Source organism: Henckelia pumila, chromosome 1, assembly GCF_033568475.1.
Source record: "Henckelia pumila isolate YLH828 chromosome 1, ASM3356847v2, whole genome shotgun sequence".
In the NCBI taxonomy this organism is placed as follows: domain Eukaryota; kingdom Viridiplantae; phylum Streptophyta; class Magnoliopsida; order Lamiales; family Gesneriaceae; genus Henckelia; species Henckelia pumila.
The window spans coordinates 99,012,325-99,154,727 of record NC_133120.1 but is presented as its reverse complement, the minus strand read 5'-3'; the positions used below and the strand labels follow the sequence as shown (position 1 = coordinate 99,154,727).

General features: G+C 35.6%; 13 protein-coding genes, 2 long non-coding RNA genes and 2 other non-coding genes across 25 annotated transcripts; 7 read left to right on the top strand and 10 right to left on the bottom strand.

The window, feature by feature from the left end:
- The first annotated feature begins 13,693 nt into the window (after nt 1–13,693).
- Nucleotides 13,694–17,322, top strand: LOC140892914 (uncharacterized). 3 transcript variants are annotated; one of them, XM_073301967.1, is made up of 4 exons: nt 13,694–13,832; nt 13,908–13,952; nt 15,976–16,822; nt 16,941–17,322. In XM_073301967.1, the coding sequence occupies exons 3-4, from the start codon at nt 16,082–16,084 to the stop codon at nt 17,100–17,102; spliced, it is 903 nt and encodes a 300-aa protein (XP_073158068.1). In that variant the 5' UTR covers nt 13,694–13,832; nt 13,908–13,952; nt 15,976–16,081; the 3' UTR covers nt 17,103–17,322. The 3 variants fall into 3 exon arrangements, with proteins under 3 accessions (XP_073158068.1, XP_073158078.1, XP_073158060.1); XM_073301977.1 differs by lacking the exon at nt 13,908–13,952; XM_073301959.1 differs by lacking the exons at nt 13,694–13,832; nt 13,908–13,952 and having other exon boundaries at nt 15,953–16,822.
- Nucleotides 17,323–18,574: 1,252 nt separating this feature from the next.
- Nucleotides 18,575–19,761, bottom strand: LOC140875304 (uncharacterized). The gene is made up of 2 exons (XM_073278966.1): nt 19,604–19,761; nt 18,575–19,186 (listed from the first exon to the last, which is right to left on the bottom strand). Exons 1-2 carry the CDS (start codon nt 19,616–19,618, stop codon nt 18,779–18,781), a joined length of 423 nt encoding a protein of 140 aa, XP_073135067.1. The 5' UTR covers nt 19,619–19,761; the 3' UTR covers nt 18,575–18,778.
- A 2,551-nt stretch (nt 19,762–22,312) lies between these two features.
- Nucleotides 22,313–23,828, bottom strand: LOC140876389 (uncharacterized). Its single transcript, XR_012148776.1, has 3 exons — nt 23,237–23,828; nt 22,992–23,148; nt 22,313–22,499 (listed from the first exon to the last, which is right to left on the bottom strand). It is a non-coding gene; the product is annotated as an uncharacterized lncRNA (long non-coding RNA).
- Nucleotides 23,829–24,079: 251 nt separating this feature from the next.
- Nucleotides 24,080–25,223, bottom strand: LOC140876388 (uncharacterized). Its single transcript, XR_012148775.1, has 3 exons — nt 25,079–25,223; nt 24,834–24,990; nt 24,080–24,342 (listed from the first exon to the last, which is right to left on the bottom strand). It is a non-coding gene; the product is annotated as an uncharacterized lncRNA (long non-coding RNA).
- An 8,128-nt stretch (nt 25,224–33,351) lies between these two features.
- On the bottom strand, nt 33,352–35,791 carry LOC140874964 (uncharacterized). Its single transcript, XM_073278469.1, has 8 exons — nt 35,541–35,791; nt 35,336–35,429; nt 34,680–34,799; nt 34,540–34,588; nt 34,148–34,247; nt 33,971–34,032; nt 33,771–33,829; nt 33,352–33,622 (listed from the first exon to the last, which is right to left on the bottom strand). The coding sequence occupies exons 1-8, from the start codon at nt 35,690–35,692 to the stop codon at nt 33,518–33,520; spliced, it is 741 nt and encodes a 246-aa protein (XP_073134570.1). The 5' UTR covers nt 35,693–35,791; the 3' UTR covers nt 33,352–33,517.
- Nucleotides 35,792–36,979: 1,188 nt separating this feature from the next.
- LOC140870438 (uncharacterized) lies at nt 36,980–38,639 on the top strand. The gene is made up of 5 exons (XM_073273006.1): nt 36,980–37,369; nt 37,514–37,625; nt 38,066–38,147; nt 38,362–38,413; nt 38,502–38,639. The coding sequence occupies exons 1-5, from the start codon at nt 36,980–36,982 to the stop codon at nt 38,637–38,639; spliced, it is 774 nt and encodes a 257-aa protein (XP_073129107.1).
- Nucleotides 38,640–38,906: 267 nt separating this feature from the next.
- Nucleotides 38,907–51,981, bottom strand: LOC140872425 (uncharacterized). Its single transcript, XM_073275280.1, has 23 exons — nt 51,697–51,981; nt 51,473–51,580; nt 50,538–50,686; nt 49,835–49,916; nt 48,957–49,381; nt 47,764–48,196; nt 47,467–47,690; nt 46,187–46,382; nt 45,870–46,012; nt 45,616–45,790; nt 45,469–45,522; nt 44,883–45,062; nt 43,559–43,671; nt 42,701–42,883; nt 42,365–42,422; nt 41,851–41,910; nt 41,120–41,161; nt 40,892–41,022; nt 40,669–40,804; nt 40,504–40,581; nt 39,812–39,928; nt 39,447–39,509; nt 38,907–39,361 (listed from the first exon to the last, which is right to left on the bottom strand). Exons 1-23 carry the CDS (start codon nt 51,841–51,843, stop codon nt 39,269–39,271), a joined length of 3,390 nt encoding a protein of 1,129 aa, XP_073131381.1. The 5' UTR covers nt 51,844–51,981; the 3' UTR covers nt 38,907–39,268.
- Nucleotides 51,982–53,153: 1,172 nt separating this feature from the next.
- On the top strand, nt 53,154–58,191 carry LOC140887561 (uncharacterized). Of its 2 annotated transcripts, none has more exons than XM_073294894.1 (10): nt 53,154–53,413; nt 53,720–54,095; nt 55,097–55,341; nt 55,639–55,723; nt 55,829–56,014; nt 56,090–56,257; nt 56,364–56,579; nt 57,090–57,261; nt 57,577–57,748; nt 57,834–58,191. In XM_073294894.1, exons 2-10 carry the CDS (start codon nt 53,751–53,753, stop codon nt 57,925–57,927), a joined length of 1,683 nt encoding a protein of 560 aa, XP_073150995.1. In that variant the 5' UTR covers nt 53,154–53,413; nt 53,720–53,750; the 3' UTR covers nt 57,928–58,191. The 2 variants fall into 2 exon arrangements, with proteins under 2 accessions (XP_073150995.1, XP_073150987.1); XM_073294886.1 differs by having other exon boundaries at nt 53,714–54,095.
- Nucleotides 58,192–63,956: 5,765 nt separating this feature from the next.
- Nucleotides 63,957–65,779, top strand: LOC140876317 (uncharacterized). Its single transcript, XM_073280254.1, has 2 exons — nt 63,957–64,513; nt 65,025–65,779. Exons 1-2 carry the CDS (start codon nt 64,087–64,089, stop codon nt 65,519–65,521), a joined length of 924 nt encoding a protein of 307 aa, XP_073136355.1. The 5' UTR covers nt 63,957–64,086; the 3' UTR covers nt 65,522–65,779.
- Nucleotides 65,780–68,395: 2,616 nt separating this feature from the next.
- Nucleotides 68,396–68,483, bottom strand: LOC140876553 (small nucleolar RNA snoR109). The gene has a single exon (XR_012148857.1). It is a non-coding gene; the product is annotated as a small nucleolar RNA snoR109 (small nucleolar RNA).
- Nucleotides 68,484–68,793: 310 nt separating this feature from the next.
- On the top strand, nt 68,794–71,421 carry LOC140892719 (uncharacterized). Of its 2 annotated transcripts, none has more exons than XM_073301698.1 (3): nt 68,794–69,221; nt 70,570–70,701; nt 71,054–71,421. In XM_073301698.1, exons 1-3 carry the CDS (start codon nt 68,877–68,879, stop codon nt 71,111–71,113), a joined length of 537 nt encoding a protein of 178 aa, XP_073157799.1. In that variant the 5' UTR covers nt 68,794–68,876; the 3' UTR covers nt 71,114–71,421. The 2 variants fall into 2 exon arrangements, with proteins under 2 accessions (XP_073157799.1, XP_073157790.1); XM_073301689.1 differs by having other exon boundaries at nt 68,798–69,221; nt 70,549–70,701.
- Nucleotides 71,422–71,921: 500 nt separating this feature from the next.
- Nucleotides 71,922–74,198, bottom strand: LOC140874816 (mitochondrial pyruvate carrier 4-like). Its single transcript, XM_073278234.1, has 5 exons — nt 74,041–74,198; nt 72,809–72,907; nt 72,604–72,656; nt 72,322–72,395; nt 71,922–72,242 (listed from the first exon to the last, which is right to left on the bottom strand). The coding sequence occupies exons 1-5, from the start codon at nt 74,093–74,095 to the stop codon at nt 72,194–72,196; spliced, it is 330 nt and encodes a 109-aa protein (XP_073134335.1). The 5' UTR covers nt 74,096–74,198; the 3' UTR covers nt 71,922–72,193.
- A 5,440-nt stretch (nt 74,199–79,638) lies between these two features.
- On the top strand, nt 79,639–84,451 carry LOC140884503 (uncharacterized membrane protein At1g16860). The gene is made up of 4 exons (XM_073291281.1): nt 79,639–80,493; nt 82,580–82,735; nt 82,983–83,194; nt 83,909–84,451. Exons 1-4 carry the CDS (start codon nt 79,732–79,734, stop codon nt 84,099–84,101), a joined length of 1,323 nt encoding a protein of 440 aa, XP_073147382.1. The 5' UTR covers nt 79,639–79,731; the 3' UTR covers nt 84,102–84,451.
- Nucleotides 84,452–84,722: 271 nt separating this feature from the next.
- Nucleotides 84,723–87,170, bottom strand: LOC140876051 (RPM1-interacting protein 4-like). 3 transcript variants are annotated; one of them, XM_073279907.1, is made up of 3 exons: nt 86,058–86,701; nt 85,793–85,990; nt 84,723–84,836 (listed from the first exon to the last, which is right to left on the bottom strand). In XM_073279907.1, the coding sequence occupies exons 1-3, from the start codon at nt 86,421–86,423 to the stop codon at nt 84,816–84,818; spliced, it is 585 nt and encodes a 194-aa protein (XP_073136008.1). In that variant the 5' UTR covers nt 86,424–86,701; the 3' UTR covers nt 84,723–84,815. The 3 variants fall into 3 exon arrangements, with proteins under 3 accessions (XP_073136008.1, XP_073136009.1, XP_073136007.1); XM_073279908.1 differs by lacking the exon at nt 84,723–84,836 and adding an exon at nt 86,716–87,170 and having other exon boundaries at nt 85,756–85,990; nt 86,058–86,414; XM_073279906.1 differs by lacking the exon at nt 84,723–84,836 and having other exon boundaries at nt 85,756–85,990.
- A 2,104-nt stretch (nt 87,171–89,274) lies between these two features.
- On the bottom strand, nt 89,275–92,992 carry LOC140875737 (uncharacterized). Of its 3 annotated transcripts, none has more exons than XM_073279516.1 (5): nt 92,300–92,992; nt 90,220–90,669; nt 89,808–90,123; nt 89,559–89,728; nt 89,275–89,398 (listed from the first exon to the last, which is right to left on the bottom strand). In XM_073279516.1, exons 1-4 carry the CDS (start codon nt 92,708–92,710, stop codon nt 89,592–89,594), a joined length of 1,314 nt encoding a protein of 437 aa, XP_073135617.1. In that variant the 5' UTR covers nt 92,711–92,992; the 3' UTR covers nt 89,275–89,398; nt 89,559–89,591. The 3 variants fall into 3 exon arrangements, with proteins under 3 accessions (XP_073135617.1, XP_073135615.1, XP_073135614.1); XM_073279514.1 differs by having other exon boundaries at nt 89,282–89,440; XM_073279513.1 differs by having other exon boundaries at nt 89,282–89,728.
- Nucleotides 92,993–99,379: 6,387 nt separating this feature from the next.
- LOC140878695 (E3 ubiquitin-protein ligase COP1-like) lies at nt 99,380–105,495 on the top strand. The gene is made up of 13 exons (XM_073282311.1): nt 99,380–99,875; nt 100,250–100,327; nt 100,914–101,069; nt 101,441–101,800; nt 102,206–102,363; nt 102,442–102,507; nt 102,899–102,977; nt 103,253–103,408; nt 103,495–103,593; nt 104,110–104,214; nt 104,305–104,484; nt 104,692–104,802; nt 105,229–105,495. Exons 1-13 carry the CDS (start codon nt 99,549–99,551, stop codon nt 105,391–105,393), a joined length of 2,040 nt encoding a protein of 679 aa, XP_073138412.1. The 5' UTR covers nt 99,380–99,548; the 3' UTR covers nt 105,394–105,495.
- Nucleotides 105,496–105,695: 200 nt separating this feature from the next.
- LOC140876554 (small nucleolar RNA snoR111) lies at nt 105,696–105,820 on the bottom strand. The gene has a single exon (XR_012148858.1). It is a non-coding gene; the product is annotated as a small nucleolar RNA snoR111 (small nucleolar RNA).
- Between the last annotated feature and the right edge of the window lie 36,583 nt (nt 105,821–142,403).

The following is a 142,403-nucleotide window of genomic DNA, read 5'->3' as shown; positions in this document are numbered from 1 at the left end:
TCAGTAATCGAGACCCCAGGTTTACTTCTAGGTTCTGGGGAGTGTTCAGAGTGCGATGGGTACTACTCTCAGTTTGAGTACTGCTTATCACCCGGAGACAGATGGCCAGTCAGAGCGCACTATCCGTACTTTGGAGGATATGCTTCGAGCGTGCACTATGGACTTTGGTTCAGCCTGGCAAGATCATTTGCCTTTGATTGAGTTCGCGTACAACAACAACTATCATACTAGTATTGGTATGACACCTTTTGAGGCATTGTACGGGCGACGTTGTCGTACTCCACTCTTCTGGGAAGAAGTGGGGGAGAAACAGGCTGAGGGACCGGAGTTTATCCAGCAGGTGGTAGACATTGTTGATCAGATCAAGAAACGGATTAAGACTGCACAGGATTGTCAGGCCAGCTATGCTAACACCAAGCGTAGGCCTTTGCAGTTCGATGTCGGGGAGAAAGTGTTTCTGAGAGTGTCACCTTTTCTCAAAATTCTCAGATTTGGCCTTAAGGGCAAGTTGTCTCCCAGGTTTATCGGTCCGTTTGAAATCTTGGAGAGCATTGGCGATTTGGCTTATCGACTAGCTTTGCCACCGCATCTTTCCAGTATTCACGACGTGTTCCACGTATCTCTGTTGCGACGGTATGTGGCAGATGAGTCTCATATTCTGCAGCAGTCTGAGGTTCAGGTGAGCAAGGATTTGACCTATGTTGAGAAACATATTCGTATCCTGGATCATAAGGATAAGGTTTTGTGGAATAAAGTCATTCCTCTGGTTTTAGTTCAGTGGCAGCATCGAGGCACTAAGGAAGCTACTTGGGAACTCGAAGACTGGATGCGCACAGAATATCCTGAGTTGTTTTGATTTCATTTTCGAGTTGTATTCAGTTGTAAACATTTGATTAGAATAAAGAATGTTTCTGATTTCTGTATTACATTCAGTACTTAAGATCTTATTGAAAGAGTGGGTGCCCGGTTAGTCAACTTGTGGCTAAGGGCTTTTATGACTCTATGTATAAATAATCTTTGTTTAATATAATTTACATTAATTAATGGCATTTTCTTTATCTTTCTCTATATTGTTATATTGTGATATACTATTGTTGTTTTGATAAAGACCTTGAATATACTATAGTGTAAGTAAGATGAGATAGTGAATAAAGAGAGATCACTATTATGAAACACATCTTATAGTCACTGTATATTCTAAACGGTTCCTAGTCAATTGAGCCGTCCGCTAATAAGGATAAGGATCGCTCGAGATTGAGACTAGAATTTGTGATGCCAAGTACCACATTTCATTGGTAGTGGACATGGAGATGTTCAAAGCATACAAATGGATATTCATATGATGAATGATCGAACTACCCTATTCGGACTTTCCAAGTGGTTATTATTATTTGAGTGGATAAGTCCGCGGTTTTGGTTGTACACCATTAGTCCTTACTACTTGAAACATCATTGAGACTCTATATGCTAGTACTGTACTTTGACTCGTTTACCGACTCTATGGGGTCATCAGGTATCGGGATTGGGTACAATTACGACACATATAGGAGTCGATGCTTTGTTGTCAAGGATTCATCACACGCTTGCGAGTGTGGATATCCTATGCGATCTGATGAGATATTAGTGTGACAAATCTCTGGCCAAAGTACTCGATGTGATTTAGGTTACTTGGTTTCCTAGTAGCACATGTGATGTCACTATTTGATCTTCAAGATGCGTTGCATAGTTATCGAATCTCGAACGACTCTCGATGTACCAATGGTTGTTGATTCGATCGGTATATATGGATGAAGGGATTGTACTGTACGCTAACCAAAACTTACTGGTTTTGGCTGGCACTATCAGTGATACCTAGGGAATCATGGGGCGATGTTGCTAGACGCTCTTACCATGATTCGTTGGGCAAGTCGAAAATCGTTGTTCCGAGTCACAAGGAGTTGTGAGCCCACGGCTAGCTGTATCCCTGAACCATTGAGAGTCACACAAGTAATGGATTACTAAACCCCGTTGAGATAGTTAAATTTAAAGAGTTAAATTTAATGAAAGAAAAGTTGGACTTCTTAACTAAAGGAAGTGGAATTTCCTAAAATGACATAGGGATGGACATTTTTGGAAATCACTGAATTCGGATTCAGAAAAATTATCTTGACTTTAAAAGGGGCAGAAATGGTTTCTGTGCATATTGGTGAAATCGGTTTATCAATCGGAGTCATGATGAATTTTATATTAATTTCTATAATAACGGGCTTGGCTTGTTGGGCTTAAGTTATGGATTGTGGGCCCTAAGGAGCTAGTATCTTAATACAATTATAACTTAATCCAGTCTAGAAATTATATATATATATGTGTGTAGGTTTCGAAAATAATAATTTTTTGATCAAGCAATTTTCGAAAATCACACTCTATATTTTCTTAGGGGAATTTCGAATTCCTCTTGTCCCTTTTGAGAAAATTCAGTGTGTGATTTTTCTGAAAAATTACATTTTGAATTGACAGATCAAATCTGTTTATTCTCTACGATAAACATCTGATTGATTTTCTGTGCAATCAATCAGAGGGTTTCTGTTTTCTATTCGTGGACCTAATTCCGGAGATTGATCGAGCGAGTCATCGGTTCCCGGAATTTACAATAAGAGCAGATTAAATCTGTTGGAGTCCATAATCAAGCCTTAGCTTGAAGAGGTAAAAATATTTTAATTGTGAATTTATATTTTTACATGCAAGATTTTAATCGTTTGGATTTGATACCCACGATATGGAATCGTTCCATATCGAAAAATAAAATTTTTAAACTTCCGCTGCTTCGGGTATCACATCTGTGTGATCAGAGAATGCATGTTCCAACAGTGGTATCAAAGCCAGGTCGTAATATTTGATCAAACGATTAAAATTAATCGATTGTACAAAATTTTTAGCCTCGGTGTTTGGAAAACAAAACGAAAATTTATGGGCAACACGGCGCTGCCCATGGCAAAGCTGGACGCTGCCTAGGGAAGCGTTGGGCGCTGCCCAAGCCAGGGCAGCGGAGGGCTGCCCAAGCCCCACGTGGGGCTGCCCTGCCCCACGTGGGGGCGGGTCTGCCCGGGAACGTCCTGGGCAGCCCGAAAAAAATTAAAATTTGATTTTTTTGGATTTTTGAAATTTTTGAAATTTTAGTTTTTGGTCCGATCGAAAATTGTTTTTGATTGGTCCACGAGGCATCGGATCAAATTGTTTGAGTTCGAAATTTTTAAAATTGATTTTTGGATAAATTTGAATTTTTGGAAAATTTATAAATTTTATCCGTTAAATTAGATTTTATAAAATTAATTATTTTGGTACAATTGATGATAAGATATGATCTTATGAAAGGATAAGATAAAATTTGATTTTATCTTTTTTTAATTATGATGTCATTGCATGTTATCCAATTATTTATTTATTGAATTAATTATTGGATAAAAGGATGATCGATTGCCATGACCAATATTATAGGTGTATGTTAGGTTGTTTACATTTGGTTTTATTGTTGTTGGGTTTTATTAATGGGCTTGGTTTATGATCCAATTTGAATTGTCATTTGTAATAAAAAGTGGGCCTGGTTTATGGCCCGTTCCCACCCTTAAATATGTATCCCCTACTTGTCATCGAAATTTATTGTAAATTTATTAGACGTAGTGGGAGATAAAGATTTGAAGACAATGGTGGGCCCAGCAGACAATAAAGACCGAATAAATGTAAATTGGAAGCTCAATGTAATAGGATTGCATTGCATACCTGCATATCACCTAGGATTGGACTTAGACTCGTGATTGGCAACCACGGGTCGATTAGTTATTGGGGTCGATCATCCTTTAAATAATATATGATATTATTGTTGTATGCATGTTTAGACTAAATTATATGAATCCCGCAAGCATACAAATATTAAATGATGAGACAGTTTTCAAAATTAAAAATCCCTCATTTTAAATATGATTTAAAATTGATATCAAGATAAATAAAGGGAATTTAAATATTGTTTAAATGTTCCTACCTTTCATCAACGATCAATGTATGAGATGCTACCCGCGGGCACGGTTCGGCTCATATTATAGGGGGGCCCGTTCGTTTTAAAGTTGTACATTGGATCGACACAAGTTGTAAGTTGGGTAGAACTCCCATGGGATTGGCTCATATTATTGGGGATCCACATGGCGACCGTCCATCACAACTTAATATTGATGGGTTATCTTGACATGTCATAATAAACGGCGTCATATTATTGGGCCCTTATTGGACATGAGGTAAAAACATGGGGATTGCTTTGGAAGCAATTGGGCTCTACCTTTTGAAAATTATGGTTGGCTGATATTATTCGGGACTATAGTTTGTCAATTGGACTCCATGTTCCCACTAAGGAAACAAGTTTTCCGTTTTCACTAGAGGGTAGTGAAACCGTTAAAATAGTGGGAGTGAAATTCATAAAATTAAATCTCGCCATATTTTATGTCTTAGTAAATTAATTAAGCAATCACTGATTATTGTCTGTTTCTCTTCAGTATTTCATTACAATGAATTCGCGAAATCCACTATACTCAATTCTAGAACAAAACAAATTGACTGGCGCAAACTATACGGAATGGTTCCGTAAATTAAAGATTGTTCTAAACTCGGAGAAAATTTTCTACGTATTAGAAAAAAATCCTCCAAAGGAAGCACCGGCTAATATAAGTTCGGAAGAATTGGCAAAACTTGATCAATGGTGGGACCATGATATCAAGGCTAAATGCTATATGCAAGCTTCAATGTCTGATGAACTCTAGAGGCGATTTGAGGATGCCGTGAATGCTGCTGACATACACATGCACCTCAAGGAACTTTTTGGAGCTTAGTCAAGGTCGGAGAGGTATGCCACCGTGAGCATGGGGTACACATGATTGGGCTCATTGAAAAGTTGGTAACACTCGATTTGACATTGGAGCATGAACTAAACGCGGACTTGTTACTTCTTTCTCTTCCTTCATCGTTTGACGGATTTGTGGTGAACTTCAATATGAACAAGATAGAGGCAGCCCTTGAAGAGATGGTCAATATGCTTGTGTCTTATGAGGCCACATTAAAGAAGGAAAAACCGGTACTCTTGGTTGGCTCCTCTTCTTACTCTAAGAAGGGGCCAAGTGGAAAGGGTAAGAAACGTTCTGCCCCACCCAAGAAAATTGTACCACAGAAGAAGGGCAAGACAAAAGCTTCAAACGTGAACATATCTGGAGATGTTTGCCATCACTGCAAGAAACCCGGTCATTGGAAACGTAACTTCAAGGAATACCTCGAGCAGTTGCGAACTGCAAAGGGTATGTTTTACATTGAAATAAATGTTTCACTTAATACTACTTCTTGGGTATTGGATACCAGATGTGGATCTCACATTTGCAATGATTTGCAGGTGATGACAAGAAGTTGTAAGCTTAGGATGGGTGAGACCCAGCTGAGGCTTGAAAATGGTTCCAGAGTTGAAGCTAAAGCAGTGGGAGACATTTATTTAGTTTTGCAAAACAATTATAAGTTATTTTTGAGAGATGTTTTATTTGTGCCATATTTAGTTAAAAACATTATTTCTGTTTCTATGCTTGATAGAGATGGTTTTTCTTGTAATTTTGTAAATAGGATTTGCAATATTTACAAGAATGGATGTTTGATTGGAAATGGACAACTTGAAAACGATCTATATAACTTAAAATTAAAAGACGTTCCAATTAATTATGTTGATAAACCGGTAACAACAAATAAAAGGAAAAACGATAGTCAAAACCCGGCAAACCTTTGGCATGCTAGGCTAGGTCATATTTCCTCAAGGAGGATGAACAAGCTAGTGGGAGAGGGCATGTTTGATATGTCTGATATTAACTCTCTACCTACTTGTGAGTCCTGCCTAAAAGGAAAAATGACTAAATCTTCTTTCAAAGGGAAGTCTGAGCGTAGTCAAAATCTGTTGGATTTGATCCATACAGATGTTTGCGGACCATTTAGTATCGGTACTAAATTTGGTCACACCTACTTCATTACCTTTACTGATGATTATTCTAGGTATGAGTATTTATATTTAATGAAATATAAGTCTGAATCATTTGAAAAGTTCAAAGAATTCAAGGCTAAAGTAGAAAACAAACAAGGTAGAAGTATTAAAGCACTTCGATCAGATCGAGGTAGAGAATACTTAAGTACCGAGTTTTTGAGCTATCTAAAAGAGAATGGGATTCTCTCTCAGTGGACTCCTCCTATGACACACTCAGCTGAATGGTGTCTCGGAGCGTCGCAATCGAACTTTGTTGGACATGGTTCGATCTATGATGAGCTTCACTGAGCTTCCTCCTTCGTTTTGGGGCTATGCACTTGAAACGGCGGTGTTGTTGAACAATGTTCACACCAAAGCAGTGAATAAAACTCCATACGAGTTATGGAATGGCAAAGCTCCTAAGTATTCGTACCTAAGGATTTGGGGATGTCCTGCTTACGTGAAGCAGACAATGGGAGATAAGTTGGATAGTCGATCCACCTTATGTTATTTTGTAGGATATCCAAAGAATTCAATCGGATATTATTTCTATCATCCTACTGAAACAAAAGTGTTTGTTTCGAGGAATGCCACCTTCATGGAGAAGGAATTTTTATTAGATAAGAAAGGCAAGATGATGGAACTCGAAGAAATTCGAGAAGAACCTGAGATACAAAAAAACGATCCCACACCTCAAGAACCTTCAGTGGACACGCCTACATCTAGGAGATCCGAGAGGACTTCTAGACCTCCTATTCGATATGGTCTTCTTCTTGAAGGGGATCAAAGTGAACCCGACATTGGATGTGATCCAAGAAACTTCAAGGAAGCAATTTCTGATGCGGATTCGAATTTATGGTTTGATGCTATGCAGTCCGAAATAAACTCGATGCATACAAACCAAGTTTGGTCTTTAGTAGATCCTCCCGATGGAATTGTTCTAATAGGGTGTAAATGGATCTACAAGAGAAAACTTGGGCCTGATGGTAAGGTACTAACCTACAAGGCACGATTGGTAGCAAAAGGTTATACTTAAAGACAAGGAGTTGACTATGATGAAACTTTTTCACCAGTTGCAATGTTCAAATCCATAAGAATCCTTATTGTCATAGCAGCATGGTATGACTATGAGATATGACAAATGGATGTGAAGACTGCATTTCTTAATGGAAACATTAAGGAAGAAATCTATATGATGCAGCCCGAGGGATTCACATCCATGGATAAGGTATGCAAGCTTTAGAGATCAATTTATGGTCTCAAACAAGCATCAAGAAGTTGGAACCAGAAATTTGATGAAACAATAAAGGACTTTGGTTTCATCAAAAACCCAGAGGAACCGTGCGTGTACAAGAAAGTAGTTAAGGATGCGGTGACGTTCTTAGTACTTTATATTGATGACATCCTACTCATTGGGAATGACGTAGGGATGTTGCAGTCAACAAAGATATGGTTATCAGGTAGATTCTCGATGAAGGATTTGGGTGAGGCCTCCTATATTCTAGGGATACAGATCTATAGAGATAGATCTAAGAGAATGATAGGACTCACTCAAGCAACCTACATCGACACCATATTGAAAAGGTTTTCTATGGATGAGTCCAAGAGAGGACATCTACCTATGTGTCATGGAGTTTCTCTATCCAAGTCTATGTGTCCCAAGACTGACGAAGAGATAAAGAAAATGACACACATACCATATGCGTCAGCCATAGGTAGAATTATGTATGGGATGATATCTACCAGACCGGATGTAGCCTTTGCTCTGAGTGTCACGAGCAGATATCAGGCCAACCCCGGTCAAATGCATTGAAAAGCCGCAAAGGATATTCTTAAGTACTTGAGAAGGACTAAGAATATATTCATGGTTTATGGAGGAAGAGAATTGAAATTAGAAGGCTATACCGACTCTAGCTTCCAAAGCGACGTGGATTACTCAAAGTCAACCTCTGGATTTGTATTCATGCTCAATGGCGGTGCTGTCTCTTGGAAGAGTTCCAAGCAGGACACCACAGCGGATTCCACCACTGAGGAAGAATACATTGCAGCATCAGCTGCTGCTAAAGAGGCCGTTTGGATGAGGAATTTCGTCCAAGAGTTGGGCGTAATTCCTGAATCTGTTGGTCCAGTTCCGGTATACTGCAACAACACTAGTGCTGTTGCTCAGGCAAAGGAACCAAGGTCTCATCAAAGATCCAAACACGTACTGAGAAAATACCACATCATCCGGAAGATTGTGGAAAGATGAGACATCACTGTCGAGAGAGTGGCCTCTACAGAAAATATTGCTGATCCACTTACTAAGCCCTTGCCAGGACCATTGTTTGACAAATATCGCGAAGCAATGGGATTACGTAGTATGACTAGTTGGCTTTAGGGCAAGTGGGAGATTGAAAGAGTGGGTGCCCGGTTAGCCAACTTGTGGCTAAGGGCTTTTATGACTCTATGTATAAACAATCTTTATTTAATATAATTTATATTAATTAATGGAATTTTCTTTATCTTTCTTCATATTGTTATAATGTGATATACTATTGTTGTTTTGATAAAGACCTTGAATATACTATAGTGTAAGTAAGATGAGATAGTGAATAAAGAGAGATCACTATTATGAAACACATCTTATAGTCACTGTATATTCTAAACGGTTCCTAGTCAATTGAGCCGTCCGCTAATAAGGATAAGGATCGCTCGAGATTGAGACTAGCATTTGTGATGCCAAGTACCACGTTTCATTGGTAGTGGACATGGAGATGTTCAAAGCATGCAAATGGATATTCATATGATGAATGATCGAACTACCCTATTCGGACTTTCCAAGTGGTTATTATTATTTGAGTGGATAAGTCCGCGGTTTTGGTTGTACACCATTAGTCCTTACTACTTGAAACATCATTGAGACTTTATATACTAGTACTGTACTTTGACTCGTTTACCGACTCTATGGGGTCATCAGGTGTCGGGATTGGGTACAGTTACGACACATATAGGAGTCGATGCTTTGTTGTCAAGGATTCACCACACGCTTGCGAGTGTGGATATCCTATGCGATCTGAGGAGATATTAGTGTGACAAATCTCTGGCCAGAGTACTCGATGTGATTTAGATTACTTGGTTTCCTAGTAGCACATGCGATGTCACTATTTGATCTTCAAGATGCGTTGAATAGTTATCAAATCTTGAACGACTCTCGATGTACCAATGGTTGTTGATTCGATCGGGATATATGGATGAAGGGACTGTACTGTACACTAACCAAAACTTACTGGTTCTTGCAGGCACTATCAGTGATACCTAGGGAATCATGGGGCGATGTTGCTAGACGCTCTTACCATGATTCGTTGGGCAAGTCGGAAATCGTTGTTCCGAGTCACAAGGAGTTGTGAGCCTACGGCTAGCTGTATTTCTGAACCATTGAGGGTCACACAAGTAATGGATTACTAAACCCCGTTGAGATAGTTAAATTTAAAGAGTTAAATTTAATGAAAGAGAAGTTGGACTTCTTAACTAAAGGAAGTGGAATTTCCTAAAATGACATAGGGATGGACATTTTTGGAAATCACTGAATTCGGATTCAGAAAAATTATCTTGACTTTAAAAGGTGCAGAAATAGTTTCTGTGCACATTGATGAAATCGGTTTATCAATCGGAGTCATGATGAATTTTATATTAATTTCTATAATAAAGGGCTTGGCTTGTTAGGCTTAAGTTATGAATTGTGGGCCCTAAGGAGCTAGTATCTTAATACAATTATAACTTAATCCAGTCTAGAAATTATATATATATATATGTGTGTAGGTTTCGAAAATAATAATTTTTTGATCAAGCAATTTTCGAAAATCACACTCTATATTTTCTTAGGGGAATTTCGAATTCCTCTTGTCCCTTTTGAGAAAATTCAGTCTGTGATTTTTCTGAAAAATTACATTCTGAATTGACAGATCAAATCTGTTTATTCTCTACGATAAACATCTGATTGATTTCTAGTGCAATCAATCAGAGGGTTTCTGTTTTCTATTCGTGGACCTAATTTCGGAGATTGATCGAGCGAGTCATCGGTTCCCGGGATTTACAAAAAGAGCAGATTAAATCTGTTGGAGTCCATAATCAAGCCTTAGCTTGAAGAGGTAAAAATATTTTAATTGTGAATTTATATTTTTACTTGCAAGATTTTAATCGTTTGGATTTGATACCCATGATATGGAATCGTTCCATATCGAAAAATAAAATTTTTAAACTTTCGCTGCTTCGGGTATCACATCCGTGTGATCATAGAACGCGTGTTCCAACAGTTCGAGGACGAAATATCTTAAGTGGGGGAGAATGTAGTAGCCCAGTTCCAATTTACAAGATTAATTGGTTAATTATATTTTATTAACAAGAGCACAAGTTAAGATCAAGAACACATGACATGAGTAGTTCGGGTCGGTCATGAGTAGCTCGGGTCGGTCATGGTTGTTCAACAATAGCTCGGGCATTGAGCAAGAGCTCGGGAATTGAGCTAGAGCTCGGGCTTGGAGCTAGGGCTCGGGAATGTGTTTGTGCTTGGCTCGGGTCGGGGCTTAGGGTGCTCAAGAAAGTGATGTGCAAGGCTAGGGTAGTGTTCGGTCATAGGAAGAACACATGGTATTCAGGTCGGGAATGGACACGTGGCTGGAGCTAAAACACGATTAGTGTCCTGCTAGGTGTCATGCACTCGATTGACACCTGCCCCGGCTCATCCTCTATAAATAGGAGTCGAGGGTTCGGTCATTTTACACCATTTCATCTCACTTCTTAGTTCTACTTGGACCAACGAGTAGCTCGGGAGCTCGGGAAAGAGTAGCTCGGGAGTTCGGGAAGGAGTAGCTCGGGGCTTGACCAGGAGCAGTTCAGGTCGGGCTTGACCAGGAGCAGTTCAGGTTGGGCTTGAAGGGAGAGGTCAGGTCGGGTCAGTCTTGAGACCAGGTCGGGTCGGGACTTGAACCTAAGGCAGCTAGGGGTTGTCTTCTTCCAGCTTAGTTCAGACTTCGGTGTTAGGTACGATAGTACTGTTCGAGATATCCTGACTGAGTATGCATGTATTATGTGACTGCATGATTTATATGTCATTGATTTATGCTGCATTCATCTGCATATTGAGCTATCTCCTTCGAGATGTATATTAGTAGGGTTGTACCCTATCCTGTTAGTGGATGGACTTCCATCGATTTGGGTCCGGCATATCCACTGGTATATTGGTATGGGAGTCACCTCCTGCAGCGACGGCACAGCGTGCTACATACCAGGGCCCGGTCTGTCTCTGTTATCTGATCTTTGACCTCGAGTTATAGGGAGTTCACTTTGCATGCATGTATACTCATACTCTCATACTGAGCATTTTATGCTCACGTCTCGTACTTTGTGTTTCTGGACATTCTATTCCATGGGGCAGGTTTGCGCTTGGACGAGGCGGGTGGTTCCAGGAGGGGTTAGGCAGCGGTTGGTCAGCTGGAGCTTCGCTTAGGTTTTTATTTCTGTTGTTATCGGATTGATACAGCTTTTCGATATGCTTGTATAATCTAATTGGATTTTTACAGATTCCTTGCCTTGGGATTGTAGTATTTGTAATGTTTTCGCAGTTTATTCTGATATCTGTTTAATTAAGTTAATTGCATGTCTAAGTTCTGTTTAGAAGGTGATCCGGGTAAGGGTCACTAAATGTTCAATAATTTATTTTTTAGTTGAGTCAGCTCATTCAATATTTATTGTGACATGATTACTCTGAGAAAAGTTTTGACGAACTTCAACTTTGAGAAACTTCTTTCTGTACTTGCTACCGTGATAAAAAATACACAAATTTTGAAAGTACTCGAGCGGATTCTCAGCACACTTGATATACAGTGCAAATTTTCTTAAACACAACAAATTAAAATTCACATATTCTACTTTAGTATATTGAGAGTTCTCCAATTCCAAATATAAAAATTAATTTCAGCATGCTAATTCAAAAAAAATTTTCCCAAATTTAAAACTTAGAAATTAATGTCAACATCATAATACAAGCAAGATGTTTAATAGTTCAATACAAATTTTAAAACACGTCAAACAATAATTTTATAATATTAAAACAAGTTATTTGCGTCAACCACCCCTGTGAAATATTGAAAATGCACACTTTTTCCCTGTGAAATTTTAATAAGCATATATCTTCAACCCTGACCTTTTAAAAAATTAGCACACTCGCCCCTTCAGATGAGTGATTGTTGCGCACGCGCCCTTCATGCGACTGTACAAAGATTTTGATATTTTTTTTGCACCAAATACCCCTGTGAAATATTAAAAATGCATATTTGACCCCTGTGAAAATAATTTTTAAATCTATTCGACCCATAATACACAATTTTTAATAAAATCCAATTATAAATATTTAGAAAATATTTTTTGTTATATAAATTTTTTATTTTAAATGTATTGTCATTAATTAATTATTTTTTAAAAAAATATTATTAATTTATCCTATTATTATTATTTTTTTAAATTCATTTCGTATTTCCAACTTTTTCATTAAATATGCATTCATAAACAAGTATTTAAATAATTTCAAGTACCAAAATATTGAACTAAACTGATAAGTTCAAACATATTATTTTTTCGATTTAGGACTATATATTATTGAACCAAAATTTAAATTTTTCGAGAATATGCATTTCACAATTTGTAATAAATAATAAAAAAAATAAAATGCTTATATAATTCTAAATCGAAAAAGTAACATTAATGAACTTATAATTTGGTTCAATATTTTGGTATTTTTAGATATTTAAATCCTTATTTATGAATCATGTTTAATGGAGAATTTGAAAAATAAAAAAAAATAAATAAAATTAAAAATATTTGGTACTTATCATTCACTTATCATTTTGATTTAATATTTTGGTAATTTTAGGTATTTAAATCTCGTTTATAAATGCATTTTTAATAGAGAAGTTGGAAACAAGAAAAAAGATTAATAAAATATGATAACAAGATAAAATAATAATATTTTTTTAAAAACAATTATATAATCATAATAAATTTAAAATTGAAAATAAAATCAATAAAACGAAAAATGTTTGATAAATATTTTATAATTAGATTTTAATAAAAATTGTGTATTATGGGTTGAATATATTTAAAAATTATTTTCATAGGGGTCAAATATGCATTTTTAATATTTCACAAGGGTATTTGGTGCAAACAAATATCAAAATCTTTGTCAAGTCGCATGAGGGGCGCATGCGCAACAATCACTTATCTGAAGGGGCGAGTGTACTAATTTTTTAAAAAGTCAGAATTAAAGATGCCTATTAAAGTTCACAGGGGAAAAATGTACATTTTCAATATTTCACGGGGGTGATTGATGCAAATAACTCATATTAAAACTGAAAACAAATAAACAATAATAACAAGATCGGGCCTCAAATTTTGGTGAATTACAAGTTTCAATCGGCCCATTTACTTATAATGAATTGTGCTTGTACTTATTTTTACTACCATTTATTTATATATAAATCTTATAATTTTTTGCTTTTGAAAAATCTCTAATTTTAACTTAAAAAAGTGCTTATTTTTTACCAGTCAAACACTTTATTCCATTGTTTTCATCGTGCCGAGACAATTTTATTGCCAATTTTAATTTTAATTGAAAAAATAAGCTAAAGAACAATTTTATTACCATTCTGCTCTTTTCCCATCGTTCTGTGCTCTGCGCCTTATGCTTGGCTTCGGCTTTCGCTGCTCATCGTCTTCTCTGCCGTGAATTAGGCGTTATTCCATCCTTCCGATAGTTCTGCGTTGTGTGGCTGGAGTTGGAAACTTGGTACGGGAATCGATTCCCTCTGTTTTTTGCCTTCGTTTTACTTCCACCTGTTGTAAATGTACTGTATCTTTTCAGATCTGCGTTTTGTGTGGCCTCTGTTTGGAACTCGGAAACTAACGGGTTTGTTGTTCTCTTTTTTGTCCTTTTGGTTTGCTTAGATCTGTGTTTTGTTTTGTTTACACTGAAAAGCTTCCTCCGGGTTTCTTCTTTTGGTTTTTTTCCTCTTCTTTACTTCTACAAGTATATTCTTAGATCTGTGTCTGTAAAACGTGATTTATGTTTTCAGATTTGTGTTTTGTTTTGTTTAAAACGGTTTTTGCTCTTCTGCTTTTCTTCCATCTGTTGTAAAATGTGATTTATGTTTATAGATCTGCGATTTGTTTTGTTTACACTGTAAGATGTGATATATGTTTTTAGATCTCTTTCCTTTTTGTTTTGCCTTTTTTAAAAAAATTTTACTCTCTTAAATAGTTTTTGCAATCTTTAAAAACAAGGATCACGTAGATTCTCTAACACTCAGCCTTTGGCTTTTCGAAATGACTATTCCTCAATCTAAAATGCAATAATATTATTATTAAATACTCCTAATCCATACAGATAGATAGTATAGAAAATTAAAGAAGATGATATTTTTATTCTTGATGTATACAGCATTGAATAAAATAAACCAATAATCCCGACACTCAGACGAAAAAAACAAAACTTTTATGAGGAAAAAACTAATCAATTAATAAAGAAAAAATGTACAATCATAATATATTATATTAAGTGTAAAAATGAATTTATTTCTGACTTTTATATTACGAGTAAATCAGACTTAAAACTCGATATTCATTTGGTGGAAACAAAGGACTTGTATCGGAATTGGAGTTGAAATCTTGGGCGGTACAGTAAATTAGCACCATTTAAGTCAAAGATTTAATTTTTTTTAAAATTAAACCATAATTGAAAATAGATTGTATATTTCCTCAAATCTGAGCTTTGTATCCAAAATCTTTAAAAGAGTTGAATCCAATTAAAAGTTGTGATTCTAACTTATATTATATTAATTCAAAAAATTTCACAATCCTTGGTGGATCATCCCATTGATATTTAGATTAAATAAAAAAACGAAAATTTTGAATTAAAGGAAGGTTGTAAAACCATGGGTACTAGATATTTAATCAGTTATGGTTTCGGTGCATGATTAGGCTTCTGGGGTGTTTGTTGAGTTCATTCAAATTTCTTAAATCATTCGGATGCATTTTCATTTAAAAGCCTGATCAAGAGTAAACCATGCTGAAGTTTTATTTTTACTCCTGATTCTAATGACAATACTCTTTTGGCAGATATATAAGAACTTAACAGATGTATCATGTATCAGAACTTTAGATTTTATTACTGAAGTCGGTGATATTGTATGTGTCCCTTGCTTTATTGCTTTAGGTTCATTTAACCTGTTTGAAATACTGGAATCTGTCGTGCTAGCTATCTCTTGTTTTCACCTTGTTTTTCCAGTACACACTTACTAATGACATCAGCTTCACCTTGTTCGCAATCAATAGTGATGTTTTTCTATACATATATGTTTAGTTCAGAATATAGCAATTTACCTATAGAGTAACGCTCTTGTGAGACGGTCTCACAAATGAGACGGGTCAATCCTACCTATATTTATAATAATAAGTAATACTTTTGGCATAAAATATAATACTTTTTAATGGATAATTCATATAAGAGACCCGCCTCAAGAAAATGGCCCTTGAGACCGTCTCATTTGAGTTTTTGCCTTACCTATATATAGATGTAAGACATTGGATCATGACTAAGAGCATAGGAATTTATACAAGGCGATACTCTTCTTGTCTTATCAATTCTGTAATTTCGTCAACCAGCGGCATCCAAGGTCTGAATTTTGTTTAGCATAGTAAGCTATCATTCTACTATGTTACGAACTTTTTTTTCAATTTTAATGCATAAATACATACATATCGAAATCTTTAACTGTGAATTTTTCTATTCCTTTGATGTTTGCCCAATTAATTGCAAGCTTTTTAAATACAGGTTGTATGTTGGATTGCAATGCTTCTTGTTCGATTAACAAATATATTCCCCAAATATTCTACTTGATTTTCCCTTCTGTTGTCTCTTGTCTGCGTATTAGGTCCCAGCTATTCCCAATTTATTGGCCTCCTGATCTTTTTGCAAGTGGTTGCTCATGCAATGGATTGGAAAGCTTTGAGTGGGTACATTTTCTTCTTCCTACATCGATGAATCCCACACTCAAGAAGCACGCCAAACCCACCCCCATCGCCGCCTCCGCCACTGCTCCTGCTCCCAAAGTCCTCCACCACCACCCAACCCCAGATCCCGTCGTCATCACTGCTTCCACTGTCGAAAGCATATCGCATCGCTTCTCCAAGGTATATGCATCTCACAAGAAACTAACCTCCAACTCCTTAGACCCCTCTAATCTGCGTCTACATCCTCGACCTGATACCCATTTCCAAGAAAAAACCTTCACCATTTCCCCAGCTCTGAATACATCTTTGACCAAGTCAAAAAGCCACCGCGAAAGAAACGATTTTCCAGTTTCAAAAAATGAGGGGAAACATCACTTCATCTCGAAAGCCAAGGTGAAAGAGAAGGATGAAATCAAGAATCCATCAAATAAAGACCGAAAGAAATCATCTTTGGTGGAGTACGACGTGAAGAAGGCGTCCCTATTGATGACCAGGAGTCTAGAGAGTGACCAAGTGAAGGGTTTTCCTAAAGTGTTCGATGGCAGAAGGCTCTCTGTATCATCTCTCCCTCTTGATAATAGAGGGAGAAGGAAGTCAATTTGCGGTTCACAGATTGAGCTGTCTGGTTTCTTCTCTTGTGCTGGAGTTAGAGTTGTTGCTGTTGATATGCCTCCGTCTGTGCAGATTCATGCTGTTAATTGTGCGAGAAAAACTCATGATAGCTTGGAGAAGTTCACCTCCAAGTCTCTTGCTTTTACTCTTAAAAAGGTAATTAGATGATGGATTTTGATCATTCGTGGGTTCTTTCAATTTTTATCGGTTTATTTCCTTAAATATATCTATCTTGATTAGGTTAGTCATGGGTTTTATTATCTTGTTTTTGTAGGAGTTTGATGGGGCCTATGGACCTGCTTGGCACTGTATAGTGGGGACAAGTTTTGGATCATTTGTGACTCATTCAGTTGGGGGGTTCATTTATTTCTCCATGGATCACAGGATATACATCCTCTTATTCAAGACCACTGTACAAAAAGCAGATTCAAATTGAATTAGGTGATATAACATTTTACATATAATTTTGGAAAGATGTTGTCACCTCCTCTTTATTGGATTATACCAGGTAGTTTTAGTTAGGAAAGGATTGGTACATTGTCCTTGTTCGATGTCGTTTACCGGATCAGAAACAACCTATATTTATAAAACATGATATGATAAGTATTATTGGAACATCAATGAAAAAAGTTTCTGGATGGATGACATGAATTGGATATTTGCATGTATACATGTGTTCTTGAGATCTCATGATGTACTTTTTCCGTCCCAATTCAGTTGGTTCTTGATCGGTTTTGACCGGTGGATCGGACCGGTTCTCGGTCAAACCAGTCGTCGGTCCTGTCCGATTAGGTTCTAAAAAACCTGGTTATATCTAAGTCGTTGTCCCCTTGGTATTCCTTTAATTTAATTGAATTTTGTAATTTGACTGAATTTTTTTTTTTATAAAAAATTCCGAACCAATTCCTATAAGCTGAGCTCCACTTTCAAGTTTGTATAGAATAGCACGGATATCTTATCAAGTTTGAATCTTCATTGGATCATAAAACTCCAGTTTTCCGATGTTATACAAGGATTTACTTGAGGTCATACCTATTCAAGTTCATTTCCGATGTTATTCATGGATGCCTATGATCATATCGGTTCAAGTTTATTCCCTTAACTTTACAAGATTATTCAGCTATCCATTTAATCTCTCTAGATTTCTTATCCTATGGTTTATTTTTGCCTAAGCACCAATCAAAGTGGAGGCTTTCAGAAGAAGGTGAAGATGCGAGTCAAACCTGTATTTAAACTCGAAATTTATAATTAGAGAGAATGTTGGTTGGCCATGAAACAATTATGTACTTTGTTTTAAGGGAAAATAAGTTTTTTTGTCCATTAACTTATTCATGTTTTGGTTTTGGTCCATTAACTTTTTCGATGTGAGTTTTAGTACATTAACTTTGCATAATCAATGTTTTTTGGTCCAACTGCATACGTGTCAATTTCTGATTGGTCCAAAATGATGATGTGGACATATCAAAAGCTGACACGTATACAATTGGACCAAAAAGCACTGATTATGCAAAGTTAGTGTACCAAAACCCATATCGAAGAAGTTAATGGACCAAAAACCAAAGGGGGTAAAGTTACTAGAGCAAAAAACTTATTTTTCCTTGTTTCAAATATCCTATTTATGCTCTTTTGGCTGTCATTAGATACTTGGCCAAGAAATTATAATATGAACAGGAATTATCTGTTACGCAAAATATATCTTGTTAGAAATACAAACCACATGAGGACCACAGAATCAATATAATATCGGATTCATTGATCCCTGCTAGCTGTGACCACATTCCATCATGATAGTATTAATTAAGTCCCGTCTTATTATTTGGGCTGAAAATTTTTTGTATGTAGCCAGCGAACATGAACTTATAAGAATGTTTGCGAAAACTTATAATCACTGCCTAAGAAGTATACATATGGACTCAACCTTTGGAAGGAGAAGATTTAATTGCACTCTTTACCACACACTATAATATTTATAAGATAAAACCACAATACAACTCATGAGATGATACCCATTCATTCCACATGATTTTGGCTTAAAAAACACCAATACTAACATTGCAAACAGAAAAATAGACACCATATCACTCCATCGACTCTGCATCAACCTTCTTTCACTCACTCCTCGCCTTCCTTCTCGGCCGGAACTTCTGCGGCCGGCGCCACCGCTTCCTCCGCGGGCTCGGGCTCTTCCGGTGCTGGAGCCTCCGGTTCATCGGTGGTGGCTTCCTCTGTTTGAGTCTCTTCCACAGCAGCAACTACTACTTCAGCTGGCTCTTCTGAGACCTCCACCTCAGCAGCTGGCGCTGCTTCCTCTGCAGCCTCTTCAGCAGCAACTACTTCTGCCGGTTCTTCTGTCGGAGCAGCTTCCTCAGGCTCGTCTTCCGGCGGCGCTTCCACGGCTTCGGCCACTGCGGGCTCCTCGATCTCGGCCGGCGCCTCCGGAGCAGGTAGCGCTGCCTCCACCTCCACCTCCTTCACATTTTCCGGGGCGGCTGTCTCAGACACTGGTGTTGGAACTATAATCTATGATTAACAAACGTTTCAGACATCATTTACCCAAGAGTGTTACATTAATATTGCACAATTGATATATTGTAGAAACATACGTAATTATGTATATATATATACTTCGATCTAGCTAATTAACTGATGGATCATCAAGAAAGCTTTCAAATCTTGATTGGTGATGTATATTATATGCTCAAACACTCTTACTCAAAGAAAATATATATATATATATATCATGCAGATCAAACATTTTCATGCAATAATAATGAGTTTGATACATCTCATAGTGTCACAAGATGCCAAATTTATCAACTAATTAAAACTCCATATTAAATTCGATCCATCCACTGATGATCAAGATCTGAAAAGTTTAACTCGAGATCATCAAGATTAACTTGTTCATGGAAACCACATATATATAATTATGGGTACCTCAGCTTTGACCATCGTGTTTAATTTGGAAACGATCGAGAGAAAAATAATAAGTAAAGAAGAGAGTGGTGAAAACTAGCTGGATCAGAAAAAAGAAGAGAAACACTACAAGAGATGTTTTCTAAAGGGGTGAAGAGATTAGATCATTTGTAGGGGTATTTATAGGGATGAAAAATCATTGGTGTCATAACATTAATAAAATTAAATAAAGAAATGGAAGTTTGGGAGATATAAACATTATTAGCGGAGTTGGCATATCAAGATCAGGGATGTGAAGTCTAGGTGGACCAAGTGGTTGGCTAATTTAATTTCGACAAAACATTCGTTCAATCGAAGTGGAATGTGTACAAATCTTAAAATTTTCTAACACGAAACCAGCTCGAGTTTGATAATTTTTGAATAAGATTTTAATAGTTAGCTCGAAAAACTCACAAATCAACTTGATTCGTTTACATCTCTATCTATTTAAATGTTAATGAAGTTTGTTTGTAAATGGGTTTTTACCGTCCGCGAAAGTGGAATAGATGAAGGAAGGCTGCAACGAGCTTGACTGTCATGTTATGTACAACTTTTTGAATCGAATTACCCGGACTAATATCAAATTAATCCAAAATTTTCCAAAAAATATATATATAAAATTTTAAAATATATGTGAGGCGAGGACTGTTGACACATTCCACAAAACGTTTATATGAACATTTTGCGACGATCATGAATTCCCAATAACATACACTCGGAATATCATACATATAAATATAATTAAAATGGATTTTGAACAGGCAAAGACACATGGTGGAGGCCAAATTTACTCTGCCTATCGTTATGTTTTCTTGATGGCCTCTTCTGTGCCGTTAAATGCATGAGCAAGTGGTGACCACTCTTTCATCATACTCTCGTATGTTATACTAATTTTATGCTTGTGAAAAACCCCCACCCATATGAAAAAAAAAAAAAGAAAGAAAGAAAAATAGTACTTCAAGTCCCATGGTGTTATATTTTTATTTTTTAAGTGAGTTGATCTAAGAACTTTTGTACATTTGTGTATATTCAAGAACCGAAATCAGTGTAATATTGTAATGTAATTTAATTAATGCAAAAACTCATATGAGACGGTCTTAAGGATCATTTTTATGAGACGGGTATCTTGTATGGGTTATCCATTAAAAAATATTACAATTTATGCCAAAAGTATTACTTATTATTATAAATATGGGTAGAGTTAACCCGTCTCACGGATGAGACCGTCTCATAGGAGTGTTACTCTTTAATTAAATACATACTCAGTATCCAAATCACGGGGTTAAATTTTTACACAGGAGGTGATCAAGTTAAAACTTTTTAACACTTGACAAATTAATTTGATATTATAATCTCATAATAAATATAAAATAATATAAAAACAAAATCATAAGAGACGCCAACCACCCCATCTGTATATTAAACTCAAAAACTAAAAAGATATATATATATATATATATATATATATATATATATATTATGTAGTATTTGGAAAAACTTTTAAAAAAAACTTCTAATTTTTTCTTAATAAATTTTAAAATTTTGCAAAATTTTATTTAAAAAACACTTGAATCACTTCTCAAAAGTTGTCCCAAATAATACCGAATTATGTTACTGTAGATTCACGTGGCATCCCAAAACGGAGAGACGGCTCTCCCATTCAAAAAGTGAATTACCATCTTCCTTAATATTGAATATGGGCAGGGCCCAATGGGCCCATGTACCAGATGCCTTCACTCGTGAAGTGGGCTCCATTTACACAGGCCACGCTGGATCTTACTCATCTGCACCCGCAATTCTGTCCCCTCCTCCCCACTACTTATTTCTTTGATTATTTGTTACCGTTTATTGCACAAACTTCTATGAAAACAATCTTATAAGTGATTTTATGAGATATATATTTTATTCAATTTGATATATAAAAAATTATTATTTTTTATGTGAAAAATATTATTTTTTATTATAAATATAAGTCGAATTAACTCATCGTATCTCATATATATAAATTTGTGAAATTGTCTCATAAAAACTTACTATTTTTTTTGGTTACTGCATAGTAAATTTATTTACTTTAGATACCTTTTAGTAAATAAATAGTTCTCCCGCATGAAATTTTACACCGTAAATCATTGCCTTTTTTTTTTGTTATGTGAATCTCCGAACGCCTCGTTTTGGATTATATCACGTAATCTTCAGGTTTAATTCAATAATTTATGAATAATGTTAGTCGAGTAAATCGAACAATGATAGAAGAAATCAAATCAAATTCGTGATCATTTGACTCTGTTTTATTTATTCCATCAATACGGATATATATAATAACAAACATATCATTTACATTGTCGTTGCATTTTTTTTTTATAACCTGCATAAATGTGGCTAACGTCAATTACATATAAATAGTTTTTAATACAAAGTTTAATTCGAAATTCTGATTTAATAAAATATGGAATACGAGGTACTCTCGAAATTATGCATCTCCTAAAAAGAAATCATGTGTTTCCAAACAAAGGAAAAAGTTGATTGAAATCGTGTCTGATTTCAACCTATCTTTACAGGCACTACCTGTCACGCCCCGATCCCAGGGTCGGGTGACATAGCCATTGTTTTCAAATAAAATTCGAAAATAACCAGGCTCTTAATACAGTATATGCAAACCAGTCTTTTCTCATAAATAAAAGCTCCAAAAAAATTGTCTTTACAACTCGTTAACCCAAAAACTAATACATAATTGCGGAAGCGACTAAAAGACTTAAATATCAAAATATTAAATGCAACAATCCCAAAAGAAATAACAAAATTAAATCCTAAAGTTCTTTCTTTCACCAACCCCAAAACTGGTCTTGTTCTCGATTCTCTAATTCTTCTTCTGTATCATCTGGGAGGGAAAAGGTAAGGGGTGAGTGTTTTGGGAAACACTCAGCAAGTGGGGGTCGATCGTTCATATCAAAATATATACATATATATATTATTTCAAAAACTCATAGCATAATTCAAAGCGTAAACATTTCATATCATGTCTTAACATAACATAGCATGAACATCATCATGACATAACATAGCATAACATAACTTTGGCCAGACACTGAAATTCCTCTCATTATTTGTGGCTAACTGATCAGTCCCCTATATGTAATCCCTCTAAGGGGTGAGGTCATTTGTCGGTTATTCTTACCCACCGCATCAGGGCCATAACATAGCATAGTTCGGAAATTCCCTTTTCACTCTTAATTTGAGTCATAACAGTGCCAAAACATACTTATAACAAATCTTATCAAGAATAAGAATTACATAGCAAAATTCGAAAGAATATCATGAACGATCGAAATTTTAAATCATACATAATATTTTAAAATATAAACCCACTTACAGAATTCTTACGAGTATCAAATACTTGAATAGGCGAAGCTTGAACCAAAAACTTTGGAAGCACAACTCGAAAATTCAGCCTACTGAATTTTCGAAATTCTGGCAGCCTTCTTGATTAAATTTTCTAAGCATTTTCTTCATTATTTCTTGGTCCTAACCTTCGAATTTATAAGAGAAATGTTGGTAGAAGAATTAGCCTATTTGCTGGAAATAGACCAAAGAAAGTGGACAAAATTCCAAGTGTACCTCAATCTCGAATTTAAGGCAGACTAGTGGACAACTCTTGAAACTATTCTTCCCAAACTCTTTGGCCAAAGTCCACGTGCACAAGAAGAGAATTGGACAGATTTTTGGACTCCAAGTGGCAGCCAAATTTTTGAAATTATGGAGGAGAATTGGCAGCCTTGGGGTTCGAACTAAGAGAGGAATTGTAATAGGATTTTGAGAGGTCTTATGCATTTATATAGGCGAGGTTGGACAAGATTTTGGGCTGACATGGGGCGATTTGTTGCACTGATTAAGAGAATAAAATCAGCCTTGATTTCAAAAATTGAGGAAGAAAATCTGACAATACACTAACTTGATTTAATTGCTAAAATAAGTTGGTTTGTATCCAAAAAGCTCAATCTCAAAGAAAAGGAAAGATTACCTCTTCCAAGTTTGGGAGATCATTCCTAAATTGAAAAAACTTGGAGGCCAAGTTCCGGGTTTTCACATCCTTCCCTCCTTATGAGAAGTTTCGTCCTCGAAACTTGTATTAACTTAGTTGTCTAATATGCCTAATAATTTTCAAACTTAAATCTAAAAAAAATCATAACTTAATTTAGAAATTCAAATGTCAAAAATCTAACTTGTCAAACTTAAATAAAAAAATAATAATAATAATTTTTCAACTTATATCCCAAAAATCAATCTAACTAAAACCAATAAGTTACTACCAAAATCCATCAATCTTAAATCCAAAATAAATCAATATCAAATTTTATATTTCCTATTCAACATAAATAATAATCTTAATTAGTTCTTCCCCATTCTAAATACTAAACCAAAGCGGTTCTTTCTCATTCTAAATCCTAGTTTCCAATCAAGATCATATATTCTAAATTCTAATCTCCCATTAAGATCATGAATCTGGTTTTGCTCTGATACCATTTCTGTCACACCCCCGATCCCGGGGTCGGGTGACATCGCCGTTGTTTTCAAATAAAATTCGAAAACAACCAGGCTCTTAATAAAGTATATGCAAACCAGTCTTACAACTTAAAAATAAGAATAAAAGCTCAAAAATTATCTTCATCACCATCTCCAAAGCATGTCTTGTTCTTTCTTCTCTAATTCTTCTTCTGTATCATCTGGGAGGAAAAAGATAAGGGGTGAGTGTTTTGAAAAACACTCAGCAAGTGGGGGTCGATTGATCATATCAAAATATATACATATATATATTATTTCAAAAACTCATAGCATAATTCAAAGCGTAAACATTTCATATCATGTCTTAACATAACATAGCATGAACATCATCATGACATAACATAGCATAAAATAACTTTGGCTAGACACTGAAATTCCTCTCATTATTCGTGGTTAACTGATCAGTCCCCTATATGTAATCCCTCTAAGGGGTGAGGTCATTTGTCGGTTATTCTTACCCACCGCATCAGGGCCATAACATAGCATAGTTCGAAAATTCCCTTTTCACTCTTAATTTGAGTTATAACAGTGCCAAAACATACTTATAACAAATCTTATCAAGAATAAGAATTACATAGCAAAATTCGAAAGAATATCATGAACGATCGAAATTTTAAATCATACATAATATTTTAAAACATAAGCCACTTACAGAATTCTTGCGAGTATCAAATACTTGAATAGGCGAAGCTTAAACCAAAAACTTTGGAAGCACAACTCGAAAATTCAGCCTACTGAATTTTTGAAATTCTGGCAGCCTTCTTGATTAAATTCCCTAAGCATTTTCTTCCTTAGTTCTTGGTCCTAACCTTCGAATTTATAAGAGAAATGTTGGTAGAAGAATTAGCCTATTTGCTGAAAATAGACCAAAGAAAGTGGACAAAATTCCAAGTGTACCTCAATCTCGACTAGTGGACAACTCTTGAGACTATTCTTCCCAAACTCTGTGGCCAAAGCCCACGTGCACAAGAAGAGAATTGGACAGATTTTTGGACTCCAAGTGGCAGCCAAATTCTCGAAATTATGGAGGAGAATTGGCAGCCTTGGGGTTCGAACTAAGAGAGGAATTGTAATAGGATTTTGAGAGGTCTTATGCATTTATATAGGCAAGGTTGGACAAGATTTTGGGCTGACATGGGGCGATTTGTTGCACTGATTAAGAGAATAAAATCAGCCTTGATTTCAAAAATTGAGGAAGGAAATCTGACAATACACTAACTTGATTTAATTGCTAAAATAAGTTGGTTTGTATCCAAAAAGCTCAATCTCAAAGAAAAGAAAAGATTACCTCTTCCAATTTTGGGAGATCATTCCTAAATTGAAAAAACTTGGAGGCCAAGTTTCGGGTTTTCACACTACCCTCATGATAAATCTAAGGGTCCTTATTTAACAATACATGTAGGGTCCACTAAAAAATAATGAACCCCACATTTATTGATGAATGAGGATCTTTAGATGTATGTCAAGGCAGTGCCTGTATTGGTAGGATCTAACTTATCGTTGAAATGATCCGATCAAGGCCAGTCCGCAGGTATTGCGGTGGACCAATAGGACAAAGACACGTGTGAATGTGGAAGAGTAAGCCATCCACTTGTACCTTGTTCTTTCAATTTCAGTGTACGTGTATTATTGAAGGCCTGACGTGCCAATATTGAATTAGTCACCTACAATATCAATTACTAGATTAAGACCATAGACATTACATTATTCCTTTGCCAAAAGAGATGTCATAATCTTTCTGTTAACATACATTAAGCAATAAAAAAAAGTAATGATTTATTGTTTCCAAGACCAATTAATGATTTCATCAGAATGAAGAAAGATTATTTTAAAAGTTCGAAAAATAGATTAAATACATCACAGCATTTCAATTATACGTATTTTCGAGTAGAATCCACGATAAAGACTTTGTAGCATGATGCGTTTAATTCTTTTTAATTGAAAGAATTACCAATTTATCATCTAGATCTAATTTAATGAGATCCTATCATTAGAACATCGTTTTGATAATATCCGATTGAAGATATTTGTTTATATACGGAGTCTGTCGATTTGAAGCGACCTCCAACGTCGATAAATGTTAATGTTTAGCCTTGGATATTAAAATGATTCATGAAACATGAAGGTGACATCATCGATATTTCATGTATTGTCAGTACAAAAAGATGGATCTGTAAAGTGTAACGAGTAACATCAAAGCGGACCAAACCAATTTGAACAATCGCCAATAAAGATTTCCCCTTTTTATTTGTTACTTTTCTTTTCTTTTCTTTTTCCTTGTTTTTTTTTTTTGGGAAAAAAAGTTGGTAAGGTGAAGTAAAGCCTTTGCGTATAGAAACCAAATGATTATGTTATCATGAAAATCCTTTCAATTTGTTCATATTAGAAATGTAAAATTGAAACATAACCAAAGATTAAGCACCGAGAGATCAGAATAGTATTTTACGCCGTAGAGCTTCTGGAGCTTGTTTTCATTGCGGTGAGGTGGGTCATATCCGGAGGGATTGTCCACTATCTGGGGGAGGCAGTTCTGGTTCTAGTTCAGGATCTGGTTCTCAGGCCACCATTCAGCAGAGGTCGCAGGGACAGCCTGCTGGGAGTTCTCATTTGAGGCCACGAGCTTCTGACCAGGTGTTTGCCCTGAGACATGATCAGGTAGTGGAGGAGAATGAGAAAGTCATCGTAGGTACATTTCTGCTTTATGGTATACCTGCTTTTGTACTTATTGACACTGGTGCATCTCATTCCTTCATTTCTGCACGTTTTGTTAAGAAGCATAAGTTACCTTGCATTGCACTAGACGTAGTGATGTTTGTTTCTACTCCGACGGGCCAATCTTCTTTGGCTAAGCGTCTAGTGATGGGTTGCCCTTTAGAGTTAGAGGGGAACATTCTGTTAGCGAATCTCATGGTTCTTGCGATGGACGACTTTGATTGCATTCTGGGAATAGATATGTTGACTACATATCGAGTTTCAGTGGACTGCTATCAGAGATTAGTACGCTTTTATCCGAAAGGGAGTGATAGCTGGTTTTTCTATGGTAAGGGAGCGCGACCCCCAATGCCTTTGGTATCAGCTTTGAGAGCCTGTCGAGCTCTAGAGTCTGGCGGGGAAGGCTACCTTATCTATGCAGTTGATTTGTCTGCTGAGAGTATTGGGATAGAGAGTATTCCTGTTGTGGATGAATTTCCAGATGTATTTCCTGATGAGATTCCGGGTTTTCCTCCTGTTAGGGAAGTCGAGTTTGGTATAGAGTTGATGCCGGGTACTTCGCCTATTTCGCGAGCACCGTATCGTCTGGCTCCGTCAGAGATGCGTGAGTTGAAGAATCAGCTACATGATTTTTTGGACAAGGGGTACATTCTTCCAAGTGTATCTCCTTGGGGAGCTCTTGTTCTTTTTGTAAAGAAAAAGGATGGGTCGATGCGGCTGTGCATTGACTATCGGCAGCTGAATCGAGTCACTGTGAAGAACAGGTATCCTTTGCCTCATATTGATGACTTGTTTGATCAGCTGCAGGGCACTTCAGTTTACTCCAAGATTGACTTGAGATCTGGGTATCATCAGTTGAGAGTCCGAGATCAAAACGTAGCCAAGACTGCATTCCGTAATCGCTATGGGCATTACGAGTTTCTAGTGATGCCATTTGGTTTGACTAATTCGCCGGCTATATTCATGGACCTGATCAACCGTGTCTTCAGGGAGTATTTGGATAAGTTTGTCGTGGTCTTCATTGACGACATCTTGGTGTATTCGCGTAATACGGAAGAGCATGTTTCTCACTTGCGGTTGGTACCGCAGACTCTTCGAGATGAGCAGTTATACGCCAAGCTGAGCAAGTGTGAGTTCTGGATGGATCGAGTGGTCTTTCTTGGCCATATCATATCCAGGGAGGGGATTTCTGTTGATCCAAGAAATATTGAGGCGGTACTTAATTGGTCGCGTCCGACGAAGGTTGCTGAGATCCGTAGCTTTCTGGGTCTAGCAGGATATTATCGTCGCTTCATTCTGAACTTTTCTCAGCTAGCTCGACCTTTGACGCAGGTTACCCGCAAGGGTGTGGATTTCGAGTGGTCCTCCGAGTGTGAGGAGAACTTCTGTGAGCTTCGATGGCGGTTGACTTCTGTGCCGGTGTTGGCATTACCGTCAGGATCTGGAGGGTATGTGGTGTACACTGATGATTCTCTTCAGGGTTTAGGTTGTGTCCTGACTCAGAATGGGCATATGATCGCATACGCTTCTAGACAGCTGAAGCTTCACGAGGACAACTACCCAGTCCATGATTTGAAATTGGCAGCCATTGTGTTCTCTTTGAAGATCTGGCATCATTATCTGTATGGCGAGAAATTTGAGATCTTCACCGACCATAAGAGTCTCAAGTATTTGTTCACTCAGGCGGAGTTGAACATGAGGCAGAGACGTTGGATGGACTTGCTTAAGGACTATGATTGCGAGATTAAGTACCATCCGGGAGCTGCTAATCTCACCGCTGATGCATTGAGTCGCAAGGTGCGACTATCCGCACTTCAGACTTGTTCGATGTCTAGTGCGATCAGTGACTGTTGTACTTCAGGATATACTTTCAAGCATAAGAAAGGTATGCAGAGTATCCAGATATTTGCGATATTATCTGAGCCAGCTTTGTATTCGCGGATTCGAGATGCTCAGATGTCTGATTCGAAGACCCAGCGTTTAGCTCGTCTAGCTAACGAGGGTAGCTTGTCTGGATTTCATTATCAGTCAGATGGCTTTCTGTGTTTGTCTGGTAGGCTTGTGATTCCGCAGGATGTAGAGTTGCGAGAGGAGATTTTGTCTCAGGTGCATCGCACTAAGTTGAGTATTCATCCTGGGAGCAACAAGATGTACAAGGATCTACGTACTCGTTTCTGGTGGAAGGGAATGAAACGCAGTGTTTATCAGTTTGTTTTGAGATGTTTGGTGTGTCACAGGTCAAGGCAGAGCACCGACGACCTGGAGGGTTTCTTCACAGTCTGCCTATTCCTGAATGAAAATGGGAGTTTATCACAATGGACTTTGTAACCCATTTGCCGGTATCCCGAGGAACTGTGATGCTATCTGGGTTGTGGTGGACCGACTCACCAAGTCAGCGCATTTCATTGCCTATAGCCGGGAGTACAATGTGGATCGTATGGCTCGGTTGTACATTCAGAAGATCGTTCGACTTCATGGAGTGCCTGTGAGCATTGTCAGCGATCGGGACCCCAGGTTTACTTCTAGGTTCTGGGGAGTGTTCAGCGTGCGATGGGTACTACTCTCAGTTTGAGTACTGCCTATCATCTGGAGACTGATGGTCAGTCAGAGCGCATTATCCGTACTTTGGAGGATATGCTTATTGCGTGCGTCATGGATTTTGGTTAAGCCTGACAGGATCATTTGTCATTGATCGAGTTCGCGTACAACAACAGCTATCATACTAGTATTGAGATGGCACCTTTTGAGGCATTGTACGGGCGACGTTGTCGTACTCCACTCTTCTGGGAAGAAGTGGGGGAGAGACTGGCTGAGGGACCGGAGTTTATCCAGCAGGCGGTAGACATTGTTGATCAGATCAAGAAACGGATTAAGACTGCACAGGATCGTCAGGCCAGCTATGCTAACACCAAGCGTAGGCCATTGCAGTTCGATGTCGGGGAGAAAGTGTTTCTGAGAGTATCACCTTTTCGCAAAATTCTCAGATTTGGCCTTAAGGGCAAGTTGTCTCCTAGGTTTATCGGTCCGTTTGAGATCTTGGAGAGCATTGGCGATTTGGCTTATCGACTAGCTTTGCCATCACATCTTTCCAGTATTCATGGCGTGTTCCACGTATCTCTGTTGCGACGATATGTGGCGGATGAGTCTCATATTCTGCAGCGGTCTGAGGTTCAGGTGAGCAAGGATTTGACCTATGTTGAGAAACCTATTCGTATCCTGGATCATAAGGTTTTGCAAAACAAAGTCATTCCTCTGGTTTTAGTTCAGTGGCAGCACCGAGGCACTAAGAAAGCTACTTGGGAGCTTGAGGACAGGATGCGTAAAGACCATCCTGAGTTGTTTTGATTTCATTATTATAGTTGTATTCAGTTGCAAACTCTGTAAACGTTTGATTAGAATAAAGAATGTTTCTGATTTCTGTATTACATTCGGTACTTAAGATCTGATTTCGAGGACAAAATATCTTAAGTGGGGGAGAATGTAGTAGCCCGTAACCAAAATCAGTGATTAAGAGATTAATCAATGATAATTAAACAAATTGGGTACCGGAAGGATCGGAAGCTCCGATGGTATTACGTCAGGCATGACGTGTGGCAGGATCGGAAGCTCCGATCGCCCCTATTCAAAGTCAACCAGTGATATTTTGACATGTGGCAGATGAGGATCTTCGGAAGCTCCGATGGCAGGATCGGAGGTTCCGATCGATGTCTATAAATAGAAGGCCGAGGCTTCACTTTCATTTGCCAATTCCGAGAATCCCTCTCTATTCCAGGCATATTTGAGTAGTTCTAGTCTTCATAGGCTTGACCCGGGGGTTGGCGAGGCGTTCAATAGTCGTAGCGGAGTTATGCCCAAGTTTTGGAGGCATCGACATCAAAGGGCTAACGACGGACGAAGGTATAGCTTTTGCTTCCTATAAATATTTAGGAGTATGCAATAGCTTAGTTAAGGCTTTTAGAGCTCTTTAATGATAGTAGTGTCATTTGGCAGTGTAGAGCAAACTATAGGCGTGGACCTAGAGTTGGTAGAGCTTGCACTGATTTGAGGTACGAAAGTACTGTTCGAGATATCCTGACTGAGTATGCATGTATTATGTGACTGCATGGTTTATATGTCATTGATTTATGCTGCATTCATTTGCATACTGAGCTATCTCCTTCGAGATGTCTATTAGTAGGGTTGTACCCTATCCTGTTAGTGGATGGACTTCCATGGCTTTGGGTCCAGTAAATCCACTGGTATTATGGTATGGGAGCCACCTCCTAAAGCGACGGCACAGCGTGCTACATACCAGGGCCCGGTCTGTCTATGTTATCTGATCCTTGACCTCGAGTTTATAGGGAGTTCACTTTGCATGCATGTATACTCATACTCTCGTGCTGAGCGTTTTATGCTCATGTCTTGTACTCTGTGTTTATGGACACCCTATTCCATAGGGCAGATTTGCGATTGGATGAGGCGGGTGGATCCAAGAGGGGCTAGGCAGTGGTTGGCCAGCTGGAGCTTCTCCTAGGATTTATTCTGTTGTTATTTGGATTGATACACCTGTTCGATCTGGTTGTATAATATTTGGGTATTTACAGATTCCTTGCCTTGGGATTGTATATTGTTTATGGTTTCCGCAGTTTTATTCTGATATCCATTTAATTAAGTTAATTGCATGTCTAAGTTCTGTTTAGTACGTGATCCAGATAAGGGTCACTACAAATACAGCAAAGGAACTTGCATAAGAAAGTAAAGAGTTCAGCGTTTACATCCACAAACTAGAATTAACTCTCATCCTCGCCCTCGCCCTCGCCCTCGCCCTCGCCCTCGCCCTCGCCCCGCTCAGCCTTGCCCTCACCCTCCTTGGCTGTCTCTATTGAGGTAAGAGAGAGAGCAAACCCATACAAATCCAGAAAATCCATAGGGACCCCTTCAGGGGGGGTAGCATGCTGCCCTGAACTGTTGGGTACAACCCTCAAACCCTTTGGATAGGTAGCCATAGGCTTGGACAACAACCTCATCCATGAACTCGTCCGACTTTAGGAAGCCTTCTTTGAAGCCTTCAGCCCCCTTAGCCAGCTCGGTTCAGGACAACTCTAACTCTAGGAGGGCTTGAGCAAGCTGATCCTGAGAACCTTTGAGCTCCCCCTGCAAAGCCTCCTTCTGCACCTCATGAACTTGGAGGTCATTTCGCAACTTCAACCTCTCAGCCTGAGAGCCCATCCGCATTTCCTCCATTTGGGCTCGGAGATTGGCCACCTCCTTTTCATAACCAAGCTTTGCGTCCTCCGCTAACTGATTAAGCTCAGCAAAATGAGCTTCATACTTTCGGGTATCCCGTGAAGTGAAGCTCCGTGAATATTTGAAATCATTACAAGTACGACAAACATGCATCATTTTGTCGGATAGAGGACCAAGGGCTGTTATAGATATAACAAAAGCCCTTGATTTGAAAGCATAATTTTTATTTTATTTTTTAATTTTTCGACAAATTACTATCGAAAGATTTTTTATATAAAAAAAAAATTACTCTAATACCATAACTTTCACCTCAAAAAGGCAGTTCTTTAAATCAGACTTCTGTATAAAAAAAATTTACCAGGGGTAAAGAAAAGAAAAGGCATAGCTTCAAAAAATAGAGATAGAATCAAAACAGGGTAACCAAGAATCTAGGCTGATTTTTTTAGCATTATTCCTGAAAGATCCATAATTTAAGGGAAAAACATTGGAGTCTAAGTTTGTCACAATCCGGTAAGACCATGCTTTTCACGGGAAGTTCAATGTCATCGGATGACGTGGCAGAGTATTATTGGTTAAAATCAATGGGCCCCACGTGAGGTCCACTGATTTTAATCAATCACGGGTTGCCTCGCCACCCCAAGTGGCATAGAACTTCCCGCTTTTCACCTCAAAATTAATTCAAAGGATTGAAAATGACTTTAGGTCCACTATCCAAGTGTAGAAGATTGGTAGCATTCATTATCACCTATCTGATTAGCTCGTAGCATGCGTATTTTGATAGCACCAAGTAGCTTAATTGCAGGCACAAAACACTTTCTTTCATCATAGTAAGGTCGATGTAGTAACCCCATGGGTAACGTGACAGGTTGTGATTGGTTCAAATCAATGGGCCCCACATGGAGCACACTGATTTTGACCAATCATGAAAAAACATGTTGTCCATGAAGATAGTACCCCATGGACAACATGAACAAAACCGCTATTATGTTATTATAAAAAATAGTTTACTTTCAAGAGAACGACGATTACTAATGTTCAAATAAAAAAAGTTCTATTGATTCTTTTGGTATGTACCATTCATTTTTGTTTAATGTTATATTTATTGAAAGTAAGAATCCTCCTATCACTAGGCCTGGCTCGACCCGAGAGTAATCTTTCAATGTATGGTTCAACCGGGCTAGTATAAACTTGGCTCTTAAGCTTGATCTGATGAAAGCGATTAAGCCAATCAGTAAAACGTAACAATCGAAGTGAACACATGCAATAAGATTTTGGCAGTTTAGATGCTTAAAATCCTTAAGTCAACTCGCAGTAACCAACTTAAATTTAAAGCTACATCAAATTTAAAGCTACAACGAAGCAATACTACTTGTTCGTAATGCGTATTGTGATTCTTTCTCAGCTGACGAGCTTCTTCAAAACAGCTTCTGCTCGTTGCTCAAATTTTGGAAGGGCCCAATCATGCTGAACAATGTCTAAGTTATCTTTCTCCGCACCCAAACTCTGAGCCAATACACAAAAATAATAAATCAAGACCGAGTTGTATGCATTTACATTTACTAAGACAATAACATTAATTGATGTTGATTACTGGCCACACGATTCAAAAAAATAACTTGGGGAACAACCAGACAGAAAATTAAAAGCGTACCCTGGTGGGATCGAATCCAAAACCACTCATTTGCATCATACGTTGTGTATCATCAGTTGCTGATCAAAATCAAATACTTGTGTTAATTCACCATCATAACCAAAGAAAACAAAGACCCCAACCATAAACTGCTTTTAAAATACAGAAAAATAAGGGAGAAAAAAAAAGAACCAGGAGTTAAAAGTTCAAGAAACGCCTACCATTATCTTCTCCTAGTATAAGACTGAAGAGGCCTCTAAGCCCGAATAGATTGAGAAAATACCTGGCAACATGAAATATTAATCATCAGATCCACTGAGCAGCGTGAGAATCTATAGCAGCTGGATACAATTTGTTTCATTGGTGATATAAAATAACATAGCAAGATAAAAGGTTACCAGGAACGACTGCTAACATAGCTGACATCAACAGTGCTCAAGTCTATACCATTTTGCAGCATTGCCCTGAATCTTTGAGTTAGTGGAAAAGGAATCTTTGCTGTGAAACAAGATGTGCAATTACTCATATTAGTAATAAGCATGACGAGATGAGAAGAAGAAAACATGCTCGACAATGACACATGAATTTCGTTCTTTTCTAATTCTTAAGACCAAACAAAATCAATCTTATTATTAGAAATTTCGAAACAATAGAATTTAAATATTCTACAAAGATAAATGAGGCACATGAGACTTACAATCAGAAATAAAACCCGAAACTAAAGAAAAGGTAGCATTTTGCAAGATTCAATTTAGTGAGGACAGGAAAAGAAAATAAAAAAAGAGCCAACCTGCCACAAATCCGGAGAAGAAAAAATTAACCCAAGCAAAAGTAAGTGTCTGTAAGATAAGACAAAAAATATGGTAAGAATGACAATTCTTGCCACCTAGAAATTGACAGAATTCAGATGGAAAAATGCAGGAACCACACCTGTGGTATAATCATTGAAAGATTTTTCTTCATCATATCCATAGCCATATTTGGATCAGAAAACATCTGAGCCTGCGGATGCTGACCTTGACCCTTAGGCACGTGTAATAATCCATTCTCCTGCAATGTCAAATCATATTTTACCTTCCAAAAACATAATAATAAACACAACTCATTGCACTCCTCGCCATCTAGCAATAAGATTTCTTTGTACGAGCTGAACTCACTTAGACAAAAGTACTATGGTGGCGTTTTATGTACAAAACATCCAGGCCTCGCTTCTTCACCGCCTAAGCAACCAAGAAACAGTTTTTTTTTTTTATTTTTTTTTTTCTGGCATCTCGTCCAAAAAAAAGTTATCTGCTGTATTCATTCAACTTGTCATTCAGCATCAAAACCAACATTTCAATCTACTACCGATGTATTCCTTGGATTCGAGAGAAGGGGAACTTCTAGTTTCCCATCCTATTAGCTTGTTTTCCCATGATTATTTGAATGCTTACTTCTTACCGTATTCTTCAAAATTACAATAATTTTCAGCTTATCTTATTAGATAAATGAGATGAAGTAAGCGAAAAGGCGAAACTTTGATGACAACAAAGCAGCAAAACACAACGCAAATACAGTTACCAAATCCAAAATTCTTAGTTCCTCACCTCGTTGCTGAAATAAAACCTGCGAGCACGAAACGATTTCGGGGGAATAAAATTCGCTGCTGCCCTAAGGTTCCTTGCCCTAATTATCACTTGCCTGACGATATAATATAAATATAAACAAAAAAAAGTGCTGATAAATCCAAATTCGCTAAACATTTTTATCTATGCATCCGTAGAATGATCAACTGAATTCAAGCAAGAGTACCCTTCTTTGACCATTTTGATATCGGGAACTTGATCTGAACGGATCATCTTGGATGCGAAGTACCGGAGGATCCCGATGAGGACCATAACCAACGATAGTGGAATCAATACCCAATTTCGGATCGCCGTGTCCAGAACCAAATCTTCCGCCATTGGATTCTCACTCTTCAGATCTCGCTCTTGTTCCGAATTTCACAAGAATCACCGGGTTTTGCAGGCGACCTTGGTCTCAGTGATATTGTTCCTTGGAACGGGTAGCCCACATAGGACATACAACAGAATTAACTGGGCCTATTGGCCAGTTATTATATGGGCTAAACCAAATGGCCTATTTTTTGTCAGCTGCGATTTGACAAATAATTTCTTAAGATTACAAAAACGATCATTCAACCACATTATTAAAGCAATAATCAGGATGGAACTATGAATTAGAGTTAGAGTATGCTTGAACTTAATATAATAATAATTATAAGAAGAACTATATTTTTGGTCATGTAAATTTGTACTTTGAGATTGGTCTTCTGTGTTATTAAATTTCAATTTTAATTATGTAATTTTTTTTATTTTTTTTATTTTAATCATTTTTTTATTAAGAGTGTTGATGTGACACTATACACATCATCATCACATAAAAAATACTAAAATCTCCAAGAAAAAAAAAATAGGGGACTAAAACTGAAATTTGATAACATTGATGGCCAAAATCGCAAGATTCAAACATATATAGAACCAAAAAAACAATTTTTCCTAAATTATATTAATTTATTTTGTAATAATACATAATTTATTACCGTAACCCCCCAAAATAAAATTCACAATATTGTGCCCAAGAATTAAGGAGAATACATAGGTAAAAAAAAACTAAAAAAGGGTTGATCCAAGCTAAATCTGTCATATTCATTATATCTTTTCTTTCAAAAGGAAAAAAATCTTGATATATTTCTGAAAATAATTTAGATAGATGAATTTATTTTGGAGGAACATTTGAGATTTCAAATGACACATTTTGTATGTATTTGAGAAATTTTATCATTTGAAATCCATCGATCCAATTATAATTTATCTGTATATATGGATGGATACTGAAAGTTTAGACAATGATAGAAATTTTCAGCTGCCCAAACAATGATGACTCGTCCCCGGCCACTAAAATCCGATACCGTTGAGAAAAATAAAATAAAAAAACTAAAATTCGGTACTCAGTTTTAGTGATGGGGAACGAGATTGGAAAATATTGTTGGACAGCTAAAAAGTCATAACAAGGATATATCCCAAACTTCATATTATACGAGTTCTCAACATATTCATCACGTGTGAAACATATTCTAAGCTTGGGCCGGAAATCATTGCTTAATAGTATTCCTCACACAATCTCAATATTCTTTCTTTGATGCAAATGCTTCATTTCATTTCCGATCGATTGTAAGTTAAATCTTCTTGATGGGATCAATTTCCCTTTCAATTCCTTCTGCCACCCCTACAAGCTTCAAACCATTACCAAATCACCTTAATATTGCACCATGCAAATCAAGAATCGGCATTCACAGTCGTTATGGTACAAAACTGAAATCGAAACTTGAAAAACATTCGTGGAGCCTTTTGGGTTCCAAGAGAAGCATTGGCACCGGCGGCTCGTGTTCGGTGGCGGCGGCATGCAATGCCAAAGACTCGTCGGGACCTCCGGAGGAACACAAAGCTTTGGAAACTGTCCTTAAGCTGTACGATGCATTGAAGAACAAAAACGACCTCATGATTTCAGATGTGATCTCTGAAGAATGCTTTTGCATTTCAAATTTTGTTTCCGCTTTCCAATCTTTTCATGGGAAGAAGGTACCACGTTATGTAACGTAGGAAAAACGTATGAATTTACGTGTGGAAGATCCTAAAGAAAATTTACATATATATATATCTGAAATAAGTTGTTCTTTTTTTGTCCCTTACATATGTTTTGGTGGGTTCTAATTTCCTTTGCAGCAAGTGCTTGATTTCTTCTCATCGTTAATGAAAACGTTGGGTAATAACATAGAATTCGTGGTGCAACCCACTGTTGAGGATGGAATGGTGGTTGGGGTATCTTGGAAATTAGGTTTGTTTCCCCTCCATTCACTTTTCAAGATTTTAAGCTAGTGTTTGAGAGCGTTTTTAAAAAGCACTTCTTAGATTAAGCAAAAGCCGAAAAATGTTTTTTAGAAGCTCTCTCAAATACTACTTTAAGTAGCAAATCCGTTAAGACCGAATAACATAATATTGTGCACGACACCATCATTGGATCATGTGGATCCCATGACTCTGCAGTGCACAACATCATGCCGTGCAGTGGAGAGGATTTTTGCACTGAAAAATTATGAGGAAACCCATAACTTTTAAGAGTGAATAAATGATGTTTTTTTTAGTTGAAATGCAAAAGGTTGTATTTCAAGGAAAAAATTGAATTTTGAATGTTTTTTCATTTAAAATGATTGAAGAAAGAAATATTAATATAGTTCCCAGCTACTTTAAGATGATGTTATACATTATTGTGTGTAGAATGGGACAAGGTTCCTTTGCCTCTGGGAAAAGGTTTCAGCTTCTACACTTGCCATATCTATCAAGGAAAGATCATGATAAAGTAAGACTTCATTGTTTTAACTTGAAAAACATGATTGAAATCATTGGATAAGACGACGAACGATGTATGATATAGAAATGATAAATTTTTATATATAGATGATATTAATATATCTCTATTTTTATAAGAATTATTGAATGAAACAAAGATGTGTAATCAACTAATATCCATACTTTGCACCAACCATATACATCAACCTTTCATTCTTATACAGGAATGTGGAGATTTTCATGGAGCCGCTTATACATTTGGAACCCATTAGACTGGTGAGCTTCTTGTCTCTGTTGGATGTTATTCGAACATGGAAAAAACCAGCTTTAATGAAGATAATGCTGATTTTGATTTTGTGGGCAGAGAATTATTAATTTAGTGATGAATGCAATGGAAAAGATGAATTCTCAGGTTCTGTTGAGGAAGAACGAGAGAAGGGCTGTCAATATTTTGTTAATTCTTCTCATTTTTTGGGCGACGGTGGCCTTCTTTCTTTTTTAGGTGTGCATTTTCGCTTTCTCAGATGATTACGTTTAATTCAAATTTTCATTCCTTTTCGAAATTATTATGATATATTATATTCAAACACACACTCTTAGTATTGTCCCGAAATCTTTAATTTGCCAGTATTCACTCCCTCCCATTGTTTCGATAGTTTTGACTAGTTCACGATCCCCTGTGTTCGACATTAATTCACCAAACTGAGTTAGAAATTGGCAGATCGCCACATATGTACAAAATTGATGATCCTCATATCACTCGGATTAAGGCATAAATTATTTATTTGTACTCTAAATGTGCATTTAAAGTACAAATTTTCCCATAGGAGAACCCATTTTGACCTGAAAAAGCTTTGTACAAATATTAATAATAAACCGCACAAAAGTGCATCATCTCTAAAATGGGCAAAAAAACATCAATGTAAATGCTATGAACTCAACCTAAAAACTACGACGTTAATATAAATACACGTAGAATACTTTTCTGTCACTTGTGCCGAAAATTTCTCCAGTCTTGCCCTGATTTATGGAACAACAAACGTTTTGCTTGGTGTCGGGTCAAAAACAGAGAGAAGTGGCATCTCTTCATCCAAAGAATCACGACTGAATCGATCCATGAATTTCAAACATTCAGTTGCCACAATTTTCTTCTCCATCAACAGTCGAAAGCTTTTCTTCTAATTCTTCAAGCAAATCATGGTATTCAGCAAATGGTGTGTGCGCCTAATAACATTGCACATGACAAAGGCACGGTGAGTCCATGCAAAAAGATTGGTACCCCAGCCAAAACGTAAAACCAAACGCTTACCTGTATGGTTATGCTATATGCTTTCCACAGTCGTAAATCATGCCTAAACAAATCAACAAGGACCTGATATACAGTCGATAAATGAAGTATGCATCAACAGGGGGAATGGATCGTTTAACAGGTGATACACTTGGGGCTTAGTTTCCTACTAGAGCGACATGCATGAACTATCATCTACTAAAAGTGATCATCATTGATGTGCTAAGTCATAAGAAAGTGTCATTCATCAGTTATCAGGTACATAGATTTAGGTGCTTTACTAGGTAAACATTACATGCTAGCGGGCAACACCAATCAAGGTACTGCAACTGAGATTTCCAAAACAAAACAAAGATTCTTTAAATAAGCAAAATGTTTAACTGCACCTCAGAACGCCTCAATAGTGTAGCCAAGATCACTATCCATTCTTTAAACTTGACTGAGCACATTTGTGCCAACAGAAATTCTGCATCCAAACGGTTCTGCAATGTTCCCATTTGAAGCTACATAAAAGTACAGAAACAAATCGATGAATAAAATTGCAATGGTTACATTCACCACTCTGAAATCAGTAATTGAATTGACACACTGCATTCATCTCGTGTTTTGCAGTTTTAACTGTCTACAAAATATAATCTGGTTCCTGACACCCGAACTTTCAAAGAGTCCTTCAAAATGAAGCTACCCTTTAGGATAGCCACCATAAGAAACAATTTCAACCCATCCAATTCAAATCATGAGAATCAAAATACAAAGTTCGACAATCTCCAGCCTTCGCACATATTAAGTAGTAGAGAAGTCAAATTGAAAAATGATATTATATATACATCATATTGATTAACAGATCAAAAAGTTGAATACAGCAAGGCGTCAAAGATAGCTAGATAGTTGAAGGTACTTAGATGCTACCACAAGGTATTCGGAATTTCTAGCCATTAATGAATATAAGCAAGAATCTCCAAAAGAAATAATACTAACATCAACTACGAAAGAAATTATATGAGACCAACTTTGAAAAAGTATAAGAAATTTCAAAACAAGAATGAAGAATATAACAGATCTTTCAAGATACTTGTACCTTCTGTCCAATCATTTCAAGTCCAGAAGCAAAATTCTCCAAAAGAGCACTTCCATACCTTTCACGTTGCAGATACTCCTGTAGCAAGTTGTATCAAGCATATATATCTCAAAGGAGGGCAAACGTACATTAAAAATAAATAAACTATAAAGGGGGACTCCCTACCACTAGATCAAATTGAGTGCCTTTGACAAAGGCTACAAGCTTTGAGAGCTCTTTTCCAGACATCAAATAGCTCGCATGGCTTTCTAAAATATTTTTTACAGAAGCAACATGCGCATTCTGTTCTTTGAACGATGGGCTGCCATAGATTCGTCAACATGCATCAAAATGGTACGGGCAGAAATATATGTTTCTTCAAAATCAGTCGGTTACGGGATAGGCTCACCTTTTGACATCCTGAGGTTGCTTTCTAAAACTGGAAGGGAAAAGAAAATAGCCCAAGAACCTTGGAGAAAGGCTTTCATTATCGGTATTAGTAGGTTCATATTCTCTTCCAGATCTTAAAAGAAACCTCACCTAATAACCAAAAAGTACAGACGAAAAAGTAGTAAATGCAAGGAAATTAGTAGGTCAGCCGTTGATTAGAGAAGTACGTAGGGTTGTGGATTTGTACCAGCTCTCCAGCAAGTTCATAAAGAGATTCATCGAGTGTTGCCTAAACAATGGAGAGGTCAGAGTGAGAATCTATGGCTGATATTAAATAAATAAGAAAAAGCATAAGAAACACACCAGTGAGAAATTTGGCATAAGATTTATTTACAAAATAATAATGTATTGACCGCATTGTTTGACAGAGGCATCACATTTTGATACTATATATGAAGTTTGAGACCTTAGTGACCCGAGTTTGGACACCAATTAAAATTTACAAAAAATATCCCTATGAAATTAAAAAAGTATTTTATTTTCTCACTAATAAAAAATATCAGAAAACTACCCACAAAAAACTACAATACAAGCGTGCGTGCAATGAAGCTAGTTTATTATTATGCAACAGATGGTGAATACCATTACATTCTCAAAGTAAAAATGTGAAAAACTCCCCCGAAGATAGAATAGATTAGCCATAACCCTCTGAGCTGGGATCTGGACAAGTATAAAGTAAGATAGAAGAAAATTGTGTTTTACATGGAACAGTACTCCAGATATCAGCAATTCAACCAAAGGATAGGTGAGTTCATCTAGCCCATTTCATAACAAAGCTTCATTACAAAACTAACTTGCACAAACTTCTAAGTAATAATGACAGCAATTTATGAAGGAACCTCGGTGATGGCACATATGCATTTCAAAAACACCATATATCAACATCAGTACAGGAAGGGAAAAGAAACCCACAATCACCTGCAATAAACGAAGGGCACAATATTGACTCACAGCAGAACCTTCGAGCTTAGCAATGACCTGTGGCAAAACAACCAAGAGACATCAATCCGTATACAAGAATCAATTCTACCAAAAAAAAGTTTCATAATTCCATTTTAATGATATAGATAAATAATATCCTCAATCAAACTAGGTGTAGAAGATGTAGAAATTATTAACTCTTTAAGAAACATGCGATCACACAAACTTGTTTTAGAGACAAGAATGTTTAAATAACCACCCAAAAGATACTTATATTTACTGCTAAACAGACATTTTTGGAGTGATGACATTTAACCACCATGTATGAGAAAACATTAGCAAGTGGTGGTTTTTTCCTTATTATTAAACTCTTGAGGGTTAATGATTAGAAAATACTCCAAGCAAAAGCTTCTGGTATTTAAACCATGGGAAGAAAATGAAATCATGATTACCATCACCACAGTAGTCATTCAAAAGGCATAAAAGGTAACAAAGGTTGAATGACACTTACTAATATATAGCAGGCTGCAGTACGGTACCATCTTCGTTGGAAGCATTCTTCAAACAACCTAAGAGTAAGAGGATTGATTTCTCAGTGGAAAATTAAGACAATGATCTCATCTCATTTCCTGAAGAGCTCAGTTCAAGTTAGGACTGATGATAGAATAAATGAAATAATGCATGGTTATCATACTTGATAACCCTTCACTGAAAGAAAGCAGTCCTTTCGGAGATGATTGTAACTAGTCATATGGTTATGTGAAGAAAAATAAGGTAGAATTAGATTCCCTTTCGACACAAGTACTTGCAATACTTTCAGTGAAAAGCAGAGAATCGAGTGACATACTCAGTTGATCTGCCAGCAGCCGAAAACAAATCCGCCCAATGTCGACCATCAGTTTTCCGTGCAACACTAACTACAACATCATAATATTCAGGAAAGTTTTTTATCAGATCACAAGTTTTCTCCAGAAGAGAAGGATCGGTAGAATGATTGGCAACTGCCGTCTGGTTTTTGCGCAAATTTTGCCTGTAGAATAAGGTTGGATACATCAAAATTTTGGGTTGTGATTATTTTTGTCAGATATTTCTACATAAAGTTAGAGCAAAGTGAAATGATGTACAGATGTCTCCACCACAGATCTCGTTCCAGAACAGAATAATTCACAGGCACGATATAGAGTGTGGCAGAAGCAATGATGCTACAAATTCACATCACGAACATTTTTCTCATAGTTAAACCAGCTACTTGCCATCAAATTGACTGAATGAGAAATCTAAAAAAACATGCTATGCTGGAAAAATTTTGTCAACTCATCCTCAAATTTATGGCTGTATCTTAAAAATTACATAATATGATGAGCACCGCCTTTGTTTGCAATTAGAGGAAATGCTAACAGTAATAAACAGTTACTTTGCCTACACAAACCGAAATATCTAGATTCAGTTATGGTGGTCAAGGACCTCTCGAGAATTTGGAAGTGCTTTATTTAATATGTTAGATTAGATAGAAAGAATGCTCACTCGTAAGCAGAATTCACATGAAAACCAAAAACAATAGGAATTAAATATATATGAAGCTGTATTGTTGTGCCTGAAAATCAAACAAGGTTTTCAATTCAGTCTGCAATATAAGAGTAATACGGTTTAGGAAGGATGAGGTGCAAAAGGAGGACCATTGATCAGATGTTTGCATCAAAATTACCTGGAAATTTCAGCATCAAAAACAGTAAATAAAAGCCATTCCAGGCAATGAGAAAAATGTGGCTTCTCTGCTGATATTTGTGCTAGTCTCAGAGCTTCTTCCCTCTTGTCTCTCTGAAAAACTCATTATCAGAAGAGCTAGAAATTACAGAAATAACAAGCAAGAAGTCCTTAGTACATCTTTCAAGAACATGAAGCCTGACTTGAACAAACATGGATTAACATTAACGAGATAGAACATTCAGAAAACCTAACCATGTATCTTTTACTCCAATAGCACTCCATAAAATTGAAAAGTCTCCAATCCTCAAATTCTTTATGAGTCGAAACATTAGTCCGCTGCTAGAGATCTCAGCGAGTGCTTTGTGGTTTTGCATTTGAATTCCTACTCCTGGACCCAGAATTCAGGAAAAGATCCCAACCCTCCAATTCTTTACGATATCTACATACTTACCTCAACTAGTCAATCGCCATTCCCATGCCCATCCCCAAACAGACCTTTTGTATTTCCATATTTAATTGTAAAAGAAGTAGATTGGACCACCCACAAATTGGTTGAAGCTGTCTCCTCTACCACCTTGACCTTCATTAGTAATGATCGTGGGTTTCGTTCCCACTTGTTACATCCCCCACTCAGCCCACTGGTCCACCCCCATCAAAAAATAAAATAAAAATAAAAATAAAATCTTTATGTTAGAAATGCTCGTCACCCGTTGCTGAAATTCTTTGTTGCATTCGGCCATTAAACTCCAACTCGAAGAATCACAATTAATGCTGCCAGTTTTCCTCTAGACTTCAATGTTAAAAAGGAATTACAGTGTAGGGAATGCCAATGGTCATTCAATGATGAAAAGGTGAAATCTTATGGAAAAGGCTCTCAATTGTGTAAAGTCATCTCATTCTATAAATTACTAAGAACAATCTCATTTTATTTCTCTCGTCAACCGGTGATAAAAATTGGCTAGAGACAACAGAAAGTAGAGTCCATTCAACAAAGAGCATTACTACATCGATCATACAGTATGTTAAACTTGGGAAGTGCCACAAAGATTAATGTAATTCAAAGAAATTTTTAGTGGACACCAATTGAACAACTTGCTTCGTCATTTGCTGACTAGCAGTCTGAGATGGCTGGAAGTTCTACTGTCCTAAGTCAGTTACTGATTCACAAATTTCAATTAACTGCAAAATGGCTTGAATGTAGAGTGTAGTGCGAGTCGATGGTTTTTCAAAGATGAACTGGTTCAATTTTTGGAAGCAGACAACTGAAATGTCACAGAAATCAAAAGAATGATGTCATGCCAGCACAAAATTGGGTACCGTACCTGAAGAAGATGGCGAAGTAAACAATGCAATATGGTTTGTGCTTGAGGAGATGGCTCAAAACATGGGAACTCTGTACATGTCGAAAATGACATTCTCTGGGAAACACCAACAACTACACCAGCATTTGGAAGCAGACCAAGTGGGTACACCTCACGATCAAATTCCAGCTCAGGGTCCAACTAAGATATCATGTTAAACCACGTAACTTAGAGTCTTAGACAAAATAAACAAACAGAATCAACCAAAGATTTAAAACTCTTGCGACATATAATAAACATGATATTATATGCACTAGTCAGCTTAAGACATTGCAATTATTAAGCATGACGAATATATGCATAGCCAAAATCAATGCGAAAACCATAGCACTTGGAGTCAAGTAACGAGAATGTGATTTATAGATACTTGATATTAGAGGACAACCTTAACTAATGCATATGTTATCTCATACTACACAACTCAGTACTTGAAGATGGATAGCTCAATAGATAGTCTATTATGGAAAGCAAGATACACGCGGTCAAAATTTCATACAAAGATGGCATAAAAATAAAAACAAACAAACAAACAAACAAACTAGAATACCTGCAAAAAACCTTCCTGCTTGAAAGGATCTACACCAGGGGATGGATACCAAACCTGCAGATGAGCTTCAACCAGCACTTACGTCAGAAATGTTAAGTGGGGTGGCAAACCAAATTTGGGACAGATTATGATCGCAGAAACTGTCACCTGCATCCCTCGGTGACCATAATCTAGCCAGGAAACTTCGTCAATTAAGTTTCTTTTCTCCTCCGATTGACCACAAGTAACCCAGAACAACTCAACAGAATCTGTCAGTTCTCTTTCCCGTCCTTCATCCAAATCAAGCAGTGAAAGCTCCCCATTCATCCTCAATATTAAACATCTAAAAGGCTCATGCAGTCAATTAATAGCAAAAACCCTGAAGAGCAAAGTACTAGCTAAAGTTAAATATCAGCACATACCTGGCAGGTTCTCGGGATAACAAATCAGAAGGTGAGATTTTACTGCTCAAGACATATTCTCGTGGAATCTGATCAGGAATGAACCGCATTGCCACAGGATGACTTTTTGCAGTCATGATTGAGAGCTCTCGTACTGTAGAAAGCTGTTTGTCATTTTATCACTTAAAATGCATGGTGAAAAACATGTGATAACAACAGTTTTATTCAGAAAGAAATACCGATACAGTATACACCTCAAATTTTGTTTGTAGAACTGTAAAAAGGTTGTATCACCCAATCAATTCAACAAGTATATCCACTTTAAAGCATTTTATTACCTCTAAATCTGGGGTACTAGAAGGAGACAGTTCACCAGATAATTTCACGTGGTATATATGAACATCAAACGGGTGATATGTTACAAGTAAATAATCTTGATAAACATCCATGACTATTGGCTTTGTTGGTAACGTCTTTCTATGAAGAAGTGAACTTTGATCGAGATGATATCTAGGATAGAAAAGCAATTCATACCTGCAATCAACAATCACTCTGATGAAATGGGGAGTAAAAATAAAGTGACACGTGAATTGGCATTAACTTACTTAACTACCACTAGAAAAATTTTATCAAATTCAAAAAAACTATAAAAAAGTTTCAGTATATGGAAGAAGATAAGTCACACAAAAGATGAAAGATAAGTTCAATGTGAGGAACTGTCAAATTCATTCTTTGTTCATCTAGACCAACTTATTTCGACAACGTTTCCAGAGTATTTGATACAACACTTTGCTAAAAAAATTCACACGTCATGGATATTTGGAAAGCATCCACAAACACTCTTGATTTTCACACAGATAAAGAAATTTTTCCACAGAAATATGGGCTCAACTGCAACTTCTAGAAAAATTTCTGAAACAACATAGACACAAATAATTTATTATGAATGTCCTCGCATCGTTTCTATTTTTCAATTTCTGCCACAAAATGTCTATCTAAGAGTTTAAAGGTTGATCCATAACCATGACTTTCATTTTAGCTTCCACAAGATTTCATAATATTGAGAACAGATGCTTCATTTCTCATATTTGTGCCGAATGATAACAAAAAAGTGAACTGTTAAACAAGATAAAGTAATGCTAACAATTTATTTAACCACAAATAATACAGTATGGAATGATAACCAAGAAATAGAAGTAAAATTAAAAATTAAAAACAATATAAGCAAACGAATAACATGAATATTATACCAAGGACACAACAACCAAGTTTATTCCAATCTGAAGGCCCATATTTGAGCAGAAAAAGTAATTCAATACTCCAGAATAATATTTGATCTGTTTGTCAAAGTTTTTTTAATAGAAGAGAAGGTACTGGGCTTTACTGCTAAAAGGCAAACGGTAATGAAGTGATTGAGAATCATTCTTCAATAAAAAGAGAATTGTTTCTCAAAAAATATCTGAGCAGAAAATTCTCAATAAAAATGAATTTTAATCTCAATAAAGTATAATAAATACTAAGCAACAAGCATTGGCAATGTCTAACTTCAGAGAGACAATTTAACGGCAATTCTATATAACCAGTCACTAAAGAAAATATTCAGTGCGTAATTTCTCACATATCAGAAGTGTCCACGTAATTGCAGACCACAATAATTTTCCCCAGCCATAACAACCCTCTGCACTGAATTCTTTGTTCTTGAGTAATATCTCCAAATACTCTCCACCGCTTCAGGCGTATGTCGTACAAGATTAAGCCATGAAGCCCTGCTACTGCCAGGTACATTCCATCCCTACTAGCAGCAACATGTAGAACAGGCCAGTTTTGGGAAATATAAGAAACCTGGCGCAATGCATAGTTAATCAGAAGCAACCAAACAAGGTATGAAGAAAAGGGCATCTATTTGATACATAACTGGAAGATTGAGGTGCAAGATCTTCAGCTCATCAGTATCTTCCGACTGCACAACAAGCAAGCGGTCTTCACCATAAATGATTTGCCGTACATAGGTTGTAACAGAAACACCTCTATTAAGGCAGCATTTCCCAAAAGAGAACACGATAATTCTCTCTGATGATCTTTCCTCGATTGCATATAATCTATATCCATGCTCATCCCATTGCATCAGCGAGGTTCCACCCATCATTGGTTCATACTTGAAATCCTGATTTGGCTTAACCACAGGAGACGAAACAGAACTCATACCTATTTGACTGATTGTAGACATCAAACGACAACCAGAAACAGACCAAACTGTAAGTCCTCTTAACTTCCATCCAACCGCAAACGTAGAGTTATCAGGGGTCCACGCAATACAATTGACAGGACCAGTATCCTCCACCGAATATCTGCGATAAGACCACATGACGACATTCAGCTCATTCTATATGGTTTAAAAGTGGACAGAGATCATTATATTAGGCAGATGGTACTGAAATTTGGGAAAAAAAACTTCATAAACTTCGAGCTAATCATTGGTCTGATCTGTGCTAACTACTAGCAGTACACTGATGGTGGAAACCAGAACATATATTGAAATTTTTTTAAAAAATTAGAAGGTTGATAATAGGTTCTCTGGAAGACCTTTAAACAGACATGAATCAAAACTTTTAAGCATATATATATATGCTCCCTGCACGATTAGCTAGAAATATTGGGCCACATATGCCAGCAATATTTCTATAGTCTTTAACAAGTTTAACACCAATTCGACCACCAATTTCAAACACATTAAGCTACTCAGCTATAAGGAAATTCGATTTTCAGATAGGTCAACCGACTAATCACATATTTGCAAGTCTTCTAAATCATGATTAACTAAAAGTTTCAGTCATCCAGAGTCCAGCTCTTTACAAGCACTTAGAAGCGAGTATCAAGCACATCATTAATTCATTATCTCTTAAACAAAGCAAAAGTTCTACAATACACTCAAATTGAGTAGGTTGGAGAGTCGTAAAATTGTTATACAAGAAATACACCGCATCATCTAGTTGGAGTAGGTGAGAATTTAAACTTTAATTCCAAATAATCCAAGAAATAGGTGGTAATGGCCGACTAATAAGCATGCATGATACTTTCCAATTCCTGCAAGCTATTAAAAAGGCTTACCCCCAATCGGATAAAGAAACTGAGCGAATTAGCGAGGCTGAATCTGCAAGGTCATACAGTTCAACGATGCCTTTTCGAGTTCCGGCAGCAAGAATCTGTTGCTCTGGAGCCATGGATGCACATACGACATCACCAGTAGATAACCTTCTTTCCACTCTGATAGATTCGGTATGCCTGAGACCTTTCTTGCCCACAGAACATAGCACGAGTTCACCATCAGAAAACAAGACAGTTAGCAACCTTAGAGGAATGGAATATTCAAGATGAATAACAGCAGATTTTTGCGATACAGCATGGTTCATATGGTTGGACCCATGAATGCCTTGAGTTTCACTAGAAGCCTGAACATTGCCCAAGGGATAAGATAACGCATTGGCAGCAGCATTATCGTTCAGCCGTGCGTCAAGATAAAATGCACCACAAAACTGTATAAAATAGGGATCGATTCATTTTCTAAAGGTTTAACTCAAGGTAAGAAAATAAGTTAAAGAATAAATACAGCAGGAAAAAAAATAGAATATACACACGCTACGATTCTATTGTTTTGGCAATAAAGTATCTAAGAAGATTGGGCTAATTGCATCAACACCCCTGTGAACAGCCTATGTAAAATTAATAACATATTAGACCCTATGTTTTAAAAAATTTAGCATAAAAAAACCCCTATCAGAGGATATAAATGTGCCCGAGTTTGTATAACATAAGGGTAAAATGTGCTACGTTTTAAAAAACTGAAATATGTCTTAGCCTATTAATATTTCTTAGGAGGTTTTATGTCTTATAGACTTTTCACAGGGAAGATTAATGCAATAGCCCAAGAAGATTGGATTAAAATATCTAGAGAGAAAATTAAAAAACGATCATGCCAAATCACATACCTCACCCTTCCAAGATATGTTATACAATGCTCCATCAGAGAGCCCGATCAGTATGTGTTTGTTATCACAAATAATATTGCTCCTAGCATTCATAAATGGAAAAAATAAAAAATCATGAACATAACAAATTCTAAGCAAGGGTTTATCACTTCTAATCCTAATCCTATAGTGTAAATATTTAAAACATATTCTATACCATTGAATAACTAAAATATATATGAGTTCAAATCACTGACCCAAAAAAACTTTTAAAAAATGTTCACAAAATTCTCAAAAACACGATTAAGCATTACCTAAGAGCTTTCTATCTTTAGTATGTTTCTTAACTTTTGAAATTATAAAATAAAAGTAGGTTGAATAGGATAACCATGGTATTAGTTACAAAAAACAGATATCTGTATACGAGATATCATCTTCTACCGGGTAGTGTATGGATCGAAATATATAGATCCAACCAAATCATATGAGATAGCAACAATGGCACATGTATCAAATATTCCATCCATGTGTACCCATTAGTAAAAAAACAAATTCTGTAAAAGCACATTGTTTACAAGGGTAAAGTAAATTTAATGATATTGTTAACATTACTTGGATCTTTGGACAAGAACAACAGAGCGTAGACCAAATCATCCAAAGATGTGTGTTATGCATGAAACTAGTTTTTTTTTAGGCAAAAATAATTAATTAGGCGTGTACTTACACTGTCAGATTTTTATTCGCAAAGGGGACTTCCTCGCTGAGAAGTAATGAGATATTCAAAAGAAATAAACCAGTTGGTTGCTTCCCACCAATATGTATTTTTTTTTCTGTGATCTGAACCTTAAATATGTGAAGATAGAAGGACGAAGTCTGCAAAAAGGGAGCAGAAGTTATGACCAACGACCACTGAACATGATACAATTATCGGTCCATTTATGTTTTCCTAAATTTACACTAAATAAAGTTAGAAAAAGAATAGAATTTCAATTAAGAATATAACATATTTATTCCACTGTATCACTTCAATGTAATGACAATGGTGCCCTCATCTAAACAACTGTAGTCTGTAGGAAACAAGTACCGAAAAACAATGATTTACAGATAGCATTGGGGAACCAAATTTATCGTTAAGCAGATTGCCATGAGTTATAACAGAGTAACCCTTAATTATGAAGCTTTGTCGGGGCACTAATTAGCCTACAGCTACTCAAAACCTGATGTTCATTTTCATTAGATCAGGCGACACCCATTATCCCAACTCAAACATAAGCAATTTTGTAAACGTAATTCTCATTTAACTTTAAAGATAGGGATTACCTCATGATACAAATTTAATTACAAATGACCACGTTAAATATTAATTTTCCTCCAATTCAAGAAATCAATAAACCAAATCTCTGACTTGCCAACTTTAGGAATCGGGAATCCCGAGCTGAGCCAATCTATTAGCCAGTTCATGGATGTTTTGACAAGTAAATTACATGACACTCCCTAGTGTGACAGGACGCATTCAATCTCGGGAAAATGACTGATTACTGAAGATATGCCTATTGATAGAAGAATATTCGAAAACCTTCATGGCATCACCATACCAAATGATCACATCATTTTGTGAAACAGCTTAAAAACGTATTCAGTAAGTGATCCAACACTTACAATAATGGCAATGAGCTTCGTATCTTGGCTCCAAACAGCTTGCAAATTCTCCCCCTCTCTCCGGACAGAATCCGCGTCTCTCATATACTTGCCCAGCCTCACTCTATGCTGAGAATTAAAAAAGGAAAAAACAAAAACAAAAACAATAAAATAAAATAAAACAAAACCCAAATTCCAGTGGCCATTCCCCAATATCCAAAGGAAGTAAAAAAAGATACAGATACCTGAGATGAAGACCAGAGCTCGAGATGAGTTGGGGAGACAACAAGAAGCAATCGATTGACGACTTTGAGATGAACGATCCGTTGTGTGGAGGGGCAATTGGGTAGTTGCAGAGGGATGACCTGCGGCCATCCATATGCCATATACATCTTGGAGATGGAGAATTTTCAGTGTGGTGAATGCATTGACGGTGGATCGATGGATGGACTGAATCTGATTTTCGGGTGATTCAAAGGAAATCGGATCTAGTTTCTTTTGTGTACGTAGGTGACCCGGTCTACAGGGTTGAACCCGATTCTTGTACCAAATCAAATGTTAGCCGATGCTTATTTGTCATCACGTTCTTAAATTTGAGACGAGTTTGTAAACTATCTACTATTCAACTTGAAAATGAAAACTAATAATAATCCATTGTTCAGCTTTCAATATAAAAACTATATAATATAACTATATAAGAACTTGGCAAAAATAATAAGAAATAAAAATCATTACTCGTGACTATAACAAGGGAACAAGTGAAATATTACATCATTCTATACTTTGTTGGAGATCATTCAATAAATATTTTTTTTATTACAACATTGAAGGTGTGTGTAGTGCTTTTATATGAGTTTGAATATATATATATATTTTTTGCTGATGTAATTTTTTTTTATTGAGTTATTTAAATCAATAAATCTGTATAATGCCGCATGCACACATCTGGATTACAAATCTTTCGTATTCAATCGAATGCTACAATAATCAGTAAATCACACATTATCGATGTAACGCCCCACTGTATCAAGACGGGTCTTTTCAGCGTACTTATGTCCTCACTCACACGCACCCTGGAAAACATCTCAGGGGGTCACTCATCCTATAATTGCCCCAAGTCAAGCACGCTCAGGTATTAACCACCCATATTGCGGACCATGTACCGTCCTAGTCCTCGAACCACACCGTACTGGGAGAGGCCAGTCTCTGATACCATTTGTAACGCCTCACTGTATCAAGACGGGTCTTTTCAGCGTGCTTATATCCTCACTCACACGCACCCTGGAAAACATCACAGGGGGTCACCCATCCTATAATTGCCCCAAGTCAAGCACGCTTAACTTTGGAGTTCTTATGTGATGAGCTTCCGAAAAGAAGATGCACCTTCTTGATATGAGTTGTACATATCAAATTTTTTTTGCACCTCTCATTCCGGTGTGGGATCGGTTCATTCATGTCACCCGTCGCCCATTCTTTGGTGGGATTTCCATCTTTCAGGTATTAACCACCCATATTGCGGACCATGTACCGCCCTAAAACTTTTTGACTCCGAGTGTCACAATCAATGTTAAAGAATGGTGGGAGCAAAGTGTTATAAACTTATAATAATATTCATTAAATTAAAAGAAAAAAGACCTGCAAATTTTTTTTTTCCTATTTTTTTTTGTATCTTCAATAAATGGCTTTTTTCTAATTTCACGGGCCTTTGAGCTAAAAAACGAACCGAACACTTGCAGCCGCGGATCCACCCCTTCCTTCCACACTTCACCCTTCAATTCACAGATCAGAGACGAAGATTTCATCAGCTTTTCCGACGCTACGATGAAAAGAAATCACCTTTTTAGTCAAAGAATGGGAGAGTGAGCTCAGAAATGAGAATTGGGGGAAGTTTGTCAAATTGTTCAAATCGAAAAGCCCTATAGTTTTCATCATTTTCTTTTCCTAGTCTTTGCATAATAACCGGTGAGTTATTTCTACTCAGAACAATTTAGTTTATGCTTGTCTTGTTTATGGTTTATCGGATAGATGTATGATGCACTGCTTCTGTACTTTACTCGTAGCTTGTTTGGACTTGGCTCTAATCTCGTTCTGATTTTTTTTTCATCTAATCAATACATTCAAAGATTCTTTGGCCACCAGCTTTCCATTTGAATGGAAATTCGATTTAAATTCGGGTTTATTTGATTTATTGATATGTTGAGCTAAAGAACAAAATTTAATGCATTCGATTTAAATATTTGCATTTTTGACAAGTGATTTCAGCTGTAGGAATTAAATTTAGAGAAAGGGTATTAGCAAGATGAAAACGAAACGCGAGGACATAGAAGCTGCAGTGGATGAAGAGGGAGCTGCAAAGAAGCAGAAGCTGATTGAGCAGTCCTCGTCTCATCTTGCATTCGAAAATCCGCTCCTCCCTCTTGCTTCTTATGATGACGATGAGGAGGATGAAGAGGATTATAGACGAGGTCGTGGTGGGATTGAGCTTGCAAAGAATGGCATGGAAGATGATCGAAATGGACATAATAATAATGTGGTGGACAATGAGGAGGAAGAGGATGAAGAGGATCAAGGAGGCCATATAAAGCGGAATCGCACTATTGAAGTAAGAAGGGACTGTCCCTATCTTGATACCGTTAATAGACAGGTAATAACTAATCATAGATTGATTCTCTCCTGGTTATAGGCATATTCTGTTTGGATATAATTTGAAGCAAATGCCCTTGGTTGTTGTGTTTGAGTTTCAAAATCATAGCTGTAATGCGGTAAATTTGATTATTATTTGAACAATTAGTATTTAAGTTTCTGTGTGTGTAAATTTTGTTTTCCAATGGTTTGTCTGCTGCACAATACTTTATCATATTGCATTTTATAGTTATATGAATGAAAAAATCACTTCAATCACCTCTAAAATCTCCGATTCCTTTGTTCTTCAAAATAGGATGTTACTATGTTATTTTTTGTGAGAATTAGCTTTCAGGTAGTAAACTGGTGTTTCGTGATTTTAATTTTAAAATGTATGCACTTGAACTAGTTTGTAATTATTCATTCATTTTTTTAAAATATATTCTTAAGAATTTGCTGTTGGGACATAGATTTTGTTCATTCTTGATCAAAAAGGTTTCACAAATCCTATATTGTTTAAGTTGAATTGGAAACTTGTTTATTTGTGAAAGCAAATTTTAAAGTACTTGGCCATTGACTCCAAACCTTGAAAACTGATCAATGTTGATATCTCGGTAGAGTTAGAAAAAATTATTCTGTTAGTTTTGCCTTCTGCCAGGAATGAAATCAATCGAGGATTGGATGCATCTTGATTTGTTCTCAGGACTGTTGCTTCTGTCCAAACTAAGATTGTATTCTTCTCCTTGATTTCGTAAAAAGTTGGCCATTGTTCTCAGGACTGTTGCTTCTTTGACTGACTTGTAAAATGCCAGTGTACTTGAGTGTGCATTGATTATTGACCTTTCAAGGATTCTAGCAGAAATGACTGCGTTGCTTTAAGTACTTTGTTTGTTCTTCAATTTGCTAGTTCATCAGCACATTTAACATGTGCACATTTAATGGTATGATTTGCCAAGTATCTAATGTAATTTATTGTCCGTGGGCAATTTTCTTTTCTGAAATCAATTTGTTTTCTCTCTCCAGGTTTTAGATTTTGACTTTGAGAAGTTCTGTTCGGTATCTCTTTCAAACTTGAATGTTTACGCTTGTTTGGTTTGTGGAAAATATTACCAAGGAAGGGGACAGAAGTCTCATGCATATACCCATAGTCTAGAAGCGGGACATCATGTCTACATCAATCTTCGAACGGAGAAAGTTTACTGTCTTCCTGATGGATATGAAGTTATCGACACATCGCTGGATGATATTCGGCATGTTCTCAACCCAAGGCATGTTGGTTAAATGATTGATTTGTTTGATTATACTTATTCTATTCTATTTATGGGTCTTGTATCCAGCCTAGTGTGTGTTCTCCAGCTAAAGGGTGGTGTAATTCTTTGAGGGATAAAACACTTTGATTGCATTTACATATTTTTCTGAGTTAATTTACATTTAAAAATATGGAGGTTGAAGTTTTATGTCAATTTGATTTTTTTTCCTATTTCATTTAGCATTTACAATTCTTATCTTCGCCTGTCATTGTTTTTCTTGGATTCATCTTTAGATTTTACTGTATGATTTGACAGGTTTACGAGAGAGCAAGTTGAGCAGATAGACAAAAATAGGCTATGGTCAAGGGCACTCGATGGTTCTGATTATCTTCCTGGAATGGTATGTAGCTTCCCTTTTTGTACTTGTTTTTGCCTATTCATTTTTTTTATGTCGTGCTAAAGAAAGTTTGAACTTAATCTCTATCAATTTGCGAGTCATTTGTAGGTGGGGTTAAATAACATCAAAGAGACTGACTTTGTCAATGTTACCATTCAATCTTTGATGCGGGTTACTCCACTGAGGAACTTCTTTCTTATTCCGGAGAACTATCAGAACAGCAAATCACAACTTGTTCATCGATTTGGAGAGCTGACACGAAAGATCTGGCATGCAAGGAACTTCAAAGGACAGGTTTGATTGTGTGCATCCATTTTTGACAAATTTTGTCGATGGCCTTCATTTCCTTATGATGCATGGATTTCCTAGGTGAGTCCGCACGAGTTTCTCCAGGCAGTTATGAAGGCTAGTAAAAAACGTTTCCGCATAGGTGCACAGTCAGATCCTGTTGAATTTATGTCATGGCTTCTTAATACAATGCATGGAGATCTTAAAAGTTCGAAAAGGAATACCAGCATCATTCACCAGTGCTTTCAGGTTTGTATTAACAGGCGATTTTGGCTTTTAATTTCAATGAAGTATCTGTGTTTTTCCTTTTTTTCTCGTTTACCTTAAATCTTTGTTTCATGAATGTTTCATGTAGGGGGAACTGGAGGTTATCAAGGATATCCCTACTAAGTTTATTGCAGAGAAGAGAGAGAATGAAGGCAGTCAGAATAACGTGATTGGACAATATGACAGAAATGATGTGGATAGAGTTAACCTGGAGACAAGCAGAATGCCTTTCTTAATGCTTGGGTTGGACTTACCTCCTCCTCCTCTGTTTAAGGACGTGATGGAGAAAAACATTATTCCACAGGTTTTATATTTAAATTGATTTTGTTGCTTGAACATTTTTTATATAGCATATGTTGCTTGTTTGATCCTGAACCAGTGGCAGTTTAGTTTTTTACATAAACATTTAGGAAGTGAAAAAAGTATCAAAATTCTCTCTTTTTTTAAAGTTCATTTTTTTTTATCTTATGTATTGCTTTTTGTGGCACAAATGCTAGAATTCACTCTTGTATTCCTTTCGGCATGCCATCTAAATAAGCTTTATCCCTTTTAGCATATTTAATCTGCACCTAAGCAATATTAGGGTCTATACTTTGTCTAATTTAACTTTTGATGTTGATATAGGGACAGATTGGACGTCCTTTGGTTTTTTTTCCAGTTAGTGAAAATATACTTGATTTCTCGCTTGGTTGTATATGGATGCATCTTTTTCTCTGACTTGTTACTCGGATCGTGTGATCTTACATATTGATGTATATTTCCGTCAACAACTTGTAGAGTTGAACTAATCTGTCGTTTAAATGATTGTGTCTAGGTTCCACTTTTCAACATACTCAAGAAATTCGATGGCGAGACGGTGACAGAAGTTGTGCGGCCTCGTATAGCTAGGATGAGATACCGTGTAACAAAATTACCGCAATATATCATACTGCACATGCGTCGATTTACGAAGAACAACTTCTTTGTAGAGAAAAATCCTACACTTGGTGAGTATTTATGTCCCGCCCTGTCAACTAAACCACTTTTCAAGTAACATGTCTGGATTTATTATCACTGGCTAAATAATACGATGTTAATTGTGTAAATTTTACATCTATCCTGTCAACTGGCCTCTATACTCCTGCTTCCATATTTATTAGTTGTACAAGTTCCTTGTATTTCTGCAACCTCTTGTTTTTTTTCCTTCTTGTGATTTGATTCTTTGAAAGAGAATATGCCCTCGATCTATAATTTTGGATGTTCGGTCATCAACCATCTGTTCCACATTTAAGGCTCCTAACTAGTTTGTTCTGGTTTCTTAGTTAATTTCCCTGTGAAGAATCTCGAGCTAAAGGATTACATCCCTCTACCCGCCCCCAATGAGAATGAAAGACTACGCTCCAAGTACGATTTAATTGGGAACATCGTTCATGATGGCAAGCCAGGTGAAGGATCCTATAGAGTGTTTGTGCAGCGGAAATCAGAAGAACTTTGGTAAGTTTCTTGATCGCCTTTCGTTTTATACTATAGACAGAACACTCAGCATATCTCGTCTTTAACTCATCTCCTGCCTCCCCAGGTATGAGATGCAAGATCTCCATGTTTCTGAAACTTTGCCCCAAATGGTTGCACTTTCTGAGGCATACATGCAGATATATGAGCAGCAGCAATGATCTCTATGGCGGCCCGGAATTTTCATACTCAGTTTGTTTTGTCCGATCGATTGATGTAACCGAAGTCACTGCTATTCGCTAAAAAGAGTCCAAATCCTCTTAACCTTTGTCTATTGTTATTGTTTCAGTTCTATGCCCATGTTCTTTTTTTGTCCGATGGACGGATATAAGTCACTGCTATTTACTTTTGGCCACAAAATTGTAGTAATGTAACAGTTGATTACGGTTTCCAAAATGTAACTTTTGAAAGTAATTTTTCTGAATATTTGTCCCTCAAATTTTAATGTAATTTAAAAACCTAAAATGCACAATTGAAAATATCTTCACACCCCTTGAGCACAAATATCTTTTTTCCCCTAAAGTTCGAGCTTGCACTTTAGATGGTTCAAGACTCAAAAAATAAAAAATAATAATCATAATAAGGAAATGTTCGAATTCTACTCTAGTTACAGTTCAAATTCAAACAGAATTCATTCAATTCGAAATTTATTATTGAGGATAATAAAATGATCGATGTTCGACCCGACCATTGTAAATAAATTCGAATAAAATAAAATGGAATGATATTTTGGATCGACTCGATTGGGTAGACTCAGATTGTTGGCTTTCTACTGAAGAAAAATCGTTATGCATAATGCATGTAGACACAGATGAGATCAAGTTCTTTGGCATGCGAACATGTTACATCGATCAAATGCATATAAATCTAAGTTGTTCATAAAAATGCATATAAATCTAAAAGAGGACAAGTACAAAAATAACAATAATATGTTTCTTTGCATGCAAATCATGGGGATCTCTACACTGAATATTCGATCATGGCATTAAAGATTCAATGCATCAGGACAGTATTTAGGTTCATTGAACTTGGCCATCCGTGTTAACCAACGGCATCGAGTCTCCACATATATGGCCCCAGGTTGCAAATTAGAAATAGGGAAAAAAAATAATTTATAGGAATTTTACCATTTTGCAACTCTACATGGCCGCCAAGAGTTGGATAATGGATTTGTCAAATTGGGCAACAACAAAACAAAGGTGGGTGTATTCAATTCAGAGTTTTAATGACTTTTAGTGACTTTTTAAAATGATAGACTTTTGTGGAGTTGATGGATTTTTATTGACTTTTATAGAATCTCACGGATTTACAAACAGATTTTCATTGATTCTTTGTAGACTTTTGCAAGACTTTTATAGAGATTTGTAAATTTTTCATACAATTACATGAATTTGTATCTTAAATATATCTTTTTTTTTTCTTTGAAGTAATAATTGTTTGACATAAATAATAACTTTATGGAAAAATTGCAAATTTAGTCATGTATGTTTGACACTTTGCGATTTTAGTTCTCTATATTTTCACGTTTCAGTTTTAGTCATTCATGTTCTATTTTTGGCAATTTCGGTCCTTTTTATTCAAAAATGCTTACGTGGCACTGTACATGTCAGCTCCACATCAGCACTGAATTTGTGTCACGTCAGCGCCACGTCGGAAAAGGATTAAAATTGCCGAAAAAATTAAGATAGCGGTTTGCGATTTTGGTCCTCTATGTTTTCACATTTCAGTTAGTCCTGCATGTTTTATTTTTGGCAATTTCGGTCATTTTATTCAAAAATGCTTATGTGGCACTGTACACGTCAGCTCCACATCAGCATTGAATTGATGCCACGTAAAAAAAAGACTAAAATTGTCAAAAAAAAATAAAGATAACGGACTAAAATTAAAATATGAAAATATAAAGGACTAAAATCGCAAAATGATAAACATACAGGACAAAAAAAATAATTTTTCCTAAATTTATTTGAAATATTTTTTTAATTTATTGATGAAAATGGATTTCATTTATTTTAAATGTATATATATATATTATTGTAAAAAAATTATAAACTAAAAACTTTGTGATTGTGTAAAATTATTTTTTTAAAAAAACATATGATAACTTATAAATTATTTTATCAATTATATCATAAAAATTTATTTGTTTTTTTATCATGTCTGTTATCCGCTATTCAAATATTTGAATTAAATCATATTATAATTTATTGAATCATATATTATTATCATTAAATATTATAATTATTGATATAAATCATATATTAAAAAGCACAAAATATTTGGAAAATTTTAAATTTTTAAATAATATTTTTTTTTCTTTTGATTTTTGGAGAAGAACGAAAAAATACATATATAGGAGAGAGTGAGATAGAGAGGGGTGAAATAGTGAAGAGTGAGAAAATGTGAGAAAAAGATATAAATTATGGGTTTTATAAGTTTAGAAATCCATCCAAATCTTTGGATTAGACCAAAGACATTTTTTTACAAAATATAGTTGTACCTTAAGCATTAATGTTTGTATATTCATGATTTTCATGGAGTTATTAAAAGTTCATTGATATTTTGAATAACACTAGACTTTTATAAAGTTTTTAAAAGTCAAGATTGAATATCACTTGACTTTTAAAACTCTAAAAATGTTTATTTTGAATACCACAAAACTTCTATAGAGTTTATAAAAGTCATGATTGAATACCACTAGACTTTTAAAATCCATAAAAGTCATTAATTCTCCCGATTGAATACACGTTCCGCGATCAATTTTGATAAACACCATAACTTTTAGACCAAAATTAAACCAAATATCATTCTATTTCTTTTCTTGTTTTCTTTTTTCTTTTTCAAAATACATCCTTCTACTCGGGGATAAATTAGAAGATAAAACTAGAGTTCCCTTAACATCAAATTTGAATTTTTTGTAATAAAAAAATTAAAAAGATATTGAGCCAGCTTTGATCGTGGTTGAGGCTTATTCATTTAACCAAAAAAAAAAAAAAAAAAAAAAGTGAGTATTTCGAGGTATTGTTATTATAAAAAAATCAAATTTGTTTTTCATCTCATTTTCATCTCATGTACCAAACGATACCTAGGAGTATTTTAGAGATTCTAAAACAAAATATCATGGCATTATCTAATCGTTGTTAGACTTAATTTACATATATATATATATATATATATATATGTATATATATATATATGTATATATATATATATGTATATATATATATATGTATATATATACTCGTATATATTGTAAGATAATGGTGACCTAACATTAATTTTTTTTAAAGTTAATAAATAAACATTTAACTTTCTACGGTGTAGATCACGAGCTACGTGAAAATTACCACAAGAATGAGTATTTTGTGAGAAATAGATTGATTCGACTTATATTTATAATAAAAATTGAAAAGTAATATTTTTATCGTACAAATAACAAGGTCCACAATTGATTTCAACATGTGGAATATTTTAGATAAATATTTTTAGAATCATATAAACAAGAACTAGGATGACATTTAAATAAATTTTGCCACTATCAGAATAAAATAAAGTTCGCCATGTGTTTGAGAATTTGTAAATTCATAAATCATAATTAGAAACTTGTACCATGTACTACTTTACAACTGATATTATTGGTAAGACAAGTAAAACATTTTCTTAAACAATATATACAATGAAAAATATTAAGATGATCATATGCTTGATATCTAATAAGGAAAATTTGTTTTTTTGGTCCGGTATGTTTGTCAGTTTGCGATTTCGGTCCTCTATATTTTCAGATTTCAGTTTTCGCTATCTTTAATTTTTTGGCAATTTTAGTTCTTTTTCCGTCGTGGCGCTGATGTGGCACTAATGCAGTCCTGATATGAAGCTGACATGTACAGTGTCACGTAAGCATTTTCGAAGAAAAAGGACTGAAATTGCCAAAATTCAGAACATGTAGGACTAAAACTGAAATATAAAAATATAAAGAACCGAAATCGCAAAGTGACAAACATATATGACCAAAATTGCAGTTTTTCCTATCTAATAACAACAGCACACACACATTGTATGTACGTATATAATATAATATATAAATACTATTTGTTTCTTATGTCTAATATATTTTCATTTTTCAATATAATAATTATATATGGATAATTTTATGTTATGATTTGAGAGATAGAAACTAGTCGTTTTTCTATTTTCTATAAATCATAAATAGGTAGACGACCGTCTAGCTTGCGAGTACTTAGTATTCACTTTCTATAATTTCTCAAAAAATATATATTTTTTCTATCCATAAAGAATTAATAAATAAAAGCAACCCAAAATATTTATAGATATAGGTCCCGCGTGTTGTGTCAACATACTCATTTGATTTGTTAAATTTACATGGGTCCTCTCTAATCTATTGTAATATTTTAGCTCACGTTTTGCATCAAATACAATTTTTGCACCAAACACAAAATTCATCTTCAATCTATCTACTTCAAGTTCAAATTTTACTCTAAAAAGAATATTATTATAATATTCTCGAATTTTTTATTGAATCCAAAATATTAAATTCCACAAAAGAATATAAATACAAATCAATATATTAGTCTTATTTTTAAAAAAATTGTACAACAACAATATATTTAATTTATTAAAAATATATATGGTTATTATTAAAATAAATAAGTTATTAACTTTAATTATTATTAATTAAATAACAAAAAAATATACAATAAACTTTAATTGAAAAAAGAAATAATTATTTTTTAAAAATACAAAAAATAAACAAAAAAAATGGATAGAGCAACTACAATGATGCGTCAAATTTGTTGCAGCACTGTAATGCATCAAATTAGCGCAAAATATAGCGTAACATTTGATGTCTTAGTTTGTGTCTCATATCGGTTGGCTAAATATCCTGGAAGACTTTTAATATAGACAAGGGCAACTCTCTCCTCTTGGGCTAGCTTTTGAGATGAGTTAGGTCTAAGTCGATTTCTAACATAGTATCAGAGACCAGGTTCCACCGTTATGTGTTGGACGACCCATATAGTTGGCCTCACCCGTCCCATAATTGGCCGTCCGTTAATATCTCCACACTCCAATCGTTTCATTCCTGAGCATGAGAGAGGTGTGTTGGTGTCTTAGTTTGTGTCCCACATCGGTTGGCTAAATATCCTGAGAGTCCAATATATATACAAAAACAAACCTCTCCTTTACCTAACTTTTGACGTTAGTTAGATCCAAGTCTCATTTTTTTAACAAAGATAACATAATTTGATCGCTACTTATTTGCCTTTTAACAATGAAAATGAATGACTATTTTTATAGGATATGTAATTTAACGTCAATATCACATTGACGGATCAAATAATTTAGTTTAGATATCTCAAGTTTTATACACTGATAAGAAAAGAAAATTAGGATATCAAAATTACTCAAAATGATATAAGAGAAAGATGATTAATGTCGATGACTTATAATTAATCTGACATCGAAATCGAAATTTGCGATGTAATTTTTAATTCCATATCCAATTACAACAAACTTCTCATCCAATGTTTTTTAAAATATAACTTTTAATAAATTTAACAAAATGACATTTGTAAACCACTCTTAAGTCTTAACTAAAAGCTGTGGATATTATTGTCTACTAATACGCAAATACAAGACAACTTTTGTTACCAAATCTTAGTTTTCATTTTAGTAAATAAAATAAACATGGCTTGTCTCATTGTAAAGTAAAATTTTGGTGTAGGCCACTTCTTGAATTTATCCTCTAATGTTGAATATAGCTGATTCTCGGATCAGATTATACACCGAACTTGGCCCGTTTTCCTTCCAGGTTCATTTGTCGCAAAACAAAGGGGCGTTCATTAAATTTGTTGCGTACGCTCAATGTACAAACATGTATAATTAATTATTATACAATATCAATATGAAGAGTATATTTCTATATGCATTATATTATATTATATTATATTATCTATCAATTTTAAATTATCAGAGACGATAAAATATGATTTGGAAAATTATAAAATATATTTTACTGAAATAAAAGAGGATTAAAATAGTTATTATATAAATAACTGCTATGTATATAAAGGCCACAATGTCTTCATTCATTAACTCCAATGACTCCATAAACCATTCATCGAAGCTCTATACCAACAAATGTTCACACAATTTCGCCATAATCGCAACATAATTACAAGATTTCTCAACATATACAGATTCATATGCATGATTTTAATTTCTTTGCGCATATATAATCGTGATTGAGCAATTCAGTGACTGTGACTGGAGCAATACGGGAAAAGGGTATTCGAAACTTGAGCGCGATGGTGAATATTCCGGTGAGATTCAGAAGGGTCGCCGCCGCCTTCGATGAGGTGGTTAAGGCCGGAAGGTCCTGCGAGAGCAGCGGCAGCGAGCACTCGGCGGATTTGTCTGATATGGTGAATTCGTTTTTAGAGAGAGAGGTGATGGAATACGGAGGAAGGGAGGAGGTAAAGGATCAAGAGGAAGGAGGCGGAGAGGAGATCGTGGACGGTGACGAATCGGAGACAGATTCTCCCGATTCTGAATTGGAAGATTCTTTGAAGAATTTGCTGCTTGATAGTGAGAATGACGACGGAGGTGTCCGGCAGAGGATTCTTGCCGAGGTGGAAGCGGCGGTCGGAGAACTTGGTGGCGACGACGGAAGCTCGTCGCCGGATTTCAAACGGAGAGTAATGGCGCGGTTGCGGAGCCGAGGCTTTGATGCCGGTGAGTTTCTGAATTTTGTTGATGTCCTTCAAATGAAACATTAAAATTTATAGGAAAATTCTCCCTTTATTTTTTTTTTAACATTTACGAAAAAACAGGGCTAATTGCATCCATACCCTCTGTGAAAATTCTAAAAGACATAAAAACCCCTGTATAAAATTAATAGCACGTAAGACCCTATGTTTTAAAAAAATTAGCATAAAAACCTCTATGGGAGGGTATAAATATGCCCGAGTTTATATAACATTGGGGTGAAATGTGTTACATTTTAAAAAAACTGAAGGATTCATTATGTTTTTTACACTTTTTACAGGGGGTGTGGATGCAATTAGCCCCGAAAAAACATTATCTAACACTATCAACACCTTCTTGAACACAAAACTTGTCTATTGCGTTAGTTCAAGTTTACCCAATACGAATCGAAAGTGTACGGCGGGTTCCCAGTTAAAAAAAAAAAGAAAAGAAGAAAAAAGCATGATCTAACAAAGTTTCAACTCATCAAAAAATACAGGTCTTTGCAAATCCAAGTGGGAGAAAAAGGGGCGGTGCCCGTCCGGAGACTACGACTACATCGACGTGAACGCCGGCGGAAGCCGCTACATAGTGGAGATCTTCCTCGCCGGAGAGTTCACCATCGCTCGTCCGACCGGCTGCTATGTCTCACTGCTGAAACAGTTTCCGCCGATTTTCGTCGGAAGACCCGACCAGCTCAAGCAAGTTGTGAGGCTCATGTCCAATGCCATAAGAAAATCCATGATAAGCGCCGGCATTCACGTGCCACCTTGGCGGCGCCTCGCGTACATGCAGGCTAAGTGGTTTGGTTCCTACAGAAGAACCCAAAACGAAGAAGCTACAGGCCGGAAAGAGGCGTTTCCCGGCGAGGCCTTGGCCGGAAACAGGTCGGTGGGATTCGGCCCCGTGGCCGCGCGTGCAATGTTTTATTGCAGGGGGGATTTTGTGGCTAAAGCAGGTGTTAGAACTGGAAACTTAGCTGCAGCTCTGAATTAGTGTATGCTGATCAAGTTTTGCACATATATATATGTTCCTCATTTCACATAATTGAGACGGAGACTTGGGCATGGCTAGAATTACAAAAGTAAGAAATAAGTTGGTTTATCAAAGGCACAACATTTAGTGTTGAAATTCGTTGTTGTTTGGATCCGGATGCGCCAAATTGAATGGCACTTCAGAAAAATGTAAATTTGGATTAAGATGTAGTTTATGTAGTTTAGGAATTTGTTCTCTAATTATGGATTATCCTTTTTGTTCAATTGAAGCCAAGTGAGATCATGGATTCTTGGCATTTGTGGTGATCTATTTTTGTATAGAACAAGAAAGTTGGGTCTTGCTTCTGAAGCGTTCGTGAATATAATGCATATCGTTTGTTTCGAATTTGTCAATCGTAATTTTTATTTTTGCGAAATTGTCATTCTTTGAATTTGTACAATGTTTTTATTTGAGTTAAGAACATAAAAGCATAAAAGATATAAATATATAACATACCCGATATAAAACATATATGGACGGATGAGACTGACATAGTACTAGTGATGATGGAGCCATCGCTAGCACACTATGTGACTATTGAGTTGGGTTGTTGGCGATAATCGATATAATATGCTGAGCAATCTACGAATTAAGGTACGTAGTCATTTTTTTTTACTCGACAATTAACTTTACAAATTTTGTAATTATTAATTATGGTTAAAACTAAATATGAATTTGAAAATTGGTGAAATCATATGATTCGCCAGTCACGAGTGAATTATAAGTTTATTGAAATAGATATTCATAGGATATTACTTAATCTAGTCCATCTTAATTGATTATTTTTAAAAATAGCCTTATCTATTAAACATTTTATAAAGTAGCCTTTATTAATTTAATAATTCTAAAATACCTTCTCTTTATATTAACTAATCCCAATAAATTATTATAATAATTTAATAAAATTAGAATTACTTTCCAAAATAATTATAAAAACTTATCTTTATCGTGCATAACTTATTTTTTTAATAATAATAAAAAAAATAATAAAAATAAATTATAAACAATTTGTTATGATATACATAAAAATTAGATCGGTAATAAATAAGTATCATACTAAATGATAAGTTAAAGTTAATAATAATAATAATAATAATAATAATAATAATAATAATAATAATAATAATAATAATAATAATAATAATAATAATAGATGATGATGATGCTGCTGCGACGATAATTAAATTTATAATCTGAGAAACAAGAGAAAATTAAGATGATAATATTATTAATTATAGTAAAAAATTTAGTAATAATAAAAAAGAAGTTTAAATTTCGATAGTAATAAGGAATTGTTGATTTTTTTAAAAAAATTATCATGATTTCAAATAATTTTGATTGTTTTGCTTTACGTATATAATTAAATGATTAATAAAATAATATTGTATGCAAGAATAATGAAAATAAATGATAGGAAATAAGTTAATATTAATGTTATTGATCGTAAAATAATAATGAACAAATTTTTAGTACTAAAAATTTAACTAATTCAATAAGATGTTATAATTTTATTAAAGTTTTATTATTAATATAAATTAAATATAAAAAATTAATTCGAATATAAAAACAAATCAAAAATTTAATTATAATAAGTGAAAAAAAATTCTAATAAAATATGTAGTATTTCCATATATAGTTATAGTAATATATTTGTATGTTGATGTAAAAATGGTCTAAAGGATAAATTTGGAACTTAAAATAATTTAATTATAGGCTAGTTTAAAAAATTAATTTAAATTAAGGCCAAATTTCATTATGCATATTTGTAGGAGTCCATTTTTAAAAATCCCTCCTTTTATTAAAATTTTAAAAAATCAAACTAACTCATATTTATAATAAAAATAATTTTTTTATGAGTGATCAAAATAAAAAATTATTTCACAAATTGATTCAAGAAACCGTTTGATATAATTTTTTATAAAATTATCGTGTATGTTGATATTACCATTTTTTTCCTTTGGTTAATGGTTTGTCTCTTTTTTTTGTTTTTTTCTTTTTCACCATACCCCCTCAATTTACAGTATTTATTTATTATATATAGGCTTTTTAGAGATGTTAAAACTTAAAATAGGTTGAGCTCTAGGCTCTAGCGAGTCTCACTTCGTTATATAGACAAATTGGGTTGGAATATATAGACAAACTGAATTAACAAATTTTCAATCCGTTTAAATGACAAACTCGCTCTTCATTATGTAGACGAATTGAATTGACAAGTTCTCAAATTACTTAAATGACTCGCTTGTCCGTCCCACCAAGTGGCCCACAACTCCAACTCATCAAATATAGCTAAAATGTTTTGGTGATTTTAGGTTTTTAGGTTTTTTCTTTTTTATGGTTTTCGGGGATAAACAGGCTATACATCAGAAAATCATTCAAATTACACCGAACAAATTTGGTCCATCACGACGACAGCACGAAACAAATCTTGGATGATTAAAATAATTCACATTTTAAAATTCAAATTCATATATTTCAGTTAAAGGCCTTGGCTAGACGATGGGACTCCGATTTAAAAGGCAAACCTTGTGTTTGGTTGAATGGATTTAGAGGGAATTTGGAATTAATGGATTAGAGGGGATTTAGAATCACAAATACTATTTCAAAATCCTTACAAAAAAACAATAAAATTAGTAAATATATAAAACTTACTCTTAAGTATTTTTTAAATTTTTTTCAAAATTAACGTTTATTCAAAATTTATACCGTCAATTTCCACACTTATATTCAAAATTTATACCGTCAATTTCCAAATCCAAATTCAATTTCAATTCCCAATCGCATTATGCATCCAAACACAGTCAAACGAAGGAAAATAAGAAGTGATTAGAGACGAAGGAATTTAAGAAGTTCGGTAAGCAGATTTGTCGACAGAAGAACAACAACCGGCCAGTAAACTTCTCCATTTCAAATATGGCTACAGCCGCTTTCGGCAGATCAAGATCAAAGGGTATCTTTTTCATTCACCCTTGCTTGGAGTACATGTAGCCCTTTAATAAACAAAAAATGCAAAGATTAAATCGGAACACGAAACTGCGCAGGCTGAGGAAATTTGGTATTGTTGCAAGTGAAAACCCTAGGGAGCGAGTCATGTATAAATAAGCAATTGATATGGGCCTTGTTAATGGGCTTCTTTGATGAGAATTAAATCTGGCCTGTTATCGTAAAAAGCGCGTGGGTGTCTATTATTTCAAATTTTAAACAAACACGTCTTTTACAGGGGAAAGACTAAAAACCTATTATTATTTTCCAAGGACTGAATCGCGCAACGATTCTTCCAAGCGAACCAGCTTGCAATTCCCCACGTTTGATCTAAGCAATGGAGGGAGTCGGGGCCAGGCTCGGCCGATCCTCGACTCGTTACGGTCCCACTACTGTATTTACCGGGCCGGTTCGCAAGTGGAAGAAGAAGTGGGTTCCCATTGCTCCGTCGAACTCCAGCCACCACAACTCCGCGGCGGCGGCGGCGGGTAACAGAACGGCTAACGGAAGCAACGTGTCCCCCCACCTGTTGCTTTACCAGTGGACGCCGATCACTCCTAGCCAGAACAAGGATAATGGTAATACTGCCAATAACAACGGCAATGTGGACTCGAAGAATTCCAATAAAGACGAGGTCGTCGCAGTGGAGGACCCGCCCAAGAAAAAATTCAAGTATATACCGGTGAGTTTCTCTGATTTTACTTGTCTCAATTGGGGTTGGATGATTATTGTTGGAATTGCGTGTTTGCTGGTTTGTACGCTGATGGGTTGCGTGAATTGGTCATTTTGGAAGGATAGATTCAAGTGTAGTATTGGATTAACTTGGGTTGTTTATGACATTCTGATGAGAAATTGGATCTTAGGGTACCTGTGATTTGGGGGTTTTTTTTTTTCAAGCTTGGAAATTTGGAAACTAAGGATCAATGTTGACCGGATTTCTAAAGGATGAATGCTGAGCTTGCGAGTTGAGAGTGGTTATGAAAATTTTATATTTTGTAGGTGATTTCCACGGGAGGAGTCAGGATGTGATAATTTGAAGTGTTCTTGTTTTCGGGTGAAAATCATTGTAACTTTGCATACATCATAGGTTCAACTGTGGTGGTTATTTTACGGAGAGAGCTGCAAAAATCATTGATTTAAGGAAGTCAGATCTGCTACGTAATGTTCTTATTGTTTTGCCGTTAATGGATTTTTATGGATCAAATGTTTTGCTTGTCAAACTATCCAGAATTTTTTTTACCTATTCCCGTGCCTCACTCATTCAGTTTCATGGACGATTTCGCGCATGTTCCTAGATAAGTGATGACTACTCTTTAAAAAATGAAAAATATGTTTATCGAACTGACCATCTGAAATATAAAATATGAATTGTTTCTTGTTGGACTGTTAAATTTCAAGCTTGAACTTGAGCTTGAGCCTTCAATTACTTTCAAAAGTTCAACTCCCAAAATATATTTTATTTTAAGTAAATCTTGATTAATCCTACATCTCATTTATGGAATTTATCTTTGAGATTTTATTGACATTTCAAACTATGGCTTAAGTGGTGCACCAAGTTACTTAGATCACTTTTGAAATTTTTGATCCTGTTTAAGCAAAACCTGAAGCCCCGTTTAAGCAATGACATGAAGCCAGTTCTTGGATAAAATGTATTCCTCTTAATTCATGAACACAGGAATTGTTGAAGGTCGAAGGATCATTACGTGCTGACTCATGAATAAGCATCATCTTTCATTAACTTGTAGATCTGTGATCCATTCATGAAATTAGCCTCTGTGCTATAGATTGTGTTTTCGTAATGTTGCATGATTGAATGAAACATGGAAATTATGTGATTCCTGGCACTGATGTGTCAGTGATGACAAAAATAAGTTTCACTGTTTCAAGAGTGTGCCATTGTGAAATGCTATGATAAGTTCTGAAGTTCTCATTCTTTATGTGGTAAATTGGTAATGACATCTCCTTGATAATTGTTAATATTTGTCTTCTGTTTCTAAAATATTTGATAGATTATTGTTCTTGAAGAACAGAAGAATGAGTCCTCCGAACAGGCTGATGATGAAACTAAGCCATTTGAAACTGATGCAGTCGAGGCAACCTCCAAGAGTGACGAGTACAATGAAAAGCCTGACATAAATGATGTGCCAATAGACGAAAACCAGGTGATTTTCTTACAAGAATTCGCTTTTCATCAATTTTCATTAGTGGAATCTCGACCCCATGGTCAAACCCTATTAGCCCTTGTTCTTGTTATCGTCACCAATGAGTTTAGAATTTCTGGCAATCTTCAAACTTGGGATTTTCTACTTTTGGATTCAACCATCCGTGTCTCATAAGTCATAACCTTTTCTTTGAGATACACTTATACCCTTTTGTTGTCTGTTTAGGGATATATACATCTATGTGCATGCAAGCACATATATTATGTTTTTACCATGTAAATAACCAGCTGCCTGAGTTTGAACATATTTTTTTCATAAACTTGTTTGATTGTGCTCCTTATTGGCTCTACAGAATACTTCAGTAGAACGACAAGATCTGAACGAAAGCACGTTGGACTTGAGTTTGGGCTAGAGTTCCGGACAACCATAATGAATCTTATCCAAAATCAAATCAAATTCAATGGCCGTCGATTGGAGTTGGGAGATATTGTTCCTCCAAGAAAATAATGGACATTATACAAGAGCATTTTCCCCTTGGTTTACAGAGCCTTAGTTTCTTCATAACAAATTCAATCAACGTTTGCTTGTATTTTTACTGTTTTACTTGAACCCCCTTTTTTTATGAGAATTGAGGTGATAGCAATTTGTATCGATCCCCCTGTGGAGATGTATTTTTTATGAATTTTATTATAGTTCTAAATTCACAGATTGCACTCGAGAGCTCCATTTTTTTTTTAAATTCTGGCTACTTACAAAATGCTGTGTACAGTTTTAAGTCTTTAATTCTACCTAATTGGTCCATAAAGTCGTGCCACTGTAATCTTGGATCCAAAGTTATACATGTCTGGTTCGGTAAATGGTTTTCCTGAAGCTTTGTTTATAACGGAGGCTGTGATTTTCTGAAACAGATGCTTTTTTTTATTATTATAGATAGATGTCGTATTTTGAAGAAGATATTGGATTGGTGAGAATACTGCATTTATGCAAGTACATAGCTTCTAATTATGTAAGTTGGTTTCATTGGTGCTTAATTTACAATCAATTATTCACTGGATATTAGCTTCAAAATCAAGAATTTAACTTGGGAAATTAGAGCAATGTTCGTATAAAGAATTTGAATGAATTTGGAAAAAGGGGCTGCCATTTTCAACTTAAGAAATTTCTGAATTGGGTACAATTACAGATTAATCTCTTAATAGTTAATACATTGTATCATCATGTAATTAAAGTACAGAAATTTCTTCTGATATCTGCATAAATTGAGTTCTCACAAGTCACTCGACATAACTTCAGCTAAATCGTCCACATCAAAATCAAAAGAGGAAAAACATCTAACGAAAATCATGGATCTGAACATAGACAAGAAAATACAGGCTCATCTGATCCAAGATCAATAATGCCTCAATTATTATTAAATAAATATGCATGAAATGGAAATAATAAAAATAAACAGAAACAGCACAAAAATCAGGTGAATCAACCATTTTCGTCATCATTCTTTGGCCACGGCTGCCTGCTCCTCCTTGTCTGAGTAATCGTGCCTGTAAACACCGGGCAACAAAGTGATCCAAAACAACCCCCAAGCTAGCTAATCATATGAAATGATACAAAACCACTTACAATATCTTTCGTGAAAGCTGGTAGATGCCTGTACCAGCCATCACAATGTTTACACTAAACAGATTCCAGTTCTTCTGCAGTCCAGATTTGAGATGTCTCATACGTTAGAACAAAAAACTAAAGAATGCTCGGTCATATAGCATGATACATAGTAGAAACAAGCACGGGATTATGCTGTGAAATATAACAGATGGAAAGAAACATGATAGATCAAAAACAAGTTGTAGGCATGATTACAAGAAACAGAGCGAGTAGGCAGGTGGTATCAAGGATTGAACTTACCGGGGTAATAACAGTGCTATAACGTGACCAGATAAGTCCAGTTGCTGTAACAGCTGCGCAAAAGTGGAAACAAGGGTTAGCAAACTTGGTTTCTTAAGAGCCTAAAGTGAATAATGTCCGAAGAAACAGGACCAAGAATCTTAATTATTACAGAGAGTAATGAATGTGAGATATGATAAGGAGATATGATACGATCATCACTCACCTATCTGCTGGGGATATGAAACCTTCTCTGGTGGTTTACTAGAGTCAACAAGGTTGGCTATGCTAATTCCCCATTTGAAGGTTGGTGCCCAGAAATGAACTACAACATATTGCAATTAATCAAGTAAAACCTAAACTAAACTGAATTTTGTAGATAATGAATAGCAAGCAAAGTCAGTTTCAAAGATATGTGTAATAGTGTATCACGTGACAAGACGCACGGATATATTAAGATATAGTTCATAGCAAAAATTTAGAAGACGGAAATGTACAAACAAAATAACAAACAAAAGATCAATTTCAATGGTAGTGACAATATTTCCAAAGATGATAAGGATTACACCATCTTTTCTTGTCTCTCCACTCCAATCATTGTAGGATCAATAAAAGTTTTGGATCCACCAAGAAACCTAACTAAAGAGAAACAATGTACTGATTCCATACCAAAAGAAAATGATCTATCCAATGGGGAGGGTGATTTATGAGAGAAAAATGGAAGTAAACAGGACTCCGTGTGAGCCAAAAGGAAACTTGAAATCCTACTTTCCATGTAGCATATGGTAGAGAATTCCACTGTTCAAAGTCCTTCGATTGATCAAATACCAGCGAAATGGATGTAATGAGAGAATGAACCCCATTCACGGTCTATAAAGAAGCAACTCGATCCATTTATTGTGTGTGTAGTTGATGCATAGATAAGAAAAGACGGCAGCTATGCTACATTAATACGCTTGGTGGAAGACCGAAAGTGCATATCTGAAAACCTCCCATATTGTTAACATGCTGCGAGGAGCAATGATTCTGGTCGAGGGTTCGCTACCTTAAACTTTCTCCCAAAACGGCATCGTCCATAAATGAGCAAACAATTACACTCAAATAAACATGCCCAGGCAAAAACAGATAGGAAAAAGGAATACGTCCAACCTCCATAATACTTAGGGATTGACACACGTAAACAGAGACAGGGAAAGCAATTAACCAATAAAGAGAGAGGGGGGGGGGGGGGGGGGGAAGGTCCATTTTGTACAGTAATGCAAAGATTCATTTTTCCAGTGGTTTTACAATTGAAACACATGCTATGAACGAATGGATAGGACCCATCCGAGAAATCAAACCAACACTGACACCGGATTGTACAAAATCTGATATAAATGAAATCTTGATATCTATAGCATTTACAGAACACAGAGGCGCATGGATAGGAAATAGATAAGAGAAGATAAAGAATCTGACTAGTCTTAGGGCCAGCGGGGTGATTCCACAGGGCTTGAAACTTCGAGGACGCCATTAAAATCTAGATTCTGTTCTCTGTGTATCGGTCTCCCTTTTTGTTGATGGATCGATCAAGAGACGCTGCTTTTCAATGAAAGATGCGTTTGATTCACCAAACGGGTTTTCTTAAATAAATAAATAAATAATAAATAATTAAAACAAAATAACAAAAGGAGCCCAAATTCCTAACCCCGGCCCTGATCACCTCCATAAGTAGTGTTTTTTGTTTTAGAGAGTTTTTATTAAGTATTTTTTATTTTTTTCCCACAAAATTTTTAAAAAATTTTAAAGTTTTGTGAAAGAAAAGCTGAGAAGTGCTTTCTAAAAGCTTTTCCATAGTCGAGTTCCTTTTCTATTTAATTTGATTTATATTATAACAAACATGATATCGGAGTTGTAAAAAATAATGAATTGTGATGCTTTCCCTTGAATTGATTATATTTATAGGAGGATTATACAATAATTTTAGAAATTATCGATGAATTAAACGGTAATTTGAAATGATAAAATTTAAATTTGAAAAAAGAAAAAAAAAAATAAAAGAGCAATGTCTATATCATATTGGACAATTTTGGGAAAAAAATTTGATGTCGTCTTTTGTCTCTATTAGTCATTAGACATATAATATATATATATATATATATAGTGTGGATAACAATTAATTTATATAATTATATTATGTTATGGTGATTTTGTATTCATAAAGTATAACATGGAAGCTTAATAATCGACTGCATGAATTAATACATTCCTCACATAAATTAAAAATGATGTTGAAAAATATGAAGAATCAGCTTATTATTAATATTTTTATATAAATGATGGTGATGATTATTAATTTAAATCACAGTGATTTTATAGATTACATTATATTTAAAGTATCATCACCATCATTCGGCATTTCACACCCTTTAGTTACGAGAAGTTAAGAACCCGTGTGAAGGCTTTCTAGGAATGGGCTCGCTATGAAGCCCATCAACCTAAAGAGGTGTATATATGGGCCAAGACCAAAACATGATTTTGGGCCTTTCATAATTACATGGTGGCGATGGCCCTTTTCCATTGTAAATATGGATGAAATTTGGTCGCCCGACAGAAATCTAAAACTAAACTCATTTATTGTTGTACGATGACTACAAAAGCTTGGAACTTGGAACTTGGAACTTGGAAGTATGTTACCAGAAAATAATAAATAAATAAAATATGGTTGTTTGTTCGTGTATTTAAGGTTCATTTTCAAGAAATATTTTTTTTTTGAATCCTAAAGGTAAATTGAAATTTCTCGTATAATAAACGAGAAATATATTCGATATTGTGATCATGAGCCAATGGAGTAGATCCACATCAAAATAGGTTGAGTTCATCTCGTCTAATAATTCATGATTATATTTGGAATTACTCCCCCTATATAACATAAAAATTTTCCTTTCTATTAATCATTTCTGCGTGTTAAGATAATGTAGATTTTGTCATTAATGCAATGAATGATAATAGAGATGTTTTGGTTAATGGTATAACAAATATCGAATGATGAAACATTAATTAGATTGACGATTACATTAGTTTTTATAGAACTAAGGAAGATAGTTTAACTTATAATATGAAATATCTCCTATAACATGGAGTGTAGCACATCGAAAATTATCAAACTTGGCATAAGCAAAAAAATATATGAGGTTTCATGACTTTTATCCTTTCTTGACATATTAGTTAGTGGACCCAACTTTTTATTTTAATGGGAAATTTGGGTAACAATTTGGAATGAATCCAGAATAAGAATTTAAGCAAGTCACTTAAATGACTCATTGTGCCTAAAAAGGGACTTACAAATTATAGATGAATATTTCGTTTGGTATTACTGGAAAAATCCTAGAAGGCTGTATATTATTATCTCTATGCAAGGAATAATTGACTTTTATAGGGAAATCCTAAATTGCTCTGTCATTCTAAAATGTCTATAATTATTATTTCATACGAAAATGGGTTGGATATAAATAGGTAAAAGATCTAACAAATTCTATGATTTCTATAGTTATAAATTGGAATTAAATAATGCAAAGTTGTCTGAACAACATTTGGTCAAAAAATAATTGTACAAATAATTAGTTGGGAAAAAAATAGTGTTTCTTTAAAATAACTACTATTGGTTGAGTCTGTGTCAATTCGTGATATTAATTGTGTACAAAAAAACAACTTTCTGTGTCGTCGGTAAAAGAAAAAAACCGAGCCAACGTGTGTGTGTATATATTATATATATATATATATAATGTTTTAGATAATATAAATTTTTTTTAAAAAAAATGTATTAATTCAAGTCAACATAACTCATAAAAAGATTCACGATGTTCTGATCGGCCATCGTTTTCAATTGGTCAATATGTATCAATAATGTATTGCTTCCATAAATCCAAGATTCATATTTAAAATTTGAACTTTGAAACCATACATTTGATTTTGAGTTGGGGCCAAGACATGAAAGTGTTAGTAAGTTGTATTATGAATTCTGAAAACTTCAATGTCGGAAGCAATCAACAACAACGAAAATGATCAACACAGTCGAGGCGAGAGAAACTCTCTATCCGCAAGACGAAATTGTCCGTTTCAAGTGCTAAACGTTAGCGGAAATCGTCTCTAAGATACAACGATTTCGATCGTGATATAACAGCACAGCAAATATCACGAACTTCAACGAACGAAAATATGCTTTAACTTTTATTTGAGAAAGTGAGGGAGAGATTTTTAGAAATCAAAAATGTATGTTATCAGATGTTTTTATATTTGTTTTTTGTGTTATAACCACCATATATATAGTCTTATACACGAAACAACACGTTTGAAGGCGTAAGGATGCAACCCATGACAGAAAAATGCCAGAAACAGTCGTGACTGTTCATTCTGCAGAAGGTGCGCTCGGGCGGTAATTTTCTACCGCGCGAGCGCCCAACTTTAAGTCAACACACTGCCTCGCCATTTTGGTACCGCGCTCGCGCGGTAATTTGTAACCGCGCGGGCGCACGTCGCTTTGAACTCACTGTCTTGCATGTGTGCGCGGTAATATTTTACCGCTCGGGCCTACTCCATAAAATAATAAAATACACCACACCGAGCCGGCCGCGCGCATGTGTGTTTGTTGCATCGACTAGCGTCTTGCCTCTTTACAAAGCATCTGGTGCCCTAAGGGCCCCATCCCATAGTCCAATGTTGGACTAATTAAGGTGAATAACAAATTGAAGTTGTTCCAATGTGGGACTACCATTTCCCCATTTTCCTCCAATTTATTTCACCAAAATTTTGAATTTTGTAATACTTTGGACAAGGCTTTTACAAACAATTTGGGTTAATCAATTCAAACTCTTTCAAGCCCATTTCAATTGTAATTAATTCAATAATACAATTTCCAACAAAAACACAAGAAATTTGCTAAAATAATTGACTCCATTAACGATAAAAACACTTTCCACAACATACTGAAAAACTCACTAACAAACCAATTGATTTGTTTGGGTAAGTTCACTACACATTAAATTTTAAATCGTAATATTTATTTTGTGAGTTAGACGAGGCTATTTCAATTATTTATTTGAATACGTATATTCAAATCTAAATCCTCGAATCCAAACGCAACCGTGCACAAAATATCATATCAATATGGATACTCATTTGGAAGTGAAAAATGGAGTTTCAGTATGGGTAGAAACTGTAAGTTAAATAATATTTTATTTGATTGATAGATTATAGTTTATTTGATTTAATTGATTAAATTTTATATAAAAATGATAAATTATCATTTTATCATTTTAAGAATAAATAAAAATGAATAATATTATTTATAATAGTAATATAGTAATTTAAATTCAATGATTTGATTGATATAAGATAAATGATATATTTTTTTTAAGAAATAAATCAAATAATCAGTAAAAAAGAACAATAATTTTAGGACCCAATCCAATTCAGAGTTGGGCCTACCACACAGCCCGTCAACATTTTCACAAAAAAATAAAACAAGCTCCAAGAGAATTCCAAAAAGAAAAATTAATTTCAACCGTAGGGGTGAAGTCGTAAATTGTGCTTTGGGGTTTTGGATTCATTCATTGCGATTGGATTCGCATTTAGATTTTCATTTGAGAGCACATTAACTACTCGTTAATGAAAGAGATGTTCAGGTTACCACCATAACTATGTTCAGATATTATATTTTATTTCAAGGGTCTAAACAATAACTAACGCGATGAAAACATTACGATCGAGTTTCAAATTTTACGAGTTTTGAATAATTTGTTATGAAATTAAACATGATGAAACTTTCTTAGTTTTTATTATAATTATAATTATATCAAGATATTAATAGATTAAATAAAACATAAACATATATTTTTTAAAGAACAAATGCATGAATTTTCATGCTATCATACACATTAGTCTCAAAAATCACAAATTGTGTGGGGTAAAATTTTTGTCGATCACGGTTGGATCAGAGTGTCCTTCTTTGGTCGTAAAGAAAAAGGCGGGTTCGGCACAAAATTTATTTAAAAGCATTTAACCGTTTTTAAAATTTTTTAAAATGTATATTATTAAATACTTTTTATTTATCAATTGAAATTAAAATTTTTTTTTTTAAAAAAAACTTAAAATTTAATTGAAAAATTGAGTTTTTTCACATTTAATATGACCAAATAAAAAATTTGACCCTTTTTAACGTTTTTTTCCAGAGCGAAGCGTTTTTCCCACGCATCACACTAACACTGTTTAAATCTATTAATATATTTTAAAAAATTCTGGGTGATTACTTTAAGTAATTACAATTGAAAGCAGCCATTTTAAATAGGGTTTGATAGGTTAATGTAACGAGTATGACATTTAGATAATATAAAATACTTGAGAAAATACTTTCAATTTTCATCATTTCTTTTTTAAAAAAAATCATAAACAAAACGTTTTTAAAATTCAAATTAAAACATTGTTATAAACATATACATAACATATTCTCTTACTCTATGTTAAACTACGTGATATTGATATGATTTTAAAACATGCAAGGACAACAAAGTATTATGTTAGCAAGATCCATTAGAAAAAAAGAATTTAATTCATTGTAATTGAAATATACACTGAAATTTGACAACATAAATAATCAAAATCGTAAGATAAAATACACAAGCATATCTATAATTTCTTTACAAAATAAAGCAAACATCAAACGCAAAATAAATATACACGTAACCTGTTTTCTCATAAATTAAAATGAATTGGTATGACATTTCGAAGCACAAGCAAGAATGGGTTCAAAACATCAAGACATGGTTGAAAAGAAGACGAGGAATGGGCATTATTACAAGAAGGCTAACAAGATTAAGGTCTTATATTAATATTAATTAAATTAAACAAATCAATAATAAAAGCTTTTAAGAATCCTTAATACTCAGCATGACAGCAAACTCAGAAGCCAAAACTGTGCCCCAAAATACACAGACAAAGGGCATAGAGGTAATTTACACCCGAAGCCCGAGTCCCTTTCTTGTCATTTCCCAGCCACCTCCATCACCTTCTCTCTCACGTACACTCTCTCACTCCCCCACTAAAAGCTTATTTCTCTCTTCGTTTGCTGCAAAACCAGCAAACCCCAATTCGTTCGCTCTCGCTTTGCTTCAAATGAGTGCTCGAACAGGGTCGCACCAGTTGAGCAATGGGTTGTTTGTTTCGGGTCGGCCGGAGCAGCAGTCCAAGGAACGGCAGCCGACCATGGGTTCACGCGCCGTCCCGTACACGGGCGGTGACGTGAAGAAATCCGGTGAGCTTGGGAAAATGTACGGCGTGGGGGATCACCAGCACGCTACGGCGGCTCCGCCGAAGCTTCCCTCCCGTCCTCCGTCCTCTTCTCAGCATAACAGTGGATCTGCCAGATCCGGGCCGAATTCCGGCCCCGTGCCGCCGAAGCTGTCTAACTCCGGGCCAATGAATAAGAAGTCGTCTTCCTCCTCGTTCTCGGGTCCTCTGACGCCCATTCAGCCCACGGGCCTCATCACATCGGGCCCGTTGGGCTCTTCCAGCTCCAACCGCCGCTCAGGCCAGCTCGACGCGCCTTCGGCGCCGAGCTCGTTCAATAAAAACATGTACGGTTCCGCCGTTACGAGCTTGGGGGAGGAGGTGAAGTTAGGGTACAGGTTTTCGAGGGTTGTAATGTGGGTATCCTTGGTGGTGGTGGTCATGGGCCTGGTGGTTGGAGCCTTTCTCCTGGCGTCGGTGAAGAAGGCGGTGGTTTTGGTGGCTGTGGTTGGCGCTTTGGTGGCTGCCTTGATTATTATAATTTGGAATTTCGCGTATAAAAAATATGGGGTTTTACAGTTTTTAAGAAAGTATCCTGATGCTGAACTGAGGGGTGCCATCGACGGGCAGTACGTCAAGGTCACTGGGGTAATTTTTCTACACCTGATTTTTTTACAGTTTTTGTGATATTTTAATGATTTCAGTTGTAGAAATTGCTTGTTTATCATCTTTGAACAGCTGAGATTAATTGATATTATCGAGGTATTAAGCTGGTGCGTAGTCATCAGTATGGTCTGAAGCTAATTACGAAAGTCTATTTGTGGACCATTTTGAAATTTCTTGAAATCATTTACCTTTACATCACTTGTTCAACAATCTTGGATGCTGTGTAATATTCGTTTAGCAAGCACCGACTATTGTTGTGGTATTTATGAGATTTCTAACCGCCCTGTTATCCCAAATTTATTCTGGTCCATCCATGTTAGGTTGAATCATAATTCGGCCATACAAACAATGGATTACTTGGTTGAAAACTTGAAATGGTACTAGGATAGTTCTTCTTTTGTAGTAAATGGGAGGAGAGTTGTTGCCTCCAGGATGGTTATTTCAAGATGATTCTATGTAATATGAAAAGAAGGTACAGCTACTAATTTCTTTGACTTTGTGAATCCTGGTTCAATTTTGTACTTGCTGCTGAGGTTATTGAAATCTTTATGCATTCTCTAGTATGACTTTAGACTTGTGGATCAGAAATCATTTGCCGGAGAATCCGAAGGATTACTTTTGTGATACTAAATACAATGATTAATGTGTTAAAGCGGTTCTCTGTCGTTTTCTGCATGATGACAGCTGCCCAAAAGGATCAATTAATAAATAATCCTTTTGGTCGCTAGTTGTCTTCTACGCCACGTGTTGAATACTTTCTCCACGTGGCGAAATCTTTAGGTACCGAATATTCGCATTCAGATTGTCTAGTTCATATCCTGTCATACAATTTCTTCCTGAATGCCTTCACTTCATTAACATGTGAGTTGTGATACCTTTTTTTCCTAAAGATGTTAGTTTTAGATGCATTGCATTAAATTCCTGGAGATCTCTCTAAGTCTCGTCTCATGACTCTCATCATAGTTAAGTACATGGAATTTGAGAAGATTGAGATCTTTACAATATTTGTTTGTAAGTCAGATGCACAAGTAAGCTATCGCCTATCTTCAGAGGAATGGAAATATATCAGCCTGAGTACTGACTTAGCATATTTAGGTGGCATCAGCTTCTGTCGTCTTTGATTCAAAGCTGCTCATAATACCGCGTACACATTGTGTTGTATATCTAATTTACTTATATTGCCCAAAAAAATTGAAAAAAAAGGATATTAGTTAATTAATATAGCACGAGGAAGTAGTTTAGGAAAACAAAGAGCCACAGTAGAGAGACCAAGAGTGATTACACTGATGGGCTTTCCTATAATATAATTACTAGATACGCCCATGCCATCTGGCATTCCAACCAGACAGTTGCGTGATTGTAAATAAGCCAGTAAACTATAATTATAAAGTTGAAATGAGCAGTGACTTGTCCAATATGGATCTTTTTGTGATCCAGCGCCCATTAGCCGTTATATAGGTGTCAATCATCTACATAGCAACTAGCACGTTACCACCGTTACCATATTTTTCGAATCTGGCTTTTCTCTTGACTGATTCGTTGGCAGTTATTTTATTTTGAAGCCAGTCACTCACATGAATTCAAGTTCATTTATTGGGTATCACTTAACATCAGGATACTGTCATAACCAAGATTCAGCCTTTTCTTTCCATTTGGCCTTTCCCCTTTACTAATTCATTGGAATTATTTTTAGTTTGAAGTGGGTCACGTACATTGGAGTTCATGTTTTTGGACATCATTTGAGATTATGATACACAGGTACAGTGGTAACCAAGATTCAGGCCTAATTATGATACACAGGTACAGTGGTAACCAAGATTCAAGCCTAATAAAATTCGTAAAGGTTTGAAACAAATCAACAAGAAACATTCCTTGTAAGAAATTCTTGTCACGTGGGAAGACAATCCTATTCTTTAGGATCTCACCAGTTTCAATTCGTTTTTTGGCTCTTCCGTCATAATATGTTGTAGAAAAGGGTGCCATATTTTTTTTGGTCGACTAGAATTGTTTTCGCATTATGTGCTGTTGCGCTACCCAACTTGGTGAATTTCCATGATTGTATGCCCAGGTTGTCACTTGTGGCAGTATACCTCTTGAAACTTCATTCCAGAAGATACCAAGATGTGTATATGCGTCCTCAGAGTTATATGAATACAGAGGCTGTGGTGGAAAACCTGGGAATCCTAAACAACGTTTCTTCTCTTGGAGATGCAGTCATTCAGAGGTCAGATGTCAAATTATATTAAAATTTTTGAAGTAATACAGGGTGAAAATATGGATGGTACCATTTTCTATGACATGACATTTTCACTTTTATTGGATATATTATATTATGTATACTTAAGTATGGAACTTCCTTTTCAAAAAACAATAAGTACTCTTATGTGGAACTTGAATGTGTGAGCTTTTGTATCATCGAGTTGAACAATCTTTCAGCTTCGTGATCCATTACATATTTGTTCCATTCACAGAAATATGTGGCAGATTTTTATATATCAGACTTCCAATCAGGATTAAGAGCTCTAGTAAAAGCAGGCTACGGTGCGAAGGTTGCGCCATTTGTCAAACCAACTACAGTTGTCGATATAACCAAAGATAATAAAGATTTGTCTCCGAACTTTCTGCACTGGCTTTCTGACAGAGGTTTGTCAAGAGATGACCATGTACTGTGCCTTAAAGAAGGGTAATAAACTTTTTCAACACGGTGCATATTAATATTTATATATATGCTAGATCAGCACATGATATCTGATTTTTATATCTGCTTTTGTAACATCCTCTCTATTCAATTTACATTTACCCTAAAATATTAGACATTTTACACTCCCAAAAATATTTGTGTAACATTCTTTTCTATGTAGGGGCTAGAAACTGAAACCTAACGAGAATCAACATATCCTTACTTGGAGTTGATACTTAGTTGTGTTACTACGGTATACTGTAGTTTTGTCACATTATTGTTAGAAATTACTTTTTCTCGTATGTTCAAAATCATGAAAGATGATCGATCTAATAATGAATATAAATAGTAACACACCCCTCACATTGAAGATGGAAATGGGGGAATATACGTCTGTCTTATTATTGAAAGTGTGCATGTACAAGTCCATGGTGGTGGCAATAATGGCATTAGAGTAACAAAGACCCAAAAGGTACAACCTTGGTCTAACTTGATGAAATATTTAAGGAGGTAGCTTCAAAACTTGTGATCTTCTATCCTGCACAATGTTAAAAAGACATTTTTTCTCAAAGATTGAAGCTCATGAGAGATTAGCATTCAGTATTTTTATATATATTATTAACAATCATCAAACCGCATGACTTGGAATCTCGAGTTCCCAAACTTTTCAAACGTGTACGGTGTATCTGATTTTTTTGTTGTAATATTTATTTGCAGCTGTATCAAAGAAGGAAGTACTGTAAGCGTGATGGGGGTTGTTAGACGCCATGATAACGTGCTCATGATAGTTCCACCCACTGAGTCTATCTCAACAGGCTGCCGTTGGCTCTGTTTCCTTCTCCCAACCTACATCGAAGGCCTTATATTAACATGCGAAGAAAGCCAAAATGGTGAGGCGATCCCTGTATAGATGCACAACTTTTTTGTTCGAACTACACACCAAGTGAATATTAGAAATCACCCGGTGGTGGAAGGAAGAATCCCATCAGCCGCTGTGTATTCCTTTCTGCATGAAGAAGAGGAAGATCTTGTAAAAGTGTCCATGTGCTTGGTATATAATATATACTAGAGGTGTATGCGAGGAAATGAGTTATTTCCTGAGCAGATATAGGCAGCTATGTGTTATGCCAGTTTAAGTTTATGTAATTTCTCTTTGTTTTTTTTTTTTTTTTGGTCGGTCATTGTACAGGAGTTGTTAAAGGCTGTCCTCGCCTTGTCCCTAATTATTTGCATTTATGTTTTTTTATGTGCGTAAATTTATTGCTCTTATATTTTAAATGAATCATAGTTTTAGTGCAAATCATATCAACAAACTGTTGTCTTGCTTAATATTTCTGGAAAAAAACAGTGGAAAATCTATTCAGTGGTCGATCTACAGGCAAAAGTTCGATTTTAGATAGGCTTGTTGGCCCAGGTATTTGTCTCAGATTGAGAATACGATGAGTAACACGTGATATTATAGTACAAACAGGTGCTTATCAATGATTACAGTGGAATCACAAAGAACCAGAAAATAATAATTTGTGTATGCATTTTAATATTAGCCTAGACCAAGAGCTATAAGTACTATTAAATTTAATATGTATGAAATATTGGACAGACGAGCCAAATGGGTATTCCATCTTCAAAACAAGCCGCAACATCTCTGCACATTTCCAAACTGCTTTTAGATGGAGATCAAATTGAAGCATCAGGTGTCTTTATATACATTATTATCAATGACAACATGACACGTATATGTTACGTTTGGACGAGAGAATTTGATTTGAAAGGCAATGATTCAAAAATTTAACTAGCTGAGATTTGTAATCGATTGTCTAGTGATTTTTCCAAACAAACCAATGGATTTATTATGCATTTAAAATCAGCAGCTTCAAATATTATATATAAAGTAATAAAACACATATCTTGCAACTGTATTTTTATAAGTATTAGGGAGTGTTTGCAATCAATAAAAAGCAGTGATTGTTAGATTTTGACTTAAAAAATCACTTTTGTGTGTTTGTTAAACTCAAATTATGTGTTAGCTTATGATTAACTTAATTGAAATCCAAAAGCTAGTCATATATTGATTATGATTCTCCAAAAGTGATTCTAATAAAAAGGTCAATGTTAAAATCACTCTAATCATTTATTTATCCAACACTACCCAACTTTGATTTTTAGATTTTCACATTTGTTTCCAAACACTACCAATTTTTTTTTTCTTAACTTTTTTTATAATAATCTATAAATTTAATCACTTCTACAAAAACATAATATTTTACAAACACTCCTTTAAAACTTTAACCTATGTTTGGTTACAAAGTTGATGACAAGTGAATTAAAATAATTATTATTTACAAGAATGTCAAGAAAGTTGGATACAATTTAGTTCCAATAAAAAAAAAAAAAGTGTGTGTATCTATATTGAGAAATTTTGAAAAACTGTCAACTTTCTACATGTATTTTTTTTAAAACAAGTAGACAGCTAACATAGGTTAATTATTCAATATAATAACTAATAAGTGATTTTTGAATAGCACATTTCAATAATAAATCGAATAACAAAATAGCCTGTTTATTTGTGCATCATGATTAACGTAGAGGAAGAGTGCATACCTTTCCCCGGGTATCTTCTTTGTGGCGAAACTCATGGTATTTGCACACACTCGCACTCCCAGTTGCAGAGGGGAATTTAGCAGCCGCGATTTGCTTCTCCTCCTTCACCTTGTTGAAGATCACCGTGAAACCTTCCGCCGAGCTCGGATTCTTTTCATCCCATTCCCCGAATTTAGGCACAGCCACCGATCTACAAGACTGTTTTATATATATAATCAGCTTCCTCCGTCAAGTCAAATATCTCAGATTGAAAAAGATTACTCACATAATCTTCGGCCGGCGGGATCTGGCTGAGATCGGATCTTCTGCGCCCGTGTTTGGGCTTAAGGATTGAATTCACGGAACTGTCATGAGATGCGGTTTTGTCGCTGCCTGATGCAGAAGAAGACGCGTTTCTGAATGTGCCGCTTTTCAGCTGATCGGAAGTGTTCCTTTTGTGGAATCGATTCTTTTTGGGCGCCGAAGAGTAATTGGCATAATCGAAGGCTTCTGGATTTTGCTGCGGATCGTTAGGGTTCATCCTGATGCCGTTAATGCCTTTCTCCTTGCGCGCATTCTCGAAGCAGGCTGTGTACGGTACGTTTTCCCCGTCCCAATTCCCGAACTTAGGAACATGCGGTCGCTGCTGCATCTCGAAATTCAAAACATGCTAAATATGAAATCTGACGACATAAATGACTAAAATCGAATGATGAAGACTAAAATGGTTGTTTTTCGTTTCTCTTAAGAAATTGTTTGATGTCTAAGAAGTAGTAGTATTTCAAGTCAAAACTAAAATAAATGCATATTCTAATATTATTTCTTCCTCAAAGAAATTTCTCGCAAACATTTCAGTTTTGAAGATTTACTAGTCTGAGTTATTGGAAAATTTGTGTGTTCAACTACAAGATGGTATAAGCAATTTATCAAAGAAAAATACTCACATCCATTAATCTTTGTTAAGTTCCCCGGGACGATCTTGTTTACGTATAGATAGAAATAATATAGTGGGAATTGGTGGAAAAGATGAAAAACAAAGAGGAGAAGTGGAGTTTGCGCGTGGGTCCATTTTAATTTGTAACGGAGAACCCGATAAATTTGGGCATGCATAGATTCGTGTTTTTCGATGAATCATAAGATCTGAAATAAACAAAATGTTGGTTTCGTTATCGTTTCTTCGTACGTGAACAAATGGGCGTCATTTATTATGCTTTATGAAGTTTGAACTCGGTTGGTTCTCCTACAACTCACTAGATTTTGATACTTTAAAGTTACATTTGGATTAAAAGGATAAAAATTTGAGAAGATGATCGGATAAAAGTTCAAATGATTCAAATCAGTAGGAATTTTAAGTCTATTACATTACATAAACATTACATTAGTTAATAAACCAGTTGTGGTTGTATAACTTGTATCTAATGTTCATCTATGGAAAAATACAAAAACTTGAGGGTGTTCGTATGGGGAACGTATCCTCTATTGTAAGAATCCCACAACGATGGATGTGTGGTATCAATTATCATGATAGTTTTTTTTTCGCCTTTATTAAATTTTAATTATGATGGATAATTGTATTTCAAAATAAATAAATACTCATTGAATAAAAAGAGAGTTTTGTTATAGAAAAATTATCAAACGCCTTAGCGAAAGTTAATTAGGCCCATTAGTTATTAAAGAGTCTTATTAAAACGTATTTAAACCTAAATTGGGCGTGTTAGAGTGGAAGCCCATTTTTTCAATCCCACAAAAATCTATAAATAGGGGTTTAGCTTCCATTTGAGGTAAGTTTTCATAAACTTTTTATGGGGTCATAAGTAATGTTCTAAAAAGCGGCAGCAGTAAGTGGATAGTCACTTACCGCCTAGTGCTTAGGCGAGGCTTAGACGGTTTTTTCTTTTAAGGCTAAATATCTTGTTATTCTAGTTCGATAAATCTTAATATTTCTCCAATAATTTCTATTTATCGAATTCACATGCCTAAGTAGTTTTTTTTAATCTAAATAAATATCTAATTATTTTTGTTCATTTTAATATATCTTCAATAATTCATCTTTATCGAATTCAAACTTGAAATACATGACATATTTCTCGTCTTCCGCTACAAATTGATGGAAAAATATGTCAAATAATCTTTTTTTAAAAAAATAAAAAAGATATATATATATATATATTTAGACGGATTTTGAGGCGTCTAGGCGGTGGTGATTAGGCGGCCTAGACGACAAATTAATGTAATAACAACCAATAGCCTCAACTGTCTAAAAATCGGGGCGGTGTATAACCGCCTAGCGCCTAGGCGCCGCCTTTTAGAACACTGGTCATAAGTTATCTTTATTCTCTCAAGTTTTGGGTAGGTTGATTTGAGCGTCGAAAGGTTTTCGTCGAATAATCTTCGGCGCTTCTAATGATCATTTGTGACGCAGATGACAATTCATTGAGCGACGGTTGCGGTCCCAATACGGGCACTCCTTCAATCCCCCGAATTTTCCTAATTCAGATAATTATTTTGTTTGATCACATCAAATTATTTCTCTTTTTTTATATATATAAAAAAACTTGTTTTTCTCTTTCTCTGGTCTAAATTTGTTTTGTATCATTTCTCTGCATCGTATAATAATACACCAACTCTTGAATTTTCACAAGTGAATAAAAATGTCATTTCATAAATAAATTTATTATTTATTATTTTTTGAATAAATATTATTATTACTCTTAAATTCATATAACTTACTCTTAAATTTTAAATTTTATATAAAAATTTTAAAAAATACCATTTATCAAAAAATTTATATTGTCAATACATATGATTATATTATATATAAATTTTTGAGAAAATCAAATCAAAATATTTTTATATCTAAAAAATTATATAAATTACTTATTTATCCTAAAAAAAATTCATTTTTTAACATTAAAAATCTAATTTTTCAAAATTAGTAACTTTACTTTGTTTTCATATCGATAACTTTATATATTTTCTCATTCCTTAAAAAAACTATTTAATAAAAATATTTTTTAACATGTTCAAAATTAATATTCTGTTCTTGATAAAAATTATATGAGTATATATATAAATGTTATTAATAAAACAAGAATTTTAAAATAAGAATGCAAATTTTTTTTAATATAAATAATAATATTTTTAATTGTCAAATTCAAATTCCAAATCATGTTTTAAATTCTTGACAAACACCAAAATGAAATTTCAATTCCATGAATTTCAATTCCAATTTCAATTCCAATTCCAATTTTAATTTCAATTTCAATTTCAATTCCTATTTTTCATGCATCCAAACACATGTTAATATTCATCGGGGTCAAAACTAAAATGAAAATTTTGATATCAGTACAGATAGCATCCCCTACTAACATTGACTATAGTGTAATTTTGATAGAAAGCCCGCAGCAGAGCAGCCCGTTTGCAGTGACAAGCCACATTGATCCCAATATATATATATATATATATATATATTAATTTTGAAATTTTGAACTAATTTGTTATTAGCTCGTGCACAGATCAATTCAAAAAATTAAAAGATTTCAAGGCTAAAGTTGTAGCCACAGTAAATTATATGCCATCACTGGTTCGGCAGATTCATGTTCCCCTTCGCATCGGTTGAGACACGGACTGCAATGTGTGAAACTTTTTAGACCTTCATTGACGGAAATTCTATGTGGAGACACATACATAAAACAATCATCAGCATTTCTCTATACAACACTAAACATTATCTCATGTATATTTCACTTGAAAATAGGCCAAAAAAAAGGCAAATAATTAAACGTACTCCCTACGCTGTTGATAGCATCAGATGCAACACTCAAGAAATCCCGACAGTCTTGTTCAATACCCACAATGTAAGAGAAAGATGGATCGCGAAAACCGTGTGTAACCACGTCCTATCTAGCATAAATCCATACACGGTAATTCCAGCTTTGTTGTGTTCGAAGTAAGTCACTGAAACACAAAAAGGCCAATAAAAACAACGTTCTCATGGAATGCAAATGATCATGAATAAGTTCGGCAGTTACTTTACCTAGTGCTTGCCTTTTCTGGTAGGACACGGTGTTTGCGAAAATCGGCACCAAGTTTGTGTTGTCCAACGCGCTATCTCCATCTCCTACTTCATTATCCGAATCCGGCCAGTTGGCAGCAGTGACGGGAGACTGTGCCACATCAGCTGAAACAATCTGAGTCGATCGGATGTTGTCGGTCAGAGCATCAAACGAGTCTATCGTGGCACAGGCATGCCACTTAGCAGCGAGCGATGTGACCGCCTGCGCTCTGTGTGTTATCTTTGCTGCACTTTGCAAGCAGATTAGAAGCCCAGTCACCAGAGTTATGGAACACAACTGCATGACAGAAACAGAACCAAGTCAAAAACTTTACTACATTTTTTTTCTTGAATGTCATTGAAATAGATCAAAGAGCTGGCGACGCGGGATTACCGTGAGTTCTCCAGCTGTTGGGATGTTGACTCTGGAGCTCGGTTCAGTTGTAATGAGTAAAGAAACAAACTGGCTTATTGTTACTAAAGTCAGTGTCGACAAAATGAAGACTCTAAACCGATGACTTATGATCCGAAGATTTCTTCTGATCCTCAGATGTTCGATCAAGATCGAAGCAACGTCAGATTCGCGTTCAAAGACTTGAGCAAAGTCCTCTAACCTCAGTATTTGGAGGTAACACGTGAGGCGGAAGAGTACACAGAGGAGGAAACACATCGAGGTACGATACAGCCACGAGCACATCAGTAGCATGCAACCGATGATTTTGCACGGAAGCGTGTTGTATGGGTAGGGGATTTGATCTCCTCCGGAGGCAAACCACCATATCTGGTATATGCAGTCGGCAAGGAAACAGGGGAGAACAAAAGCCGAAAGGAGCTTCATCGATCTCTGCATCGACAAGTAGACATACTTAGAATTGGAGAATGCTCTAGCATGTAAGTGTTGGAAAAAATGAGTTGTGTACTCATTTAAAGTTGATAAATAATTCGAACAAGTTGCGAATGAATTCTATATCGCGAGTAGAATTCGTAAGAAAATTATTTCTCGATTATTGATCAAATAAAGTGAATGAGAAATTAATTAGTTCGAATTTATCGTGTTGAAAAGTTAATTGGAAACGATATATATGTATATGAGTATATAATATAATATATTATGTTATATTATATCACATATATATATATATTATAATATTATGTTATATATTATATTATATATATTAAGTAAATATACATAATTCACTCGGCCATGTGGCCGAGTGAATTTGAAGTATATCACACGGTCTTTGAATGGCCGTGTGGTGTGGTGAAGGGAAGCACCACTTCATGTGAAGTGGTGTTTGTTCCAATTGGTGAAAGGTTGTGTCTTTTCATCAAGGTTTTTCAACATTTATAAATAGGGATCCCCTTTCATTTGCATCAAACACCATTTTCTATTCTCTTCTCTCTTGTTTAATTCTTCAGCGAATTTTTTAAGCTTTTAGCGCTTAAGATTCGAATTACAAGACATAAAATCTTGGTTCGAATTTTCTAAGCTTTTTGCGCTTAGATTCGATCTTTAGAATTAAATTCGAGAGGTGTTTCGAATTTTAAGCAAAACACTTAGATTCAAATTTTACAAGACATAAAATCTTGGGTTTGGATTTTTAAGTTGAACGAGTAAAATTCGAATTCATAGCGTTCTGAACATTTCAAAGTTTGTGTGACTTTAAAATTTGTAGTGCTACTATTTTAAAGTCGATAGTCGTTGTATCTTGGGAAACGTTTGCCAATAGTCGTAAGCACCGGGATGAGGCAATAACGTTTTAAGAAAAAAGAGTCAAACTCTTGCCTCGACTAATTTTTCTATAGCCATTTTTGTTCACCCGCATATACTCAATATATCCAAAGATTACTAGTATTTTACCCAACAGAAAGATCATATTTTTATTGAAGTTTGGACTACACAATGAGTATTGCTAGCAATAGTTTAACATCTGTATTTGATCTACGCAAACAATCACTCTGATCACTCTGATAAATTATGCCACTCTTCGGGCAATAAAGGGCTGGTCAGCAAAATTCTGCTAACTCTGTGATCAACTAAATTTGACAAGATTATCAACTACTCGATGAAGTGAATTCACGGTTCGGATCACTTTTATCATACCAATAGAGGTGAGATATTGATATCGTGGTTCAAATGAATTGAGAGGGGTCATTTATTACTTGCTTTCATGATAGAATCTGGACTCAAAATTCTTTAGCAAGTACATTTTGAACTCGAATCAACTTTAAAATTTGAGTTTTAGCAGGATCGATATGGTTGGCATGATTTGAACGGTCAAGTTAAGCTAACAAAAAGTATCATTGGATTCAATATAATTTGTTTTATACAAGATGTTCGTATTACACAAGAAATGTAGTCACGGTGTAGCATAGACCAGGCACGTTAAATTTTAGTAATAAAAGTAAATCTTAAAGATGACAAAATTTTCGACAGGTAATTACTGAGAAAAAAGAAGAGAAAAAAAACGTACTTGAAGCTGCATCGTATATCCCTGTCGAACCTTCTCGCTTTCATCGCACAGTTTATCGAGAAACAGAAACTTCCGGAGCCCATATTTACGCCCGAAAGAAGTTAAGCAGAAGAAAGAAAGTGCAGCAAACAGAGAAAGTGATGACTGAACAATTACATTGTAAGGCCTCTGGTGGATCAGATCACAGTCCGAACAGTAAAATATGAAGTGGGAGACAATCGGAACAGCAATGTTTAGAAGGAAAAATATGGACCACGAAAGCCCAGTTTTCCATACATTCGAATAATCAAGAAAAACCCATTTCAGGCTATGGCTGTAACTCGTCGACTCCAAGTTGGATTCGTGGAGTGAATGGCTTGGTGAAATCGACTTGTTTTCTTGAAATAAAGCCTCTTTGGCCAATTCTTCCATTTGGGTACTGCTATTTTCTTCTTTCTTTCTTTCTTTCTTTTTTCAAAAAAACAAACAAACGAAAACTTGTTCTGCAAATTCTGGTTTCCGGGAGGATTTTATGGGAAAGATTGTAGCTAGGGGCAGGTTGTAATTGATGAATGATTGCTTGAGCTTTGTGAAATTTTGAGTATTTAACTCGCGAAGGTGATGACGACTCGTCTGCTTGTGATTGGGAGCAAAATAGTTTGGTTTGCAGGTGGCAATAGTTTTTTATATAATTTGAACTAAATATAATATGTAAAACGTCTCTCTCCCAAATGATAAGTTTTGTATTTGAATGAACAAAATTCAAATAAATTTTATAATTTCAATAGAGATAATCAAATCCCACCTACAATGAATAGATTTTAAAATTCATTATTACAAAGTGTGGCGCATGCAATAAATAAAAGGACGCTAAAAAGAAAGAAAACTAGCCATTTGTCATAAAACAATAGAGATGGAAAAAAGCCAAAAGTTCACAGATTGCATGGACATACATAGCCGCCGTCCACGTGTAGCCTGCTGGAAAGTTGGAGTTGAATATTTTTTTGCCCTACTGATACACGTCTTCCTATGTGACCTTGATATTTTGACCAAAAAATGATACATATGGTCAATTAATAATAATAATAATATTTCAACAAATTATAACAAAGAACATATACCTGTCCAATGATCATGACCAATGAAACTTGACATACTTACAAATTCATGCTGATTATTAAAATCTCATGATCTAGAAATAAAAATTAAAAAAAGGGAGCAAACAAGTTCTCCGCTAATACTCACAAGAAAAATAAGTTTTTTTTTAATTGATCAGATGTTCGAGTTGAGTCGGTGAGCGTTTGAAAAACGGTCAAGAATTATACCAATACAAACAATATTTTCTCGAGCTAGTCCTCCAGTACAATTTAACTGACGAACTTGATTCATATGTTATTCATTATTGACTTAGTCCCAAATTCCTCCATTAATAAGAATCTGAGGCAAACCCATGGGACCGCACATAATTTTATTTAACTAACTGTTGTTTCGTCGTTGTTGATCAAGTATAGTTGTAGGCCCACTAATATTTCAGGGAAATCCCTAACATTCCCCTCTGATTTGGTGCCATTTAAAAGTTAAGCCCATGATGATGAGGCCCAGTTGGCCCACATTGGATACAGATATATTATTATTATTATTATTATTATTATTATTATTATTATAACAAATGCAAACGAGAGGTAACGAAGCACGATACGCTAAGGTAGGAGTAGGGGTGTTATCGAGTCGAGCCGAACTCGAGTAGCACACTATTCGAGCTCGAGCTTGAGCTCGATCGAGTAGTAAAATATGAGCTTGAGCTCGAGCTCGAGTTCGGTTATAATTCGAGTACTCGAGCTCGAGCTTTTATATTATATATATATATAAATTAAAAATATATTAATAAATGAATAAATAAAATATTATATTATATATTTATAAAATAAATAAATATATAAATAAAATAAAATTAATTAAATATTATATATAAATATATAAATATTATAAATAAATTAATATAAAAATATAATATAATATTATATATATATTATATTTATATTTATATATATTTATATTATTTTTTAAAATATATATGTGGCTTATCGAGTAGCTCGTGAGCTACTCGATCACATAGTTTCAAAGCTCGACTCGAGCTCGATTGTATGCTCGAGCTACTCGAGCTCGAGTCGAGCTCGGTCAAATCGAGCTCGAGTCGAGCTTTGATCGAGCTACTCGCGAGTTGCTCACGAGTAGCTCGGCTCGTTTACACCCCTAGGTAGAGTGTCCGAAAGGAATATCCAAATTATTTTATATTTGATGGGTTGATTTTAAGATATTGAAGATCATGCAATCAGGGTTAGGTCTTTGTTGGGACAGATAAAAATAATAATAACTCACGTTTTATTTAATACCATATTATACGAATGTGAGGAGAAAAAAAGTCACTTGAACTTAGTGGAATTTTCTAGAAACCAATTATATTGTTCATTTCAAGTTTTGATTTTGTGGAACACTCCACAGAAAACCATAATAGTCTTTCTTTGGAAATGTTTTTAATTACCTGTAAATATATTTATCGCAGACGAGAAGTTGCCACACGTTGATCAAGTATGTAGAATTAAAACATTGCTAAGTGGTATCAAAAGAATTTTCTTTGGATATTCTGCAAATTTATTATTATTAATAGTATATACTAACGTAATGGGGTCATGATATAATTTTGGGTTTTTATAAGATATATTTTCTGTCAAAAACTAAATATCATATTATATTTTGTTGACAAATTTCTTTTTCTATCGTATGTATTATCTCCTATTACTTTAATTTAAAAAAATTAATATATCATTTCAACTTTAAAAATGGGCAATTTTCACTTTAAATAAAATAACATTTCTTTTTTTTTTTTCTTCTTTTTAACTAATCACACACATCGACATATACTAAAGTAAGATACTTAAGACTATTTTTTTAAAGACGCAGTTTTATTAAAAATAAGAATGATTACAATCTTAATTTATAACATCATAAATAAAATCTGGCGGTGCGACGAGCATGAAACCAATATATTCTATCAAGATTGTGGGCAACTTCATTTGCTTTTCTACGAGTAAAACAGATTCTGAATGATAATCTTTGATGAAAAATTTCTCGGCAGCAAACAAAAAACTAAATTCTAAATCATTTGCTCATTGCGAACTCGTTGCATCGATTACCACTTCGGAGTCTGATTCAAATACCTTCAAAGCATTTTTGTTTCACTGAACGAGCCTTATAAATGTTTCTTTCAAGTAAATTATAAAGATAATTTAGGCTAAACCATTTATTAATACTCTGTATGTACATAATAAATGATATTATCAATGCATTAAATGCTAAATACACATCAATCAACGGAACACCCACACCACCATGCCCGACTGATTATTTGTCAACAAACATAAAAAAAAACGAGAACATTGAAAATGGCGCGCATGCTTTTCGGTCGATTGAACTTTGAAGCATGATTTGGTGGATGCATATCCTTTCCCAAGTTAAATGATTATTATAAAACAAACGTTATTGTTAAATTGAATAAATATATTTCGAATTATCAAATACCAACTTAAATATATACTATCGTGTATAAATAAATTAATAGATTATTATTGCGAGTCAGATATTTAAGTAATTTTTGAAAGAGCTTTTATAAGAAACTGATTTCATCCCCTCCCAAACACTACCCCTCTAATTAATATGTATTACACAATTGTACCATATCGGTATATATAATGGCTATAGTTATTCATTATACCAAAAATCTAGTAATAATTACATAGGTTATATTTGAACATGTACTTTAAAAACGTTTTTAATGTTTTACAAGTGAAAAAAAACTAAAAGTATGTATTTGAATAAAAGTTTTGTAAACTGTTTTTGAAAACTAATTTTTAAAAAGTGTTCTCCAAGAATAATTTTTAATGAACACTTGAAAGGTGGAAGACAAAGATAACAACAATATGACTTTTGAAACGTTAAAATATTTTTATATAATAGTTGTCCAAACACGTATTTATTATAAAAACAACTTTAAAAATATTTTATAATTTTTTTTAAAAAAAACACTTTTATAAAAACGTTTTATAAATATATATCGAAACGATTCGAAAATATGCCAAATAAATATAAACAACTTCATACGTTACGTATGTAGTAACCACTTATTTATGGTGTGTGGTATGGTAGTGTGGTTACCAACTATCCACGATTGCTATACATTTATATTTAGAATGATATTATACCGTTACGTACATTGAATAAGTTATGGCAATTTAATTGGCCCAATGACATCAAGTATCTCGATAATGAGACATGTTAACATCGAGACGGATCAATTCGATGTATTAAACATTTGATATTATATATATATATATATTTGTTTATTTATTTTGTGGTTATAAATCCTATTTAAAAACATCTAGGTGCCACGAACTTCTCGTTATTATATGGGAAAAAATATCTCGACAGTCATGGATGAGTCGTGATGACTGGGAATGGGCGCAAATTGCATGTACGGGAATTAAAATAAGATTAAATTAGAGGTGTGGAATTTGGCTCGTGCCATGTCTGAAACTTTGGTTTATTATTAAAATAATCATTTGTACGACAATTTATATTGTTAATTTCTCTGCGACGTAGATTAAGCCAAATGCTGGCGTCAACAATAACAACAACAAACAGAGGATAATAATAATAAATTACAAACTTTTTTCAACATAAATTAGAGGAAGAAGAGGTTCCACGGAGAATCCTGCTTCGGGATTGATTCTACACACACACACACACACACACACACACACACACACACATACATATGTATTTTTAAAAATATAGATAGTTTAATGCTTACACGTTGAAAGTCCATTCGAAGAAATGTATCAAACAGTGAACAATGGGAGCCCTATTTTCCTAAAAAAAGCTAATTAACGACAAATTGCAAGTGTGAGCCTGAAACTTTCAATCGTGGCGATACGCCTTTATCTTCGAAAAATGTACTCAAAATATCTTACTCAAGTTGTTGATATATGTGTGTTAGCTTGGAAAATTGTACTATTGAAAGTATCTCAAAGAACACTATCTTATGGTTGCAGAATGAGTAAATTTAGGGTTAATAAAATATCATGTAAACCACGTTAATCAGACAAATCTCGTATGACAAGTTAGTCTAAAAAAGTGTTGCAGAGAGAATAAAAGAAAGATATTGAGGAGAGTTGTTTGCAAATGTTTTTGCTTTTAAATAAATTATTAAATATATATATTATATAGGGCAATTTGCTCAAAAATTTCCAAATGCAAACATATTTTGCTTTGGGATCCCTAGTCATAAAATGTGGTACAAAACAATACAATATGTGGTACAAAACCATACAAGATGTGGTACAAATTAACAAAAATTGTGGTACAAAAAAGTGGCTAGGGAGTGCAGAGCAATAAATGTTTGCATTGGGGATTTTTGAGCAATTTGCACTTATTATGAAAAAGTATGAAAAAAAAGCATAAATGGACGGTATTTGAGAACAAAATCGAAAAGATGAATGAGAAGTAAACAGTATTTGCCCACCTACCATGCTCACCATCATGCCCACCAATGATGTGACACTATTCTATTGGACCTACAATTTATCATATCTTTATCACATCCAATAGAATAGTGTCACATCATTGGTGGGCATAATAGATGGGCACTTGAAAGAAACTCTCTCTATATATATATAACCAAAATCACTTTAGAATCTTACTACCTTCTATATTTAAATTAAATTAAACAGAAGTTAATGCAAATATGGATTTAAGAAGCACACAAATTCTTTAAAATGCTAATTTATCTTTTATTTTACTATTAATTTTTGTAAAAAAATTCTTTATTATATTTTCAGTTGTTTCGTAACTTTTATATATTGACTTTCATATTTTAATTATGAACTTGTCCTTATGTGATTTAATAAATATGTTTTTTTGTGTTTATGTAGAAAGGGTTTCAAAGAAGGCTAATAGAAAATATATTTTAAATGTCATTTTGGAACTAAAGGCTATTTTTAAGAATAAAATTGCTTGAAAGCCAAAATTGATTATGATAGTTTAAAGAAAGTCATTTTGGAAAATCTCTCTACTATATATTTTTTTAAGATGGATTTTAAAAAAAACATTTCTTAAACTACTATTTTTAACACTCCCTAAATCAACTTTACTCTGAATATGGTCCTCTGATGACATGGCGTTTAAGGGGGAAAAAAACCTTAATCATATTGGGCCTTTGATGTGTTAATCAATATTTAATAGCCGGCGCTTCGTATCATCTGCTTGCTTGCCTAGAGTTTTATACTTTTATTATGTGATTTGTTAATAACTTTACTTTTTTGTTGTATGAAAACTTAGCAACTATTTTTTTTTTTAAAAAAAAAATCTTACAGTAGTAACGTGATTTTTGGAATCATAGATAAACTGGGGATCTTTATTCATAGAATTAGGCTTACCAGTGTCAGTGGCTTTTAAGATGTCAAGTTTTTTGTAATTAAATTTTTTTTTTGTCACAAATGAAGAATATGGTTTCAATCCCTTTTTTGTTTTTAAACTAAGGTTTCAATCTCTAGGTACATAACATTTTTTGAAGAATATGATCGATGAGACAGATCGATTTGGGCTATACTTAAATTGAAAAATAATATTTTTATTATAAAAATAATTTTTTATTGGTTGGTTTGAATATAAGTCAGTGTGCTATATTTTTGTCTCAAGAAAATAGCAAGCTCTCTACTTTTTGTTTATTTCCGAAGCGACATCACATTTCATATATAGTTAATTACATTGCTAACCTTAAATTTTTATCAGTGCAAATCGGAAGAGGCGTGTTTCAAACATTATTTCGTTGGATCATATCATCTTTAAATTTATTACATTTTGTCACGAGACAAGGTAACAGGGTCGAGCTTTATATAATTTTAATCGAATCTTATCTTATTTTATGGGGATACCTTAATTCAATTATATAGTTTTATTTGCATATTTGATTTTTTTTATTGGTTTCTGTGTTTTAACTGGGAAAGCAAATATATAAATATAAGTACATAGCAACTGTAGATTCAGTTCTAACTTAGTATACGAATCCAAAGCGCCCGCCTAACGTGGTCTGTTTATGCCCATAGAATTATCCAATTTCTCCATAATACACACACACTCTCCGTCCCCTTCTTTCCTCCACTCCTACTGATTTAGCTCTTCACCGTCAACTACTCGTGGTGGCGAGATTTTGCCAATGGGAGGCGGAAGCACTTCAATCGGTGCGCTGGTGCCTACGGTCAAATCCGAGCCGGCGAATTCCTCCACCGAGGCGCCGCCGGCTCAGTCCACACCGGAGCTGCCGGCGCTACCACCCCCAGAGGGACAGGCGGTTGACGAGGTGGATAAAGATGTTTTGTGCCCGATATGTATGCAGATTATTAAGGATGCTTTTTTGACGGCGTGCGGACATAGTTTCTGCTACATGTGTATCGTGACTCATCTTCAGAATAAGAGTGACTGCCCTTGCTGCTCTCATTTCCTCACCGCCAACCAACTCTACCCCAATTTCCTCCTTAGCAAGGTGTTTTTTCCTTATAATTTGACATAAGAGTATCGTGATCCTGTTTTTTTTTTATTTTTGTTGGTAATTTGGGGTTTTAGAAATCTCTATTTCAGTAATGATGCTGTGTGATTTACAATTTAGAGAGTTGGTTTGTTTTTTTTTTTTTAGGAGTCGCTAAATGTACGAACTGAGCTTATGTTTTAAAATTATATGTGATAAAAAAAGAAGCGAAATGATAGATATTGAATGGGTACGTGGTGTGGAAAATTAATGAGGTCACCTGGAGCAGTCTTCTACCGTGACATATTTGTTGAAATTTATGAGTAGAGTTCAATTGAGCTCGCAATGTGACCTGGATCGTGCTTATGGCGCTGTGTCTCCTATTCTTACAGTTACTGATGAAAACTTCTGCTCATCAAATAGCAAAGAACACCAGTCCTTTGGAACAACTTCGTCGGGCCTTGGAGCAGGTAAGTTATATTGCAATTTCAAATAATTACCAGACGGAACTCTGGCTGATTCATGGATTTTTCAAACAGTAAAAGTGGGAATGTTTTTTCCTGTTTGAGGCATAATTACATGCATGTACAAAAAATTTGATGCTTCAGAAGCTTAGACGCTAGCTTTACCATCTAATGGTCGGCATCACACATTGTGCATCAATCAAAATTTGTGGTTGGTGGATGTGTATTCTGCTTGTTATTCATCCGTCTCCATAACTGAGAGATTGACCCCCGAATTCTTGAGTATTGAACCTCTGTTCAGAACTGTCACTATAAATGATGGCCGGGAATAGATTTGCAGATTTTAAAAGTGGACTTTTGGGCGTCTGGGATGTATCGTAGAAGTTAGCAGAGGATAATGAATAACTGTACGGTGTTTTGGAGTATCGTCATCTTTTTCATTCTGGTCAATGTGTTTTGATTGTGACCAATGTCGTTGAATGTTTATTTTATTTTTTTCATTTTTGAAAAATCATTTCTAGTATGTTTACAATCTGTCGTTCATGCGTAGTTACATCTGTATGGTTGATACTTAGTTATGATTTATTCACAGGGATGTGAAGCGTCAGTTAAAGAGCTGGAATCTCTTTTGTTTCTTCTCACGGAGAGGAAAAGTAAAATGGAGCAAGAAGAAGCCGAGACAAATCTGCAGATTCTGCTCGACTTTCTGCAGTATTTGAAAAAGAAAAAACTGGATGAGCTCAATGAGGTTCTTGAGCTTGATTCTTTTGGCTATGACTTAGTCACATTTATGTATTGATAGAAGTTAGTTAAAACTTCTTATGCGTGTTAAAAAATAATGATAGTTATGTGTGGAACTTGATATTGAACGATATGTATCAATTTAATCTCATTAGGGCTTTTCTAAATATACCATCTGATGTCTTGTTGTGCTTCTGCATTCATAACATCAGGTACTTATTGTTTGTCACGTTGAAATATTAATGATCCTTCCTATATTCATCCTTTTTGTGAATCTCAGCATGTATTGTACCATTTTGTAGCTCATTAGATGATATTGTGCCAACTTTGTAAAGAAAAGTAATAAATTTGAAGTTCCATTTCCAATTTTTTTGCCAGGTACTATCCGACCTTCAGTATATTAAAGAAGATATTCATGCGGTGGAGAGACGGCGAATAGAGATGTACCGAAGACGGGATAGATACTCCACCAAAATGAGAATGCTTGTCGATGAACCTGCTTCTAAAACAGTATGGCCATCTTTGATTGATAAGCATGGTGGTTCTACGGTCTCTAGAACCGCTACTGCACCCGGCTTGTGCCTTGTGAGTCCTGGAGGTTCACAAAACAGAAAAACTGATTCAAAATCTTCTGCATGTCATTTAATCCCGAGGAAGGATTCTTTTGGTGGTTCAGACAATCAAAATCTTAATCAATCTGGACTTGCATTGGCAAGAAAGAGACGAGTTCATGCACAGGTCAGCAATCTCTTGACAGATTTCTCTTTTAGCTGGGATAGTGTGGATTATGATGTTACTGCATGAAACAATTTCTAAAGAATGCTGGGAGTCTTGCACATGTTGAGGAAGAAAGGTACTTTTGTCTATGAATAGTGTCACCCAAATTTAATCATCATAATTGGAAGTATTTAATAAAACTTAATAATTTTCTATGCTCAGAGTTGTTTGGCATTATTGTCCATTCAAATCCTTTTAGCCAACCAATTCCTGCTGGATTACTCTGAACGTATCAACATTGTAGATCCCTCCCTCACTAATTATTTTGATGGTCACAATGGACATTACCAAATTGGTTTTCCGTAGGTTCAATGACATTTTATCATTCTGTTGAGATGTTTGCTGTCATGGTTTCTGTTGCAACAGTTCAACGAACTTCAAGACTGTTATTTACAAAAAAGGCGACATTCAGCAAGACCATCTCAACAACAGCAAGAAAAAAATCATCCTTCTTTGAATCGGGAAGGGTACACTGACGGGCTTGAGGATTTTCAGTCTGTTCTATCAACCTTCACACGATATAGGTACAATCTAAAAAAAGTTGATAGAAATAATATGTTCTCTCAATTCAACGCGTAATAAAACTTTCATTGTTCCATCAGTCGGTTGCGGGTTATTGCTGAACTTAGACATGGAGACCTGTTTCATTCAGCCAATATCGTATCGAGGTGAGTGTATACTTCTGCATTTCTACAAATTTAGGTTAATGATATGCTGCATATTCTTCATCTGAAAACAAGTTGGTAAACAACATTAGTTTGGAAAAGCCTTTAGTATGGGCTACAAATATTGTTAAGATCTTTTCGTGTAATTAGACAGAATATGTCCTGGACTCCTGTGCTGATATTTCAGTTTCAGTTGCGGGTCACCTAATGTTGAAGCTTTATTTTTTTCCTTTCTAACAACTTCTTGATCTTCTTGGCCATCTATTACTTCTCAAGTTATAAGTGTTTTATTGTTCCAGAATAATTTTGGTTGTTTGACCCCTAAAACAATGTGGCATATTGCGTGTCCCCGAGATTGCTTTATTGTGTTTGAAGCAGTTGCTTTTTCTTGCAGTATAGAATTTGATCGAGATGATCAGTTGTTTGCTACTGCTGGAGTATCTCGGCGCATCAAGATATTTGAGTTTTCATCAGTGAGTGCTAGGTTGAATTCGCGAAATATATGATTTTATTTTAGGAGATGATAGACCATGTGTGTATTTGTAGAGTTGGCGTATTTAGGACTTTAATCATTCCATGTGATGGGGTGCTTGATTTCCTGAATTAGATTCTTACGAATAATTCAACTTAAAAAATTGCTGAATTTTTATGAAGTTCAAATTCTGAAGTGGGGTTCCAGCTATCAATTTCTGTTATCACATGTATTGCATCAAGTCACTCATGAAACTGATGCTTGATTGTTTGCCAGGTTGTTAACGAACCAGCTGATGTGCAATGTCCTGTTGCAGAAATGTCAACACGATCAAAACTCAGCTGTTTGAGCTGGAACAAGTATACAAAAAATCACATAGCCAGCAGCGACTATGAAGGCATAGTAACTGTTTGGGATGTTGCTACTCGACAGGTGGTGTCTACTCTGGTGTGATAGTCTGCTTCCACCCCTTGAATCCTGCAAAATAATTAATATGGATTGTTTCAAAATTTGTCTAGAGTGTGATGGAGTATGAGGAGCACGAAAAGCGTGCCTGGAGTGTTGATTTTTCGCGTATGGAACCTTCAATGCTCGTGTCTGGGAGTGATGATTGCAAGGTATTCGTAATAAGGATATTTAGCTAGGTCAGCTTTTGTATGTTTTGCCTCTATGTTAAAGGTCTTGATTTACTGCAGATCCATGTACAACCCCCTAGATTTACCCCTCTGCTATGTGTTTAATTGCTAGTATTTTACATGGATATTCTTGTACTAGTGCTCCAAGATATAATGTGAAGCTCTATCTGTAAATTTACTGTATAAAAGCCAAGGCCAACATGTTGTGGAGCCAGTTGAAGCTGTCAAACAAATAACAGAAGGAAAGTGACGAGTAACAACTTGTTGGCATATTGGCATGCTTGATACAAAATACATGTGATATCATGGCTCTCTCTGAAAGATGACCGTTACGGTATCTGGTGGATAATTCTCACAATTTTCTGTTGGTAAACATTGGGTGTTGAAACATAGTGCTACTTGTAATGAATTACATATCAAAAGTTCAGTACAAGCTGCTGGATTTTTTTAATCTTGGAACTTGTCATTGAATGAAAGCAAGTTTTAAATGTTCATCAGGTCAAAATTTGGTGCACAAAACAGGAGGCAAGTGTTATTAATATTGATATGAAAGCTAATATATGTTCCGTCAAGTATAACCCTGGATCGAGCTTTCATGTAGCTGTAAGTTAATATTTTTTTTTTAGTTGCTTTGTTCTGTTTCTATGTCGTGGCGTTCTGGCATGATAAATTTCATGTGTATGTCATTTTCAGGTTGGTTCTGCAGATCATCACATTCATTATTATGACCTGAGAAAAACCAGCCAACCTCTGTATATTTTTAGTGGGCATCGGAAGGCTGTCTCATATGTGAAATTTTTGTCCAACAATGAACTAGCCTCTGCATCTACAGACAGTACGTTGCGCTTGTGGGATGTCAAGGATAATGTTCCAGTAAGATGGGATTCTACATAAACTTTTACTACTTAGCGCTTTTCATATTTTTTAGCCATAATTGTTCTTTTATCATGCTTCTTTTGTGAAGCAAGATAAACTTAAACCTCATCATTTCCTTTTGTCTAAGCTAGAGCTTTAAGTTAAATACTGAGTGATCCTCTAATTTTGATTTTTGCTTTCTTTTTTTCATGTTCATATGCTCAGCTGCGTGCATTCAGGGGCCATACAAATGAAAAGAATTTTGTGGGCCTCACAGTGAACAACGAATACATCGCCTGTGGAAGTGAAACAAATGAAGTTTTTGTATACCACAAGGTAACGAATTTCTTTCTTGAAATGTTCAAGTAGTCCAAAAAAGTTGATCAAGAGGAAGTTGGGGGAATAACTAAGGCACATCCAAGAACTTGACTCATAGTAATTGATTTTGAGAGACTGAACAATTGCTATATACCTAAATTTGCTCTCGGACTAGTTATTATAATTGGTTACTCAAGTCTAAGTATTTGAATGGGCTACTTGTAGGTGACTAGACTAGTATATACACAACTACAAATAACAAATATCTAATATCAGTTGGGTTTTTAGAAATCCTTTTAGGAAAACCAAGCAAATGACTCGGGCAGAACTTTCTTTTTGAGGATTTTAAGAAATTTGGAGATTTTATTGCTGACAGTCCAATGTTTAAATGTGACTAGTTAATTTCAACGTCCATGTGTCTGATCTGAGATCTGTGTTGGGCAGGCAATTTCTAAACCTTCAGCATGGCACAAATTCAGTTCCGATGTGGATGAGACCAATGAGGATGCAAATTTCTTCATCAGTGCAGTATGTTGGAAGAGTGATAGTCCAACTATGCTAACAGCAAACAGCGAAGGGACCATAAAAATACTCGTGCTTGCGCCTTGACACCAGTATATGCATAAAACTGTATAATGCGTGAGTTATTTGGGAGAGAATGAACGAGAAACTAATTATTATATAGATATATATGTGTATTAATTTTTTTTAGCGTGATGAGTTAGTTTGTGAATTAGCTATATATGTTGATGATCTCTCAAATGCTTTGCTAATCAATCAAATATTTAATACTTTGGGGCATCTAAGAAGGGTCCGAGGATGTCACTGTGAAAGTGGGTAGAAAGAAACATATACGAATTTCTGGGAAGAATATTTTCAAAGGGGGATTTATAATGGGAGCTTAAAAAAGAATGTGGACGAGCAACAATCGAATCGTCAATGAAGAAAAGTGACGACTGAAACGATATCTCGCCACCATCATTATACCTCATGCTCTCGACTGATGATACGAGAATCAAGATCTCGTCCCCTTCATGAATTACGAGCAGAGGCGAAGAAAAAAAAAACAGGAAAAAAAATAGATTAAAAAATCAGTCGGCTTCCGCTTTCTTCTTGTTTGATTTGCACTAGAGGGGCGTAGCAACAGCAGCGGGGATGTGCTGGGGAGCAAGCAATCTAGGGGTTATATATATAGATTGGGGGCGAAAACCCTAAGCGGAGACATTTACTGCATTGCCCTCACTAACAAATTATGCACTAGGGGCCCCCTAGGGTTGCCTAATCAAACATTCAATGAATGCATCGGGCTATTGGTGGGTATTGTGCCGTGGGTCATGTTATATCCATAAGGAGGCCGAAAATCCATCAGTCATTACACATTGGGTTTGAAATTAAGAACTATTTCAAACGTATTTTTTGGGAATTTTTTTAAAATAAAATATAAAGATAATTTTGTAATTTTAAAATAAAACGTGTGATCCAATGTATAATCCTAGTTATTTTAACCTACAAGTGTTTAATGAGAACCCGTGGGCCGAATCCGATTGAGATGAGGGTCAATTGGAACTTAGTTTGGAGGTTGTGTATCCCTCCAAAAATTTGCAATTTCATTTGGAGAGCTCTATCAGCTTGTTTTCCAACTATGATCGCCCTACGTCGTCGAAGAGTCGTAGTTTCGAAATGGTGCCCGATGTGTCATAATGAGCAGGAGAACGACTTTCATATACTTCTCTTGCCCGTCAGCCCGTAATGTATGGTGTCTCACACCTCTTGGGAGTCATTTTGGGTTTGAGGGGTCATTAGTAGGGTGGTGGAACAGAATAACCACCAACTTTGATACCCCTGAAATCGAGCTTGCGGCAATAGTAATGTGGAGTTTATGACAAAATAGAAATGAGGTGGTATGGAATTCTGGAGGTAAACCTGCAACCATTGTACTTCAAGCTGCTTTGGATATCTGTTCTCAATGGAAACCAGCTCACAATTTGAATCAGAACCAGCAGGCATCCACCAACAAAAATCGTCTCGCTTGTTGGAAAACTCCAATGGTAAATCAATTGAAATGTAATGTTGATGCGGCACTTTTTGTAGATGATGGCACAACAGGTTATGGTTGTATAATCAGAGATAATCTTGGCTTTGTGGTGGCAGCGATTCATGGTAGAGAATACCCGATATTACTAACCCTTCAATAACAGAAGCGCTGGGTATTAGGAAAGCATTGAGCTGGATTAAGGAGTTGAATTTATCGTCAATTATTGTTGAATCCGATGCGCTTTTGATCGTTGAAGCTCTAAACTGTACGATACCGGATTCCTCCTCGATTGGTCTCATATTAGAAGATTGTAAAATCCTTGCTCAGGAAAAAATATCCAATCTATCTCGTTTGCTTTTGTTCGCAGATAAGCGAACCATGCTGCTCACGCTTTAGCGAGAAAAGCTGGTTCTTTGTCTGATCTTGTAGGCCGAGTGGTTCCTCCGCCTTCTGTAATTTATGATGTAATTCTCACTGATTTGATTTAATATATTTTGTTTATGTTTAAAAAAAAAAAAAAGTGACGGTGTATTTTAGTTTCAACAAAAAAAGGTGAGAGTATATTTTAATCCTACCACCGAAAATAAGATAAAAAGATCATAGGAAAATATCAATAATAAAAAATTAAATATTCAACATGTGTATACATTGGCCACATGTATTACGCAAAGAATGCCAAAAATAAGCGAACAAGTTCAAGTGTTCAACTTGGTTAATTCTGACCATCAGTCCCGATATGAAATACATATTTAATACATTTTTAGATATGAACTCTTTAGATGTCACGAATTTTCCGTTCAATTTATTGACATATTGCATATGCAATCGCGAGGTTTCCGGTGAATGCACTGCTGCATCATAAAAACCCATGTAAAATTAACCCAGTACATATCAGTGGCGAAGCTGCAAAATTGAAGTCAACATTCCAAATGCTTTAAAATCTCATCAAATTCTTCAAATTTACGGAAACATGAATATATTTAAAACAAGAAAACAACAACCCTTTTTTTCGAGAATCTCAATATATATCGAGAATCTCAAGAATGGAGCGATTACAGAGGGGACAAGTGCCTCGATTGAGCCACAACTCCCTGGAACACACTCTGCAGAAAGTGTGTCCACATGGTATGAAAGCTGCACCCTTCTTCCTTCCCATGCACACGCAGCACACCCGATCGCACCCTCCCCCGTCTCCTTCGTCCTTTCTCCCTTCATCACGACCGTCCGTTTCCTCCAGCAATCGCATCAGCGACATTCTTGGCGGGGTTCCGCTGTTCGGGCTCGGGCTCTGATCGTGGTCTGATTCTTGCGCAGCCCGGAACTGACGCTCAGCTGCCAATGCTGCCGCCAGATTCATACTGGGGCTGTTCTCCGGCGGAGATTGGGTGGCGCTGCTGGGATCGGTTGTCTCTGGGTTTATGGGACCATCTTGATCTTGTTCGTCATCCATGGTAGTCGGGCCGAGGCCCCAGGTGACTCCGCCGCAACAGCTCAAGCCGTTGAAACCCAGCCGTTCTTTCAAACTCTTCTTCCTCCTCATCGTACGATCGACTCCCTCCATCCTCTCTCTGCACAGCTCCAGTATCGTTCTCGCCCCTCTCTGTATCTCTATCCTCGCCTGCAACCCAAACCCAAATATTTCAATTCTTTCACCCATCGATTGATCACGTTCAAAAACGAAACCCACCCGGAAAAAAAAACAAAAAAACAAAATCATACAACAAACAATATCCTTTGTTTCGTTCGTGAGTTAATTTGTGCAGTTAATAAATGCATACAGACGAAGGTGGTGAATTGAGATACATATATATATATATATATACAATTACCTATAACATAGAGTAAGATCGATTAATCAAAGCGTCAAAAATCACGTGAAGAATGAATATTTTCAGCTTTAATTTCAAGAATGGTGAGACATGACCGCCATTAACGCAACCACCACCTCCAGGCAAAACAAAGAAAATGATCAAACAGAGAATGTGAGGATAAATACAATGATCGTGGTCCAGAGTAATCGGGTTTTAATTTCTTGAACGATCCGAAAGTCAATAATTAATGGATCCGTCGTCAGAGCTTGCGGGCGAATAATTTAATTGTAGATTTGGTTGAACAGGTAATTACAGACAAAATACAAAGTAGAATTAACCAACGAACAAAGCGTGCGTGGGGCTTCTTTTCTTGTGACTAAACTTCTAACTTCTCTCTCTTTTACTTGTTTTTATCCTCAAAACATGGAATATCCTTTTCTCAACTATTTAATTATCTTTTGATAAAGAGTAGTGATTAGGCATATACCTAAAACTTGTAATTTTTAAAACAAAATTTGATGCAAATGTAATAATAGTATTCGTTAGCTTGTGAGTGGTGAATGATAAAATAATCATTGATTGTATAACTCACACTTAAGTACTCTTAATTTCATATACATAAATTATCTTATACATATTTTTTTATCACTCATATTATATATTCATATCTTTTGCTTGTAATAGCTAATAAAAATAAAATAAATTGTTGACTAGTATGGTAGATAATAAATATTCTATGAGTGAGAGGGGCGGGGCTCTCTAAACCTCAAGTAATGGCACTTGTAATGTTTCTCGCAAATGCCGCCGGACTCACTAAAGTCAAAACTATTGGATTCAGCCTCTCTGCCCGCGTGGCATTGATTTTGACTTCCCCATACGCTAATGTTTTTTTTTCTTTTTATTAATTAAAATTTATTTATATAAAACAAAGATGGAATAAGTAATGAAGTAACAGTGAAATGGAAAATTTCATAGAAACATATTTAATCGCGTGAAATCATTGTTAAATTATTAATTAAACAAATAAATAGATTATAATGGCCCAGGGTGTAAAGAAATAATTTAATTTATACCACGTACACCATCAATGGATATAAATACAATTCTAAAATGTTCCAATGTTGTTTCTATCACTTTTTGTTATTTTTTGGATATATATATATCCATTTGTTAATTAAAAACAAACGAAAGAATAAACTCCACACGGTGTTCGACGTGGTCAAATTACAACTACATATGATGGTTGAACTTTATCAGATGTTGATTTATTTATATATATATTTCTTTTAAATATAATTTCTATTTACGTTTTGTAGCATTGGTCCAACATGAATCCATGAAAAACATTAAAAAACAGCACGCTTCTAGACTCTAGTTGATTATATCAATGATGTTAAATTTTGATTGTCATTTTCTCTTAAAAAATATATATTTTGATGAAAGTTAATTACCATGAAGTGTTGCTATAATAATATTTCAATAATTGTTTTAAAAAAAATTATTTGTTTTAATGTTTTATTAAAAATAATTCACAATTTTGGACACAAAATGTAACATAACATGATAATTATTTGTTGTTAAATAAACGTATAAGAGTTAAATCATGGTTGATTTTTAAAGTGAGACATATGTCTATAAGATGCATCATTTCTCCATGTTGGGCCCAGTTCTCATTCGCTTAGATGTTTAAGCTTTATATAATATAGTATTTGGGCTTTTCACTCATGATGCTGCTGTTATATGGGCACTTTTGTTGGATAATTTCCATTTATAAAATACTGGGTATTTGTATGTGTTCTAACCTCTACATCGCCAAAAAAAAAAAAGATAAAATACATAAATAAATAAACACAATTTATTTGGTTTTGAACAATTTTTTCTTCTTGTTTTTTTTTTTTGTTTTCTTGGTTTGAAACTTGTTTTTAATCGATTCTCGAGTTCGGTTATTGTTAGGAATCAATCCAAAATTTGGTTATCGAGAATTCACCAGGCAAACGAAACACACAGATAAGAACAATAATCCCAGAAAGCAGATAAAATCAACGCACACAAATCAATCAACCAAATCACGTGAAAGCAATTAAACGACGCAAGTATTTACGTGGTTCGGCAATGAATTTGCCTACGTCCACGGGAGAGCAACACAACACTTTTATTAATCACCAACAGAACAACCCAAGCTCAAGAACAGAGCTTATTATAGAGATGGACTCAGACAAACTATCAAGCTAGATACAGACACGATTCAAGCTATTGATACTTGAATCTTCCCGTCACAATCTACGCTTAGTTTTCTCCTTCGAAATCTCTCCTTCTTCTCTCACAATATATTCTGAAGAATTTGATTTTCTGTTATTCTCGTTGCGGCCAGCTTCCATCTGCTTATATAGAGAATTAAACCGACTTTCATCTTGGGCTTTAGGTCAACAGTAACTTACGACCCAAATATAAAGTCAACCTGGTCCAACCCGATAAGCCTTCATTCATCAGTGTGATCTGCCCTCGTATTTCGATCTGCATCGATCTGCCTGCAAGCTTCCAGCTTTACGAAAACTTCATCTGACTTCTAACCAAGTCACAATACTCGAGCAATCTATATGCATGAACTCATCCGAAGACTCATCTGACCATCACATCGATCTGATCCCAGTATACGATCTGGGCCATGAACTCATCTGAACACCGAGCTCATCTGATCTGTACTATTCGATCCGATCTCTTCTCTATTCCCATTCAATATGATAGAAGCATACTTCAACAATCTCCACCTTGATTCTTTCAGGTTGAATGCTGCTCTCCATCCTAGCCTCCTTGGCTAATTTCCAATCACCGCATTAACTAAGTCTAAACATTTCTTGAACTTAGCATACAGCAGTGACTTCGTCATAGCATCTGCAGGGTTTTCTTCTGATGCTATCTTCACAAGGATCACATCTCCTTTTTCAATCACATCTCTCACAAAATGCATCTTCACATCTATGTGTTTTAGTCGTTCATGATAGACTTGGTGTTTCGTCAAGTGTATTGCACTTTGATTATCACAATGTACTACAACTTGATCTTGTTTTACACCCAACTCCGCTATCATTCCTTTTAACCACAATCCTTCTTTTATGGCCTCAGTAACAGCTATGAATTCTGCCTCAGTGGTAGAAAGGGCAACCACTGACTGTAAATTTGACTTCCAGGTGATCGCTGTGCCATAAAAGGTGAACACATAACCAGTCAATGACTTTCTCGTGTCTAAGTTCCCAGCAAAATCTGAATCCACATATCCAACTGCCGGATCAATCCCATCTTGCTGTTTTTCAAACTTCAACCCCAACCCAGTCGTGTTTATGAGATATCGGAGAATCCACTTAAGAGCTTCCCAATGATATGTTCCCGGATTAGCCATAAATCTCGACACAACACTGATTGCGTATGCCAGATCAGGCCTACTGCACATCATTCCATATATGAGACTCCCCACTCCACTAGCATATGAAATACCAGCCATCTTCATCTTGTCTTCCTCACATTCAGGTGACTGATTCGCAGATAGCTTCAAATGTTGTCCCAGAGGGGTCAAGACAGATTTTGCTTGATTCATATTATACCGCAGAACAACCTTCTTCAAATAGTTCTTCTGACTCAGATGAATCTCCCGCCTTTTCCTGTTTCTCACTATGTCCATGCCCAGAATTCTCTTCGCTTCACCCAGAGCTTTTATCTCAAACTCTGTGTTGAGCTGTTGTTTCAAGGATAATATCTCTGTCCTACTTTTACTTGCAATCAATATATCATCAACGTAAATCAGTAGGTACAAGATGACCTGCCTTTCATCCTTCTTCAGATAGACACATCTATCATATTGGCTTCTCACAAAACCAATATCAATCATGAACTCATCAAACCTCTTGTTCCACTGCCTCGGACTCTGCTTCAGCCCATACAATGATTTTCTCAATAAGCAGACCTTGTTCTGGGTTTTCTGATGTATGAAGCCCTTTGGTTGTTCCATATAAATGGTTTCTTCCAGGTCACCGTGTAGAAACACAATTTTCACATCCATCTGCTCAAGCTCCAAATCGAGCTGGTTCACCAGTGCTAACATAATCCGGATGGAACAATGTTTGACCACTGGAGAATAGACCTCATTAAAATCTATCCCTTCTACTTGACCAAAACCCTTTGCAACCAATCTTGCTTTATACTTGATCTGATCTGTACCAGGAGTTCCTTCCTTCTGTTTATAGATTCACTTGCATCCCAATGTCTTTTGATGCTTCGGTCTGTCTATTAGCTTCCAGGTTTGATTCTTCTCAAGTGAGTTCATCTCTTCATTCATAGCTTTAATCCACTTGTTTTTCTGTTTACTCGCCATAGCTTCATCATAAGTATTTGGCTCTGAATGCTCCACCTCCTCAGCTACTGTAAGTGCATACCAAGCTAGATCAGCTTCACCAAACCTCTTAGGAGCTCTGATCTCCCTTCTGGTTCTGTCCCTTGCAAGATTGTAAGTACTCAAATCCTCTGTTTGATCTCTTGCTGTCACAATCTCATCTTGCATCTCTTCTGACCCTTCATCTGGCACAGAAGACTCCACCTCAATCGGTATTTTATCATTCACACTGATCTGACTGTCCTTTCCATCTGTATTCATTTTATATCCCAGTTTGGATTCATCAAACTTCACATCCCTGGTGTTGAAGCACTTTGGACCTCTTGATTCTAGGTTCCAAACCTTATAACCCTTCACACCATCCGGATACCCAATGAATATACATCTGACTGCCCTTTCTTCAACTTGTCCTGTTTCAGATGAGCATATGCAAGACATCTGAATACCCTCAAGTTTGAGTAGTCTGCAGGTGTTCCACTCCACTTTTCCATTGGTGTCTTGAAACCAATCGCACTGGATGGACACCTATTGACCAAATAGCACGCAGTAGATAATGCTTCTCCCCACAAGGACTTAGGAAAAGAAGCATTGATCAACATACATCTGACCCTTTCCAGAAGAGTTCTGTTCATTTTCTCTGCCAGGCCATTTTGCTGTGGCGTTCCTGCCACTATTCTGTGTCTGGTAATGCCTTTCTCCTTGCATATCTTGACAAACTTATCTGATAAGTATTCCAGCCCATTATCTGTTCTCAGGTGTTTAACTCTTCGATCACTCTTGTTCTCAACTGCCAGCAGCCATTCTCTAAACTTGTCATATGCTTCATCCTTAGTCTTTAAGATGAATATCCATACTCTCCTTGAGTAATCATCTATCAAAGACATGAAGTATCTGCCTCCACCATGAGATTCTGTCCGAGAAGGACCCCATAGATCTGAATGAATGTAGGCCAATGGTTGCTCAGTTGTGTGACTTCCTTGACCAAACGATACTCTTTTTGATTTCCCAAGAGCACAACTATCACACAGCTCAAGTGATTCGATCTTATCTCCACCTAACAGACCCTGTTTAGACAGCTCATGTAATCCCTTCTCACTTACATGTCCAAGCCTCAGATGCCATAGCTTGGTTTTGTCTTGCTGTTTCTGAATACTTGTTGTACTTCCAATAACCGTTTCACCTTGTAGTGCATACAAGAGGTTCCTCTTGACAGTCTTCATAACTACCAGAGATTCTTTAGACACTGAGATACTGTCTGCTCCTGATTTGAATGAATATCCCTAAGCATCAAGTGTTCCCAATGATATCAAGTTTCTCTTCAACTCGGGCACATACCTCACCTTGGTGAGTACTCTGTCGATCCCATCATGCATCTTTATTCTGATATTTTCAGAGCCCTTTATTCTGCATGATTGATTATTCCCCAACAGTACCATGCCCTGATCCGATTCCTCCAATTTTTCAAACCAAGATCTTATAGGACACATGTGAAAGGAGCATCCTAAATCCAGTATCCACTCGTGGTTTTGATCACCTTTAGAAACCACCAATACTTCTGCTGAGTCATATCCATCTGTATCTACGGCCAGAGTACCATCTTCTTTGGGTTTTTCTTGCTGCTTTCCTTTCCTTTCCGGACAATCTCTTCGCAGATGTCCAACCTTCTGACAAGCATTGCACTTCATATTACCCAAGTTTTTGTTCTGGTATCTTCCTTGACTCTTTGATCTGGACTTTGGCCTATATTTCTCACTGGATGTCCTCTTATCTAGGGGTGTTCATTCGGGCGGTTTGGACCGAACCGAACCGAAATTTCGGTTAAACCGAAATTTCGGTTCTCCGAAAAGCCAAACCGAAAACCGAACCGAACTGGGCGGTTCGGTTCGGTTTTTAACCGAAATTATTTCGGTTTTTCGGTTCGATTTTTCGGTCTTTCGGTTTTTTTTTTTTAAAAAAAATTTTCAACTTTTTTTTTTCTTTCTAAAAATCGGTTTTTGTGAAAAAAATGTTAAAATAATTTTTTTTAAAAAAAAACTAAATATTTTTAGTTATTCGAATAATTTTTTGGAAAAAATTAATGGTTAAATCAAATATTTGTGATTTAATACTTCGAAAAATATATTTGAAAATAACTGCATTTAAAACAAAAAAAATTGCTAAAGTTTTTAATTTCAATAATAATAATTTTTGAATTTATAAAAATAATGTAATATATAATGCAAATATGTGTATATATAATATAATAAAATAACTTCATTAATTTTTAATTATTTCTATTTCAAAAATCAATATTTTTTAAAATCACTAAATCAATACATTTTTCAAGTTGAATCCACAATTCAAGTATGTTTGAATAATTAGATAACTAATTAAACCAATTATGTTTTTTTTTAAAAAGAACGAAAGATGACTTTTGTTATTTCAGTTTTTCAATAAAATTAATTTTATGGGCACACAATATTGATGTACATATTAATTGATTGATAAAAAAATTCAAATTCAAATTCAAAAAAAAAAAAGCAAAAAAAAAAAAATGGTTTTTCGGTTCGGTTCGGTTAACCGCGAAAAAAAACCGAACCAAACCGAAAAACCAAAAATCCGGAAATTCGAAAACCGAAAACCAAACCAAATTTTCGGTTCGGTTTTCGGTTCGAACCGAATTTTCGGTTTCGGTTCGGATCGGGCGGTTATCCGAACCGTGAACACCCCTACTCTTATCACTTCTGCCCCTCGCCGTAAGACCTTCTCCATGTGATTCAGTATTTGTGTTTGATTTTCTCTGAAGTTTCTTGGATTGAATAACAGACATAACTTCTTCCAAGGTTATTGTTTGTTCTCTTCCATATAGCAAAGCATCTCTGAAATTTTCATATGCTTTTGGAAGAGCATTCAGAAGTATCAAAGCCCGATCTTCATCCTCAAGCTTTACTTCAATATTCTCCAAGTCATCCAATATCTTGGTGAATTCTTCGATCTGGTCTTCAAGGTTATTTTCATCCTTGATCACAAAGGAATACAATCTCTGTTTCATGTACAGACGGTTAGCCACAGATTTTGTCATGTATATATTTTCAAGTTTAAGCCACACAGCCGCTGCAGATTCTTCTCTGGCCACCTCCCGAAGAGGTCTATCACCCAGATAGAGAATAATTGCACTGTGTGCTTTCTCGAGCAATTCATCCTTGTTTTTTATCTCATCGGACATCTCCTCCTTCTTCTTAAGAGCTTCCACCAATCCTTGTTGTATCAGGATTGCACGCATCTTAATCCTCCAGAGCGAGAAATCATTCTTGCACGTAAACTTCTCAATATCAAACTTCATTGATCCCACCATCTTTGCTTAGTTTCCCACAGACGGCGCCACTTGTTAGAAATCAATCCGAAATTTGGTTATCGAGAATTCACCAGGCAAACGAAACATACAGATAAGAACAATAATCCCAGAAAGCAGATAAAACCAACGCACACAGATCAATCAACCAACTCACGCGAAAACGATTAAACGACGCAAGTATTTACGTGGTTCGGCAATGAATTTGCCTACGTCCACAGGAGAGCAACACAACACATTTATTAATCACCAACAGAACAACCCAAGCTCAAGAACTGAGCTTATTACAGAGATGGACTCAGACAAACTATCAAGCTAGATATTGTAAGGACTCGGGCACTAATACCTAAAATCATAATGATTAATCCAAGATCAAGAATTAACACCAAGCAATGAAGCAAGCAAAGGCTAATTTTTTTTTTTTTTTTTAAACCCATGGTGGCTCGCTCGAGCGAGCCTCACCTCTCGCTCGAGCGAGAGCCACTCGGGATGTCACACCCATGGCTCGCTCGAGCGAGCTGTACTCTGCCCGGCCTGCTGAAAATCTGCTCTTGAGCTGTTCTAGGTTGGTTTATTCAAGTCTATCCATCTACAAATACCAAATATGATATATAATGAAGACTTACACGAAACATTGATGATATATAGATCTAAATCTCAATTGTTTACAACAACTCATAAATACAAAAGAGATGTCATCTTATCTAAGTTCACCATATCATAAGATGCTACAACAAGTAGAGTTCCAACTCTTCACATAAACAATCTCAATTTTACATGTAGAACCTACAAAAAGTAACTCAACTAGATTTCAAGGTAGCAACATCATATACATCTAGATTAAAAGCTAGTCTCAAGCTTTAATACAAACATCAAAACATGAAAAGATAATAAAATCTCAACCAATGTTTCAACAACTCAATTCAACATTGGAATCCAAATCTAACATATTTGACAAAACATAAACTTCTTCTAACACCCGAGTCTCCACTCTAATCTCTCAATCTCTCGCTTTCCTGTCAAGTCCGACTCGCTTACTCTTCAACCTGATGCAATGCACACATACAAGCAAAACAACAACCGGATAACTCCGGTGAGAATAAATCTCAGTACGAAAGACATCTATATAAATCAAGTAGATATAACTCAACAAATAAATCTACTATCACAATCATCATTTCCTTATACCCTTACTTGTCGAATATAATTCAAAGAAAATTCATTCAGAACATAAAGACTCAAAGACAAGTCGAGGGTTCAAGGATTCAAGTCTCACAGAATCGATATTTTCAAAAATCATTTCGTTGGGATCCTGGGAATATAATAAGGCCACAAATCAAGCCTCCCACCTACACTCCCGCTCGAGGTGGTAACAATCTCGTATTCCCTGGACTGTGAACACTATACTGAGAACCGTGGTAAAAAGAAATCAAGTCAGATCTCTAGCCTCTCATATACAAGTTCACCACGTCCAATATTTTCTTTTCGATTCTGTTTTCAAGGTTTCGAAAGAATTGTGGCTCAAGAGGTTTACTATCAACTCTAAAATCAATCTACCACAACTCAACAAGCATATTATGTTTGAATCAAACAACTCATATTTCAAACAAATCAACAAAGTCAAGTAATTCATTTAAATCATAAAAGATTAAGTAAAACAACTAATCATGCATGTATGTGATTTAATAAACTTGAAAATCACCACGTTCTCGAGTTATTCTACCTGTCGAGATTAATGTCGAATCATACCTTTCTTCTCTTGTTCTAAACTTCTCAAACTCTTGCAAATTCTGATAACACAAGCTTCTTCAAAATTCTGCTCACTTCAATTCTTGTTCATTCTTCTTTGTTAGTCCAAAAATGTTCTTGGATACAATCTTGATCCCATCTGTCTTAACTCGAGCTCGTTAACTCGAACACGATATCTTTAAATTCAATTCTGAAAATGAAGTATGTTACAACTCAACATTAGCTTCCCAAACTCATTTTAACTCATCAAAGTTTAATCAACTTCAAGACTTGTCAATAACCAAAAATCCAATCGACGACGAACCAATTCGAAACCGATGATTCTAATAGTTTAAACATCAACCAAACATTGATATCAAACTCATATCACTATCATTCCATCACTTCAATTTCGAAATCAACACCCCAATTTTTCAGAAATTCATCAAACTAAAATCGACGGCGTAACGGCTCGAATTCGGTAATTCCAAAAGCATAAACACCATCAATACTATACTTCAAACCCATTTCCATACTCATTCCAATCTAATATACACGAAATCAGTAGCATCAAATTTCCAAAAATTCAGAAAATATTCGATAAATGAAAAACATGTCTAAACGACGATCTTTTTGCGAACCGTCTTAAATATACTATCGTCGTATATACTAGAACACGTTTATACAATCAAATCTTAATTCTAACAACATCTAAAAATTAAAACATGGTAGAATTTAGCCAAACTTACGTCAAAGTGTAGCACTCGAAGCCGTGATCGCGAATATACGATCAATTTGAAATTTTACCGGCCGGATCGAATTCTATTAATTTTGGAAGACAAGAACCGACCATGGTTCTTCTTTTCTCCTCTCTCTCGGTCTTGGCTATAAATTCTGATGAAATACATGCAATTACATAGGGATCTACACGTGTGATCCCCACTTGCAAGTGCTATTTGCACTTTGACCCCTAAACTTTTGGACAATTGCAAATCAGTCCCCGGACAAGCGATTTAATTCAATTTCAATTTTAAATAATTTAAGAATAAAATAATTTAACTCTAAACTCCAAATATTCTCAAATTAAATATTCTTGGATTAAAATCGTATTTTAGTCCTTGAACTTCTCAATATTTGCAAATTGGTCCCTGCTCGAGTTTCTTCTTCAAATTAAATCATCTTTAATTCCAAAACTCGGAATTTAAATCTTAATCTCATAAATATTCAGTTAGAATATTTATTCTCTTAATTTAAGAATCTCGAAATTTAATTCCCAAATATCCGTAAATTCTCAAATTAAATATTTTTGGCTCGAAAATTACATCTCTAACTTCCATAATTTCCAAATTGAATATTTTCCAAATACGAAATTTAAATCTCTAATTCCGTAATTAATATTCATATTTTCAGGGCCTTACAATTCCTTCCTTCTAAGGAATGATTTCGTCCTCGAAATCGCATTCAATCGTACTACTGAATCTCGTAGACTGTAAAACTGATTGAAGTAATTCTTACTTCAATTCTAAGAGCTTAGATATCTTTTCTAATATATTATCTTCTTCTTTCTTTCTGATCAAAATCTGTATCGATTATTCATCAAATCATAATGAAATTTCTTTCTGAATCAGATATTGCTCCGGAGAGAACATTTCTCACTGAACATTTGTTCAAGCTTCAAACTCTGACTCCATCTAATCTGCTATGTTCAAATTCGGTACGAATCAATCTTCATATTCTCTGTCTTTTATTAAGCCATATCTGATCTGATCACGGATACTGTTGCAATACCGAATCATCACAAAGAAAATTCTGCTTTTCTTCTCATTTCTTAATCAAAAACACGATATTTATATCAATCGAGTAACTGTTACAGGAATTGCAATAAGCAAGTGGCAAAATCTATCAGTTAGTATCGAATCAGATACTATAGTTCTGAGCATCTTCTCAAATCTGGATAGTCACCTCAGACAATCCATCAATCAAAGGGTGGCATAAAGCAATCAAACACTCAGAACTTCTGAAAATCGATGCCACAATCTACCAACTAAATTTCAAATCTCTATCTCGACAATAAATTTCAACAATTTCCTGTAATTTCATCATATCACTAACTTCTTAACAGCTAGCAACTCATATTGATATAACAGCTAATACAGCATATTCTTGAATCAGACGAATCTATTTCAATACAAATCGCAAAGTCATGATGATTTGAGTAATTTCGAACTAAAAGTTGTCGAAAAATTATTCTTGTTTCGACATTAGAGTTGCTAAACTGATTCATAGATCACTCAGTCTCTTCTTTTCTGCTTCTAATACTGGAAACATAGATATTAGAAATTCAATTCTGTCATATTGTCTTCCATTTTCTGTTATTAATACTGATTTTCAAGTAATTCATACAACATTTCCAAACAACTGAATGGATATATAATCTGTTGTAGTGTGCCTCTTCCAGAATGTGATATCTCATGTCTAGATTATCTGGCACAATCAAACGAATATTCATCTCAAAGTCCAGTATCTCTGATCTGCTATCTTGTCTCATATCTCAAGTTCAAAACAAAGTCTTTAATCAGTTGATCAAGAATTCTTCTAATTTTCTTCTTTCTATTTTTCAAGTTCTGGAAAAATCATACAATCAATCTAAAACTCTTACTGATACTCTGAATCAAACTTTCTATCAGTTACGAGCCAACAACATCAAAATATACTGAATACATATATCAATTGATCAACAACTCTTGAAATTTATAATAAAAAAAACTCACTCAAGTCAAGGTCATCCAAAGAACAAATATTCTGAATGAAAAAATCTGCTAAGTGAAAACAACTCACTTGAATCTCGACTTTAAGCGAGTGAATAAAATAAGACTCTATCAAGGAATAAGAGCCAATCAAAATCAATCGAGGTCGAATACAAAACCTCATAATCGATATCAAGAAATTCAAGAGTCATGATCCTATGATATAATAGATTCAGCAACATCAAAGAGAAGGCTCAACTGTAACTGATTTTCATAATTATCTTATCAGATCTCTAAATTCTTCCCAAATAATCATGATTGATCCATAAACTTATTCAATACCCAAAATAAAGCGGAACCTGAATTTGGGAACTCGTACTATATTTCAAGTAACACAATCAACTTCAATTCAATCTGATTTATTTCAAACTATAATTCAGCTTTTCAGATTCAATTTGCTGATATCATCTTTTATAGCCGTTCACCCAGATTAGTACATAGCACTACTTCAGATAAAGGTTCGACATACAGTTAATGTAACATAATAAATTATGCAACTATATCTGTATGCAATGCACCCAGATTCATCAGTATGCAGACAATTTCTTAAAGCTCAAATGTACATGTAGCGTCATCATCTGGTGCATCTTGAATCGAGGTATCTGTAGATGCTTGTTGCCTAAGAGCTGGATCTTTATTCAGGTTTCTCCTTGTTCCCCATGGATTAGGACACACTCTCGAAAAATGTCCCACTTGATAGCAACGATGACATTTCCCTAAAGTTCCTCGACATTCATCGCTAGCATGTTTTCCTCCACAGTGAGTACAATATTCACCGGCATATTCTGCTTTCCGACCCAGACCAAGTTGCTTCGATCTGCTAGAGCTATAAGAGCTACTCCCAGACGTCTTGAACTGTTGCCTCAAATGCTTTAACCGCTCTTCACTTCCACTAGCACTACCTCCTGCCTCATATCTTCTCTGTGATGCCAAATGTGACTGAAAATGCGGTTGTTCGAAATGCTGAGGCACAATTGAACTTTCTTTCTGTCTCATAAAACCGGTTTCAGCTCTTTTAGCCCTGTCAATAGCGTCTGCCAATCTATTCGGTCGCCCAACATCTATCTATGCATAAATTTCAGGATTCAGTCCATTGATAAACAAATTCGTTTGGACTTCTTCATCCTGAATCACGTGAGGAACAAATCAGAGCAAGCTGGAGAATTTAGCAACATACCCGTCGATAGTCATATTTCCTTGCTGCAAGTTAACAAATTCTCCTGCTCTATCTTCTCTATAAGATTTCGGAAGAAATCGTTGACAAAAATTCAGTCTTAAATATATGCCAAGAAATTACTATACCTCTGTTTTCCAGACATTGTTTCGTCGCAAACCACCAACTTCTTGCTAAATCTTGCAGTTGGTATACAACCAGCTTGATTCTTCATTCATCAGAGTATTCTAAAGATTCAAACAATTGATCAAGCTCTTCTAACCAACCTTCACAAGCACTGGTATCTTCTGTACCTTTCAAAGTTGGCGGATTATACGTCTGAAATCGTTCAAATAGCACCTCCATCGGTGTGAGTGTAGCTTCCATCGATTCTGATAGCTTACTACAATACTGATCTGTTCAGTCGAAGGTAATTACTTCACTTGCGGAGCACTGTTCGATTCAATCAGGGGTGCTTACATCACCCAAAGAACCTGACTTACTTTAAAATAAGATCCATAAGCAACACAGAGATTATACTATTCAAATCATTAAAATACATATAATCTCATGCTTTGCCATATAACACATGCTTACATTTCTTCATGCTATTCAAAGAAACATATTTACAAGGAATTCAAAAATTCATGTGAATTCACATAATCAGGTAAACATGTAAGAATATAAGCATGTATTCAAATAATTTCTCCAAGAAGTAAATCACACACACATACATTTTATCAATTTCAGTAAAGCATCAATCAAGCCGACTCGATCTACCCCGCTCAACTTGTAACTCATTCCAAGAACTTACGCTCTGATACCACCTGTTGTGATGACTTGGGCACTAATCCCTCAAATCATAATGATTAATCCAAGATCAAGAATTAACACCAAGCAATGAAGCAAGCAAAGGCTAAATTTTTTTTTTTTTAAACCCATGGTGGCTCGCTTGAGCGAGCCTCACCTCTCGCTCGAGCGAGAGCCACTCGGGATGTCACACCCATGGCTCGCTCGAGCGAGCTGTACTCTGCCCGGCCTGCTGAAAATCTGCTCTTGAGCTGTTCTAGGTTGGTTTATTCAAGTCTATCCATCTACAAATACCAAATATGATATATAATGAAGACTTACACGAAACATTGCTGATATATAGATCTAAATCTCAATTGTTTACAACAACTCATAAATACAAAAGAGATGTCATCTTATCTAAGTTCACCATGTCATAAGATGCTACAATAAGTAGAGTTCCAACTCTTCACATAAACAATCTCAATTTTACATGTAGAACCTACAAAAAGTAACTCAACTAGATTTCAAGGTAGCAACATCATATACATCTAGATTAAAAGCTAGTTTCAAGCTTTAATACAAACATCAAAACATGAAAAGATAATAAAATCTCAACCAATGTTTCAACAACTCAACATTGGAATCCAAATCTAACATATTTGACAAAACATAAACTTCTTCTAACACCCGAGTCTCCACTCTAATCTCTCAATCTCTCGCTTCCCTATCAAGTCCGACTCGCTTAATCTTCAACCTGATAGAATGCACACATACAAGCAAAACAACAGCCAGATAACTCCGGTGAGAATAAATCTCAGTATGAAAGACATCTATATAAATCAAGTAGATATAACTCAACAAGTAAATCTACTATCACAATCATCATTTCCTTATACCCTTACTTGTCGAATATAATTCAAAGAAAATTCATTCAGAACATAAAGACTCAAAGACAAGTCGAGGGTTCAAGGATTCAAGTCTCACAGAATCGATATTTTCAAAAATCATTTCGTTGGGATCCCGGGAATATAATAAGGCCACAAATCAAGCCTCCCACCTACACTCCCGCTCGAGGTGGTAACAATCTCGTATTCCCTGGACTGTGAACACTATACTGAGAACCGTGGCAAAAAGAAATCAAGTCAGATCTCTAGCCTCTCATATACAAGTTCACCACGTCCAATATTTTCTTTTCGGTTCTGTTTTCAAGGTTTCGAAAGAATTGTGGCTCAAGAGGTTTACTATCAACTCTAAAATCAATCTATCACAACTCAACAAGCATATTATGTTTGAATCAAACAACTCATATATCAAACAAATCAACAAAGTCAAGTAATTCATTTAAATCATAAAAGATTAAGTAAAACAACTAATCATGCATGTATGTGATTTAATAAACTCGAAAACCACCACGTTCTCGAGTTATTATACCTGTCGAGATTAATGTCGAATCATACCTTTCTTCTCTTGTTCTAAACTTCTCAAACTCTTGCAAATTCTGATCACACAAGCTTCTTCAAAATTCTGCTCACTTCAATTCTTGTTCATTCTTCTTTGTTAGTCCAAAAATGTTCTTGGATACAATCTTGATTTCATCTGTCTTAACTCGAGCTCGTTAACTCGAACATGATATCTTTAAATTCAATTCTGAAAATGAAGTATGTTACAACTCAACATTAGCTTCCCAAACTCATTTCAACTCATCAAAGTTTAATCAACTTCAAGACTTGTCAATAACCAAAAATCCAATCGACGACGAACCAATTCGAAACCGATGATTCTAATAGTTTAAACATCAACCAAACATTGATATCTAACTCATATTACTATCATTCCATCACTACAATTTCGAAATCAACACCCTAATTTTTCAAAAATTCATCAAACTAAAATCGACGGCGTAACGGCTCGAATTCGGTAATTCCAAAAGCAAACACCATCAATACTATACTTCAAACCCATTTCCATACTCATTCCAATCTAATATACACGAAATCAGTAGCATCAAATTTCCAGAAATTCAGAAAATATTCGATAAATGAAAAACATGTCTAAACGACGATCTTTTTGCGAACCGTCTTAAATATACTATCGTCGTATATACTAGAACACGTTTATACAATCAAATCTTAATTCTAACAACATCTCAAAATTAAAACATGGTAGAATTTAGCCAAACTTACGTCAAAGTGTAGCACTCGAAGCCGTGATCGCGAATATACGATCAATTTGAAATTCTACAGGCCGGATCGAATTCTATTAATTTTGGAAGACAAGAACCGACCATGGTTCTTCTTTTCTCCTCTCTCTCGGTCTTGGCTGTAAATTCTGATGAAATACTTGCAATTACATAGGTATCTACACATGTGATCCCCACTTGCAAGTGCTATTTGCACTTTGACCCCTAAACTTTTGGACAATTGCAAATCAGTCCCCGGACATGCGATTTAATTCAATTTCAATCCTAAATAATTTAAGAATAATATAATTTAACTCTAAACTCCAAATATTCTCAAATTAAATATTCTCGGATTAAAATCGCATTTTAGTCCTTGAACTTCTTAATATTTGCAAATTGGTCCCTGCTCGAGTTTCTTCTTCAAATTAAATCCTCTTTAATTCCAAAACTCGGAATTTAAATCTTAATCTCATAAATATTCAATTAGAATATTTATTCTCTTAATTTAAGAATCCCGGAATTTAATTCCCAAATATCCGTAAATTCTCAAATTAAATATTTTCGGCTCGAAAATTACATCTCTAACTTCCATAATTTCCAAATTGAATATTTTCCAAATACAAAATTTAAATCTCTAATTCCGTAATTAATATTCATATTTGCAGGGTCTTACAGATACAGACACGATTCAAGCTATTGATACTTGAATCTTCCCGTCACAATCTACGCTTAGTTTTCTCCTCCGAAATCTCTCTTTCTTCTCTCACAATATATTCTGAAGAATTTGATTTTCTGTTATTCTCGTTGCGGCCAGCTTCCATCTGCTTATATAGAAAATTAGACCGACTTTCATCTTGGGCTTTAGGTCAACAGTAACTTACGACCCAAATATAAAGTCAACCTGATCCAGCCCGATAAGCCTTCATTCATCAGTCTGATCTGCCCTCGTATTTCGATCTGCATCGATCTGCCTGCAAGCTTCTAGCTTTACGGAAATTTCATCTGACTTCTAACCAAGTCACAATACTCGAGCAATCTATCTGCATGAACTCATCCGAAGACTAATCTGACCATCACATCGATCTGATCCCAGTATACGATCTGGGCCATGAACTCATCTGAACACCGAGCTCATCTGATCTGTACTATTCGATCCGATCTCTTCTTTATTCTCATTCAATATGATAGAAGCATACTTCAACAGTTATATTTGCCATTTGAATGCCTGTATTAAATCAAATCTTATTGCTCTCTCGTAAAATCGTATATCATTTAGCACGGTCGATTCGGTGTAAAGTGAAAAATAACTTGAAATGAAAATAATAATTTTTCATGAGTCATATCGGATATGAGATTCATGAGTTGAGAGATCACTAGTAGAGGTTTTTGTTTTTATAAACACTTGTACATATTTTTTTTTAATTAATGTAAATATCTATTTGGGGTACTATTAATTTTGGTACTTTTCTTCATCTAACATTTATACATTTTTTAAAACAACATTTAAAAGAAAAGAGAACCCACAACCACTACTTTCGATGTGTACTGGTAAACTCCTGGATTAACATAATAGTCTATAAATCAGGTTAGTTAGATAAATGGTACTGATCAAATCGTATGCAACAGACTAATCTAAAAAGTATCAGCAGATAATTCAAACACGAACACTGACCAAATGATTACCTAATCCACGGACTTAACAAGCCATTACAAGCCGTATTTATACCTTTTGTATCAACAATTATTGGTCATTATATTTTATTTATCTATCTATTACTATAGACACTTTTTCTTTTTCTTTTTTTTTTGTTTCCCATTTTTTTGGTTTGTTTTAAATTTCTCGTGGATTCCTTTTTTTTTTTAATGTTGTTTTTTTTGTATCATGTGTTTTTTGTGCACAATCAACCCTATTTGTAATGATATTTACCATTTGATCTATCAAATTTTTATTGCAGTATGAACCTTCATTATTTTGATAATTATGAAGTTATCTTTATTTTAATATAAATATAAAAACAATTAAAAAAATATTATACATGCACGCTGCGTGTGCATCGGGAAACTAGTCATTTTAAATTTATGTGTCGTGTAATGTGTTGTAAAAATACATATACATATATATATATACATATATATATATATATATAGTCAAGCAAGTCTTCCAAAAACCGAAACTTCAAATTTTCCCGCTCAAAATATTTACTTCAAATAGATTATGCATCTATGTAAATTTAAAAAAAAAATAAAATAAAACATATAATTTAAATATTTCAAAAATAGATGTGTAAGAGCATGGGTTAGTCTATGCTATACCGGGAGTGCTTCTCCCCCTATTTCAATATCATTAGATCACATGAGACCGAAATATTTTTATGGAAATTGACATATGTCTTGATAATCCAATGGTTGATATTTGACCGCATCATGAGAGGAGAAGTACTCCAAGTGTAGCATAGAATAATCCGTAACTTGTGTGACAGCTTAGCTGGCGCACCACGTGCCTTTCTTTTCCTTTTTTTTTTAAAAAAAACAAAAATTGGGCCCAATTTACGTATCGTCTTCTTCCGTAAACCTTTTCCCATGCTCCCTCAATTAAAAACGTTGTCACAGAACCCTTTCCCACTTCCCAGGAAACACGCAGCCGCAAGCCTGATTAAGGCTTCCGTAAGGCCCTCCCCTCCCAACCCCATCCCCACCCCGCTAGGATGAGCAGAGACATCTCCGAAGCCCAGCTGCAAGCCTGCAACATCATCGTAGCTGAGGAAGCACGAGGGTTTCCGCGGAGATATCTCCTCGGGTTCTTTTTCTCCTCCAATTGCGTTAGATGAAAAGGGGAATGTGTTTTTTTTTATTTTAACAAAAAAAAAAATGAAGCTACAACCCGGGCTCTAGCAGATCGGCGTGGGGCGGAAATGGATCCGCCCGGGCTCTAGCAGATCGTAGGGTGGTCGGTCCGTGGGTGGCGGTGATAGCAATGCTGCGGTGGTGGGGTCGCACCTTTCTTTTTTTTTTTTTACCGGGTCGCAAATGTGTTTTTTTAGTGATTTGGGGTGGTGATGGGGTCGGACGGGGGTGGTTGGGCGTGTGGTGGTTGGTCAGTGGATGGGCTTGAGCCGGTGGCGGAGAACGACAGAGGAGGTGGAGGAAGGTGGAGAAGGAGATGCGGCAGCTTCTGTAAGAAGATGAAGAAGACGAAGCTCACAAATTGAGCTTTATTTTTTACTTTTTTTAAGAAAAAAAGAAAAATGATATGAGCGCCAGCTGGCTGCCAGCTCAGTTGGCGTGCAGGGGAACATCACTCATCAAGGACTTTGTTCCCCTGCACATAGTGTGCGGGGCGAACTTTTGCGCCAGCTTAGCTGGCTCACCACGTGCCTTTCTTTTATTTTATTTTTTAAATCAAAAATTGGGCCCAATTTACGTATCGTCTTCTTTCGTAAACCTTTTCTCATGCTCCCTCAATTAAAAATGTTGTCTCAGAATCCTTTACCACTTCCCAGGAAACCCGCCGCCGCCAGCCTGACCAAGGCTTCTGTAAGGCCCTCTCCTCCCCTCCCAACCCCATCCCCACCCCGCTAGGATGAGCAGAGACATCTCCGAAGCCCAGCTGCAAGCCTGCAACATCATCGTAGCTGATGAAGCACGAGGGTTTCTGTAACGCCCAGAAATTCGGCACGTAAATCCGCATGCATAACTAGGGATTTAATAATTTTAAAATAATGTGAAAATGTGTCAAATTGTTTTTATGAGTGATTATTTAAATTGTATGATTTATTAGCATGTTTTAAATATTTGTTCGGCATTTAAATAGGTATGATGTGATTTATGAATTTATCTTAGAAAGTTTATTTTATGATTTGCGTAGGCGGGACCGTGGACGGACGAAATATTACTTTTACACCCAAAATATTTTATGATATTTTTAGTAGCCTTAAAATATTATTTTATGGTATAATATGAAGAAAATTAAGGTATTTAGATATATATTTAATTATATGCTAGTTTTTACCCAAAATAAGTCATTTTAATGACTTTTATTAAGCTTTAAAAATCCAATTATTTATAATTTCGGGATTTACTTAGTTTTAGCAAATTAGAATTTATTTTAAAAGTTTAAAAATTTGAGTATTTAATTATCCTAATTATCTATTTATTTATTTAAACCTATATTATCTTAAAAATCTACCCTAATCCTCCTACCTCCATTCACGTTTTCTTACTAGCCGCCTCCTCAATCTTCTCCCACTCCCTTCATCGTTCCTTCAACAGAAAACCCACCCCATAGCCGATCGTTAAAAGTTTTTGGAGTTTTTGAAAGATTCGTTCGTCCCGGCGAGCCCGATACGCGTCGTTTACGTCGTTTCGTCCAAATAATTCTCAAGGCACGTTTCGATTCCCTTCTTGAACACCATTTAGATCATATTACAAAGTTTTTATGCATGAATGATCTGATAGTGCATGTGTATGTGAATTGAAATGAAAATACTCAAGCTCATGCCTGAATTCACGTTTTTACACTTTTTGGCTTGGTTTGATTCATGTTTCTGGCCATGGAGAGTTCGAGCCTGCTGTCCTATGTTTCATGGGTCTAGGAGGGTCCCTTAGGGTCACTTTGGCTAGGTGGTTCATGGCTGGAAGGGCTGGAGCCGTCCTGGAGTCGGCCGTGACAGCAGCTACGCGCGGCAGTGCATCTGTTGGGTTGTGGGGGCTTGGCCGAGCCATGCATGGGCTTGGCTCGAGCCAGGCCTGGTCTTGGTGATGCCCTGGGACCCTGGGGTGGTCCAGTTGTCGGACCTCCGGCCATGGGTGGCCGGAGTTGGTCGGAAATGGCTTGAGATTAAGGGCTGCTCCAGGGGGGGGGGGCGCAGGGCTGAGGAGAGAAAAAGCCAGCCATGGCCGAGCCATGCACTGCATGGTTCGAACCATGGCTGGACCAGGAAGGACCCACAGGACCCTGGGGTGGTCCTGTGGGCGGAGCTCCGGCCAGGGGTGGCCGGAGTTGGGCTGTAGCAAAGGAGATAAGGGACATGGCCGTGAGGTGCTAGGGGGGGAGATGGGGAGAGGACGTACAGAGAAGCTTTTGGGTTTAGCCGGGCCGGGTTTTGGGTCCGGTTCGGGTCTAAATTGATGGGTCAAATAATTTTAGTCCGGGTCTAGATTTTTATTATTTAGGCTCGGGTGTTTTTATTTTAATTAAATAAGAGATCAATTAACAATTAATGGGTTGGGCTTGATTAAATTAATTAATTAGACTAATTTAATGGGCTTTAATAATTATGGAAGTGAGCCCACTAATTTGTCATGGGCCGTGTGATCCATGAGAATCATTGGGCCAAGTGGAGTCGGGTTTAAGAAATTTTATCGGTCTAATTTATAATTAATGGGTAAACAATGCTTTGATTAATTAAATTTAAGTTAATTAGTTAATGGGCTTAAATTATATTTTAAGTGAGCCCATTAGTTTCTCTTGGGCTTGAGGGCCCAAGAAGCTTAATGGGCCAGGTCAGGTTGGACTTTTGGATTTTTGGGCCAGTCTAAGAATTTTTGAGTTTAAGTCTAGTGGTCAGCAGCTCGAACAAGTCCTTGGAAAAATAAATGTCCGTAAATATATATTTAATTCATGTATGCATTTTTATTAGATATATAAGTATTATTTTTAATAAAATAAATTAAATATATATTTTACGGGCGAATTTTCATGAAAATAAAGAAATATATGAGAATTTTTATGTGCATGCATCATTAAGAATTTTTATGATAAGTTTAATTGCATGTTAAGAAAAATATATTTTCTTTATGGAAGTTGAAGTGAAGGTGGAAAGTGATGTGGTTGGAGGCCGGGATACCTGGGCCCGGTGACCTTCCTAATGATGTATAAGTATGATGAGCTTATGGATCCAGCTGAGAGGGCTGGTGAAGTAGCAGCACAGAGGTGGAAATCCCACCGCCGCGTACGTTGGTTTATAGATTGATCAATCGATTAGTATGATGCCACCGACATGGATACGACCTGTTGAGAACTAGGAAAAATATGATAAGTTAATTTATGATATTTATGATGATACATGTTATAGTATGATGATTAAATAGTATGATTGTATTTCATGTTTATATTCATAATATTTTAAGAGCATGCACGTATAATTATTATTCACGTATTTTATATGATGTGTGCTTGTGTGTGGTTTCATTTTGTTAAATAAGGATAGAACGTGCTGAGCCTTTAGGATCACTAGATTTAAATGGTGCAGGTGAGCAGAATAATAATGAAGTTAATGTGTTCCCGACTGGCGGCGAGGGCGTATGAGTATCCAGGCGGCTAGTACCCGTGACCAACGCTCAATTATGAATTTTATGTTGAAACTAGAACATTTATTTCCGCATATGTTTTACTATTAGATTTTTAGTATTTATTTTATAAGCTTGCATGGATTTTTGTTAAGGAAACATTATTTAGGAATTTTATTATGACAATCTTATGGATTATTATTTAGTAATTATTGTTAGGTATTTATTTGCATGCACGTACTTTCGTTATTATTTATGTTTAATGTGTAAATTTATATTAAATTAAGTAAAGTTATTTTTAAGTATTATATATATATGTATGGGCATATATATATATATTTATATTCATTATTTTATTATCAGAGAGTTAAAAAAAAAAAAAAAATTTCACTAGAAGTTCTAGGATGTTTCAGTTTCCGTGGAGATATCTCCTCAGGTTCTTTTTCTCCTCCAATTGCGGTAGATGAAAAGGGGAATGTGTTTTTTTTTTTTATTTTAACAAAAAAAAATTAAGCTACGATGTAAGGACCCGATTTTACTATGTTAATTAATTTGTGTGTTAAAAATATGTATTTATAAATATCGGGGTATAGACGATATTAAAATGCATATTTTATTTATCGAGCACACATGAGTTGAAATAACTCGAACCGGGTCAAGATTTAACCCCGAATGAATAAAATAAGACACACATTAAGCGAATACATATAATATGGAAATACATATGCTGATATATGAGATATACGATTCTCTCTCCTCAAACCCATCTTCTCCACCGCTTCTCTCGTCTGTTTCTTTTTCTTTTCATTTCAAAATTTTCCTATCGCTTCAAATCTTCGTATCTTTGCCGTCGTTAATCGATTTTCGAAAATAAATATAGTCCCGGAATCCTCGCTACGTAAGCTTTCTTTTGATACCAATTTCGTAAGGTTTCGTCGCTGTCTCAAAAACTCGACTTCAACAGCCGCCGTCCAGCCGCCGCCGTTTGCCACCGTCGATCGTCGCCGGAGTTTAGGGGTAGGTTGTGTTTAACCCTTTAATTCCAAGCTTTGAGGTTATTTTCAGTAGCTAGGGTTTCAAATATTGGGAATATTGATTCAATTGACTTCCGATAATTGATATTGATTTATTATTGGTTGTAGGTATTATATCGGAGTCGATTGAAGGTATTGGCTATTTTTCAGAAATTATTGGGGATTAATTTCGAATTTCCAGATTTTTAATATTGGGAATTTTTGAATTTTAGTGTTGATTATTCATTAATAGAGTGTTTAGATGCTCTAAAAAATATAAATGCGAATTTTCGAAATTTGTAGGAATTTTCGAAAAAATTCAGATTGTTCTAATTTTAGTATTTCGACGTTTTAGAGTCGTATATTCGATATTTGGTCATTGATATGATGATTTAATATGAAATATGGATATTTGGAAATGTTAGTTTGATTTTTAGATTTAGTTTTAATAATTTTTAGATTTGTAAATGGAAATAGGAATTGATGTGAAATAAATGGTTTTTCATAGGATTGGACTATTCGGGAAATACTTGAGATATTTTCATTGGTAAATTAAGTGTTGGTTGAGTTACGTATGAGCTATTTATATTACGACGCCTATAATGGCATGTAATGATATTCAGTATTTTGTAATGAGTGATAACGTGTTTTATGTGCTTATGTGAATTATATGATTGCATTCACTCATTTACATTGATTGTTAATGTGCAGAATTGAGAATAATCCTTCTTTTCTTGTAATAAAATAAAATAAATTCAAATATCTTTTTATTGGAATTATTAAGGGATATTCGTCAAATAAGCATGTTAACAATTCTACATAGCACGTTGAGCCTTGACTCCTTTGATTGCTATTGATATTGATCTCTTGAGATATATTGAGTCATCATGGAGCGAGTGACATTGTTTAGTGCACTCCTGAGATAGCATGAGGCATGGACAGATAGCTCTTGTCGCCCTCCGATGCTACGTACGACACTCCTGATGATAGCATGAGGCTGGACGGGTCGCTCCTGTCACCCTCCGATGCTACGTGTATGGATTAGCAGTGATGTTTCGAGGTCTGCTGCGTTCCTGGCATGGGTGGCCACTGAGATTATTGTGATACGATTATTTGGACTCCATTTGGTATCCCTTATTCCATTGATACCTGTCACGCATTACATTACATTTCATTGCATTGTACTTGAGTTTATTCATGTCAGTTATATTTGTCGTGATTTTTCTAGTTCTTCGTACTGGGGTCTGACCCCTGTTTTCTTTTTATGCTGTGGTTGTTCATGATTCCATAGCAGGTTATCCAGGGGGATTTGACGCATCTGGTGGAGCGTCATCTAGTGGTACCCAGTGAGACGAGCGTGGAGTCGAATTCCCAAATATATGTATATATCAGTTTAGCGAGTTTTATATTTACCGGGGTGATGCCCTGTGTATCTGTATCGATACTTTTTGACTTTGTTTTGGATTGTTATTTGTGTGATCGAGCCTTGCCGGCTCTGCATGCGTTTAGTCCTGGCCAGTGCGGCTATAGGTGTGTAAATTGGTGTTGTGTCTCTATTTTCGAGTATTTATTGCTGGTTGTGTTGTACAGTTTTTTGGGATGTACTATTTACGAATAGGTCATGCCGAATTTTCTGTAGGCCAAAAACGCAAATTTTTAACTCGTTTTCGATGTTTACATTAATTAATCCTGGTTGTTTGATCATTAAATATTAAATCAGGACACAGGCCCTTTCATAGGACCCGGGCTCTAGCAGATCGGCGTGGGGCAGAAATGGATCGGCCCGGGCTCTAGCAGATCGTAGGGTGGTCGGTCCGTGGGTGGCGGTGATAGCAGTGCCGCAGTGGTGGGGTCGCACCTTTCTCTTTTTTTTTTCTGCCCGGGTCGCATTTGTGTTTTTTTAGTGATTTGGGGTGGTGATGGGGTCGGACGGGGGTGGTTGGGCGTGTGGTGGTCGGTCATTGGATGGGCTTGAGCCGGTGGCGGAGAACGACAGAGGAGGTGGAGGAAGGTGGAGAAGGAGATGCGGCAGCTTCTGTAAGAAGATGAAGAAGACGAAGCTCGCAAATTGGGCTTTATTATTTTTTTAAAAAAAAAGAAAAATGATGTGGGCGCCAGCTGGCTGCCAGCTCAGTTGGCGCCCCAATTTCTCCTGCACCCAAGGGTGCAGAGGAAAATCACTTTATATTAGGGGTGGCAAAAATTCCCAAAATCTCGACCCTTCCCGAATCCCATCTCATTCCAGTCCCGAAAAAATCCCAATCCGAAATTTTTCCGACCCGAACTTTCGGGATTTTTCCCATCCCGATTAATATCGGGAGCGGGATCGGGAATAAAACCTAATTTCGACGGGATTCCCAACCCGTTTCGAAATAATATAATAATATATTTTATTAATAACTTTATTAATATAATAAGCTAAATATTATTAGGTTTCAACTCATATAACACTTAATTGTGGACTTTAATTCGCATAATTTTTATTGTTGAGACGATCAAATTGTAAAATCACGAAATGTCATTTTATTTTTGTGTATTTTTTTAAAAAATTAAATTAATAATTTAATTAATTCATATTTATAATTATCTAATTAGATCAAATATGTAGAACAAGACTCAAGAGATTAATTTGACAATCTATTTAACAAAATTTATTTAGTAATTGTATCCGAACATTTTATTAATAATTATCCGATACATTTTTTCTCTTCACAAAACTTTGAAACATTATCCGGAATATTTTAATATTATATTTTTTAAGTTGAATATTTATTTTTATTTATAAATATAAGTTTCTAAATAGTATATTTAATAAAATTATCATTTTTTTTTATTTTTTGAACAAAATCTTGAACATGAAAAAAAAATTCGGGATTTTCTCTCCCTACCTGTGGGGACCCGGGTTGCTAATCTTATCTTAGGGCAATCTATTATAATTAACAATTAAACAAGTACTTAAAAGAATTAAAGAAACAAGAGCTAATAAAAAAAAAAAAAATTAAAGAAGGGTCTCGCTCGATCGGTGAAACTTAGCCGATCGAGCGAGCTCAAATGCTCAAACGCTCTGTTTCAGAATTCAAGGCCTCGCTCGATCGGTGAATTTCTACCGATCGAGCGAGCAACAAATCTTGCTCTTCTGTTTAGTACAATAATGGCCTCGCTCGATCGGTGCATTTCGACCGATCGAGCGAGCCTAAAATGCAGAAACTTTTGCTGCAAAAATTCTGCTGTCAAAACTTGAAAACAAATCACATAAACTGATATACATGATACAAAATTAAATACATGCCATCTTATAACCTCTTACAAGCTTCTAAACATCATATACATAAACTAGCATGTGTTCAAACCACAATATACAAAGTTCTTGTATCCTTTCTAGCATGGTTTAACAACTCAAAATACATGTCTTGCTACTAAAACTCGTGTCCTCACTTGCTATGCTTCTATCTTGAGCTATCCTTGTCTTTTCTGACTAGCTCCTGTCCCACCAATTGCCATGCACACATACAAAACAAAGCAATAGCTGGATAACTCCGGTGAAAATAAAATCCCAGTATAAACAACATAACATGAAATAAAGATAGCATCTCATCTAATGCTATAACATACATGCAATGCATGTTTAAAGAATAGGCTATCAAAACTGCTATCAAAGGCTTGGTTCTTTGGGATCCCGAGGAATATAATAACTATCAAACCACCGACACTCCCAATCGAGGCGGCATCAAGTATTTTAATCCTCTGACTTTGGTGCAATTATAGAGAGTCTTCTGGCTCTGAAAGCGAAGGCTGCAATCCATGTCACTCAACTACAATCCGCCAAATGTCATATGCACTCTAGGCTTTGAACTCTCTGTGCTTATTAGGCTGGAGTTCAAGATGAATGCAACATATACTGTATGCATTAAAGCTATAAAACATCTTGAACAACTAATCATATAAGCTAGCAAAGCAAGTAAAACATCTAATCACATAAAACATATAAACAATTAAGTATATGATTAACAAGGGAATACTCGAAACGATAACTATTTTGAGTGTTCTATCCCATCTGGATTAGCTGTCATTTATACCTTTCAATAACACGTCTGAAAGTACTTCAAGTCTGCAAAGACATCAATGATAAAGCATATCAAACGGTTGCTCAAGTTCTCAACTCAAACTCAAATACAATACTATCAAACCTTGCTTCAACTTCTTCTCGTTGCGACTCGGCACTCTCGATTCATAAATCTTCGATTGAAAGCTGAGAAATAACATGTCAAAGAGCTAATAAGATCAGATGCAACTCAAACCATGCTTCTTTGAATCAAGAATATCAAAGTCTTGACATTTTACGAATCGACGGCGTAACGGCTACAAACCGGCAATCCAAACAATATCCAAAACAAGATATCAATCCCAACAACTCATTATATCAACTCAATCCCATCAAAAACATCATATTCAGATAAGGTAGGGTTCAAATTTAGCTTGCTAAAATCATATAAAATCCGAACGATAGTCTTTTCTGAACCGTCTGCGAATACACGATCGGTACAGCTGATATACGCATATATCTTACAATCATAAATTTCCATCTTCAACATAAAAATAAAATCTGAGAAAAGTGAATGAAACTTGTACCAAATCGAAGGTCTCGGAGCGGTGATCGCAGATATATATTTATCTGGAATTTCTGACAACCGGAGCGCGAGTTATCGAAGCTTTTACGGGATGAAAATGGTGTCTTGGGGGTTTCAGCCGTTTTCTGACTCTTCTTCTTTTCCTTTGCTGATAACACACGTTGGAATCAGATATATTAAAGGTAAGTTGAGATATATATTAGCCAAATTGCAGTTTAGTCCCTGAACTTTTGGCTAATTGCAATTCAGTCACCAGAAAAGCGATTTAATTCAATTTCAATCCTTTTCAATTTAAGAATATTAGAATTTAATTCTAAACTCTAAATATTCCCAAATTAAATATTCTCGAATTAAAATTAAATAATACCGGGCCTTACATTTCTCCCCCACTAAGACATGAGTTCGTCCTCGAAATCATAAGCAAGCTGTATAGACAATCTGTATACACATAAGAGAATGAAATAACATAAAGCAGAATAAGAACTCACATCAATGAAACAACTCTGGAAATCTCTGTCTCATGTCTGACTCAGTCTCCCAAGTCGCTTCTTCGATGCCATGTCGACTCCACTGAACTTTGACTAGCTAAATTGTCTTGTTTCTGAGCTATTTGTCTTTGCGATCAAGAATCTGAATCGGTTGCTCAAAATAACTGAGAGTCTCGTCAAGTTCAGCTTCATCAGGCTGAAGAATATGGGAAGAATCAGGCTGATACTTCCGCAGCATAGAGACATGGAATACGTCATGAATACCAGACAAAGATGGAGGAAGAGCGAGTCGATAAGAAAGATCGCCTATCTTCTCGATAATCTCGTACGGACCAATAAAACGTGGAGATAACTTTCCTCTCTTGTCAAATCTGACTGTACCTCTAAACGGGGAAATCTTCAAGAAAACTCTGTCTCCCTGATTAAAAGATAGAGGTCGTCGTCTGATATTTGCATATTTGGCTTGTCTGTCTTGAGCTGTTTTCATTCTTTTCTGTATAAGCTTTACTTTCTCTGTCATTTATCGGATCATATCTGGCCCAACATCTGGTACGTCTGAGATATCATCCCAATAAAACGGTGATCTGCATTTCTTTCCGTACAATGCTTCAAAAGGAGTCATCTCAATGCTAGTCTTATAGCTGTTATTATAAGAGAATTCTGCAAGTGGCAATGAATCTTGCCAACTAGTACCAAAATCTAGTACTACAGCTCGTAACATATCCTCAAGTGTCTTGATAGTCCGCTCTGACTGTCCGTCTGTTTGAGGATGATATGATGTACTCAAATGCAATTGAGTACCAAGAGCTTGTTGCAAGCTATGCCAAAAGTATGATGTAAATCTAGGGTCTCGATCTGAAACAATAGATTTAGGCACACTATGTAATCTTACCACTTCTCTGACGTAGATTTCTGTCATCTGATCATGTCTGTACGTCATTCTGTACAGAATAAAACATGCTGATTTCGTCAAACGATCAATAATCACCCAAATGGCATCATACCCTCTGGATGAACGTGGTAGCTGTGTAACGAAATCCATGGAAATGTGATCCCATTTCCATTCTGGAACTGATAGACTCTGTAATAGACCATCTGGTTTCTTTCTTTCAGCTTTTACCTGTTGGCAATTCAAGCATTTAGACACAAAATCTGTGACATTTGCTTTCATCTGTTTCCATCAATACTGTGTCTTCAGATCATTATACATTTTCCTGCCACCAGGATGAATACTGAATCGACTGCTGTCAGCCTCTTTCAATATCTGCTATTTCAAAGCTGAAATATCTGGAACAACAAGTATGTTATTCACATATAAAACATCATTAGCACTGACCTGATATTCAGATTTATGTCCAGATCTGACCATAGCAATAGAATTCTGAATATTCTGATCCTCTTTCTGTGCTTCTTTGATTCGTATCAAAAGTTCTGGCTCAGCTCGTATAGCACAAACACTGATAGGTTGCATATCTGTTTCAAATATTAATCCAGAAATACAACAATCTTCCACCAATTGAGATACACCTATCGTAGATAAGGATAATGAACATACCTTTCTACTCAAGGCGTCTGCAGCTGCATTAGATTTTTTTGGATAATATTTAATCTCGCAATCGAAGTCTTTCAATAAATCAAGCCATCTACGCTGTCTCATATTCAATTCTGATTGCAAAAACAGATATTTCAAACTTTTGTGATCCGAAAAGATTTCAAACTTCTCACCATAAAGATAATGTCGCCATATCTTCAATGCAAAGACAATAGCGGCAAGTTCCAAATCATGGATAGGATATCGAGTCTCGTGTGGCTTTAACTGTCTCGAAGCATAAGCGATAACATGACCCCCCCTGCATAAGCACACAACCCAGACCCTTGTGAGAAGCATCACAATATACTACAAAATCACCCGTACCTGATGGAATCGTCAATACAGGTGCACTGGTAAGCCTCTTCTTCAACTCCAAGAAACTAGTTTCACAGGCTTCAGTCCAGACATACGGCTTATTTTTCTGAGTCAATTGCGTAATAGGCTTCGCAATGCTGGAGAAATCTCTGATAAAGCGTCGATAATAACCTGCCAAACCCATAAAACTCCGGATTTTTGGTACTGATGTAGGTCTAGGCCAATTCAAAACAGCCTCGACCTTGCTTGGATCCACTGAAATCCCATCATCTGAAATAATATGCCCAAGAAATACAACTTTCTGCAACCAAAATTCACATTTCGATAACTTGGCATATAATTTCTCATTTCTCAAAGTCTGTAAAATAATTCTGAGATGTTCAACGTGATCATCCACAGTCTTGGAATAAATCAAGATATCATCGATAAAAATAATGACAAAGTCATCCAAATATTTTTGAAATACCCGATTCATCAATCCCATAAATACTGCAGGAGCATTGGTTAAACCAAAAGGCATGACGATGAATTCATAATGTCCATACCTTGTTCTAAAAGCAGTTTTTGGAATATCTTCATCTCGTACTCTCAGCTGATGATATCCAGATCGCAAATCAATCTTAGAATAGATAGCTGAACCCTGTAGCTGATCAAACAAATCATCTATTCTAGGCAGTGGATATTTATTCTTGATGGTTACCTTGTTCAATTGACGATAATCGATACATAAGCGCATGGAACCATCTTTCTTTCGTACAAATAGTACCGGAGCGCCCCAAGGTGAAACACTCGGTCTAATGTACCCCTTGGCTAACAAATCTTCCAATTGATCCTTCAAATCCTTCAATTCAATAGGTGTCATTCTGTAAGGAGCTTTGGATATTGGTTGTGTATCTAGCATTAAATCAATACTGAAATCTATCTCTCGGACTTGAGGTAAACCAGGAATTTCATCAGGAAATACATCCGCAAATTCATTCACAACTGGAATATCTGTTACTGCTGGACTGGATTTCAACACATCAATTGCATAAATCAGAAATCCTTCCGCCCCTTTCTGCAATAAACGGGTCATAGATAACACAGATATCAAAGGGATCTTGGCTCGAGAACCCTTACAGTAGAATTTCCATTCTGATGCCATTTCTGGTCTAAATCTGACCACTTTCTGAAAACAATCCACAATCGCCCTGTACTTGGTTAATATGTCTATACCGACAATACAATCAAAATCTGATAATCCAAGTACTATACAGTCGATATCAATCACATTTCCGTCATATTGCAAAGCACAGTTTCGAATCATTCGAACAGATATAATACCTTCACCCAAAGGTGAAGAAATAGAAACAACAGTAGGCAATGACTCAGAAGATAAAGCATGCATCATAACAAATTTTTCAGAGATGAATGTATGAGATGCACCTGTATCTATCAAAACATAGACAGGATAACCATAAATAGAGCAGTTACCTGCTATGACATCGTCAGGTGACGCCTGTGCCTGTTCCTCAGTAAGTACAAAACTCGAGCCTGTTGTCTAGGAGGTTGAGTCACAGTCTGGCTTCCTCCTGCTCTAATCTGTTGCTGAGGCTGGAATGAATGCACTGATTGTCTTTCTGCTTGAGGTGCTGGTCAAGAAGAACTTTCACCCACAGCTCGTTGAGGACTTACTTTGGCATAGTGAATCTCATACAATATCAAACAATCAAACAGACTCAATCTACCCCGCTCATCAACTTCTATCTCATTCCAGAAACTTATGCTCTGATACCACCTATTGTGGGGACTCGGGTTGCTAATCATATCTTAGGGCAATCTTGTAATTAACAATTAAACAAGTACTTAAAAGAATTAAAGAAACAAGAGCTAATAAAAAAAAAAATTTTAAAGAAGGGTCTCGCTCGATCGGTGAAACTTAGCCAATCGAGCGAGCTCAAATGCTCAAATGATCTGTTTCAAAATTCAAGGCCTCGCTCGATCGGTGAATTTCTACCGATCGAGCGAGCAACAAATCTTGCTCCTCTATTTAGTACAATAATGGCCTCGCTCGCGACCGATCGAGCGAGCCTAAAATGCAGAAACTTTTGCTGCTAAAATTCTGCTGTCAAAACTTGAAAACAAATCACATAAACTGATATACATGATACAAAATTAAATACATGTCATCTTATAACCTCTTACAAGCTTCTAAACATCATATACATAAACTAGCATGTGTTCAAACCACAATATACAAAGTTCTTGTATCCTTTCTAGCATGGTTTAACAACTCAAAATACATGTCTTGCTACTAAAACCCGTGTCCTCACTTGCTATGCTTCTATCTTGAGCTATCCTTGTCTTTTCTGACTAGCTCCTGCCCCACCTATTGCCATGCACACATACAAAACAAAGCAATAGCCGGATAACTCCGGTGAGAATAAAATCCCAGTATAAACAACATAACATGAAATAAAGATAGCATCTCATCTAATGCTATAACATACATGCAATGCATGTTTAAAGAATAGGCTATCAAAACTGCTATCAAAGGCTTGGTTCTTTGGGATCCCGAGGAATAAAATAACTATCAAACCACCGACACTCCCAATCGAGGTGGCATCAAGTATTTTAATCCTCTGACTTTGGTGCAATTATAGAGAGTCTTCTGGCTCTGAAAGCGAAGGCTGCAATCCATGCCACTCAACTACAATCCGCCAAACGTTATATGCACTCTAGGCTTTGAACCCTCTGTGCTTATTAGGCTGGAGTTCAAGATGAATGCAACATATACTGTATGCATTAAAGCTATAAAACATCTTGAACAACTAATCATATAAGCAAGCAAAGCAAGTAAAACATCTAATCACATAAAACATATAAACAATTAAGTATGTGATTAACAAGGGAATACTCGAAACGATAGCTATTTCGAGTGTTCTATCCCATCTGGATTAGCTGTCATTTATACCTTTCAATAACACTTCTGAAAGTACTTCAAGTCTGCAAAGACATCAATGATAAAGCATATCAAACGGTTGCTCAAGTTCTCAACTCAAACTCAAATACAATGCTAGCAAACCTTGCTTCAACT

Coding starts and splice junctions, on each gene's coding strand:
- LOC140892914 (XM_073301977.1), top strand. CDS start 16,082: ATGAATCCCACACTCAAGAAGCACGCCAAACCCACCCCCATCGCCGCC. Junction 16,823..16,940: donor TTGCTTTTACTCTTAAAAAG/GTAATTAGATGA, acceptor TTGTTTTTGTAG/GAGTTTGATGGGGCCTATGG.
- LOC140874964 (XM_073278469.1), bottom strand. CDS start 35,692: ATGGCGGAAGATTTGGTTCTGGACACGGCGATCCGAAATTGGGTATTG. Junction 35,430..35,540: donor ATCAAAATGGTCAAAGAAGG/GTACTCTTGCTT, acceptor TTATATCGTCAG/GCAAGTGATAATTAGGGCAA. Junction 33,830..33,970: donor TATACTAGGAGAAGATAATG/GTAGGCGTTTCT, acceptor GATTTTGATCAG/CAACTGATGATACACAACGT.
- LOC140870438 (XM_073273006.1), top strand. CDS start 36,980: ATGGGATCAATTTCCCTTTCAATTCCTTCTGCCACCCCTACAAGCTTC. Junction 37,370..37,513: donor AATCTTTTCATGGGAAGAAG/GTACCACGTTAT, acceptor TTTCCTTTGCAG/CAAGTGCTTGATTTCTTCTC. Junction 38,148..38,361: donor CAAGGAAAGATCATGATAAA/GTAAGACTTCAT, acceptor ATTCTTATACAG/GAATGTGGAGATTTTCATGG.
- LOC140872425 (XM_073275280.1), bottom strand. CDS start 51,843: ATGTATATGGCATATGGATGGCCGCAGGTCATCCCTCTGCAACTACCC. Junction 50,687..51,472: donor CGAAGCTCATTGCCATTATT/GTAAGTGTTGGA, acceptor CCCTTTTTGCAG/ACTTCGTCCTTCTATCTTCA. Junction 46,013..46,186: donor CTAGTACCCCAGATTTAGAG/GTAATAAAATGC, acceptor AATGACAAACAG/CTTTCTACAGTACGAGAGCT.
- LOC140887561 (XM_073294894.1), top strand. CDS start 53,751: ATGAAAACGAAACGCGAGGACATAGAAGCTGCAGTGGATGAAGAGGGA. Junction 55,342..55,638: donor CGGCATGTTCTCAACCCAAG/GCATGTTGGTTA, acceptor ATGATTTGACAG/GTTTACGAGAGAGCAAGTTG. Junction 55,724..55,828: donor CTGATTATCTTCCTGGAATG/GTATGTAGCTTC, acceptor AGTCATTTGTAG/GTGGGGTTAAATAACATCAA.
- LOC140876317 (XM_073280254.1), top strand. CDS start 64,087: ATGGTGAATATTCCGGTGAGATTCAGAAGGGTCGCCGCCGCCTTCGAT. Junction 64,514..65,024: donor GAGCCGAGGCTTTGATGCCG/GTGAGTTTCTGA, acceptor CAAAAAATACAG/GTCTTTGCAAATCCAAGTGG.
- LOC140892719 (XM_073301689.1), top strand. CDS start 68,877: ATGGAGGGAGTCGGGGCCAGGCTCGGCCGATCCTCGACTCGTTACGGT. Junction 69,222..70,548: donor AAAAATTCAAGTATATACCG/GTGAGTTTCTCT, acceptor AATATTTGATAG/ATTATTGTTCTTGAAGAACA. Junction 70,702..71,053: donor TGCCAATAGACGAAAACCAG/GTGATTTTCTTA, acceptor TTGGCTCTACAG/AATACTTCAGTAGAACGACA.
- LOC140874816 (XM_073278234.1), bottom strand. CDS start 74,095: ATGGCGTCCTCGAAGTTTCAAGCCCTGTGGAATCACCCCGCTGGCCCT. Junction 72,657..72,808: donor TTCATATCCCCAGCAGATAG/GTGAGTGATGAT, acceptor ACTTTTGCGCAG/CTGTTACAGCAACTGGACTT. Junction 72,396..72,603: donor ATAGCACTGTTATTACCCCG/GTAAGTTCAATC, acceptor TCTGGACTGCAG/AAGAACTGGAATCTGTTTAG.
- LOC140884503 (XM_073291281.1), top strand. CDS start 79,732: ATGAGTGCTCGAACAGGGTCGCACCAGTTGAGCAATGGGTTGTTTGTT. Junction 80,494..82,579: donor AGTACGTCAAGGTCACTGGG/GTAATTTTTCTA, acceptor TTGTATGCCCAG/GTTGTCACTTGTGGCAGTAT. Junction 82,736..82,982: donor GGAGATGCAGTCATTCAGAG/GTCAGATGTCAA, acceptor TTCCATTCACAG/AAATATGTGGCAGATTTTTA.
- LOC140876051 (XM_073279906.1), bottom strand. CDS start 86,423: ATGCAGCAGCGACCGCATGTTCCTAAGTTCGGGAATTGGGACGGGGAA. Junction 85,991..86,057: donor TCCCGCCGGCCGAAGATTAT/GTGAGTAATCTT, acceptor TATATAAAACAG/TCTTGTAGATCGGTGGCTGT.
- LOC140875737 (XM_073279516.1), bottom strand. CDS start 92,710: ATGGAAGAATTGGCCAAAGAGGCTTTATTTCAAGAAAACAAGTCGATT. Junction 90,670..92,299: donor GATATACGATGCAGCTTCAA/GTACGTTTTTTT, acceptor TTGTCGATGCAG/AGATCGATGAAGCTCCTTTC. Junction 90,124..90,219: donor CAACAGCTGGAGAACTCACG/GTAATCCCGCGT, acceptor TCTGTCATGCAG/TTGTGTTCCATAACTCTGGT.
- LOC140878695 (XM_073282311.1), top strand. CDS start 99,549: ATGGGAGGCGGAAGCACTTCAATCGGTGCGCTGGTGCCTACGGTCAAA. Junction 102,508..102,898: donor TCAGCCAATATCGTATCGAG/GTGAGTGTATAC, acceptor TTTTTCTTGCAG/TATAGAATTTGATCGAGATG. Junction 102,978..103,252: donor AGATATTTGAGTTTTCATCA/GTGAGTGCTAGG, acceptor ATTGTTTGCCAG/GTTGTTAACGAACCAGCTGA.